The 144,179-nt window shown below is 44.0% G+C and overlaps 1 protein-coding gene across 1 annotated transcript; it reads left to right on the forward strand.

The window, feature by feature from the left end:
• Positions 1–8,709: 8,709 nt before the first annotated feature.
• On the forward strand, positions 8,710–106,052 carry TBX15 (T-box transcription factor 15). Its single transcript, XM_075165930.1, has 8 exons — positions 8,710–9,020; positions 67,526–67,739; positions 76,298–76,399; positions 78,221–78,392; positions 78,794–78,961; positions 82,355–82,419; positions 89,984–90,081; positions 105,268–106,052. The coding sequence occupies exons 1-8, from the start codon at positions 8,819–8,821 to the stop codon at positions 106,050–106,052; spliced, it is 1,806 nt and encodes a 601-aa protein (XP_075022031.1). The 5' UTR covers positions 8,710–8,818.
• The last annotated feature ends 38,127 nt before the right edge of the window (positions 106,053–144,179 follow it).

The following is a 144,179-nucleotide window of genomic DNA, read 5'->3' on the forward strand; positions in this document are numbered from 1 at the left end:
GCGAGGGGAAAGCCTCCAGGTTCCGGTCAGTCTCTGCCAAACAAGCAGTCACACTCAGATGAGCGCTTAATTGCTATTGTGTTTTTGTTTTCCAAAGGCAGAACCCCTATTCCCCGAGCGCGGCTGCAGTGTGGCACAGGCTGGCTTTGTCTGGTTGCTGTGCGGCCGCTTTCGTCGTGCTGGTCCCGCCTGACTGAAGCCCGAAGTCGGGGTACCTATTTAGCCGCCTGCCACCCACGCACGAAGGAACCACTGGATGCAGGCGGCTGAACACTGTTCACTCGGGCAGTGGGCCCGAGCCCTGCAGCGGGTCTCCCTCCCGCGCCGGCTGCTCACCCCCGAGGAGATGAAGCCCCTCTGCCCCCGATCTGTTCCGAGCTGCCAGATCCCGCTCTAAATTTGCTTTGCTGCCCCTTCTCCCGTGGGCGAGCTGCTGCCCCTCCGCAGCCGGGTCTCCCCACCTCACCCGCCCGAGCTCCACCGCAGCCGGCCGGCCGTGCCAGGCGAGAGCCGGCGCCTGCTGCCAGCAGTGCCTTTCCCAAAGCCGGAGCCCGTTGCGGCTGAGCCGCCCGCGCTGTTTCACACGAAACCTCCCGGTTGCTGCGCCCACCTCGGGCAGCCTCGGGAAGCGCTGCCGGGCTGCCTGCCCTCGCCCCGGCTGGCCCGGGGGCTCCGCTCTCCCGGGCTGCAGGGGTGTCCCCGCGATTCGGCCCCTGCGGTCAGGAGCTGGCTGCTGCACCCCCCCGCCTGCAAAACATTGTTCTCCGAGAGCCTGAAAGGCGGCATTGCGGGAGAGGGCGAGGGGGGGCTCCCGCGGCGGGCTGGGCAGGCCGGCCGGCGCCCTGCAGCTCTGGCGTCCCGCTCCCGCCGGCCCCCGCCCCCCCGCCGGCCCCGGTCTGCCTTCGCTGCGGCTGCCGAGCCCGGTGCCCGACTTCACGGCCCCAGCCCCGAAAGCGCTGCCGAGTGGGCTCTCTGCTCCCCGGGGGTGGGCTGCAGGCTCGGCCCTCGGGCTCCTCCTCCTGGGATGCCACACGCCGTTCGCTTGACCCTGGGCGACTCCGTGCCCCCTCCGACAGGGACGCGCCGGGAGCAGCACGGGGGCAGGGAGAGGCCTTGCGGCGGGGAGAGCATCGCACACGCTGCCGGGGTCCCGGGATCACGGCTGCGTGGCCACGTCTCCTCCGGGTCATGGAGAGAGAAGATAAATTCACTCGGAGTATCAATATCGTGATAGAAAGTGACCCCGACAGGAAAGCAGCCAGCACCGAGGCGGGAGCGGGAGGGATCTTTGTAGGTTTCCGCGCTTTTGCTGGGAATTACCGGGATGGGCTGTGGGGAGCCGAGAAGGCTGCGCCGAGGGAGGAAAAAAGGTTCAGCTGGATCAGGGCGTGCCCCTCGGCGGCATCGCTTGTCGCCCTCCCTTCGCTTCCAAGATTTCTATCTTCCAGCCGGGAAAAAGCCCTGCGAGGCGGGCAGGGCGCACGGCAGACGAGGGACCGCAGGCACTAGGAGCAAATCCTCCCGGGGCAGCCCAAAATTTCGTCCTGAGATAGCCCAGTCCCCGGCAGCTTTTTGGTTACTAGAAACTAATAAAAACGGTATTAGAAACTAATAAAAGCTCGCTTAATAATAAATCTGGGTAAATTCTGGGCGCGGAGCAAGAGCGGGCGAGGTTTGCGATGCAGAAAGGTAGCCCGGGCCGAGGCCCGACGGATCATGGCCATTTTGTGGGGACCGGAGCCGGGTGTCTGGCGTGCCTGCTTTAGACACCAGTCGCGTTTCACGCGGGGCGAAATAAACGGTGTTTGAAGTTACCGGGGTTGTGCCGCGTACATTGGTGCCCGTCGTGGAGGCCGGGGACCGCTCTCCTGCTTTTGTGGTGGTGCCTAGCGCCGACAGCACGGCGGGATAAACGCCTATTTTCGATAGCAGGATGATCACATCCCGCAGCCACCGCTTTTTTGAATACTTGCATTAAAGTCTGCTGCGTTTTAGGATCGGTCCTAAACGGGATTGTTTACAGTGTATGTTTACATCATGTATGAGGTAGGGGAGCGCACAGACCTCTCTTGGTTCAAAGAGCTGTGCCTTGAAGAGAAAAAAAAAATTCCCCTTATATTTATTTTTTTGACTGAACACACATTGAAATGCTGTGCGCAGCTCGGCTTTCTTCCCTGGAAAAGCGGACTTTGGATCCCACCTCGGTAACAAGGGGCCGGTTGTCCGCCTGCAGCGCCCCATACGAGAACCATTGTGTGCGAGACCCGCAGCCTTTTGCTGGGGAACGCCGCTTTTTCGGCGTGTGCGAGGTGTGGGGACAAGGGGGGGACAAGGGGGGAGCGTGACTGCCAGGTGGGTCCGGCCTGGACCGGGGGGAGGTGAAAGCACACTTGGCCGCTCCCGCTCCTCCTCCCAGCCCAGCAGCTCCAGCTGGGGCGGCTGCAAGGTACCGTGGGCCCCGTGTGCGGGTGAAGCCCCAGATATCCCCACTCATCACACCCAATCCTGCGGGTTTGGGAGCCGAGGGGTTGGAAAAAAAAATCAAACAAAAAAAACCCCCAAAACTTGAAAACGGTCAACCTGCCCCAAATTATAATAGTGGCAGTAATCTGCGAAGTAGTAGCTCTTCAACGCTCCACTGTGTAAATGCTGTTTGCTACCGGCGTGAAACTGATTTCTTTTTCTTTCCCCGCGGAAAAGTAGAGCCGGGCGCCCGGCTGGGAACAGTCACCTTTCAGACTAAAATCTCCCCTCCGGGACGCGGGTGGGCTGCCCCGCGCGGGGCCCCGGCCCGGCTTTCCTGCTGTTCCTCACATCCCTCCAGCCGCGCCGCGGCGAGACGTGGGGGGATAGGGGAGGCATCGGCGGCCCGGTCCGGGCTCGGAGCAATAGCGATGCTGAGCCCAAGCACGGCAGGGCTGAGCCCCTCGGCCTCCGGGAGATGCTTGTCGCCTGGCGGGCAACCTCCCCGGGACCGGCTCGTGTGCCCTGGCTCTGACAGTGAATCTGGCTAAAGCTCTTTTCCTAGAGCTTGTCTAGATAGAGCCCCGCTGCCGGCTTTTCCCCGCTCTTTCCGACGTCCCCTAACTCTCTAGATCTCCTCCGAAATCCCGTCAGGGCGGTTTATTTCTTGGAAAAAACCCCAACCTCAGACCCAAGGACCGCTTTGGGATCTCTCTCAGTCCCGTCCCGCCGGCCAACGCCACCCCCGAGTCCACCTGCAAACGGCGGCTGGGGCAGGAAAAAGGAGGCCCCGAGGAAACCTCAGCGACCCACTGCTGATGGGGCCGGGGGAGCGCGCAGGGGGGCGGCGGAGCCCAGCCCCCCCTTCCCCTCGGCACCAGCCTTCCCGTGTGAGCGACTTCGTCTCGCTTTGCCACCTCTTCTCGGGCGGGGGGCGGGGGGTGGAGTGGGCAGATATGGCTGTCAGAAAAGTAACGTGGCGGGTGGCGAGCTGTGGACAAGCTGGCATGGCGGATCAGACACCTATTTTCCACCGCGTCCCTCTCCTGCTCGGAGGAGCCGAGCGGAGCGCAGCCTTTTTGGGGAGACCTCTGCTCTCCAACGGGCTTGCCAGCCTCTGCCTTCCGTGGAGCTGCCTCCTGCCTCTCGCCACCCGAGAGCTGCAGCCACGCGGATTCACCTGTCAGCAGAGACCTCAGCACAAGACAGGGAGAAAATCTGCAGAGGAAGGTTTCTTCCCGAGGAGGAGGGGGAAAAATAAATATCTTCTAAAAAAGCGGGCGGCAGAGGCAGCGGGGAGTGGGTGCCGGGGCGCCCGTGGGTGTGAAGCGGGGTGTCCCGGCCAGGCGCGCCCCCAGGCTGTGCCCAGGGACTGCAGCGCGCAGGAGGCGAGGAGTAGTCCAAGCGCGCCGGTGTGTATCTGCGGGTTTTATGCAAGCAGCGAAAGCTGAAAGCTGCAGAAACTCCGCGACCCCGCTGACAGCCAGGCGAAGTGGGTTTGTAGGCGGCAAACGAAGAAAGAGATCATCTAGACCCCTGCTTATCGTTCCGGGTTGTTCTGAAGCTTGGCGTGGTAAATACAAAATGCATGGCTTTTAACCCTGCCTGCGTTGTTCCAAGTTAGTAGCTGAGAAGGCAGAAGGGTCTCTAGCCGGGACTTTCGTCTTTGTTTGCGAGGGAAACCTGCTTTGTTTGAATTATTCATCATAATTGCCTATTTCCAAACAGCTCCACGGGGAGGCTCCGAAATGCAATCAGGTCTGATTAGTGCCTGCGAAGAAGCGACGCACGGAGCTGGAGGAAGTTCAGGGACAATTTAAGTTCCGGATTCGCCTCTCCTCCGGGAACACTGGGGCCGGGATGGGGCTGAGTGGGGGGACAGGCCCGGGGACACGGGGCGTTTTGTTGCCTTGAGCCCAGGAAACCTGCCGATGCGTTTCTGCTCTGCCTGGTCTCCTGCCGCCCCGAAAACAGGGAAACAGAAATAATGTTGCGCCTTGGTCCGCGGTGCCGAAACAAGCGGGGGAGAAGTCCTGGTAAAATGGAGGGAAAGTAGTGACTGTTTTTTATAGTCCAAGTGTATAATCGGATTTTTTTTTTCTCTCCTGATAGAAAGCAGATAAATTTATGAAGGGAGAGCTAAGAGAATAATTACAGGGTGAAGGTAGTTAAATTTTATTTCGAGTCCCAAAGGCAAAACCTGACATTTTATTGCAAACATCTGGAAGGCTTAAGAGACTGGCATGGTGTTTGTTTAAACACTAATAGAGATTTTTATTCTGTAAAACACAAACAAAGCCCATTTAAAAACACTTGAGACTGTAAATATTTTGCGGTGGTTCAATTCTCAAAGCCTGAGAAACAGGGGGAAGGGGAGGGGGGGAACGAATCGACGGCATAATAGGGGTATAATTATGAATTAGTTAATAATACGCAACAATACCGTTTGTGCAGACCATAAAAATAAATTGCAGGCGTATTTTTTTCCGCAGTCACAATAACTGACCCCGCGCAGCCCGGGAACATCACCTCGCTCGAGTTTCCAAGCGGCGACTTGTGTTCGCTTTAAACTCGCCTCTTACGAGAGCGCCAGCCTCGAAATCCTCCGGTCCGTTTTAAAAGATAATCGACGTTGCATTAAAGTCCAGTAAATCACTCGCTCACATTATCAGACAGCCTTCAGCCCGCACCCGCTGACTAGTTTTAACATTGTTTTCAATTACGAACTTTAAAACAAAAAAAAAAAAAAAATCCCCGGGCTAGGTCTGGCTAAAGGACCTTCGGTAAGGTTTTCCTGGCCGCGGAGCAGAGTTTGAAACCGGCTCGGCTCAGCCCCTGCGAGCAGCACATCTGGACAGCACTCCCGCCCCGCAGCCGGCTCCCCTTATTTCTCTCTTTTCCAAATATTGCCATATATAAACAAATATTTTCAGACTTGCTCTGCGACAACTGGAAAGCAGGAGTGAATGATTCCTTTATAAACCCCGGGGCCTGGCCCTGCGACCCTTGCTCCTGCAACTTTATTCCAGGGAGCAGTTTCCTGGATTTAATGGGAGCTACCCCTGCGAGTAAGGGTCTGGAATAAAGACCAGGCAAAGGGACACATTCATCTCTGGCGGCCGAGGGTCAGAGTCGGATCTCAGCGGCTGAATCCAGATTAAGCCCAGGCCGACTCCAGATTTACGCCGCTTGTCGCGGGGAGCGAGGACCCCGTCCCTAACATCGCTCGGCCTGAGAAGAGCCCCGGGGACCGGGTGCCGGCGGCCGAGCGCGGATGCGTTTTTGCTCAGCGAGATTTTGGTGCAAAGGCTGAATCGAAATCCCATCCCCCGGCTTGAGGAGCGCGGGTTTCTCTGGGCGAGCCCTCTCAGCGCGGGGGGCAGAGATCCCTGCGAGGGGGCAGCGTTGGCTCTCCCACCCCCCCAGCCCCATCCCTCCCCTTTCCCCCCGGCACATCCTCGTGTGCGCGGGGCCGCAAGGTCTCTGCAGGGGCTGCCCTTTCCCTCCGCTCGCACTGAGAAGCTGCAATGCCTTTGTGTTTATCGCTTTTGCACCGCCCGGCGCAGACGGGCAGAGGGAGGGCGAGCTGTGCTAAATCTCCCGGGCATTGGCATAGCGGCAGGGAGAAGGGAGAGGAGTGGCCGACGGCGGCTGTGTCTCCCCGCGCCCCCGGACAGCGCTCCCGGGGCGGCGGGGCGCTGCTCTTCCATCCCTGGCAAAAGGGTCTGCTCCCTGGGGTCTCTCAATTAGGGGCTGTATTGGCATGGGAACTCCGCTGTGTTTCTGCTTGCCGCTGTGGAGGCTGCGTCCCGCTGCCGGAGCCGGGCGCGGGGTAGTCTGACATGGCTTACAGACCTGGAGCGGCAGCGCGGAGAACCCCTCAGTAAGGAACCCAAAAGGGGTCGGGGCTGCTTTAAACTGTCGACCCGTAAAACCACACTTAACGCTGTGAAAAACGTATGTGTGAGCTCTTCCATCAGCCCCCAAATTTCGTTTAAATCGCCCTGCCTTTCCAACACCATTTCATCTCGCTAAAACGCTATAAATAATCCTCTGTTTTCTTGGGCTCTCTTTCTAAAATCTCCCTCCAGCTTCTTAAAAAGCCTTCCTCGGTGTCTGTCTCCCAGACGAGTATTTCCGAGGCTTTCGGAAATAAGGAAACGGATTTTTTTATTTGGGAGACATTCCTTCGCCGGGGGAAAGACACACAGTCGGGGGACCCGCTGGAAACGCGGGTGCCCCTCCGGGTCCCCGCTCCTGGGTCAGTCCCGCTGCCGGCTCCCTCCAAGCCCCTGCCTCTGTCGCTCCCTTCTTCCCGCTCCCGCCCCGGCACTGCTCCCCGCGGAGCCGGGGAGCGGGGCAGTGCCGGGGGGGGGACACACGACACCCCGTGTGCCAGTGCCGCTGTGCTCGGCGCTGAGCCCTCGGCGAGTGACCTGTCAGAGGCAATGTACAAGAGGGGTGGGGAAAGGAGCGGCGGAGGGGGGCGGGTGGGTTTGAGGGGGTGTAGGGCGGGTGATGGGGACGCACAAAACCTTCTTGGCCTAGATAACAGGGCTTAGCTTTTCCGGGATTTCCCGAAGAAACGGCTTTTTTTTTCGCTTTTCATCCGAAATCCCTTTCCGTGCGTGTGAGCCCCGGCGGGCTGTTGTCACGCCGGCGAGAGCCAGCGCTTTAGGCTGGGGAGAGGGGGCTGAAGGGCTCCGACGTACCATGCAGACACGGGCACCGTGGGGGTCGCTCTGGTAGCTAAAGGAACTGCTCCCTCCCTCGCCTCCCACGCCTGCCCCCTTCACTTGTGTCCAGCCCCATCGAAAAACCTCGCCTCAGAAAAATCTCGCTCCCCCCCCCGGTGCTGCTCGAAGCAGCTCTGCGCCTTCGGGGAGCATCGGAGAAACATCAGCCGAAAATTATTCCTTCCTGAAATTTGGTGTGTATCCTCGCCCGCTTTTCCACCGTGGTTCGGTCCGTATTAATTCTCCCCCTTACTTGATAATTATTTGTTGTTTATTTTGAACCTGTATTCGATCCTCGGGATCGAATTAACCCCCGGCGGCTTTCCCCGCTGTATTTTCCCTAGACGGTGTTTCGCTTGGCTTCACCTATTTTTCCCGTGGTCCCATCAGCTAATGAAAACACACGGTGCTTCCTTCACCTTCTCAAATGCAGCCCTTGTTCCTTTTCACTGCGAGCCCCCCGCGCCACGCGCGACCGAGGAGCGTGGGAACAGCTGCGGACCCACCTCAGCCTGGAGGGTTTCAGGGCAGAGTGAACAGGCGAGCAGAAATAAAATGCTGAATATCATCCAGGCAACCGGCTGGGATCTCTACCTAGCGGGTTTGTTCTCGTTGTAGCTAAAGTGGCAAAAAGAAGCGGGAAAGGAAAAAAATAAATTAAAAAAAAATTAAAAAATCCCTCTTCCCAAAGAGAAGGCGCTCCCCCGCCCGGGACTGTCTGGGTATATCTGCCCTGCTGCCGGCGCCAGCCCACGCCGCCCGCTCAGCCCCGCCGCTCCACGGACACGCATCGTTTTGAAGTGAAACTTCAAAACCCCTCCGAGACGTTGCTGTTGCCGGGCCAAACACCGATTCCGCCGGCAAGCGCAAGTAATACATGGCATGAATGACGTTGTAAAAACACCCCCTCACCCGGCACCCCCGGGTGGTAAAGCCCCTCTCGGGTACTTTGCGTGGGGATTAGCGAGCAGCAGCCCCTGGGAAACCTGGGTGCGGCGGAGAGAAGTGCGGGAGTTGTTACCTCTCTGCATTTAGAGCTATGGGTTTCCTACTGGCTCCCCGTTCTTCAAACAGTTAATTCTCCCGGCCGGTGCTCCAGGACTCAGATGGCCAAAATTCCTCGCCCTAAAGCCCTAGTCTCCCTCCCCTCACCATTGGGTCGCAGCTTTTGGGTCTCTCCCGATCTCTCCCTCCTATTGGCCGGGGACAGGGTTGGTTTTTTTTTTCTTTTTTTTTTTTTTTTCTTGACAGGCGCACGCAGCCTGCCTAACTCTTGGAGGAAAAAAAAAAATCCCAGAAGTTTGGATCAATCAGAGAGAGACAGAAGGAAAGGGGAGAAGGGGAAAAAAAAAAAAAAAAAAAAAAAAGATGAAATCCAGCCTGCAGCCCCTCTGAGCAAGTGCTGGGGACCTGGGCTGAGCACACCCTCCCGGCTCTGCCTACGGAGTATCTGCAGCCTCATGTAGTGCCTTCAGGAGACTGAGGGCTGGTTCTTCTGGGGGTGCAGCTGGGGAGGGGTGGGGGGAGAAAGAGGCGAGAGGCTCTGCCTCTGGTCCCCGAGCTCTGCGCTCCCAGCCACTGGTCGCTCATCCGCCCAAGGGTCTGGGCTGGGGGATAAGATGAGTGAGAGGCGAAGATCGGCGGTGGCCCTCAGCTCCCGAGCGCACGCTTTCTCGGTAGAAGCCTTGATTGGGACAAATAAAAAGAGGAAACTGCGAGACTGGGAGGACAAGGGGCTGGATTTGTCCATGGAAAGCCTCAGCCCCAACGGCCAGCTAGGGGACAATGAAGACCCGACTCAGTGCCTGGACCTCAACCCCGGTTAGTGCAACTCCTTTCTCTTCGGGGACCTCCCAGCCCCGCTCCCTCCCGGCCGCTGAGCCCTGCCGGGAGCTGCCCGCCGGGAGAGTGGCGCCGGGCAGGGCGGGCAGCGCGTCCCGCGAAACATCCGGGACTGGGGATAGAGGAAAAGGGGGGCGGATTTTGCGGAGATTCTTTGGATTTTAATTTAAATTTTTGTTTTCGGTTTACGGGGACTTCTTTCCTACTCACTGCGGCTCTTTCCCACCTCCCCCTCCCCCCAACTCCATGATCTCCCGGGAGGGAACGGCGTGTCCCCCTCCGCTTCCTCCTTCTTCTCTCCTTCCTCTCCGTGCCTGCCGGTCGCGATAGTCCTTCCCGAGTGTTTCGGGACACGCGTTTCGCCTTGCCCCGGAGCTTCCCGACCATCGCGGGGGTGCCGTGTGGGTCGGGGGCAAAGGAGTGGGGCACGACACTCGCGTCCCCCGCGGCAGGGATCACTCCTCTCCTCTTCCGTGCGTCTTTCCGAGACACCGGCCACCATCCCGAGTCTGCCCCGCGGAGACCGTGCCGCCCTACCCGGAGGTTTCGGTGGAGGAGGAGGAAGAGGAGGCGGGCGCCCCAGATCAGCTTTGCGCCGAAGCGAGAGGCGCCTGCTCCGTGGAGCGGAGGGGACTCGCTGCGCACGTACCCACGCCCCGTGGCGAGCTCCCACCCGAGACCTCCAGCGGGCCAGGGGCGGGCACAGCCCTGCAGCGAGGGGCTGGGGGCCTGATCCTTCCCCCCAGGATCGGGCCCACCGGGGCTCCGCGGCGCGGCCTCGTTCCGCGCCCGGGGACGGAGCGCCCAAGCCCCGGTGACGGCGCGGGGGGACGGCGAAGAGAGATCTCCCTCTTCGCAAGGACACTGCTCCCGGCAGGGAAAAGGGCCTCAGCCAGGACCAGGGGCAGCGGGTGAGGGGGGCTCCGAGGAGTCCGGGCCCCACTACCGAGCCTGGCGCCTCCCGGGAACCGGGGCGTTTGGAGCAGCGCCGGGGCCCCGGCCCCTTGGTCGGCTGCAGGGTTTTTGGGGAGACAGAGCACGAGACTTCCCTCGTGGTATTTTTATTTTTAATTTTAAACTTTTCTTTGTTCATTTATTTTTATTTAAAAAGGAGCCGGTAGCTTGGAGTGATCATTTGGCTCAAGCGAAGCCCTCGGTCTGCTCTTATCCCCCCGGCCGTTTCGCCTAAAACGACGGTCCCGCAAAAGCAGCCGCGGACCCGCCGCGACCCCAAGGGGTGAAAGCGCGCTGCCCCCCGCGCCCCCGCCGCCTCCGCACCCGCGCTGCCCCGCGCTGCCCCCGCGCCCTTCTCGCCGCCCCCCGCCCCGCTCCCCAGCGCCCTGAAAAGGGACGGGGGAGCGGCCCCGTTCTCACAATTGTATTGTTCCGAGAAAAGGAATTTTAGGTAATTTCTCTTTACTTTTTCTTTTAATATTCGCATGGGGGGAAAAGATCAAGCGATTTCTGTGCGCGACCCCGTAAGAGAAAGGGCAGAAATTTCCTCCACTCGCGCCAAGTCCACTCCGCTGCACTTGGAGAAGAAAGCACCTTTTTTTTTTTTTTTTTTGCGTGACGTTCTCCGCGCTATCAGTAAGCATCTGCTGCCCAAAACCCAGCATAAAATCCCCAACCAACCAAGCAAAAAAACTAACAAAAAAAAAGGAGAAAGAATTAGAGGTCGAGGTGTAAAAAATATCTACTGTTAAAAAAATCTGTTAAGTGTTTTTGAAGGGAGCGAAAGACCGGGAACTCCGGAGACCTCGCCCCGCTCCGCTCTCAAGGAACCGCGTTTCAATTTGCTTGTAGCAGCAGCAGCCCTTCCCGGTGCGAATCCTGAGGAGAAGTAGGTAAAATCTGCCGCCCGGGACCTCCCTTTCAGCGGAGGGACGGGCGTAAAGGAGAGGGGACAGAAGCGATCAAAATAGCAACCCCTAAAAAAATAGCTCACGGTTTCCGAGTCTTTCCCGTTCAAAATAATAAATACGCGAACGAAACGACAAAAATCCGCTTTCCAATAGCAAAGCAGATATGTGCATCAGTCTTCTTTTTAAGAACCGTTTCTCATTATTTTTAGCCACAATAGGACATATTTTTGGGCGGTCTAGAAGTTTAATTTGCCCATTTCTCTGTGAATTCGAAATAAAAAGTGGAAAACTCCCCCTGCGCCAGACTGGAGAGCGGGAGAGAACGGCTGCTAGTGCCTGAAACCTTAGAAAGCAAACGTGATGTTTTTCATAAAGCAAAGGAAATCAAGAACAGTTTGAGAAATCATTTTTAGGAGGTTGATAGACTTTAAATAAAGTCCGCGACGGTAATTTGCACAGTCACTTCATTAAACCTAAATCCTCGGCGGTGTACCTTTGCTGCTGGGTGAAAATTGATTAGCGGCTATATAATGGCCACGGAATTCCATCTTTACAAGACCCAATTAAGAACAAACTTCACACCTAAAGTATTTTAAACTTGCCAAATCTACAGCGATATAGCAAAAAAATTAGAAAAGGGAGTTTTTATAGCGTCCCAAAGGTTCGAAACTCAAAGTTGCTGCCCTCGAGTAGCGTAGGAAATAACACAGGGCTGTTCCTTCTGCTGGAGATATTATTGGTACGGGTGTGCTTACAGAGAGACCCCAAAAATTACACTATGCGCTGGGAAATTATTTGTTGGGTTTGCCTGTGACAACGTGAATCGGTCTAAGCCCGATTTATCGATCTCTTCGCATAAACCCCCTCAATTTCAGCTCAGGAGGGTCTGAAGGCTGAAAACTGTTCGCCGCGGGGAACCAAACACCGCCACGGGAAGAGTAAGGCTTCGCTCTCCTTTTTGCAGCTCTTTTCCGTGTAGACGGGTGCCGGAATTTCTCTCCCACGCGTTGGCCACGTCTCGCGGGGATTTCCCCCTCCGTCCCCACCGCGAATGGCGCTGGGTGCCCGGGGAAGGGGGGTGTCGGCCGGGCGGCCCCGCTCCGCTCCCGGCGTGGGGGCTTCGCCGCCCTCGGCGCGGCTCTGCGCTGCACATGTACAAAATGCAGCCTTCGGGGGGCCGTGGGAGGCAGCGCTCCTCGTTTCCCCGTTGTGGCGAAATCCCTCGCCCCTTATGTGCCATTTTCCAGCCGTGCCCAAACCCTTCGGTGACAATATTGGCGATCCCGTGTCTCCTCGAGTGCCCGAGAGACCCTCCCCGCGGCTGCATCTTCCCGGGAGGGGCTGGGAGGTGCCGGGTCGGGGGGTGGCGTGGGGAAAGGTGAGAAAAACCAGTGGATAAATCTCCCAGGTTTGTAAAAAACATCTCCCGAGCATCCGAGTTATTTATGTCTCAGCAATGAATCTTGTCGCCAGAGTTAATGTGCTGTTTTACGAGACTCATTTAAAAGGGGGATAAAGTTGGATTTTAATCACGTGCGGGTTTTAATCACGAAGTTGTGAAAAGTAATTCGGGATCACAGTGGCTCTCTCCCTCTGTTTCCCCCCCCGCCCACTCGGGGCGCGCCGCGCGTGGGGCCGCGGCCGGGCCGGCGGGAGGCAGGGCTCGCCGCGGGGCTCGGCGGAGCGGAGGGGAGCGGGGCGGCCGGGAGCCTCCCCCGCTCCTGCCCCGCCGCCGGGCCGGGCCGCCCCGCATCCTCCGCCGACCCTCGGCTCTCGCCGCCACTGCGGAGGGGAGGAGGAGGAGGAGGAGGAGGAGGAGGAGGGTGGCGGGGCGCAGGCGGCGGCGGGCGCCCCTCCGTCCCCTTGGCAGGTTTGGTTTCAGAGGGCAGCAAAACAATGGGCTCGGATGTCTTCTGGGTATTTATAGATTAAACCTGAGCAGCGGAAAGGTCACGGGGGGCCCAGGCGTTGCCTCCCTTGATGTATATATTATTTACCATCGTTTACAGCGGTGGCTTTCGTCGGCCCTTCCCTCTGCCACCCCAGGGGCGCAGGGACAGACCGAGGCAGAGCCGAGCGCGCTCCTTTGCTCGCCGACAGTTTAAGACGGGGCTTTCTTTGCGGGGGTGACACGTCTCCCCGCGGACGGCTTCCGCCCCCGAAACACGGCTGCTCCTTTCGGCGGTCGGGGTCGCTACGCGGAGAGACGCTACAGGGGCGCTTCAGAGGCAGCACAAAATGGTGTGGCTAAAAATTTGTGCTTTCTCGGCTTTGGGACGGTCCTGTTCCTCTCAAAGAAACACGCTAGCGAGTTTGTAAACGAATTTTGCCAGTGCAGTCTTCATATCACGCATCCCGTCGTTTTTTTTGATTGCATATATTAAAAAGTGCACATCAGTTAAAAAAAAACAAAAACAAAACCCAAAAACATTTTCGAGAGTTTTGTTTTTATCAATCTGCGAAGACACTGTATTGCAAATTGTTTTTCGTTCCGTATGTTTTTCTAAAGCTACATTAACGAACTACTGCGAAGATTTGCAATGGGAGAAAACAACACGGCACACATTTTTGAGACCTACAACTTGTTTATGACAGCTGCTGATCCATAAGATTAAGATCCGATAGCTTGACAAAGCCTTCCGTGGCCGGCAAGAGTAAAACCTCCATCTCTTTTACCATAGTGTGTTGTTCTCCTGCCTGTCCTGGGAGGTTGCACGAATATCCATCCTAATCCCGCTCCGCCGCAGGGTACCTGCTCCTCTTTGCCCCCTGCCAAACCCCCTCCATTGGCGGGGGTGTGGGAGCCATGCAGCCCGCCGACCCTTCAGGGAGGCAAACAAATTTTAAGAGCGGAAGAAATGCGATTGATAATACGTGGGCTTTTTTATACCACTGCTTCTGAATGCTCATATTGATGAAGTCCCATTTTTTGAGCAGTGGCTGTTAAACCCGTGAGCAGGGAGTGACTTAATTTGGTTCCAGATGTAGTTTCTCACTCCAGCTTTTGTTTGAGCGCTCAGTGGATGGGACTAGGATTTCAAGCGCTGGCAGAGAACTTTTTCTCGCCTCTTTCCTGAGGTAGGGTGAACTGGTGTACGCTGTCCTTTGCATGGTCCTTGAGGCTCACCAATGAGCGATGCTCTGTAACAACGAGGTGTAAGACAGAGAGCGTCAGCTTTGCCTTTGGCAGAAGTGCTTGGGACTGGGATTTATTGATGCGATGTCTTTCTAACAAATGTGTGTGTGACTGGGATTGTATGAATTCATTCCACCTGTTGGATCATCAGTTTGCCTCCTAAAGAGGGGGATACCGAGCTCAGATCCATTGCTCCCTTGTGTATACGATGGAAGGAAATGCGAAAATCTGACCCTCGTAATGCCTCTGCTCCCCCTGTGCTCTGGCCGCAGAGCTAATGCTCTCGCCCTTCCCAGAGGAGACAGTTGCAGGAGGCAGATGGAGCTGTCCAGATGAGAGCCAGGAGAGCCCCGTGGGGGCTCGGGAAAGGGTTGCCTTGGTCAAGTTCATATAACTCTGACCTTGGAGCCGAAGGAGACAGGGAGCGAGAAGGATTCGTCTCTGCGGTAATATGCATCTTGCTGAATTGGTGAACTCCTGCTGCTGGGTTTGTGAAACTCTTCCTGCAGAGAGGTGAATTGCTCACGCTGTATTAAGAGGGTAGATAATAGAATAATAGAGACAAACCTTACAGAACAGCAGAGTATTAGAAAAAAGGCAGCGTGTCAAACAATGTCTTCCTTTCTTTTATACATATTTTAAATCTGCAGCGTTTTTTATGCAGGTTTATTCCATCTGCTGGGAAGGGAAAAGCTGCTATTTCAAAAGACGTTTCTTGCCTTTGACAAGAACTTTGGGAGAATCCAAAAAGCTTCTGTTACAAGCAAAAGTCAAGTAATTCCTTACAAACCATCAATCACTTCTCCCTCCTCCCACATGGGACTGAGCGCTTATATCAAATATCGGCCCAGCTAGCCTCTCCTCAGGCAGAAGTGTCCTGCTTTATCTGTATCTGTCTTTAAGGAAAACTGATGCTTTTTTCAGATGGAAAAGTTGAAAGATGTCTTCCAAGAGCACTACATTCAGGAAAGAGCATTTGCATTGTTTTACAACACAATCGGTGCCACTGAAGTCACCTCTGTTCACACAGACCACTGTTCCTATTTTAGTCAGTTGGATTCCTGTATGAATCTTTGCTTGCAGTCTTACGTCTTCAAAGGTCAAAGCGTGTTTTTTTTTTTTTTAACTTTTCTTTTTTCCTGCCTTCTGATCTAGATTAATAAGCTTACACTAGTTTAAAAAAATGCACTAAAATCAGTCCGAGAGCACTCGGAAAATTCCTGGATATATTGAGACCAGCTCATATGGCATTTACATCAGTTCCTGTTGCAAGTAAAAGCTATTCAAGTGTGATTTAAATCACCCCAAGCGTCCATATTGAGATCTGTAGTTTACACCGGTGATGTAAAATCAAGTTCAATGAAAGAAGCTTAAGTTTTCTAACACTGACAACGTTTCGGAGATCAACAGAGTTTCCCGGAGAGGCTGAGCTTGCTAGTGCCTGTTGGTGGAATTACAGGATTTTACGCTAGCCCTTAGCTCTCTGGCATCCTCCTAACAATACAATTACTTTGCAGTAATGGGATGGGAAATTATGTTTAAATCCCGACAGCAAAAGCAGGGTGGGTATACACGCAAATGGTCAGTATCTGTCAGCCTGGGAGCTGTCTGGCTCCATTAGGAAGAGCAGCAGCGGGCAGCTGGGTGTACAGGGAAATGCAGGTGACTGGGGGCTTCCCAGCGCTCCAGTGCCTAATCCTGCCCAGAGCAGCTCTGCATAGCAGGACATTGAAAGACTGGGCTTTTCTGGTTGATTACTCGAACTAGAGTTTCCACAGGTAGCGAGTACTGTGCAGCAACGCGGTGACATTTTTACTTCCAGAGCAAAAAATGGTGTAGCTTTTTGCTGCTTATTTCCAATATTGGTTAAAATAGGTTACGATTCCAATCTTTCTGCCTGTGAAGCATCTGCTGTCTTAAAATGCAACGCCATTGCATTTCTTGTGGTAAAAGCTGTAGCGTGCTTTGGTGAGAATGGCTAAGGAAAGATAACATGGTGTTATGGTAAAATTAAATTGAAATACCTTTAAAAGAAAAATAAGACATTTAAAACCTCTAAGAGGAAACGTAGTGCCAATTCAAATTCTAGCAACAATATTAATGCCAGGTGCATCTTTTAATTGCATATTCTGCAAGATCAGAAAACAATGAATCAGTAAATCCATCCAAGAAGTGACAAAAGCACTTGTTACAATAATATTTACAATAATGTTTCCATATGCCATTTGCTCAGTTGAGCTATTGATCTGACAATATTGTGAATATGGTGAAAGGACTGTCCTGTGACAGTGGGTTGTCCAATGTTTGCTGCATATTTGCAAATGCAAACTTACAGCTGCTAGAGGGAAGGCTGCACCTAGCAAGTGTCTTAGGCCAGCACACACTGATTCGCAGCAACAGAGGAATTCAGAGGAGGATTTTTCATTTGGGGAGTGAGGAGAAAAAAAGTGAAGACGGTGAGGAGGTATTTAGGTTTGGTTGAATAAAAGCTTTTTTTTCTTATTTACTTTATGGAGAAACAGGAAAACTTAGGTTTTGTCCAACCTTTATATAATTATTTCTGTATCATCAAACTACTCAATTTTTTTAAGTTATGCAACCATTTTAAAAATGGATCCCCAAACCTCCTTGTTTAAATTAATTTAAAAATACTTTAAAAATAAATTATGAAATTAATTTGCAATTAAAAAAATAAGGCATTTTGATTTAGATAATAATGAAATCAAGCATTTGGACATTCAAAACTGCTTCCCGATTTTTCTTCTTTTAATAATTAAAGATATTTGCCAAATTCTGCAGGATTTCATAAATAAGTTTTCATTTCTCCAAAGCTGTATTTTCTTGGTCAGTTCACTATATATATATAAAAAAAAAAAAGCTAAACTCTTGCATGGTAGAATTCAGTCCCTGTCATAGTGGGCAGTTTCACTGCACTGCATCTGCACCTGCTCATTCTTCTTAAGGCTTTTGCTTTTTGGGAAGGAAATCTTCCAGTATTGTTAAATGGACATTTTCAGCAATGTCCACATGTGTAGCTCTTGGAAAGGAGCTTGGGAAGAAATTATTGCCAACCGCCTTTAAAAGAAGCAATTTACAGTTTCTAAAGAGTACTTAACCAACTGGTTAAGAACTGACACAAATCATATTAATAATCAGCACATTTATATGAATGCAGCCACAGCAAAAATTGTTTGAAAATCAGTGGGCCAGGGCACACAGAATAATTATGAATGACTTACAGTTCTTTGACTTCACTCAGGGACTGGATGCGCTCTTGGCTAGCGTTAACATTTTTCCCGTGACCAATGAATTAACGAAACCAAGCCTCTACTTTCAGGAGCTTCAGGAAATAGAGAACTCCCTGATAAGAAATCTACCCCAAAACTAAGGGGAAAACTGAGGACACCAGAGTGTCTTTTCTTTTAATGAGAGTGAAGAACTGTGCATCACAGACTTCTTAAGAAGCTGCACCAGCTAACAGCGGTATCCCTAAGTAAGATACCAAAAGTGCTGACTGACTGTGTGGATGCTTACAGACTGAAAATAATTCTAAGGAGAACACATCATAACATTTAGAAATGCACGGTGCATATGATGAGTAGGTTAGGGAGTGTTCAAAAATAGGTTCTTGTTTTATCCCTGAAATGCCTGCACATCAGTTCTGTAAGTTTGAGTTTGCTGAGGACTGGATTGTCCTCAACCCTGCTCAAAGGATCCTATTAAAAGGTCAGTTATTAAACATTCATAGGTGTTATTGTCACCACTTCTACAAGCGTCATTTATTTTGGTGAAGAAATTATCCCAGTGCTGCCCTGTCATTCCTCTTTCAGCTTTGCATGTAGATGCACTTTGCACAGAAGAAATGCAAATATATTTTTTTGTGCTTTAAGCAGTCTTTCTTATCAGGGCGAAAAATAGTAGAAAAAGACCTGTGGAGCATCCCCTTGTACCCCCTCAGGCCACTGGAAACACTCCCACTGGCTTTTTTAAAAGCAGACTTCAGCCTTGAGGTTGTTCTGGGCTCTGCTGCTGCCTTAACTTGTAATAAAATACCGTGCAATAATTGGGATTGGCAAACCTAAAAAATTTTAAGTTGACATATTCTTTCGCAAAGATGTGTGTTGCCCCTGAGCTTGTTCTTTTATTTAACAGGTATCTGCAAAATTAGAAAACAAAGACATTGGAAGTGTCCTATGACATTGCAAAATACAGTAACGCGAAGGCTGTGTGGAAGCACGCTTACGAGGCAGCTGCTAAAGAGGGCCCGATTCTGCGAGATGCTGAGCATCTGCATTTCCAATGGCTTTATGGTGCTGATTTTCAAGGGCGCAGCTTTTGTGACCGTATTTCCAGTGGCATTAAGACGTGTAATTGCCACAGGGATCTTGACCTCTCTCTTGATTTCTGCTCTGAGATGCCCTAAACAGGCAGCGATAGCCAGAAAGTAGCCTCCCCCTCAGCACAACTGTCAGGATTGGAATAATTTTGACTTATGTGCAGGGATTTCTTTTTCATCTTCTGGAATACTGTGTCAGTCTGTAGATTTGCTTGTAGATGAGTAAAATAGTCATGACAGTGAGGTTAATGCCTGGGTGATCACTTTTATGCTATGGAAGGATCATGTTTTCCTCTGCTCTTCAGTTTTCCTGCAAATGCCTGATAGTGTGAAAACTATCAGGTTGGATCAGATACAGGTTTCTGGATTATGCCCGTCTTTGCAATTTCTAAGTGCTCCTGCCTTTTTATTGTGTAATACAATAAAACACTGCTCCATACAAGGCAACGAGGCTGTTACTTTTAAACTGAGAAGTTTTTTTTTACTTTAGGAAACTTAATCTTTTTATGCCAGAAGGTTGTAGGAAGCTGGGAAAATATAGAATACAGCACATGGCCATGGGTGCCTAACGGTTTTTATTTTGCTCCAGAGTTTAAAAGATAAATAGAAGATTTATTATTGTAGGATTTGGGGGTTTCCTGTGCCAGGCTTCTTGGAGCAAATAAAAAAACAGTCTTCATTTACCATCAAACAACCCTCGCAAAGTCTCCATCTGCCTAGTGGCAAGCCAGTCACGTTATTCACTTCAGTGCTTGGGAGCGTTACCCACATAAGACTGTAACATCACAGTTCTGTTATGCGGGTCCCTGCAATGCTGACGGAGCGGCAGAAAGCCTACACTGCCCCGTTAGAGACTGCTGGGATTATTCTGTACATAGTAATTCTGTTTACTCCATAACTCAGGAAATTGCGCCTGGGCTGGGGAAAGGGAGGGCGGCTGTGGAAGTGCCTAGCAGTGTGCCGTTACAGAAATGGACAACAATTAATAGCTTTTGTGAAAATATAGTCATATAGTGCAGCTTCAAGAAAAAAAACTCGTTCTGCTTCTTGGAATAAAAGATTTTATTGGGAAGCAGCTGTTTATTAGAAGTATTTCAAGACTGATTGCTCGAGTTAAAGTGCTGAGCATCATTTATTCAGGGTAATTTGGGAATAATTGATTTAGAAAAAATGGAGAGAGTACATACAGGCCACACGAGTGAGTGATCCGGTATGGTTACAGCCTTTAACAGAAAAGCAGTTCAGCCCCAAAAGGGCTTGGAAAATGTCTGGGGCATTTATTGCCTCTGTCCTTTTGCCATGTCAGATGCCCTGTCCCTGGTTGTGCTCTCAGATGCCCGCTGGACTGGGATGTCCCTGGGCTTCTGTAGGTGCTGACTGGTCCTTGGGCTGGGAAACGGCAGAGGAATAACACATCAAGAATAGGAGTGCTGTAGCTCAGCCCGGATGAGGGCTGGGTGCCCCATATTGCTCTGAGGGGGTCACTTGGCAGGGACAAGGGACATAACGCACCGGTGAATGGACCGGGTCACCGTTGTGTTAGCTTCCTTTTAACGCTGAGTCGTGCATGTACCCTATCCTCCTGGGGATGAAATGAGAGTGAAATCAGGAAGAGACGAGTTAATAGGGGCAAAGCAGTAGAAAACCAGGCAGAAAGGGGGATCACGGTTGGGAAGGGAAGAGGAGAATGAGGCAGGAAAGGTCCAGGGCTTCATTTCCTACCCACCGGCTGCTCGTGGCACGAGGAGGAATTAGAAACTATTTTCAGACTTTCTCCCTGCATCTGGGTACCCTCCTGTTTGGTTGGTTGGTTTTGCCTCCCCCACCCCTCTCAAACAATGAATGGCATGGCTCCTATAAATGAAATATACTGTTCAAAATAATTTATGAAGGCAACTTAGTACATTATACCAGATAAACGTAATCATTTGGTGTAGCTTAGATATGTAAGAGGCCTGGGGGAAAAAAGAGAAAACATCCCAAATAAGCAGAAGCTTTCAGGAAAAAGAACAAGGTTTCTTCCTACAGTCTTCTTTGTTCTCCATGGTTTGATGTCAAAAAACCAGGAATTTCAGGAAAAATTATAAAGACTCTTCTGGATGAAATATTTTCTCTTACAGAGAACTCCATAGGATTTTTTAGAATAATATTTAAAATCCTCTTTTCTACTTTTGCTACTTTTCCTCAGGCCTTCAGCCTTTTTATAATCAATAATCAATGGATGTTACACATGGAGTTGTTTTATACCTGTTTTATTATGCAGTTGCATTGGCTGTACATTACTGATTTCCATTGTATATAAAAATCAGATATTTCAGTGCTGTATATTATTAATATTTAAATTGCCACTATACAGAAGTTTTTTATGTGCCTGAGAGAACATGTTAGTCATTATTGCAAAGAGTGTAGTTATTTATTATATAGGTATACCTAGGGGCAATTTCTAATTGCTAATTAAATTAAGCATAGTACGTTTCTTATTGTTAAGGAAGTAATTAAACTTGACTTATGATAATCAACTACTACAGATAATTCAGTCTTCCCCCTCTACCCAAAATTCCTACTTGTTATTTTGTGTATTTTTGTGTTTCTCCTGGGCCTGGGGGTGGAGGGAAGAGGGAGGCAGCTTTTCTGCACAGCAGCAAAATTTTTTGGAAATGTCACTCTGGCTAGGGCCACGTAATTTAAATGAAGAATTACGAATAATAGTAATGGTTTCTTATTACAATTATTTGTAGTTGAATGAGAATATTTATTTGTGAACTGACCCTTAATCATTTTATTCATGAATATTCAGACAATTGCTGAGTATTGATGAAAATGCTTCACAGTCCTGAATTAAAATATAAATAATTACATCTCAGATTGTTGCTATTCACTGTAGCATTTACACAGGGATGTTTGCTGTGCAGATAAATGGGAGGAAAAAGCTTATTATTATTATGGTCATCTAATGAAGTGTATACTGGTTGTTTTGTATTTCTTTCCTGAAAAGTAAATGTGTTTCTTTTTTAGCCTTTTTTCCCTGTTTCCACTTCCTTTTTTCTTTAATCCAGATTCACAGTGGTAGTATTTTTGACTCGCTCGAGTCACGACTTTTCTCCTGTAAATCAGGATGCTTACCTAGCTTTATTTCTGAAGGAAGAGGTGATTCATTGTTAGCCCTTGGGCTGTTGCACATACTTAGGCTGTTGACCCTTTGGGACAGCCCGATGATCTCCTTTGGTTATGTTTAACAGTACAGCGGAACGTCAGTCCACATCCAGGGCTTCGGGACATTACAGTTGTACAAAGAATAATATTTTGAAGGTGTTGCTGGTTAGTCACCTTCCTTTAATAAGACAACATTCACACCAACCATTTACACTGCGGTTAGCTGAATTTTTTCCTATGTACATACTAAGATGTGATGTTCATTTCGTACGCCAGACTTTGCTGCTTTGAGCACAGCAGGTCAAATGCTCTTAACATTTCCCTGGTATCTCCGTCATTAGGGAAACAGGGACTTCAACCAGGATTTGTCATTATTTTACTTGTGGTCTGAGTTTGACATCGTTTAATAATAAATCCAAAGGGACGCTCGACGATATTTGAGTAGGAACTCAAATCTTAATACAGTGGAAACCCTAAATGAAGGATGAAGAAATAATGAAAGTAAAGTTTTGTGAAGTAGAACTGAGGTCTTATGTTGCTTCAGTGCACAATGAATTACAGGTGAAATCTCCGCTTTTTAAAGGAATATTTTGTGAAGAAAAATGAGAAATTCCTGAGATATGTTTCCTCTTCCTCTGTCTAAGATGTTGGGAGAAAAACCCTTTCTTCTTGTATATCTTAAAAATAAACAAGGGAATAGAAAGCAGTAATTTCTCATTTGCGGGTGTAGAGAGCAATCTGAAGCTGAAGGCTTAGTTTGCAGAGTTTGCAGAGCAATTAAAAATATCAGGATTCCCAATTCAAATTGTTGGCTCAAAATGCATCCTGATTTAGTAAGAAAAGCACAGGACTCAGCCAGTGATTGAGTCTCTTACACAAGGGATTTGCAAAATCGGAGATCTAACAGTTTCGTTTTCTTCAATTAAATTTTGGCTACCCTCGCACAGATATAAAGGTTATTTTTTATGAGGACATAACTTTCAAAAATTATTTTAAAATATTTGTTTCTTTGTTTCTCTTCGGAAAAGTCTCTAGTCTATAGTCTGCAGTCTGTAGTCAGAAGAGTCTGTCTGGGGCCAGATTCAGCAAGCAGCTGAGAACTCTAGCCCATCCTGTTGCTGTATGTAAACAAAAGCTTAACAGTGACAATGACTTATACCAAATATCTAATATTCCCCATTTTTAGTGAATGTAGTTCTCCCGCTCTTTTTTGTTTTTGTTCTAGGATTTCTTTTGCTTAAAAATTGGGGATATTTTGCAGGGAAGAAATTCCCGATGCTTTTACCAGTTCAGAAAAAGTGACTGTCTAATACTGAACAGCAAAGAATTCAGGTTCAGATCCCGTTTTGCTTGCTATATACTTTCTCCACATTGTGTGCATGTATAAGCCTCTCTCTATATATAGATTTACAATATGTGCATATATATATAATAATATTTTGGATATAATTTTTTTTTAATAAGACTGTAGTCTAATCTTTTTCTAGGACCACTAAACCCCTGAATTTAAACATTTAACATATTTTAAGTATTTTAGAAATACCAATCTTTTCCATTCCTATTTTGCACTTACAATTTGTTATGGCAACAAGTATTAGATACTAGTGTTACATCTGATGGCTAGAAATAAGAGAATCGTGCTCTGCAAGAGGTTTCAGGCATTTGGTATTGAAAGCTACTTTCATTTTGCAATGGAATTTAAACACCTGTTTTTGTATAGGGCAGCAAAAAAATGCCTTGCTTTTTAATGGGAAAAGCATTGTTTTATGCATCGATTTATTCATTAAGTTTGCAGCAAGTACCTAATATTCAGGAGTTGAAGGTAGAACTGTCTGCTGTCTTTGGTGAGAACCACTCGACAACAAGAACATTCCCATTTATCCAGCAGATATATTCGTGGCAACAAAGGTTTCCCTCCAGGCCAAAGTGGAGGCGAAACCCTCTTTTAGAAGGGCAATTCAAAAAATTCCCTGTGTTACACAGAAGTGCAAAAAACTCTTCTAATGAAAGACAGATTGCAAGCGTTTTCCTAAGATTATCACTCTGCTAAACTGAAGCAGAGCCACCGAAATTCCTGCATCATTTACATCCCGTGAGCAAGGCAAGGGCAAAAGCTGGAGGGAAAATATTCGATAACATGGGAGCAAACAGCTGTGAGGAAGAAAAAGCTGTGCTTTCAGTCGCTGAATCTCTTAGCAAAGGAAAATAATAGTTTAGTAAAAGCCAAACTAAGCACACCCTGGGCTGTGCCATGCCATAAATCCTTAAAGGGACACTCTCAACTTGGATTTAAAAAAGAAAAGATCAGTTCTGAAGTCCTCCAGTTTCTGCTCCCTTTATATACTCTGGCTGGCATTTAAAAGTGTATAAAACTTTAATTTTTGTTCCTGGGATCTTTCCCTCTTTGTGTTTGCAAAGGTGGTTTCTGTTAGCCAGTTTCCTCCTTGCTATCTGAGGCCCTGATCCTGCCAAAATGTATTCATGTCCTTTATTGCGGCCAGTCTCCCACCAAAATCCCTCCCAGCAGGAAAGGTGAGCTCACGCTTATGTGTTTGTAGGATCAGCGCCTAATTGTAGGGGAAATGGAAACTGCACAGAGTTCTGTCCGTGGCACAAAGTAAACAATACAGAATATGGAGTAAAATATATTTCTTTAATACTTCAATTATAGAAACCCTAGATGTGATGTGTAACTCTAGTAAGGGACAGACCTTTCAGAGAGGAATGTAATTTTTCATGCTCTAAGTATATAGTTTTAAGCAGAAATAGCTATTAAAATAGCATGTATTGAAATTATTGTAGTTGTGAGGTGAGGAATCAGGTTCTTTATTTTCATTCTATATTTTTCTTTCAGTGTAAAACTATCAAGCCCTTTTGTTGCTTGCCATTGAACTCCAGTGGGACTTCGATTTTATTTCCCTGGTGCATGATCTCGTTTTGCATATTTAGCAGTTCTGATGATGGAACTTAAGATAAGTCCATTCAGAAATTGCAGTACTTATTAAGTCACCTTTTATGGTGGCAACACAAGACAGAATGTTAAACAAAATGAAATTGTGACCCCTTATATGTCCTTATTCAGAAAAATGGTCTTACTGAAGTCAGCTGGGAGCTAGAAAATACATCAGATGCAATTTAGACATTTACTTGAATCTAGAAGCTTAAACTGCATTTGAAATGGGAAAAAAAAAATTGTGCTTAAATCATTTACATGTTTTCAAAGATACTATCAAGATTTAAAGTATGATACTGGCATGCATGACCGTAACTGAAAAATCTAGTCTAGCCATAGCATGCTACTTTTAACTTGTGCTAGAGCTGGTTGAGGTAAAGACTGCAAACCTGCTGTCATCTTACAGAGCTAGGTAAAGTCACTGCACAAACCCCTATCAGACCCAACATGAAGAATGGGAATGGTAGCGCACGGAGCTGCTAGGTGAGAAATTATCTTTCTTATCCTTCTTTCTGGGTGTCAACCTGAGATAAAAGTTGGGGAAAGGTGTTTTGCTATTACTCGGTTTTTGGACTTCAGTTGCAGGAAAGTTATGAAGAAGAGAGGCAATCTTTATTTCTTGTTCTCTCTTCTCGCACACTGATGCAGCTATTTTACTGAGAGCCCTTTGCAGAGCACAGGCGAGATGTTAGTATTTAGGTCTTGTAAAATAAAATATGAATGGCCGCATAACAGCACTTCAGGAAGATTTTAAACATATTTTCCACTCCAAAGGCCTGGTTTTGCTCTTCTTCTGGGCCCTGAACTCTTGATGGCTTTTAAAGGGTATTTCAGTGAAAGAAGCAAACTTCTTGCAAGCAGCTGGACAAGTGACTTGCATTATCTCCTGATGTCCCCATCACAGAAATGTTAGTTCCTCCTGCCCTTTCCCCGATGACTGTATCCTGTTGTTTACTAACATTTTCAGCTCCACATACTTTTCCCTGAATGTCCCATAGCATCCCAATTTCAAGCCCAACTCCTCTACTACAGCCAGGCACAGGGTAGCACTTTCTCCATCTGGCTCCTGTCTCGGGATGTTCTGCTTGGATGAGCACATAGATCAAGTAGCCAAGAGAGCCTCTTAGTTGAGGGTGCTAATTTGTTTAGCCATTGATTTTCACAGAATTTGTAAAAATTTAATTCCTTTGAGACCTCTATCCCTCTGTCAAAGTTGGTTGAAGCTGACCAGTGAGTCAATTTGGATCAATGGGTCCAGAATATTAAGGGGAAAGGGAAAATTGACCAGCTGATGGCCTCCTGTGAGCCTCATTTCCTAAGAAATATAGCTAAAACCTTTGTTACGTAGACATGTATCCCCTTACATTTTATATCCCAGTGTTCAAAGGAGACGCTTTAGGCTAGAGTTATTTTATGTGCTTATGAAAGGATGATGAAAAAATAATTTTCCACACTTTCACACAATTTTTGTCGTTTGTATAGCTTCATTCTTTAACTTTCAGATTTGAGTGCCACTTTAGGAAACAAAACCAACCGCATAATGCTTATGCACATGCTGCTAAAAGGCACTGATTCTCTGTGCCCTTTTGTTCCTGACATAGGTCTTTTAAACAAAACATTTTCTCCCCTTTCCTGCAATGTTTGATAAGGAGAGAGGTAGCTAACAAAATGCAGTATATCACAATTAGCGAACAAATTAGCACCTGAAGATATAAACAGAACATCAAAACTCAAAACTAGTGGTTTAGAGACTCTGCAGTTTCACACAGACATCCATAAGGTGGTTTGCAGACTTGCTTGGCAGCTTGGTTTAAAGGACATTGCGCTTCCTGATGGTGAGAAGTACACTCAAATATGGTGAAATAATACATTTGAATGCAAAGCTTCAGTCTTAACTCTTGTTTTGAGAAGTTCAGTGTATTAAACGGCATTATTAAAACATTTTAGGGTTTTATGAATGTCATTTTACTTGCTTGATTTTTCTGGAAGGAGATTTGAGCTGTTACACATCCAACTGATGTACTGTTACATTACCTTAATGCTGACTCTAACAAACTGTTCAGGAGCGTTTTCCCGGAGATTGCTGTGCCTTCGCCACTTCCCTTGGGCTGTTTTAGAAGCCCTGACAACTCAGAAGAAAATGTTTCCCCTTATTTGGTAAATGTTAACATTTTTCTAGTGATAATTAATATAGAATTAACCTTTCATAGTTTTTTTCAGCGGTTTGATATAAACAGTTACATCCCCTGAGTGAAAATCTCCCTGGCAGGGAAACCCAGATTAAGAACCCATTTACCACATAAGACTAATTTAAACCCCATATTAAGGGTTTAGTACAGTTTGTTGGCTCTTGTGTGGAACACTGGATATGAATTTCACCAGAATATTTATAGATACAACATTCCTCCTTTGTATCACCATCTGCTCGCCACCTCTGTTTCTCTAGCTGAGCTTCAGGGTCTGTACCAATGTCAGCGGAAGCTTTAAAATCTGCCATTAAAATAGCAACAACAGCAGAGATCTGCTGTTAAAATAATAGCAACAACATCCCTCTGTGGGATGCTAGGGAACACACGACTATGGACAGGCCTGATCCAGCATTCCTTTCCTGCCCTGGGAGCTTTTTTTGGGGGGGAAAAAAAGCAAAAAAAAGAATGCATGGGCTGACTCCGTTTGTGTACAGATAGATGGAAATGTGGAACTACTTTCTCCCATTGTCCTTCTAGCTGAACACTGGGGAGAGAGTGGAACAATGCATGGAAATGCCGTGGAGGGAATGTAAAGAGATGCTCAGCAAATGAATTCAATATAAACAGCTAAAACCACTGATAATGTTAATTTATATGTTTTTCAAATGACTCTGCATGTAATTGTGACTGAGCCAGCTTCTACACATATTACAGTTAATGGTAGCAGGATTACAGTTAATGGGAGCAATCCTTATATCTGACAGCGGTGGGGCTGAACTTATGGGTCATGTGTGAAATGCCCTGAAAACACAAGGGGTCACAAGTTGTGAGCAAGAAAACAAGATGTGAAAATGAAAGAAATAAATAAACATTAAATGTTTAGCAAATTTTTATTTGGTTGTAAGGGAAAACCATTGGGGCAACATCATCTGGTTTGGTCCATGACTTGTTCTTTTTTTCAAAGGGTCTAGGAGGCCAATGATATAGAAGAAGTTGAGAAATGTTCCTGGATAGCATCTCACCACATGCACACGTCTAATGAATTCACATCGTATTCAGCAGCACAACTTCTTAACACATTTTCATGCATTTGATTAGCAGAACTTCAGAGACAGTGTAATTCCTGACATGAAAATAAGATTGTGGTGGCTAGTATGAAAGAAAAAGATGATCACAGTGATCAGTAATATATATTGAGAGGCTTTACTTTTCATACTTTGATGCTGCTTTGATAAAAAAATAGTGTAAGACTTTAAGGAGGCGTAACGTGCTTTTTCAAACAGAAAGAAACTAAGGGCTTTAAAAATTGCCTTTTTCACAGAAGAAGAATTTAGGACTGAGGAACTAAGCTAACCATAACAAAAGGGTAAAAAGGACAAATCCTCAAGACAGAAAGTGCCTTTGGATGATTTCTTATCCTGAAAAATTTGTGAGTGACCATTTGCAATGGATGTTAACGGTGTAAAATCAGTGGGGTGTTTTACGTGCCTGGGGTGGGATAGGGCAAAGGACATCTTTGCTGGTGCAACAAAACCTGTGAATTCCCATCCTTCAAAAATCAATTTACATACAGAAGTAGAAGGAGGTCTGCTGATTTTGATGCAACTATTTGGTGAATAACTAGGCAGAAAAACAATTCTGTGTCTTGTGGTGCAATCACTGTGAAGTGTAACGCTCACTGGAGGAAGCATAAGGAATAAAGTCTGGAGGACCAAGACTGTTATTAAGTATCAGCTGTATGTCAATGAAGTGACTGCGTGGAAAATATTATTGATAATTGATAACTGGTCATTTCAGAACAGCAACATTGTGATTGGCAAAGTGTTCAATCTCTAAAATACTCAAGATCTTGCTCAGCTATTGCATAATACAAATAGACACTTGCAGTTTCATGGCATAGGAAGAATATACACAGAATTAATTAACAAAGAGCAACACAAAATGGCAGCGTATTAAACAATCAATTAATGTTTTAACAATGGTGAGAAGTAGCGGGAATACCATCTTTGTATGCAACTTTATTTCCTCTTACGTTCTGCAAGATTTTGTACCTTGCTTCCCTTACACGTTCAGAGAGTGCTGTTGGTTAAGTAGAACATCAGATGAAGGTGTGAACTGCTAGCGTCTCTACCGTCAGAGGGAAAAAGGCAGCTGCATTTTGTTTTCATCTAAACTGTGCGAGTCTGTCAGCAAGCCTATGTGGAAATGAACAGGAGACCAAAACAGGAGGGGAAAATAAGAGATCTCCATAAGATAAGGGAACCCAATTTATTATTTTTAATGACAGGCATATGGAAGAGACACGTATACCACAGTAGTAACAAGAAACAGTCTACCATTTAATAACTGTAGAAGATAGCATTTATTTTTATGGCAGGTCAAGAGCCCAATCCACAAAACAGATGAAACTTTGCTTTCATGAGCTCAGCAGGCCAGACCCATACCATGCACGCCATGACTGCAGTTGGACTGGTCTTTGAAGTTAGTTGTATCTGCCTTTGCAGTATCAGGCACATGAAGCCCAAAAACGTGAGGGGAAAAATCTTTAAAAAATTACCGTAGAGAAAAGGGGAAGTAGCATAAAGGAAAACAAAGACAAAATCCACATTCTTGTGGCTATAAATCAGTTCCAGTGACCTGAGTGAATTTTCCCTTGTTGATACTATGTGAGGCTGACCCGGAAAGACAGAAGTACGAATACAGTAGCCAATTGGGCAGAACAGCAGTGAGATAGGCGTTATCTGTGTAATCTGAGATAAATTCCTTTTGTTTTTGTTCAATAAAAGTAAGAATTGCACAGTGCAAGCCATACAGATGAGGTCAGACTGGGCTGCATCCTACGACTGTCTGTCAGTAATCTACAGGAGCTGGAGACATGGGTTCGAGGCTTTAACTTGGTCTTGCGTATCTAGTGCCTTTTACTCCCTTGGTCTATTAAGACACTGTAGGATCTCTCCTACTCACTCTGGGGTTTTGCAGAGAAGCAAATTGGGATGAAATGCCCAGAAGAAGGTTTCTGGCCAGACACACCTTCTCTGTCAAGGATGTACCTGCCTGGCTAGGAAGAAGTATACATCATTAAAATAGATAGTTTATTTGGGTACATCAGTCCTGCTCCTTCTTGCTTATTCCTGGCTACTTTAAGCTACTTTCTGTTCAGCTCATTTCTCACTATCTCTTCCCCAACTGTCCAGCTTCCCTCTTTTGTTTCAGAATCGTCTTTCTTTGCTTTTCTCTAGAAAACTCACCATGCTCTTACTCTTAGACCGTCTTGCCTACAACAATGTTACTGCTGATAATTCTCTCCAGATGTTGTCTGGCACATGATCATCAGGCCAGGCACTTCCTAAGCTCTTTACCTTCCATTAAAGAAAAAAACAAAAACAAAAACAAAGGCAATTTTCTGTTTAGACAGCTAAAAAACCCAGACCAAAACACAGATAGAACATGCAGAAATTGCAGAACAAGATATTCAAGATTCACAAAAACATTAACATGATAACAGAAGAATTCACATAATGGAAGAATTACGCCTGTTAACAAATGTAAAGAAAAGTAGTATGTGAATTATATATGCGTATATGTAAATATGTAAATAATGTAAATAATCAATATTATTCTTTAAAAATATCACAGCTAGGGAGTTGGGCTTATTACCTGGTGAATTTCTGCCTTTTGAGTAAAAGTAAAGAACAGAATCTGGATTTACAAACACTTTTTCCTCTTCTGACTAATTTCTAGAAATGTGACCTGGTGGCGTTCTCCATCTGTTATCAAGGTGTCCCAGATTTAGCAGGCAGCGTCTTTAAGGAGGAAAGGAAATGGCCGGTTCAAGGAGGAGAGTTGGTATCTTCCACATTTGATCATTTCACACTTAGGGTCTCACAGCAAGAGCAATATCCTCTCTTCCTTCTGCACCAAGTGAACTCCATGCTAGGAGCAGGCAGTAGGCAGCCCAGGAGGTCCGAGGGGATATTGCTGTCTGCTACAAGGGCTAGGGCTCTGGTCAGGCCCACTCAGAATGTTTGGGTCCCTGGCGCAACCCAGGATGACAGAAAAGGAGCTTGCGTCTCAAGAGGCTCTCCAGTGGGAAAAATTACTGCCACAGAATACACATTGAATTGCTATGGAGACAGATACATAGATAGAACTATCTTTTATTAAAGTTGTTTTTGAGCAAATCATGCCTGGAAGATGAGTAGCTTATGTGTTGTCTCTCTCATTCCCTATGCTGATGTATCTATTTCTCCATTAAAATTACATGTATTTTAGAAATTATTCCATTTTTCCTTGAGTTCATCTATGTCAGTTGCTCAAAAGGGCAAAAAGGTCAGATGAGATCTCTTATACGATTATTGCTGATTGCTATTGCTGATTGCTATTGCTGATAGAAGAGAGGAATTCTTACTTTATTATCACAAATCTTTTCACACGATTTGATATCCTCCTCAGAAAGAGTTAATTTAAATGGATGACAGCCATCATAATGCAAACAGAACTATACATTAGATTGAGTGAGGAATTCTTTATTTTTAACCAAGACCGCAAATGGGGAAAGATGAAGGGAAAAGAATTTTTTCCTATTTATCTTTGTATATCAAGGAAGGCCAAGGAAAGAGGTGGCCTTAATTTTTTTGTCTTTAATCTCTTTCTTATGCAGCACTCATCTCAGAAATTTCCTCACACCATTCTCATTCTGTATCAGTCTACAAATATGGCTTTGCCCACAAGTATAAAATATCCTTCAGCCGAGTTCCTTATTTCAGCTGAGCTCTGTAATAACGTGCCACTCTTTCAGCCCTGTAAGATTTCCCATTGCAGGAGGCCTCAACAGTACAGAGCTGTTTGGTTTTGGCTCTGTCTATTGCCAGATGAAATTCATGACAACAGCTTTTCAAGTCTTTAAAGTGCTGTCTGGTACACATACAAGTAAGTAGTGAAACAGAAAAAGAATGTGAGGGAGTATATTCATTTTCACTATTTTTTTTCAGCCCATCTCAGAAATCTCTGTTCTTACTCCATTTCTTAAAGCTCCTTTTTTAAAAAAAAAAAAAAAATCTATATTTTGGACCAGATTAATACACCATGACATATAAAAAACCTGAGATATCCAGGTATCTCATTGAATCTTTAATCCACAATAGTTTTGTATCATCTGAGCTTTTTTTGGGAAATGCAGAAACCCAACACTTTCCTTTTATCTTGACTAACAATTTTATGTGTAGAAGACAAGCTGTATCTGCATGTTTGGAACACCACTGCTTATGAGGCATCCTGTGCTGAAGGTTTCACAGAGAGTTATCGCAGGTCCTGTCTCTAATCTGTCCCTCAGCTGATTTATTTTGAGAATTCTCTTTAATTCCTTGTGGCCAAAATGAACAGCCGTCAGCTGTCAGCAGGGGCTCGTCAACTGTCTTCCCCTTAAAGGTATTCAATCCACTAATAGATGAGCTGTAGGATCTTTATAGAGCATAGGTGCAAGTCCTCAACGTATCTTCAAAATCATACTTTTAGTGCCATGACTGTAAGTTCCTGTTATTTAATCAAACATATTTCTACATCCAGAGACAAGAAATCTAACCTGTATAATTTTCAAGCTTTGCAACTACCTGGATTTTAAAATTTTAGTTTATTTGTTTCTTCTGGAAGAGAAACTACCTCTTCTTTGCATGATCTTGATAAATAGGTCTAATGACACTGTACTTGGTCATAAACCCATCTGTTCCTGCTGCCTTATTTGCATTCAGACTTTCGATGACAGTACTCACTTCCTCCTTTTAAGTGGGTTATCCAAGAATTCTGTATTTTTCTTGTGGTTCTGTGGGAAAGAAGTCCTTAAAGCAATTTAAAAGTTGTTGGCTTTTGGAGAGTTGACCTGCGATCAATAAAACCTTTTGGTCTCAAATCACCCAGCATCTCTTCTCAACATGTTACCAGATGTCCCTTGCTGTCCCTTTTGAAGAAACTGCCATATTATCTGCTTTTTTAAAAGCCTGTCCACCATCTTTCCCTTATATAATGTTTTGGTTTATGCATTTTTGGCTGGTTCTGTTTAGCAGATTTGCAGGAAATCCAGTCCCTCCAATCCCTGTGGATTTATGCATTTTTTAACAAAACCTTTTAATACCTTTCTGCTTATCTCAGGCTGAAAGGGCCTTTTTCTTCACTGGTTCTTGATTTTTTTAACTTGGAAAACTTTACTGGTAACTTTACCATTTATCCTTGCCTTACAAGCATCCCACAGAGTTTCCTTATCTCAATGAGCTTACTGTTTTCTTTTAGATAACTCTGAAAAAGCTATAGATATTTCTTTTGCCCTAAGTTATAAGCAGAGTTCCATCCAGTTGCCATCAATATAATTTGTTTTAAATTTCAGTCTTTTAAAATTAGGCGCTGGGAGTGAGAATACTGACTGACTACGTCCAGAGAGATCAAAATAACAGGATTTAACAAGCTACTAGTGAACAGGGAACACATCAGTGCCTGAATATGCATCACATAGACAACAGTAAGAGCATCCCCTGAGCTAAGAGCTTACTGCCTTTTGAACATTACCAGCATCTAGCAAGGTGACTAGCTTTAAGTTACCTTCTTATCTGCAAATCCTGATCACCTAGGTCTATCAAGGGCTGGATTCATCAACTGACTACAATTCTCTCTCCTCTCCTAAATTTTATTAAAAATTCTTAAAAGAAAAAGAAAGTGAAATGAAAGAGGCTTGTCCCTGGATGGAACAGTATGGAATATACACTCTTTTAAGTTACCCTTTTAGAGGTCTTTGATCAGAATATATCTGCCATCTTCAAACACCAGGCTTTTAGGATGAAAAGGAGGTATTTGACTAATAAAACTGCCACCCCGTTTCCTTTTGATGGCCTGAAGAGCAGTATGGTGTCTGTTCTCATATTGCATCTCAAGCAGCTTTCATTGTTGGTCTGCAAAGGAGCTTCTTGTAATTGTACAGTCGTGTTATTATATTTTTTTTTATTGCTTGTAAAACTTGTTGACCTAAGCTGGTCAACCATTTAACATTTAAAGGCATCATTTGAATTGGTTCATCTGTACTACTGGCTTTCCAGCTGTTGCTTGTCTAACATTTAAACTTAAAGGCTATTATTCTACTCCTTTTAGCTGATACTTTTATAAACAATTCAGTGCTGCCTGTTGCAATACAAGTATCCCCTTTTACTGATAGAGGAGATGACAAATTTTCAGATAACTTTTCAGGCTTCTTACTACACTTGGTTTGCTTTCTGTGTTTCATACTCTATATCGCTGCCCTAACATTCATTGAGTTAACTTTAGCCATTCTGAATTTCTCCTGTCTTAAATACCTTATTGCTACCCTCTGGGTCTCCAAGCACGGCTGTGTCCTGTGCCCTTTGAAGCACAACTGCAAATCTGCGTGACCAGAAATTCCTCGTTAACAGAAGGTACTGACCACTAAAGTGGAAGGTGCTTGCAAAATGGGGAGAGATGCTGAGAGAGTATGGAAGGGAGGGCATCATTGTTTTAAAAGCTCTGCCAGCCTGGCCAGCAGGGTCGATTGCTAGCCTGCCTGACAGCCTACACAGAACGCAGCTGTTTGCCTGCTGATCTGTGGCAGATCATTCAAATCAAACGAAGGACAGGGTTTAAAAGGCTGCCTGAACCTGAGCAGCAGCGTGCCCAGTTCAAGATGGTGTCTCTGCACGTTGCGCGCCCGCTGCCAAGAGGAGGGTGTCCGCTAGGAGTTTTATTTCGTACATATGGAGGGGGCCTCACCATCCGGGGTAACTTGGCAGTGCAGTAGATGTTGGGTGTCCCCAAAAGCTGTTGCTCTCTTTGAAAGTCAAGGCAAGGAAGGCACCCTGCCTCGCTAGAGAGATTTCTGCTGCCCAGACGGGGGAAGTGCTGCTTGTTATTAAGTCTCTTGAAACTGTGAGCAGTTGTGAATGCATGTTTGAAAGCAGGATATGCTCTACAGTGATATCCAGGGCTCATAAGAGATTTTAAAGGAGTTTAAAGAGGAAATCAGACCTGATCAAGAGAGTTTGAAGATGGTAATTTAACAGGGGAACTCTATATAGTTTGAGGGTGTTGCTTTCCTGTGTATCGATTTTTCTGTGATTCTGAACTAAAAAAATGCATTAGGATATTAAAACCAGAGCTTCTGGAATATGGTTTGGATGAAATCATGAAGTGGGAGAATGTGGCAAATTTGCCCACGCAAAGCCCAGTGTAAGTTTTTCCTTAAAGTCACATCAAAGCCATAAACATTGCAAGATGTAAAGACCGACAAATGTGCAAGCAGAAAAATACGTCTCCCTGTTCTTTCCATCTGAGCCTACAGAGGAGAGTATAGGATAAGCTGGAACAGTAAACGCTCCCAAATGCAAAGGGAAATAGCAAAGCAACCTAATTCAGGACCTAATGCAAACATTAAATTACTCTTGCAGGCTTTGCTGCAAATTTACTGTCATATCAATGTATTTGAGAGCTGTCTTTAGCACGGAAGCTGGTGCAGTCCCGATAATACCTCTCCTGTCAACAGAGATCCTCTGGATTCGTGCCATGGGTGGGGGAAGGTGAAGGGCATTATGGAATTTGGTCCATCTGCACTGGAGGAAGAGGAATTTGCTTTACCTCTCAGTTTTTTTTCAGCTTTATTTCCGATTCAAACTCCTGCTGGTTTTGAAGCTCAGAGGGGTTGAATAGGGTAGATAACTGATCATTCCTGTGATGTCTGCACCCCTTTTATAGTGAAATTCAAAGAGAACTTTTGGCTTTCTAGCTGTAATAACATTCTTTCACAATAGTTGCTTTTTATTTTTAATTCAAGTAATTATGTACTTTAACACTGCAGCTCAAACCTTTTCCACTAGCAGCAGGGATACACTGCAGACTACAAACAGCATAGACTGAATAACCTACTGATGGCTTCTAGTGGCCTTGGTAGGATTTTCTTAGTATTATGCTGATTAGCTATAGTATTTTACTGTTTTCTACCAAAAAATTACATTAGCAGCTTATATGTTTCTTTTACAAAGCAAAGCAGTATTCACTGTTTCTACATTTGCTACCGTATGATATTAGGAAAAATGCACATGTTGAACTTCTATTTAATTTTTTTTCTTTTAATATTAAAGCAGTCAAAGCCTCACACAGAAAATGGGCTGTGAAGCCCCCTTGAAATCATCATCATTATCCAAAGCTTCTTCATTTTTCAATGCTTTAATACAAAAACCTCTAAGTTCAATGAGCACAAGAACTAAAAGAGTTATTTCTTCTTAATGAAACCATCGGAGATGCCTGTAGCTTTATGGTATCCTTGTGTGGAGTAAGGAATGGTCTTTGGCCCTAACAACATTCTTGGGTTACTTTGATGAAAATCCATGGAGACTCGCCTACCTTCTAATCATGATAAGTAACAGCAGTTTAGATATACGGAGTTTAAGGACCAAAGAGACCATTAGATTGTCTCATTACCTTTCCATCTATCACAGATTGCAGATCTTACTCAGTCACCTTTTTATTTGGCTAAGGAGTATCTTCTGGAAAAGCATGTAGGCTTCATCTGAAAGGTTCAGAAGCTGGAGAATTCAGCACCGCCTGCAGCAGGAGATATCAGCCCACTGCTAAGAACACGTGTCTTCTTTCCCTCCGAAAAGGGCTTCACCTTCCTGCCTTGGTTCTTGTCATTCCTTCCTCCAGGAAATTAAAGAATTCTCTTATATTTCATGTTTTGTACTGTAAGCATATTCCTGCATTGTAATAAACTCACCCTGTCTTCCTTTGGTATATGAAGCAGGCAGAGCTCCTTACATCTTTCTCTGTAACACATTTTTCTCCAGACCAGAATTAATTTTGATGTTTCTTTTCTCTATCCCATTGAACTTTTAAACATCCTTTAGAAAATATGTGCACAGGACTGTATACAGTATTCCAGTAGTAGTACCGCTACTTTAAAAAACTTTAAAAATCTAGATTAAAATTACCTCAAATCCCACTTAATACTCCCCAGTTTAAACACAGTCACTTGTTTTTTCCAGAGCATTGCACTGGGAGTTCATATTGTGTTGCTTGTCACTGTGACCCCCCCTCCTTTTCAGACACACCACCGTTCAAAACACAATCCTCAGTTTGTAGGTTTGGCTCCCATTCTTTGTTCCTAAATATACAACTTTGCATTTGCCTGCTTTAGCATGCCCTGTTTAACAAGATTTATGTTCCATAGAATTATGTGATCTAGCTTTATTTATATCTTTATTCTTCGGTTATTTTATGAATGGGATCCCTTCCCGGCTTTCACATTCTTCTTGCCCAGAAGGAATACCAGGCTCGTCAGCAGAGCTCCTCCGCTCATCCCATTCACTTCATACTGACACTATTCCAGTCTTTCAGCGTTCCCCTGCATTTCCAAGATATGTTCAAGACCATCACAGCAGGCCAGAGATCTCTTCAGCCAAGTCTCTTAGAATTGTTGTGCACAAGTGGTCTTGGCCTGCCAAGTTGAATATACTTACTCCTAGGGGACTGATCTGAATTTATCTAGCATCCTCCTCTGTTACTAATAAATATAAATGTTCTTCATCATTCTTACATGGTGCTGTCCTACTTCTGAGTCCCAGACATGAGTAATTGTTATTTTGTATTTATATTAATGTATCCGAGTGCATTGATCTTATTAATTCAGCATTCTTTGTTTTATAGGCTACAAGCTAATATTTATTGCTGTTTTCTGATGAAGAATGTTATGCCTGTAAATTCCCTGATACATTTAACACTTACTAATGCAGACTTCCTTGCTGTTTTTGGCTAATTTACCCTTGACTCATTCAGATCATTTAAAGCTCTAGCCAAAATTGCCTCCTTTGCCCATTGCTTCCCTCACGCTATTGTTTCCTAAGGACCCTTACTTTTTCCCTCCGCAAATCCAAGTTGTATTGGGACATTGAAATGAGTTGCTTCCAAATACAAATACCCATGCACTTTTAACCAATTTTCAGGTCAGGCTTGAGAACACAATTTGACCCTTAAACTGTTAGCCACAAAAAGTGTTAATCTTCTGCCCCCTCCCTCAAGCAAACTATTTTTATGAAAGTGATTATCTTGATGGAAGCTCTCACATCTGCTATCAGGAAGCCTTGGTGTGTGCTGAGAGTTTGCTGTAATACTAGAATTGCAGCTGCTTTGGGACTGGGGGCTCTCGGTCTTGCTGTCATTCATGTGGACACAGGGCTTTCATTCTTTGGTCCTGCGACCTGGGGTTGGTGGCTACCAAGTCACTCCTGTTATATGGCTGGGTGTTGTCTCCATCTTCAAGCACTGGAGGAGATCCTGATGTTTGCTCCGTTCACAGAACAAAACATCATTTCCATAGGTCTGAATTCTTCCTGAGCCTGCTCTTCCTACCCACAGCTGGGAATCAGAATACCGCTATAGTTGCATATATTAAACACTTATGAGAGGGAACCGTTTTTCTTCAGGTCAGTGTTAGAAGAAAATGACAGGGGAAAGGAAGAAATAGGGGGAACATTCACTTACAACTGACAACCACCTCCTCAGCCCCCCCCCCCAAAAAAAATTGATGAACAGAAATTATTTCTGACGTTCAAGCCTTCAGAGGCTGAGAGACTGAAAAATTGCAACGACTCAGTGCAGAGAGAAAAGATAATTACCAAGAAATGAATAGGAGACTGAAGGTAAATTTTTGGTTCTAGTAATACAAAAACAGGGAGACAGATTTAAGAACAAAATTCCTGGTGCATGTAGCAGAGATCACAACTGAACTGAGGGCTTCAGGTATGTCTGCAGCAAAAAACACAGACACACATAAAACATGGAATATAGTCTTTTTCCACATGAAATGGTTCAAAATGTTGGCACATGACTGTGTGAAACGTCATATTATATAAATACTTAAACAGGTAGCACCATGGTCTCTGTTGTAATCCTAGAGAACTGTTCTGAAATATACTGTCCTTGCTCTTTGCTCAAGGGGTGATTTTCTTTATTTTTCAAAGCTGAACTAAAAATGGTTCAGTTGTTTGTAGAGACAAGGTGAGGGTCCAGTGAGCAGTTTACGCACCCCAAAACAGAAATCTCCCTCCTTTCCTGCAGGAGAAAACTGGACATTTTGCAGAGGGATAGTTCCATTTTGTTCAGATTTGGTACAAATTATTGCTGGCTCATGTCCATTTAAGGTTTCCCTAGGCTTGTCCCATGAGCACACTGCTTTGGCGGGCAGACTCCAGCCATACAACTCCTTTACCCTGCCCTGGGAAGGAGCTTGGGAAGATGCAGCAGCAGCAGGGATAACTACTGCCATTTATCCTTTTTCCTAGGACAAGGAAAGAACTAGAGAAGGGGAAAACTACTAGAGGTAGTACCAGAGCTTGCATTCTTTGGTTTGTCAGTGCATATGAATATACATACATTTGCGTTTGCACAGAACACTGAAATATAAGGAAACAAGTGGATTTTCTGAGATTGTTTGCTTTGCTTCTTTAAAAAGCACACACTTCCAAATCCTCTTCCATGAAAAACACATCCCCAAACCCTCCATTGTCTTTAGAAAAAGGCATATTTTCTGCTCAAATTCGCTCATTTCACTTAAGAAAACAGCACACCCTAAAACTGATCCAAAATGTAAGCTTTTCACAACACACATCAGCATTACCTCATAAATCATGATGGGCAGCACAACCAAGATCTTTTCTCATCTCCCTTAGCCATTTGAGGCACTTGCAGTGCAAGAGGCTGAAAATCCTTACATTACATTAGAAAAATGTAAGGGTTCCTGAGTCTGCCAGAGTGAGTAACAGTGGGCAATTAATGAGGCAGAGGACAGCAAGAAAAAGATTGAAATTTTGCACAAGCAAACATAAATTTGCCACCTCCAAAGTGTCCAGAACTTGAATATTTTCCCAATTCTTTCTGTACACACCATCGGTATATAGACAACTCGGTATGCAGGGATTATATTCACAAGATGGTGGTAAGAGATGGTGAAAATAAAGCAAAAACTATTAAAAGGTAAATCAGGAAAAAAGTCAGATATCCAAATGTCAGGAGTGTGGGACAGCAGGACGTGGATTTACAGTGATGGGCAGCTGGACTGGTCTGACGCCTTCCCCGCAGAAAACATGCAGGCACAGTGCATGCCCAAGCGGACGATAGGCATGTGGGAGGGAGTGCAGAAGTGGTAGCCTAGTTTATATAGAGTTCGTCGACCACATCTGGACCCTCAGAACAATTAACGATTCTGTGTGAAAATGCCTCTCTGCTGTTGCTTTTCCAATGATCCCTGTGACTTGGGCAGTGCGTGGGTTGCAGATGAAATGAGCTGTTTCGGCAGCTTAGCACTTGCAGTCTTCTTGTTGGACCTGTCTTTCTACTGCCTCATCCTATGCATTTAGCTCATGTGACGAAGGGCCTTCGGATCTGCTGAAATAAGTTGGAAGTATATATAATCACCACCACAGATGACAGGGTTCAAGGACTCTTTTAAATAGTCATGGTTAAAGCAGCATATTTAGTCTATTGTAGTTTCTCTTCATTGACACAGTTGCTAGGTATTCAAATAGTTACTCAGGAGCTCCTGAAACCTTTTGAACTTTAATGGTAATACTGGAAGTACATTAACTAAGGACTTTGCTACAGAGGGATATGCTGGAAAGTTAATATGATGAATTTTTAATGTATTAGCTAATTTCCATGGAAATCCTGGGTAGTTATTCTCTAGAGATGAAGTAAGTAAAATTAGATCAAGGTCATCTTAATTCTCAGTAGGGATTATTTCCACTTAAGTGGCTTAATGCAGTTTAGCAAATCCACTTTAAATTACCAACTTCATTGGTTTACTATAGTTTTCCTGAATGTCTCTATGTACATAGTCCCCTGAAGAAGAATCCTGTAAAGTGGCATGAATATTTTTTTCCATTTTTCTTGAGATTGATTTAAAAAATAAGGAGCTGACTTAAGGTAAAGTGAAATAATCTACTCTTCACCTAGCTTGGAGAGTTCCCTGTAAGGTTTAGTGTTGGCTTTCTTAGTAACATTGCTTAACTAATTCTTTCAAGTAGAACCTTTCCAAAGCTCAAGAAGGAGTTTTACAAATACAGATTACATCCAGGCAAGCTTCTGGTGATAAAAGAGGGGCTAATATAAGCAAGAAGGAAGCCTACTCAGACTGCGTGAGGCTAAAGGGAGGAGGCTAAATGAGACATTCTGCAGAAAGCCCATCTTTTGCAAGTGCAGCTTGCTGTCCTGTTAAAGGCGGAGAGGCATGAAAGTCACTGTAGTTAACATGTACAGAAGTTTTCATGATAAAAAAGAAAAAGTCATGATGGAAAGGAAAGTGGTATGAAAAATAACATCATCATAAAAATAACGGAAAACAGGGGGGTTGGGAAGGTTGAAGAGCAAAACTACTCCTGCATAAGGGAAACATTAGGAAGGCATAATTCAGGTCCCATTGACTATGTAAGAGTGAATTACAGAGCAAAACCAAACCTGAACTGGAAAGGTTTTCTGTACTAACTATACCAGCGGTCGCTGGTGGCTCTAAATTGGAAGTCAGTTTTAGCTAATATGTTGCTAATTTTTTCCTCCTCTGTGAAAATGTTTTTCATTTTCTGGTGCGCTGAAAATATCTCTGAATAGGACCTTACAAATATATGAACTTTTACCACAACCCATGCAGGCGGTGGTATGAAGAATGCTGGAGAAAATTGCTTTTGGCTTGAGGGACTCAGAAGACAATGAGAAGCTTCTTAAAAAAAAAACAAACCTAGTTTGAATTTTATTGTGGAGCGAACCACAGGACCTGGTTATGGGAATCATCCCACACAGAAACCCAGTCAGCATCTCTCACTATTGGTTTGCATTGTGCAGTGGAAGATGAACCAATATTTTCTGCGGCGTTGGTGGGGAACAAGAAGTGTAAGCGAATGAACTATCACATACTGCTCTGCAAGAGGAGGACAGCTTCACTGCTTCAGCTTTTCAAGACAAAGTAAAAGGCTGGAATCCTTCTGTCCTCTAGAAGAGGAAAAATTGAAGGGAAATCCTGCCTGCCACACTAGAGCTAGGGAAAACAGTCTGACACTGGAAAAAATAGGAAAATAGCAGTTTATAGCTAGGCTGCACAGTATATCGCCCACACAGATTTTCAAAACCAAACATTTTTGTCATTGTTCACAGAATAACTGTTATTGGCCTTTAATAAGGAGCAAAAGCTATTTGGAATAACTACTGTACAGAAACTAAAATGTGCAGAGGCGTAAATCCAGACTTCAGCACCTGGCCCGAGCAGTCGGGCCCAGCAGCGGGCAGGGAAGTGGGGCAGGAGGAGCGGAGGGAAGGAAACCCTGGGAACTGCTTTGAAACTTCTCCGCAGAGACCCCACGGTCTCTTTTGTACCAAACAGCAGCTGAGCAGGCCCTGCTGGCAGCAGCGTCTCTGTTTATCCTCCTTGCCACCTTTGTCTGCGTTTCTGCAGGGCCCCACGCAGACCTGGGTCGTGCATGCCTCCGTTTGGGCTCCTTTGAACTGAGCAAGTGCAGTGATGATACTGGGTGGGGATTTTTGCCCACGAGTCGTGAAATGTGACCTTTACGATTCACCAAGCCCTATTGCAATTACATCTGTTTTTTTTCTGAAAAGCTCTCGTGGCATTGTTTCTTCTTGCCGCTTTTCTGCTTCGGTTCGCTATTTCCATTTGGTAACGTACCTCAAGCAACGCGTTGTCAGCCTGGCTAACAGTTGTTTTCTCTGTCTTCTGTATGGTCGAGGTCTTCATCCAATACTTTGTGTCTTCTGCTGGTTTTCATCCAGATGTTCTCCAGCATTTTATGGAAGGTGAACTCCCCACCTTGCACACACTAGCCATCATACATAGTCCTGAGGCTTCTCTCTGGAGGTTGAAAATTGAAAAAATGAGGGCAAAAAACCTCCTTAGAAACAACTTCCTCAATCAATAAATCAAGGCACACATTTTTCAAAACTGCCTGTGGGTTTTTTTGGAGGAAAAACCTGAATCACTGTGTGTGCTTATTTGGTTTGCATGGTGTTTTATAGATTTCTCAGTGTTTGCCTTAAAAACCTGTTTTAATTGAACACAATCACAAAAAAACGTACAGGCAGAACACCGGTTAGACATTAAATCCTAATTTATGTCTGAACTGCCTTTGCATGCAGTCGGACGAACGGCGACCACAAATAATTGTGCGGCCAGCACACTGTGCAATGCTGAGAATTCAGACCACAGGGTTCACCTCTGAAATGCTCCCACTTCCCATTTTTTGGTAAGACAAGAAGAAGAAAAGAAAAGGTGAAGCTGCTGTTATGAATCGAACTGCTTGTGTTGCCTATCTAAACTGCGCCTTGCTTCTGCCCTGGAGTCCGTAAGTGCAGCTTCTAATGACATTGCTCCAGCTGCAGGAATCTGCTTGGCGAAAGAGGAGGAGGAGAAGGAGGATGGCTGCTGGCCATTTTTGTTTTCTAACGTGCATGAGTTGAAGAAAGAAGAATCCCTCGTGGGATTTGATTTAGATGGTTTTGGCAGCTGTAAATTACTCACAGCATGCTGTGGCGTTTGTGCTATGAGATATTTTCAGTTCCATCGAAATCTCATGCTAAAAAAAAAAAACCCTCACTAAACTCGAACAAAAGTAAGGCAGCAGGACAGGAGATCGCTGCAGACGACTTTCAGCTGGCTCGTGCCTGCCTGCTCTATAGGAGGAGTTTAAGGAGCTGGATTAACCACTTAAGGAATCCTGAAAAAAAGACAGTGAATGGCACCGAAATGTTGGTTTTCACTGTTTATGGCAAAGAAAGTGCTTTTCTTTAGACTTTGCATTACATTAGGGTACACTTACAGAGGATACTGTCTGTTTGTCTTAAGATTATGCTGCAGCACAGGTTTTTAGAGGAATCGGGGAGTAATGAGTTAGTACTTTCTAAAACACTGTTTACTTCTGTGGTTATGTCCTGAAGGCCATTTAAGAGTGATTCTTAGTCAGAGGGCAGAGCTGCTGCTTATAAATTGTACCTCCACAAATAAGCAAACAAATAAACAAAAACCTGTGCTAAAATTAAAAATCTCTTGTAATCTTAGCAGCACTGTGTGCAAATACCTCTATTTTGTGGAGGCCTGCTCTTGGAGTAATTTCTGCTTAAAAAAAAAAGATGTATTTTTACAACTTCTTATTTCTTCTGCTGCAGTAGAGCCAGAGTAGCAAGAGAAGTGAGATTGCTTTCCATCAGGAAAGGTGTTGCTGCAATTGCGAGAACAAAATCTGTTTCAGTGGAGGGGAAACTCTTGGAAAGAAATCAGCTCGGGTCTCAAATCCCAGGCCAGCTTGCAAGGTTAGACCCCCACAAGAGAAACAATAGAAACAAAAAACCCGCCCTCCCAAACTTGCTTTGCTTGTGAATTGAGAAATGGAATGGATTTAACCTGGGAATCGTTGAAGAGTGGGGAACACAGGTGTCCTTGCTGACACTTCAGTTTTTCAGAGCAGTCGTGCTCTTTCAGGACATTTTACACTGCAACAGGCGTGTGGCCCTACAGCCTTCCCACACCAAACGGAGCCTGCAGCCGAGCAGGACACCTGCAAAATCAAGTGTTACGGTGGAAAGGGAACAAGAGCTGCTCACCTTTCCTTCCATCGGCTGGATCATTCCAGCATCTGTTCTTACTCTGCAGCTCTGCCCAGTATCTACTTTATTTCTCTTTCCTGTGTCACTGTATATAGTACAGAGTAAAATATTTTAGTAAGTGGGACTATGCAAAACATTTCAGTAAAATACATGGACATGGTAATATTGGCATTTTTACAAATGTCAGTACAAAAAGGGTTGTAATGATCAAAATGAAACAGGGAATTAGACATAGTTTCAATTATGAAACAATAATAATATCTCTTTGAAACACTTCTACTTTTACAAAACTGCATTTTCTGAAGAAAAACTATTTCATCAGCATTCTTTGACCAGCTTCAGTTATAGTTCCATTTTACCATCACTTTCTCAACTGGACTAGAACAACAAGGAGTCAAGAAAAATGCTAGTATCTTGTATTACCAAATTAGTGTTCTAAATTGAACTTCCAGCGTCCTTGCTGCCTTCCTTCTCTCAGTGGATCCTTTGCTGCAGGTACAAATGCACCACCACCACCCCCCCCCCGCCACCCCCCCACCCCCACCCCCATCCCCGTAGCTGGGCAGTGGGCAGCCAGCCAGCTTCTGGTCTTGCTTGATGACATGAGCTTTGTGTCATGGTCCACCTATTTCCATCTCCACCTTCTAGTGTGCGCAGCCTCGTAAGGCACCGTGGTTATAGGCTTCTCCTCAAGAGACTGATGTTAGAGGACCATGGGACCCAGCCAAGCCTTCTGCTGGCCGTCTCTCAACCTCCTTTGACCAACAGCTATCGGTGGATGAGAAAACGGGAGAAACAATGTGGACCACAATAAATTCTGTTGTTACTGTTCATTTTGTGTAAGGCACCGTGACCCGCCCTTTCTTTACTATCAGGGGAATTTTGAAGGCTGTGCAAAATGTTTTCTCCCATTCCTCTGCTGGATTAACAGCTGCAAAAGCTGGGGCAGCTGAGCAGTTTTCATCCCTGGGTTCCTGTGAGTCATTCTGATATTGGAGGCTTCTGTCGGTGGAGAGGAGAGATATCATACCTCAGTTTAGGTCAAATGATATGACAGTGGTTTCATGCTGTCATCTGTTCTCTTACACATTGTCTTTGCATGTTTTCCAAATAAATTCATAATGGCTTCTACCTGAGCTTCCACAGGACGGTAGGGGAAGTCCTGGCTTTGGCTGTCTGAGTAGGTCCATTCCAAGGTCCTCTGCAAGAGCTTGCTAATTTGGATGGACATGTAGAAATATTTTCTCCAGTATATTACACTGGAGAGCTGATTCTCCTTTGGTTTGCTGCCTGAGCTATACCTCCGCAGAAAGAGAGCACAATGGAGAGGAATTAGAAATCTCTAGTATCACTGTAAATGAGGAAAAATGCTATTGCAGTCGATGAATGTAACTGTTGTGACTGAGAAGAGAACTGGAATTACTCTGCACTGAGTTAAATGCACACAAAGAAACACAGTGGTGGATTAAGGTTCAGTATTAGAGGAGTTTCATAGATTTCCTCCATAATCCAGTATATGTGGCTTTGTGCCCATCTGCATGTGGTTGTCTGTTTCATGCAATGTGGGCATCTCACAGAAATATAGAAATTATACCTAGGGAGCACTGGCAAGCTGTTCAAACCATCTAGCAGTGTCAGAGTAATTTCTGAATTTCAGCTTGACTTGCATTTTCCATAATCTGTTTTCTCTTTATGTTTTTCTTTCATGTTTTTATGTCTTTCTAATGTCCTTTTAATGTCTTTATGTTTATTTTGCTTTATTATTCGCTCTACACTTTTTTAAAGCTGTGCTGTTATAGCTCTTTACCGTCTTTTCTTCTAATCTCTTCCCGCGCTGATCTCTTTAGCTTTCTCCCATTTTCCTTTTCCTGTGTTTTCTCCCCTTTCTTACTGCTGTGCAGCCTGCAGTGTTTCTACCTGTTTCCTCTGAAAACATGTGGACTCAGGACAGTCTTAAGAGTTTTGGAGGGGAATATGAGCCAACAGATCTTTTAGGGAATCCTACAATCAAAGCCTTAATAAATAAAAAGTATTGTAGCCTTCCCTGTGGCAGGAGAGGTGGCTCCTGAGTGTTTGCATCGGCTTCCAAGCCACATAGGAAATTCTTGAGAATGTTTTCAGTGATTCAATTTGTTGGCTAGTAAGTCTGCAGTCATTGAATTATTTTGTGTATGTGCGGGCATATTTTATCTTTTTGCTTTATTTTTTCCCTTTTCCTTTATTTCATTACCTCTTTGGCTTTTTGATTTTATTTTTCTTTTCCCCTCCCTTAAATTATTTTTCACCCCATAACACCACCACAACATCTATTTCCATCCATTATGTCCTTCCAGGTCCTTTTCGTCTTGCTTCTTCTACCCTTTTTCTCCTTGTATTCTTCCTGCTCTTATTGTCCCTATCATACTTTCTTGCTCCGTTTAAAACTACTGAGAGCAGAGACACCCATGCCTCTAAGGAACAGGTTTTTATGATATTAAAAATTAAAATTCAGAGTGTTTGGCTTCGGACGTCTGAAGGCTATCTTTCCTGAGACAATAGCTAAATTGGACCTAAAATTCACCTGCGTTTCTCCTGTAATGGTCCCTGCTGGATGCTCTGACTTTAGGAGCAGAGCAAGGGAACTGCCTGGTGTGACTGTTTTCTTTGCTGAGCACTCAGGTAGCATGCGGCCTTAGAGAGCATAAGTGGCTGCCACTTGCCACTGCCTATGGCAGGGAAATGGGGAAGAGTGTGAAGGGGTACACGCTGGGAGAAGGGATCCGCTGCCCAGGCTCCTCCTGTCCACGGCAGCTTTCAGGTCTCTTTCCCTTGGAGCCTGGCTTCTTCCTTCCACACCCAGGAGAGCCCTGTGCGGGGGGGATGTCCTTTCTCAGTGAAACCTGTGGGTGCGAAAGCTATTGAACTGATGCTAGCATTAGCAAGGTGAAATTGTTTTAAGACTATGTGGTGGACCTATCTGCTATAAAGCCAATAGTAGTACTGTAAGCAACTTGAGGTGGTTTGTGCAGGTCCTCAGGCACCATCAGTGAGCCCGACTCAGCCTTCTGTGTGAGGGTTTCATGTTTGTGCAGGAAGGCAGTCTGGCCCATGGTGAATGTAAGTGGATTTACTGCTACTTTGAGGTAGCAACTGTGAATTAATCATAGCACCTATGAGGGAATGGCTCAGATCTGAGCAATTCTGGTAAGTGTGATTCAGCTTGGACTTCCCCAGGATGCTTCTAGCACAGCCAAGCACAGGCACAAGCGAAATAGTCTTGGCAGGGGTTTGAGGGCATTGTATGTAAGTAGATGTGTGTGTCTTTGCTCTTGGGCATGTGTAATCCTTGTGTAAGCCCCTTCAAACCAACCTTCATCTAAAATAAGTGAGAAATTGCTCGAGCTCATTGAAGAAGCTGGAATACAATAGTTTTCTGTAACGAATTCTGCATAGAATTGCTTTAAATTGTATGCAGAAATTAAAGCATTTATTGAGATCTGCACTAAACCATGTCTGTGCTGCCACAGAGGTTTTTGCTTTCTGGTGGTTTGTACTATCAAGGCAACCATGCTGCCTTATGAAGTTTGAAAGCTCTGTTCATTCTTAGGCAGACTGTGCTGGCCTGTATGACTGATTTGTATGAACTGTAATTTGCTTTTTGCTCAAGAACTGTACTACGTTTCTGGCAGATTCTTTCGAGTGCTTTGCAAAACTTTGACATAAAAAGCTGTGGAGTATTTGAGTGCATAAATAAATGGGAGGAAATCACATGCAGTAAATCACCAGGAATGCATAGACAGCCTAAGGATTGTGAAAGAAATAAAGTGTGAAATAGCAATGATACTGTAAAAGAGATATAATAAAATCAGAAAAAACAGTGGGTCAGGTGCTAAGCAGCCTGAAGGCTGCTTTGCTCCACTCCAGCAGCTCAACAGAGCAGTTAAACAAACATTTTATAGCTGGAGGTACACATACTCTAGCTCCTCTGAAGCTGAGTGCTGTGCTACTCTCGCTGTGAGGGTGAAATAGTAGCACACAGTCCTTGCACTGGCAGCCTGCAGGACTCATTCAGTGGGTCAGTGTGTGGGGATGGGACAGAAGCAGTATTCACTGCAGGTAGGTTTTCATGTTCGGAGTTCCTGCTTAGTTCCCTGCCAGTTCCCAAGCTCCTCTGCCCAGTCCTGTGTACAGCAAGAGTGGGGGAACCACAAAGGGGTGCTGAAGGCTGTGGAGCATCTCCTGACTTAACTGGGGCAACTAGGCAGTGATTCTTCTCTTTTAAATACGTTGCCTCCTGCAAGCAAACATTGGTTTTCATGCATTAGTGGAATGTCACAGGAAATTAGGCATTACAGGCAAAAAATGCAGGGGAAAGGTTTGTAAGTTTGGTTTCAGCTCTGCCCCCTGGTGCCCGTGCATTACAGCGTGGCCCCAGCATCGCTGTACTTAATTTGTTAATTAAAGAGGCAAAGTGACGCATTTTTTGCAGCTGATCTCCTTCACTCACAATTGCTGGTGTGCATGTGTGTTTATGGAAATTCTGCTTAAACTAGACAGAAGGACTGTATTTACAGGGGCATCGTTATGCCAGAGCGTTTTCCCCATGAGGTGACATTGGTCAGTTCAATGGGTGACGATGGTGAGCTCAGCTGTACTGTAACTGTTCCCAGGGCTTTCAAATGGGTCTGGTGAGGGCAAGTCTGAAGGAAGGGTTGGAGGCAGAAGAATGACCTGGCTGTGTAAATGTTTCCTCCCGTGTGTGAAAGGAGAAGTCACAGAGGTGCTTGCTGAGATCTGTAGCACTTCCATAGCTGGGGATATCTGCTGGCACTGAGAGCCTTCAGTGGGTTTGGGGGGAGGACAGAAAAGGCTGAGCATGTCCTTGAAAGGAGAGGACTTTTCATTTTTGTATGATGTGGTAGAAAAAGGGAAGAGAGTGGGGGGATGTGATACAGCAGAGGGGTCAGGTGACAAGATGGGAAGTTCATCCTCAGGTGGTGTTTTACACAAATGTGACTGTGACAAGACTGTGTTAGGTACCAGAAAAAATGATTTTGCAGTAGACAAGATGCTGGTAGTGACAAATCTTATCAATCCTGGTGCTGACAAATCTTATGGATTTATCATAAAAAGGTACAGTTTTTGCTCATGCTGCATCAGTTTCACAATGCAGAGACAGGTTTAAGAAACCAAGTCAAAGAGAAAGGACTGCTCAGGGCCTTGTAGAGAAATGTGTTATGCAGGAAACCCAGAGGAAGCTTCAGCTCTCCTTATGAGCCCGGGTCTCACATTTCTAGGTATAGGTAATCTTTGGTAATGGCTCATCACATATCTCACAAACAGGGTCTGCACCTGGCAGAGTTAGAAATAAAGTGAGGTGTCTGTCCTAGCAACGTTCAGTCTCATTCTTTTTTCATGCAGTCTTCCAGAATGAGCATTTCGGAGAAGACATTTCCTTTTGTTTAATTATCTTCTTGGCTTTCAGCCATTAGTACTGTGTATCACCCTCTGCAAGTTGACCTACACATGGCTTTTCTTGATGCTTCTATCACTGTTACGTGGAAAGCAACTGATTCTTTAGCTCAGATATAGACCTGAGACTTTTTTTACATATAGAAGCTTCCCTTGAACTCTTGACCGGTAGTCTTAATAGGACTTTGTTATGTTTGCTCATTTTGATGTTAAATGCTAGAGCACAGGTAGAAACTAATAATTTGATGGATTTGACTAGTAGATGAATGCTTTGGTTATTGAAAAATGTAGCATTGGCCTGTTCATGTAAAGAATAGCAACATACTTCTTGCCTATTACTTGCTCTCCTATATGTTTTGCCCTAAAAGTTAATAAAAGTAGGTGCAAGTATAAACATTTTGGCTTTAAGCCCTGCTACTCTTTCCATCCTCCTGAGTTCGATAAAAACGTACGTTTATGTGAAAAAAAAAGTGTAATGTTCCTACAGTAATTATTAGCATGTTTTTGTGTCATAAACCCGTGAATGTTGTGCTAGGTGTTTTATTTGCAAGTTTTCATTTAAGGTTAAGGGGGTGACAAACAGAGCATTTGGACCTGAAAATGGTGCTGTCTGTTACGCAGAGAGAACGGAAGACCATTTGGGTAGGCTCTTAAGATCTCAGCTTTGGTTCAGTTGATTTCTTTCCAGAAAACTAGTCTCAGTTTTAAAGATGTAGCATTAGCACCAACAGGTCTTTAGGACACAGCTAGTGGTTTACAGAGTCTTTCAGCACCAGATCGGAATCTGGATCAAGCCCAGCTGAGGGTGTATAACAGCTATCCCCAACGTCATGGATGGACAGCGGTCCCTCTTTAAGATGAGTTTGGTGAGTCTCAGTTCCTCCTCCTACTGCACAAACTGGCTGCTCAGTCTTGTCCTCTGCAGCAGAGATGCTCTCTTTCTGTGCTTCTTGGGGGTTTAGCATAATGATTACCTGAGTCCCGGTAGACCCTCATATAAGAGCTCCTACCAAGGCCAAGATTGCTCCATGGCAGATGGATGCTTACAGAAAGCTACTTGCACCAGTTAATTTTCAGCATTTGAATCTCTGGCCTGGTAAATGATGAATGTTTTGTGAAGTAGGCTAGGTAAATTATAGTCAGGGAAAAGCTTTGGAGGGTGAATTCTAAGGATGAATTTTTAACTTATTTTTCTCCCAGTCAGACAATATTTTCCCTTGGTACCTTGTGGGTAGAATTGCAACACTTACTGGGTGTCAGGGTGGAGGTGTGCTGTTGCTGAGGAGAAGGTTTGTGGTGGACCTCCAAACAAAGCTTTGTATGGGCTTGCTGAGAAAGACTTTGTATGGACTTGTTGAGAATGACTTTGAAATTTGAGTTGCATGAGTTTCATAAAGGAGGGGGAGCCTTGCAAAACAAGAACTAAACAGTGCCTTTACTGAATGGCAGGAGCAACTGTCTTGTAGCGCTCTCTGGTATATATTCTCCTTTTCTTTCTCAATGTATAGGTGACAACCCTTATTGCTGTATTATGAATTGGATGCCGGGTAGCAAGTGAAAAGCATAATGCCACGTTCAGAGGTGAAGCGCAACCGGCTGGTTGCAGGAGGGGTGTGCCCCATGCTACGTGCCGGAGAGAACCATGGTCTTTCCTGGGGTGAGGGAACAGTCTTTGTCACAGCCTTTCCTGAAGGAGGGGATGGCTGTGGCTCAGGTTTCAACGGGAGGGACAGCGGGTGCCTCCTGTTTGTGCCATGCAGTGGGGAGCGCTCTGCCACCTGTCCCTCCAGGGAGTGCTGCATGGCCACTTGCTCCTTGAAACACAAGGGACCTGAGCAGTACAAGTTTTGGGGGTGTGAGGGTGGATGAGTGCACTGGAGGTGGGTGGGATAGAGGGATTGGTGGGTGGGATGGAGATGGGTGGGACACCGTAGGTTGCCCTAGCAATATCTTGCACAGGACACCTGCTTTGTGCTCCAAGGGCTTTTCTGAATGGGAGGTTCTTACTGAATTTTTTTTATTGCCAATCAGTGTAAGGTATCCTTTACTCAAGAGAAAAACAAAACCAGCGTCATACTTGTTATCTAAGTAACCCAAAAGTATCCATGGACTATAAGTCCACATGGAGATGCCTAGCTGGATTTAGAAACACCAGAGTTATTACACAAAGCATGTCTCATGGATGTGACCTTCTCCGTTCCTCCCACTCAGTAAACAGTGGAACCGGCTATTCTCCAACTGTGTCTTCCCTGCAAGAATGACACATTTTTAACAGTAAGATACATAAAAGGAAGTTAGTTGTCTTTCTCTAAAATACTTGATATAATGAGCTCGTGAGGGGTTTGCAAACCCCACTTGCAGAGAAAGTAAGAGAGAGGTAGGGGATGTACTAGATGTAATGTTGGATTTGCTTTGCTGCCTTCTGGGGGAAACTTGTTGCTCCTATTTTCCGGTGAGGCCGCCAAAGTGCATTAGTTTACCTTTCTGTAAATATCCTGACTTGTTTTAGCAATAAAAAGATACCTGTGGCTGCAAAACTGGCATTTTGCAAAGACACCTTGAGATTCAGCCATGGAAATAGCCATTTAATTTCAGCCAGCCACTTCTATTTTTTTTCTTTTATTTTTTTCCTCTATGCCTCAGTGGAACTCTCCTGCAACTGTACCGTGTTGTTAGTGAGGAGTGTTCTGAGACGTGCTGTCTGCTCAGAGCTGGGAGAAGGAGTCTGCAGATGGGTGAAAGGCTTTTCAGTACTTGTTTCTTTACACCTAAACGCTGTAAGATTTAAACAAAGAACAAAACCAGGATTCTGGGTGCCTCATGCAACAAAAGGTATCCTGTTGAAGCAGCCCCACATTTCTGTACTATGTTCATATTTTCCTCTGAATACGAAATGGAAGTGGGCAAGCAAGCTGCTGAGATGGGTTAAGAGGTCCCTACTTACCTGGCACACACAGGAGGAAATCATCTCATCTGCTCGAGCAGATCAGACCTGCAGCCAGCAGAAGAAAGCAAGACTGTCTGACAAGAGCTGTGGAAAGGGAGGGAAAGAATTGTATGGCATTGAGAACATTAGCCTGACTCACTGTCATTCCTTCTGCTGGGGTGTTTTGTGAGAAGGTGTAAGGTACACGGTTGTAATGCTTCCTGCACTGTCCTCTTTACAGCATTCGGTGTCAAGAAGCCAATTCCAATCAGCTGTCCTAATCCCCAGCCCCTTCCTTCTCCTTTCTTACTCTGTACATTTGTTTCACTTCTGTTTTATCCTTGTTTTCTTCCCTTCTCTCCCTCTCTTTCCCTGCCTTCCATGACGCATCTCACTGAAGAGCAGCCCAGCTGCTTCTCAGACCCTGCTGGGCTCCAGGATGGAAGGGGTGGGTCACAGATTCGCTTTGAAGCATCACTGTGGGGCTTTGCAACTGTACCAGGAGAGGAAATTGCTGCCTCCTCCTGTAGCCACATGGTCAAGATCAACATCATTAGAAACAAGCTTGGGCTGCTTTTCACATCAAATTTTACCACACAAGAAGAAGTATGATTGAAGGGAAGGTGAAGAGATGGGGAGAAAAGTACATTGTTTTGAAACGAAACTGTATTTTCCTTCTCTTTCCCCCTATGAGAACTGGTGGATCTCTTATTAGTTTAGTGCTTCTCTCTGACCACCGCATGCTGTAGGATGGGAAGGGCTGAAAGGAACTTGTGAACCACAGATGGCAGCATTTCAGCAATAAGGAGAGCATGGGAGGATGCACAAAAGCACGAGAGATAATAAATTAAATGATGAAATAACATGTTTAGAGACCCAATAAAGGATGTGCTAATTGTGCACTTATACCCCACTCATAATGAAACCCCAGAGACAGTAAAAACTCTGCTTTGCTCCTCTGCTCTTCTTGAGCTGACCAGTAAGATAAATCTACAGCAATGTCTGGGAAGGATGTGAGTGATCATCCGTATATGAGAAAGTCACATGCTTTTTCGTTAAGACCTTTCATGTGGAATACGTTGAATGGTAACAAGCACTTGTAGGACTGGTAGATACCTGGATTCTTGGAGAATTGGTGTCCATGGGGGTCTTTCCATCTCTAGGCTCTAGTGTGAATGATTTTGACTTTCCATCCTGTGTATTTTCTGCAGTAGCACACTATCAGTTTTCTCTGTGCCACTGTTGTTTGTGATAGAAACCCCTAAGTGCAGGACGAGTGTCTCAGCGTGCAAGCTCTAATGCTGGACAGCAGAGTGAGATTGAACAGGGCTTTTTGGGAGGCACAAGGAGACTGTGCCTCCCAAATCAATGCGTTATCTGTATTAATGTTATCTGTTTATTAATGAAACGGTTAATGAAATTATTACTACATTTACCCTTCTTTTTCACAGTTAACAGCACAGTAGGATACGTGGAACAAATCACAACATTCAGAGCTGATATTCCAAGACGCCCAGAACCCTGAGAAGTTGCGGTTATATTAAAGTATATTCATTTAGCTGTCAGGGATTTTTGCACACTTGAGATCTGGAAACTTGATTATTTTAAACTCATATCCTGAAGGCTAAAGTAGAAGTTAATGGTGATGTAAATTCTTGCTGTTTTCTACTTCAAAAATATATGGAGTATTTGCATTCTTACCTGTAGTTGAGATTGAAAATTTTGAGAATTTTGCAGATTTCCTTTCCACGTGAAAATTTTCATCCTCATTTTCTAACCAGAAGTGCTAAAGTAATTCAGTAGAATGCATCATATTTCTTCTTCTCATCTGCAGTAAGATACGGCAAGCCATTCTTCCTACTGTCAAAAAACATAACTTTTTTAGAGAGAAGATGGTTGGAAAAAACCTCAATAAACTCAAAATATGTATATAATTTTCCAAGTGTAGTACATGCTTTTAAAGGTTTTAAAAGAATGGGTTATGAAATAGTTTAGTTCTGCATGGTTGAAAATGTGTGGGTATTCATACACACAGAAAATTACTGGCCCCGTTTTTGACATCCATAAAGGATGCTATCTGAGGTCACAGAAGCCAACAGGTTTCTGAGGTCACCGCTGATGCATTGACATGGCTGGTGGGGGAATCAGGCAAACCTGAGACCTTTGCATCTTCAATGCTTCCAGACTGTGTACTTTCCAGCATATTTTGCTGTAAGGTATAGTTTGCTGAGAACATCACAGTGGGGCATTGCTTCCAATGCTTCCAGTGTGCTGAACTGAGAGCCAGGCAGGCACAAGCATTCTGAATTGAAGTATTTTTTCATAAAATACAAAACACAAGCTATCAGAAGTTTTTACCCACATTCTCCTTGACCGTATCTTTTAGATTAGATGTGGATGAGAGAAACAAAGGAAAACAGACTGGAAATTTCCAACATCCAGAAATGCTGAATTATGCAAGTATCAATTTTAGTGTTAAGCAGTGGGATGTTTTTAAGTTAACAGATATCTGCATATTTGGATGTGATTCTTCATTTCCTTTTATCAGTTTTGTTCTGGCATGACTTCTAGCCAGAAAGTGGAAAAGGGAGCCTCATGGCAGGTAAGGGTATGTAGGCACATGTACAGGTATGACTGAGAAATAAAGAGGTGTGTATCTGTATGCACATTATGTGCAACATCTGTGAAATGTTTAAGTCAAGAGCCATTCATGCCCTGTTATTCAGAAGGGACTAAATGTATGCTTTAAGAGTAAGTGCAAGTGCTTGGTTGTATTTCTGTGTGTGACTGTGAATGCCAGGTTAAGAGCACATACTTCTTTCAGTGAAGTGGAAAAGGTTATGCACCTCTTCAGTGGATGTATAGATGAAGTGTTTGTGAGTTTTGTAAAGATGAATGAAGTTCATGGAGTTATTACTGTTAGCTTGTGATCGCCAGATGTTGGAATATGTGTGTGCATGCGTGCTGGTGCATCTGTTGTTTGGATAATAGGATATACACATGTGGGACAACTGTGCAGTGTAGGTGTTATTACACTCGGGGCCATAGCTTCAGCAGGCGTAAATCAGGGTGGCTCAGTGGAAGGCAACAACGTCCAGCAGTGTGCGCTTCCTGGAATCAGTGCGTGTGTCTGCAAGTAGGGATTTTGACGTGTGGGATTGCGGTTGGCAGAGTGTGTCAGGATGTGACTTTGGGAGCTTGAGCTGAAGAGAGTTAGTAAAAGAAAAGAGAAAAAGCCAAGCCACAAATACATATCCAAGGAGCATGGATGTTAAGGGAAAAGGAAAGAATACATGCACTGAGACTGATCTTCCAGGCTCCAGTTTTGTGCTGCTGTTTCTCTGTGGAAGTACATGGAAGTTGTGGGATTTTAGAATACTGATCTTTCACATAATTCAGTTGCTGGCAACGTCTGCATTAACAAGTTACACGGAGCAGACCTGCAGGGTGAAATGGTTGGTGTTCAAGATCTGATGTCCAGACTGTCCAGACTGTCTGACTTTTGAGTAGGGTTAATTTAATTTAATTGCTGTGGTGGAGCTGGGGAGGGCCTGGAATCTCTCTCAGCCATGACCTCATTCCTTGTTGCACTGCTGCTCCATAGGGGAACAGCTTATACCTGCTCTTGTGCCACCTCTGAGCATGGGCGTGAAGCTTGTGCCCCTCTGTCCCCGGTCCTTTCCTCATACTGCCTGTCTGCTGGGTTGAGGAGGAATGTAACTCAGCGTCTTACTCCTCTGCTGTAGGTGAGATGGGAGTCTCTAGCTACAGGGCTTCCTCATGCCCTGGTTGCTAAATGCAGCCACAGCCCGGCTCTCATTGAAGCATTGTCTTTGTATGCACTGCCCAGAATTACACGGGGTAATTTTGTCTGGTCAAATGATATAATATGGAAGTCTACTCATCTGTCCTTTCTTACCCTTAGGTGTCTTTCAGCATCCCCTTCCCTGTCTTCTGTCAACTACAGCTGCTGTTGATGTGCTACCTATGTCAATCTTTCAGCTCATCTGGGCAGTGGTTTAATTATTAAGATGTTCTTAAACATCAGTGCCTGGTACCACTCCCTGGATGTGAAGTGAAGCATCAGCTTTTGCAATTTTGAAAACTTTCACAGTATTAACACTTTCTGTGAATAACCTCATCCTAAGCATTGCTCACTTTTGCAAATTGCCTGATTATCTTAAAGTTGTTAAGATAATGGTTTCAAGTTGATATGAGGTACATTCTCGGTTGTAGTCGAAGGGAAGATTCCACTTATGGCTCAGTGTATGTGTCTGATATTTCAGATGTCAAATTTAATTGTTTTTATATGACACGGTTACCTTTCATAGCACAGGCTGGACCGAAGTTCCTAACGCATCCTTTCCAAGTCTGTGCACGATACTCTCGTAATGCAGCGCTGTAACCTATTCAGTCTCTCGTGCTTCTGTGCCCCGTGAACTCATACCAACTCCATCCCCTGTTTTGTCACTTTCAAAAGTAATTTTTTATGTTCCTGGCTTGGTCTTGAAACACTAGAAGTCAAAAAAATCAGCACTGTGCTCAGGTGCTTCTGGAGAATCTTCTCTCTCAACCCTACCTGCATAGCTACATAGTCAGAGGCAGGAAAATTGGCTGGTTCGGATGCGAGTCAGCTCTATGTGAAGCAAATAAAAGGAAGAATATGTTTATCACTTGTGAAAAAACCCTCAGGCTCATTGTTTAGTAAAAACATCTGGTCACTCTGCAGAGGTGATCAAAACAGCAAACAGAACGTTAGGTTGCAAGAAACTTCCCGACGGAAAGTACCATTGAAAATACTATAATTTCTGCTATGTGAGGCAGTGGCAGATCACTGATTTAAAAGCCAAATATATTTTTAAGAATTCAATCCCATATATATACTTATGTGTCTCTGTGTGTGTGTGTGCACATGTATGTAATAAAAATAGAGCAGATTCAGAGAGCAAGCAATTAAAATGTTTAGAGTCAAGGAGAAACTTTGTTATGAATAAAATCTGAAAGGATTTGGATTACAGTCAAGAAGTTTAGATAGAGGGCAATCAAAATTGTACTAGGGCAGACAGTCTTCCAAAGTCTGGTTCAGAAATGGGTGTGGGGGGTCTGAAGGACAGCTTGGCTAATGTAGCGTATGGATGAAAGGAATGTAGTTTAATGATTTGTTGAACTGTTACAAACCCAAACATCAGTTCAACAGGACTAGCCTGATAATTACCATTTTCCCAAAAGAAAATTGTAGATCGTGAACAAAATGAACAATTTAAACTTGAAACTTCAGCTTAATGGAGCTACATTTTTCTTGTAAACCATTCCCATGGAAATTTCCTAATGATTTCCTCTTGAAATGGTTCTGTTTGGAAAGGAAATATAAGCAATATGTAGAGTGGTATTTATCTCGTTATAACACTGCAGCAAATGAACACGCATACTGAAAAGGCAATGCATTTTGAAGTGAAAAAGGACTCTTTCTCTTCTTGTGTGCACAGTTACATGGTGGAACTCACCACCATGTGACAGCAATGCCAAGAGCTCAGTAGGACTCAGGAAAGGGTTGGACATTTCTTGTTATTAAGATGCCAGCTGGCTCCCTAATACTGCTGTCATGATAACCACCATGGTATAGGGAAACATATGTAATGTCTCCTTTCCTGTGGTTTGTAGGCCACCAAATATCAGCTTGCAAATATTTAAAATGTTAATCTTCGTTTGAGCTGTGTTCATACCTACAAAAAGATGGCAATACTTTCTGGAATTCACAGTCATTTTAAATTTCTCGGTGACTTCACATAGGTCTCAGAAAGAATAGATACCTCTGCAGCATTAATCTTGTGTCATGTTTTCCTTTTTTACATTTTTTTTTTTTCCTGGCTGGCAGAGAGCAGCCCAAGCCGCAGAATCCAGAAACAGACTGTCCCAGAGCTTGTGCCCGCTCCCATCAGGGAAGGGCCTGCCACAGAGCTGGGATCTAGTTTCAAACTCCTGCACAATTTGTGGTTATTTAGAGCCAACATTTTGGTTTAGGCTGGTCTCTAAATATTTGTTGTATGGTTTTATTTATAAGAATAATGACTCTATGTTTATGGGCTACAGCATATAATGCATCTGATGCCTGGTCTCTTATTTTTTTTAGCTTTCCCTAACTTTCAAGTGCGTTTCCACTCTTTAATTTTACACAAACTCTTGGACATTGGCCAGACAAATTCTTTGTAGTCTGTACAGTTCAGGATCTTGGCCAGATTAAAGTTGTCATCAATTTCACCTCCCTCTTCTTTTAATAACATCCCACTTTCTCCCTAGTACTTCTCATGTTTTTAAAGGCTGTCGTTCTCTGTGTTCTTCTGCATTTTCTTGAATATTATGCTCTTTTATTTTATCTCCTGATTTAACTGAATCTTATTTTTCTGCATGCTCTTTTTAAGCCCTTTACCATTTTAAGTATGGGCTTTCTGAATATTTGCTACCGAGCAGTCTTTCTGTGAGGCTGTGCTGGTGATTCCTTGTCCTAAGGCAAAGCTGACTGACAGCTGCAGAGAATCTCCTCAGGGAATTTTAGGAATCTCTTGGTTTCTTTTATACTGAAATTTCAAATTCTATTTTCGTCAAAGCTAGTCTGAGATACTGAAGACCCAAGTTATTTTTTGCTTTCTGGAAGACAATAATACAACATCAAACACTGAGTCCAAGTTTTGCTGCTTCAGTGGGGTTTGTTCTCCTGAAATATGATTGCCAGAAGCCTCTGCTGGGGAAAGGTTATGCTTATAAAATACTTTTAAGCAAACAAGTTACCTCAATCCAGAGATGGGAGAGTTTATAGAACAGGTTTTTGGTTGACATCCATTTGATGGGATATTTTTATTGCGTCTAAAGCACAGACTGATGAGTTGCAGGCAGTTTTCCTGAGAATATGGTGGGATTGGGTATGAAGTCTACAAAGAAATCCTATGCCGTGACACTACTGAGAACACTCTTAGTTACCTAGCTTACACTTCTGTAATGAGAATTTGTATTTGCCAAGGATGACTTCAGAGCCCAGCAGCCGGCATCTCCATTTTTAGCTGATGCGGCTCGAAACTGGAGCTGGTCTTTTGAATGTCTGGTCCCAAACTGTATGTTGGCAAAATGTGTAAGTTTTCTTTTTCTGAGCTTTCTTAAAAAATACAATAGATTGTGAGATAAAAAATCACTTTAAAGTTTAGCCGTGGCTGAGATTCTTTCTCCTGGCTGGAGCAAGAGTTAACTTTTGAGGGCAAACCCCCAGGGCTAAGTACACTAGTAAACTCCAGCTGCTTTGTACTTCTTTGCCAATACTGAAAAGCCATAAACCCAATTTAACTTGCTGGTTAAACCAGGTTTACAGCTGTTTTGCATTGCTGGAGTGGAGCAGAGCAGCTGGAGCATACCAGTGAATCAGGGTGATTTTTTCTTTGCTGGGTCTTGTGTCCCTTTGTTGAGTCTTACATGGAATAAGCCAAGGCAGAGGCAGTCAGTTCTTGGCAGTGCACAATCAAGTTGATGCAAGACTTGCATTTAGAGCCAAAGCCACTGTGTTTTTTGTCTTTGTGTTTGCTTTTATATTCTCCTACTAGTTGTGTTTGCCATGGGGATATAGATGTGTAACAATTCCATGTCATACTGGCCTTATACTCAGTCTTTGTTTTACTAAGGGCAGCCATCAGCTTCAGTGTATTTTACAAGCTTTACTGGCTCAAGTCATCTTAGGAAAACACCTTATGAAACTAGAATTCAGGAGGATGAAGAAGTCTTTGAGGTTAAAGTGCCAGAGGAATTCTTCACTTGAGAACCAGCTTGTCTCTCATTGATTTCACTTGTGACTCTATTGGGTCTCTTTATTTGTCTGTGCCACGTTTTCCTATCTATACAATGTCTTATAGTTTTGTCTTTTTGAGTCTTGCTGATATTACTGCCATTCTTTCCTGCTGCCATTTCATAAAAGCGTCTTAGGCTGGAAATTAATTACTTGAATGCTTCTTTTGGCTGTCTGAGATTGCAATGCAGCATGAGTATAGATGAAGTTTTCGGTTTGGACAAGCTTGTACTGTCTCCAGATCAGTAAATCCTGATATTGGTTGCAACTTGTAGTCACTAATGTAATAATAATAAATATTATTGGGGAATAGACTAGGTGATCTTTAAAAGGTTCCTTCCAACCCAAACAATTCGATGACTCTATTATCAGTAATAAACAGGTTACAAATTCTAGCTGTATGTAGTTGATAATGGGCCTAATGCTGGAAGAAGGCATGGTTTAATGTAGTAGGGTATGTGAATGAATGGAAAACAGTTCAGGGGGATAAGACAATATATAAGAAGACCTGCAGAGCTATCTTTGTGTTATTTGTTGTCTGCACCATGTGCGTATGGTTACAATCACCTGGGAAGTGTTTAGAAGCCTTTGCCTACAGTAAGAGCAATTGCTGGATCAGCTGCGTAGAGTGCAACCATGCTAATCTGAATGGCTCTCTTGAACTCCAGACTGCTTCACCTCTGCTGCTCCTGCTGTCTTTGCCACAGCCAGGCTTCCTGGGTAATTTTGAACTTACTGAGGTCTTTGTTTTAGCTTCTGCCCAAGCAGTAGTTATCGGGGGAAACCAGTTGTATACCTGACGTAGTTGCACCAGCAGCCACCACACCATGGGCAGATGAACTTCCACTCTTCCAAACTGTTTGGACTTCGTGAGTTTCTGTTTTTTCACTTTCATAGGGTTGTGACATTTTTTATCCAGATTCCAGTAACGTCACACTGCTATACGCATAGTTCCTATCCTGCTGATTTTGTGGGGTGGCAGTAGCCAGGTTGAAAATTAGAAATCTAAAAAGAACCGTGAGATCTGTCTGCAACCACCAGCAAAAGCAAGGTGTCCGCTCTGTTAATTTCAGCTGAGTTCATAGGAAAAAAAAAAAGTGATATCCCCCGAATTTTCTCTGCCCATGCATGTCCAGGCTTTTGTACTTTCTTTGTAGTCTGCGGGTCCTGATTGCCAGCAAATAGACTGCAGGGGAGAGGGAAGGACCACCTGTTGCACTAAATGTTCGCAAACCTTGCAAACAAAAATAAACAGTTAAAAAAAAAACCCTAACAGCTTGTAACAGCTGCCACATTCCACCCAAGAGAAATCTTTATGCTAATGGAATCTGACAGGATCTACACATATGCAAATAAAAAAAAAAGAAAAAAAAAAGAAATAAAAGAGAAAAGAGAAACAAAAAGAGTCTTTTGGGCTGCTCTGGGTAGGTGGTGTTTCATGTATATAAGGTTTTTGTCATTGTTCTCACTCCTGTAGTTTACATTCTTTGATACCTTGGAGTAAAACATTTGTTGAGTGCATAAGCTGCATGATATGGCCAAGGACTAAACTGAGCTCTTTTTGTTTTATTGGATAAATGAGGACAGCAGTATCCCTGCTGTGCTCCAGCTGCAGAGAAAATTCTGCTGAAGATCCATGTATGAAGTTGCTTAGAAAATTAATGTCTTTTAATGTCTCACATACCAGTTTGCCTCTCGTACCAGACTGATGAAAAAACAGGGAATGTACATGAGGAATACTAGGCAGCTGAGTTGTAGAAAGAAGCCAGGCAGTAGCAGCTCGCTGTTTTGTGTAAGAGGGCTCTGATCGCAGGACACATAGTGTTGGTGCAGGAAGCCGGTCGGGGTTATTTTCCATCATCTTGGGGCGCTCAGTGGGGATGCTGACCTCATAGTCACCATGCTTGTGAGAATGGTGTTTTCCTTCCTATCTGCAACAAGAAGCCTGGGAATCTGTGGATCAAAAGAAATTATGAGCTGAGGATTTCCAGGGTGATCTGGAGATAGTAGAAATGGGAAAGGGATTAACAAAGAAAAAATCTGAACTAGTTTAGTGTTCCTCTGTAGTCTCAGCAACGGCCACGGTATACCTGACAGCTCTGAAAGAGACCCTGTGGTCTTGTTGGTAGGCTCAAAGGTTGCTGAAAGTGCTGAGAAATTTCTTCTCCTCCAGGTCCAACACTGTTAAACTGCAGTAGCTGGATACATGGTCAGTGTGGTAAGAAAGGATGATAGGAAGCCATTCAACAGGGTAGTAGAAAGGGAACAGCCTTTTTGCACAGTGGCAGTGAAAGAGAGCTATGCTTCAGGCCTCAGAGAGTTTTTTTGCACATTGAACCCACGGGTCTTCTCCATGAACTTTCCAGTAGTGTCACATTAGATAGTTTCAAGCTCCTTGAAATACAATGCTTGCAAGAGCCTGTCTGTTTTTGACAGGTCAGGCCAAGTCCCATGGTCAAAAACACTTGGTCAGCCTGTTTGTCCAGCAAGCTGCCTGTAACAAGGGACAGTGTTTTAGGAATTTCTCTCTGACTTATCTCTGGGGAGAATGTATTAGTCTGGAGGAGTTAAGCATTAGTATTCCCCTGTGGTCATCGGGTCCTTCTCCACACAGGTCAAAATGGCTGTGTTTTCTTCTGACTACACATCACTCCATAGAACAGCAGAAATAATCGGTGGAAACATCAGAAAAAAAGAATGCAAGGAATGAGCAAGAGTGGAAATGGATGGGTTTAGAAGAGATTTGCAAGAAGGGGGAAATAAAAGAGGCAGAGTGATACGAACTGTGCAGTCAGCAGGAACTTTGGAGATGTTCACCTCAATAGCTATGGTGCAGCAGGAAGGGCCCTTCTTCAAGCAGACAGGTGAGAGGAAGGACCTTGTAGAGAAAGGTAGGATCTGAAAGTGCAAGTTCATGGGTGCCCATAAAAGCAATGAGGAACATTTTGACCTGAGACTGTCTCAGCTGAAAGTCCACTGGAGGTTCTAAACTGTAGGTTTAGAAACCTCAGTTGCATCTACTCCCACTTTTGCTAGTTGCCAGCAATGGATGAGCTTGGTTTTGAAGTATCCTTTCTCAAGGACTGTACTCTACCCTAGCAAGAAAAAATCATAAAACTGCTTTTAATTGCCACTTGCCTAACATATGCCAAAAGTGGATTGCAACCTAACATGGCACCAGAGAACCAGCATTCCTATGGTAATAGTCTGAGAAGGTCTCTTAACTCTGGGAGGAAGCCACTGCATGGGGGGTCTGCATTTCCCTGTGGCTGGACCTTGAATTCAGCATGTAGGCTTTTGTACAAGGCACCTCTTTAAGGAAAGGCAAATAATCTTGTCTTGTCACTTTGGAGCTAGAAGAAATTATAGGAAGCTTATCTTCCTCAGAAATCCTTCTGTTTCTCCTTCAGTCAGACACAATATGTAGTACCAGCCACAATCTGCACCTCAGCATGTTCACAGGCATATTCTATTTTGTTGGAGGTTCAGGAGCTATTCCCTAATTCCCCTCTGCTTACGCCAACGTAAAGTAAAAGTAATGTCTTTGAGTTTAGCGAGGTTGCATGCCACTGAAGCTGGTGTATGAAGAAAACCAAGCTCCCAGAATGCCAGAAGAAAACTCAGATCTTCTTCCTGTCTTGTCTCATTGTGAGCAAGTATGTGCAGCAGAGTGGCATGAGCTGTGCTAGCTGCCAGCCACCACAATTAATTACTACGTATTGAGACTGGTTCACCCTGCACCTCTCTGTATGTTGCTCACTTACAGGTGTTGACACCTGTCTCTTGATTAATTCAGAATCCTAACACATGTAGAGGACTCTAGTTAAGAGTCACAGAGTCTTATAGAGCTTGATGTCATTAGGGATGATTTTCATATGTCAGATGCACTTAACTTCCCCTGAATTCCCTGGGTCTGGAATGAACTCAGTATCTCCAAGTGGATGATGCCATTCAGGAGGGCTTAGCTCGGGAAAGGCTGAAGAAAACACAAAACCCATCTCAGTGCCTTCTGAGACTGAACTAATAACAGCAACACTAGTGGCTCTCCCTCTCCCATTTCCAAAATTGGAGGAAGGAGAGGTACTTGCTGTTCTGTGCACTAATTCCGGGGTAATTATAGATCATATTTCAGGGCACAAAATAATAGTCCTTGGAAGAAAAAGAGTTCTGTTCTCCTTTGTGTGGTACTGCATGGTTGGGTAGATACTGGCTTATCGGTAATTAGTGAATTCCTTTTGCAATTTTTGATTTGTGCTGGCATGGCAAATTATATCCAAGGTTGTGGCTCTCCTTCCACTCCCATCATTGTCAAAAAAACCCTCCAAAATCTGTAAAGTCAGTGGAATGAGATCAGCATAAAATCAGTGAGAGGGGGCTTAAGCCTCTGATATTTAGTTTTCTGCAGCATGCAATTCCAGTCAATTCCCAGGGATCCCCAAGGCTCCAGCCACATGCCCAGTTTGAAAGGCTGTCCAGGAAATGCTGGAATGATGCGTGGACAGCATCTAGCCAAGTGCCATCTGTTGGCCATTTACCATACTGCTTCAGAGGATGCACAGATTTTCTTAATGCCCGAACCAAGCATAGATGATGTGGCCTAAACCAGTCTCTTTAGATTCAAACCTGCAGTTTAGTACCTCATTTCGGGAGGAGGACTCCATAATGGAAGCTTTTCCCTAAGTCCAGTCTCTTCAGACTCCCAGTGTAGTTTACTTTTACTTAGGACTTCAGAGAAGATGTAAGACTGTTGGTTAATGGTTCAGCAGATGAGTAGATATACAAAAAGGTCTTACTGTAATTTGTGAAGCACCCTCTTGCTTTTTGTTGAAGGATAAAGTGATTAACCACCACTAGGAAAACAAATGTCCTAAGCACAGTGACTCCTACTCAGGCTTACCCGCTCCAGCCCATTGAGGTGGAATAATTAGAGCCAGAGGAAACAGGTAAGTATCACTTTGCTCCTGCATCACTGGGCTCCTGAAGCAGGGAGCAAATGTCTCAGCCCCTCTGTACTCTCAGATTGATTCTCTGTCTTGTGGTCACAGAACCCCAGCAGGTTGTCTCATATTATCTTGAATCAGCTTCTGTCTAGGATATCAGTTTTGAGTGTAGTACTGGTCTCCATGCAACAATCCTCTCTTGGTAGGTTTATGCTGCTCCTTTAGAGGGATGGACCTGTTATTGCTTTAGCCCAACTTGGAAGTCAGTGGGAGACTTACAGGACTCCATATTCAAAATGGATTGGGAGCAATACACACCAAACCTTTCTAATGTCCTATAGAATTTCTACATTGTATGGGCAGATTGTCTAAATCGTTGGCAAAGTTTACTGAAAATGTCCTTCAAGCAAAATGTCCACTATCCAATGACATATCACCTAGGGTTCTTAAAGAAGATAAATGCTTCCTGATGACACTTGGGGCTGAAAGTTTCTCATATACTATTAGCCAAACAGTTTATGTCCATGCCACTGCAGCAGTATGAATTTTCCAGAAATGTGGCAGGACGTGGGGCTGGTGGTTCTGCAGGTGGCATCTTCACCCCCAGCCTCTTCTTAACTATAGCCCTCTGCACTGATGTGCACGCTGCTCCAGGAGACACTGTCTCTCAGAAACACTGTAAATCTGAGACTCAGCCTGCGTGACCTCAGGGTTATTAAAGAGTTTCTGGCATTTGCTTGGTATGGAAGGAATTTTAGCTGGGGTGATTTCATCACATTTTTAACACAGATTGTTACTTTTTTCCTCCTTAAGTTTCCCTGCAGACAGAGATATCTCTTTCTTTCTTCAAGTGCAGAGAATACATATAAAGAGCTGTTTTATTCCTTCACTGGGATGCTTGTACTTACGTGATCAATGAGGACACTCTAACGTATTGTTTCTGTACCTTCTTTGAAATCCACAGAGCACTTCTTGAGCCACTTGACCGAGTGCTTCACATCACTTTATTCCTCTGTCAATCATCTATATAATGTTAGTCCCAATTTGTTAAAAATCAGGTTCAAAACATAAATACATTGCTTTGCAGAATGTATTGTGAATTATTTTGATGTAATGTGGGTGTGCAGCCTGTTGCAAAATAACACTGCTATTTGCAAAATTCCGTCTTAGCCCTACTGTATGAGAGCTAGGACCATATATATACTGTACCTACCTAATACATACATGAGATATTTTTGCAAAGAAATGGCCGTCTGACTCAGCATGCCAACCTGGACCTTTAAACTAGTCCAACCTCACTTTTTTGTTTGTTTGCTTATTTTTTGAGCAAGCCTTCTTCTTCTTCTTCTCCCCCATAAAAAGAGGTGGTTGTCTTTTCTGCAGTTTGCTTCAATTGTTTTCCTTGATAACATATTCCATATGTTTACTATCTCCCCTTTTTGTCCTTCAGTAGCCTAGAGCATTTTCCTCACCAAAAGCTGCATGGTTATTTTCCCAGGAAATATCATTGTTCCAAAAAAGATATTATAGGAGCAAATAAAACACATTTCCAAAATAGTGCTGCCAAATAGCAAAATAAAAAAATGCTCATTATTTTTGATGACAAGGATATTAAAAGGAAAAAAATGTGTTGTTTAAAAATAACCAACTCTTCAATAGTAGTGCGGGAGGATATTCAATTAAATGGAATGTAGTTTTCCAGTGAGCCCATCTAATCTTGGATTGAAACTATGGGTTGAATTAATTTTTTTTCATTTCTGTTTTTTAAATCTATATCTTGTACTCCATTCCCAGCATTGTTTGTTACTATTTATATTTTATGTCGAAGGTCCTTTTTTCAGCTGTTTCTAAAACTTTACAAAAATGCCAGATGTCATGTTGGAAACCCAAAGCCCCAAATCAGGCCATAAATCACAACAAACCGTAAATATGTATGTGTTTATATATATATAAAAGGCCATTGTACTGTTCTTTAGCACTTCCCTTGTTGGCTTTCCTCTTCCCTCCCTTGACCACTCAGGCAGGTAGAACTGAAGTGTCTTACCTGGCGTGTTTACTTTGCAGACTCAGAGCAGAGCACTGGGTCAGACACAGAGGTGCTGGCAGAAAGGACGTCCTGCTCATTTGGCTCGCATTCTGACCTTACATCTGGTGGCTCAGGTCCTCAGCCTCCTCCACCTTCATCCATGGAAGAGATCCAGGTGGAGCTGCAGTGTGCTGACCTCTGGAAAAGATTTCATGACATTGGGACAGAGATGATCATCACGAAAGCAGGCAGGTAAGATATCTCTGGCTTTCTGTCTGGTTAAAAAAAAAGATCGTAACAAAACAAATTAAAAAATATTTTTTTTTTGAAGAAAGGAACCCTTTTTTTCTTCTTGATAAGCCAAAGGAATAAATATGCAGGAAAAATTAAATGGCTGTCAGAGTTTCACAGCTGTATCTCTTACTAGCTTTCTTAAGACAGGTAAAGTTGTTTCATATTACTGCTTGAATCAGTGGCTCCAAAGGAGAACTGGCAGCTGCAGGAAACTGTTGAGGATAATCTTTCCTTTGAACAAATAAATCAGGAAATGATCATTGTACTGTTGGCTGTACTGAATTTAAGATGAGTTATGAATTTGGGGGTGAGCCATTTGAGTTTCCTTTCAAGTTCCCAAAGCACTTCACGAGCCAGTTGATTTAATCTCAAATAGAGTGAAATTCAAACTCACCTTTGCACCAAATGAATGTCTTCCTGCAATTCTAAATAGATAAAATGTTAATGACTTCCTATATAAAAAATGTGCAGGCTTAATGTTTCCCTCTGCTATTGCAACTGACACCACATCAGTTAAGGTTAGGAAGAGCCACTAATAAGCCAGATTTTTTTAAAAAGAAAAACTCACCCTGCCATGCTGTTAGCCAAGGATAAGATCTTCATTGCTGTCTAGTATTAAAAAATGGTTAGAAGTCTGTTTGCCAAAACACAGCTTGAAGCTAGTTGTAAATTTCTAGATCCCTCAAACTAGGATTTTCAGCCATGTTTGCGTTAACATAATGTTCCTTACTTCCACCTAACGATATTTTAATTCCGATTAATGCTGTGAAGAAAGAAGTCAGCACCACGGACAGAGCCGGTTAACGCGAACAAACCACGTGACTGTCCCAGGAGCTGTTCTGCCCCTTCCGCAGGCACGCAGAAGGGAATTTTTCCCAAGGTTTGGGGAAAAATCACGGTGCTCTATTGTTTATAATTTTGTTTCATGTCTGTGCTCTCAGAATTTGCCAGAACAGCTAGACTTGTTGTTTTATGTTCTTGTGCAGTGAGCACTATTGCTCTGTAGCCCCAGGAAGTCCAGATAATTTGAGGAAAGTTGTATCGGACAAACAACCCAGATATTCCCTGAAGAAGATTAGCAGAACCAGATTAGTTCCCGCTTTTGGATGTACGATCTCACTGGCGCAGGACGCATCTTGCATCAGTACAGGGTTGGCTGCTGGTTTTGCCCTTCTGCCTCAAACGGAAGAGGCAAAGTAACAGGAATGATAACACTTGCTATTATGCAATACCTTTTCTCTGTCAAAGCAGACACAGAGAAAATTATTATTATCCTCTTTTCATAGGGGGTGAAATTGAGACCTAAACAGATTAAGTGATCTGACCAGCATCACTAAATACTACACTGGCAGGACAAAGTTCCTTGCTTCTGACTTTGTTGTCGTGGTGCCTGGGCCATGCTGTCTCAGAAAATTAAAATAATATATTGTTACCTGTTGGATTAACTATAATTCTCTTATTATACATGGAGTAGATAGACTTAACAGCAGCATAAATATCTTGAAGCCCACCAACACCAGTGCACACTAAAATGCCCGGAGCTTAGTGGTCCGAAGATGATCTCAGCAGCTCACACATTTCTGAATGAAGTAGCTCACCTTTCTGGGATCTTAAAAAGCCATACCCTGATTACAGTTTTTTTAAAAAAAAAAGTCACCAAAAAAGTTGCAACACCAACACTACTGTAATTTTGCAAATTGTTCAACGCAACTTCTCACAAAAGGCTTGACAGCATTGGCAGGGGTCCTGGAGAAAGAAGGGTTCATGAAAAAAAAACCACAGTGAAATATTCTGGGGAGATATAACATGATGAAATTAAATACTTTGGATCAATTAAAAAATTGAAAAATTCCTATTTGGTCAGACTGATGCACATATACAAAAAAGATTCTGTAGTTCCTTAAAAGTTTTTAGGAAATTAGGAAATTTTAAGAAATATTGAATACATTGCTGTTTTTTTTTTAAAAAAAAACAACTTTTTGTGGAAATTTGTCATCTGCTGTCTTCGAGCTATAAACTCCTATTTGTTGATTGCAACTATGTATTTTGACAGTTTTGATATAAAACTATTGTTCTGACATTTATGAATTGAAATGTTTCATGTCAGCAATGGTTCATGGAACTTGCCATTCTTGTTGCCTTTCTGACAAATATGGCTGCCCACACAAAATCTATGTAGCTACTAAATATATGTATTTTTTCTGCTTGATGATGTTCTTCTCCAGAAGTGATGTCAACAATATTGGAGGGAATTTTTTCTTTTCTGCTGACCTCATTTTTAGGTTAACCATTGCAAAGCATAATGAAGAATTTGGCAGTTTCTTTAGGTAGTACTTCTGTTTATTGGGGATGATCCTTATAGGTATGATAAAATTCACAAATTAAATGTTTAACCTCTCAGGTTAAACATTTTTCTTTCAGGGAGGATGTGTCTGTGATGGGTGAGAGCTGAGTCTAGCAGTCCTGTTTCTCCATATGGGTTGCATGATATATGATGCATCCCATGGGTTAGATTGTATGATTTCTGGCAAAAATAGCAGAACTGGTATTATTTCCTAAAGATTTCCTACTACTTATTGAAATTGTGAGAGATGCACAGTGCAACTTGCAACTTCTTCCTTCCCCAGGGAAGATTTTGCTCTTCTTGTTGCTTTCTCTTTGGAAATCCTGTTTGAGTCCTGTAAGGCCTTCTTGTTTTGAAAGCCCTTATAATTACAGAGGCAGTTGCCTATAACTACAGCTGCTCCTTAATTTTCTATGACTCCTAAGGCACTGCTTGGTTCCTGCCTGACCCCACAATATCTTTCTGCTCTTACTGTAAGAGTACTGAAATGCTAGTTTCTAACCTACATTCTCATTTCAAACATATTTCTGGAGCTATATCCTGCCTATGTCAGGCCTACTACACTTTTTAACTTTCAGACTCCCACTCCCACTCACATTTAATTCTGCTTTGTTTTTTCTTTTCTTGATGCTGTATTTATAGATGTCTTTTTTTGTCTGTTTCCATAAACCTACTTCAGTCCTCTTAGAACTTTTCCTTTCTTCCTTTCCATCAGAACGTTGTTATTCAGAATTTAATAATATGCTTATAACAAGACACCTTTGTTCTTTGTGCAAAAGATGCAAATAGTTTTCAGTCAGCTGCAGTGCATTCAAATCTGCAATCACCTTTATCTCCTTTTTGTTTGAAAGGCAACCTTAGACTCTGTATAAAATAAAATAAATTGAGCTTAAGCCCCAGGTCATATTGATTTAAGCAACTAGTCCTAAAAACCTCTTTAACTCTTTTTCTCTACTCTCCTTCACCAACGGTGATCACACATGTACCTTGGCAACATCAGCAGAGGAATTTGAACCCCTCCCCACACGCCTACAATCCCTAGCTAAAGCCCATGGTCCCCTGAGCCGCAGGGGTAGCTGTTAGTTAACTGCTGCATAGAAGTGCTGCCCAAAGGGGAAAGCAAAGCGCACTTATTACTGGGGGGATACACTAAGAAGAGGGCTTGGAGTCCTGCTCTGGAAGGAAAGCACTGCCTACTGTTTATGGAGGTGGTCATACAAGTGTGACCACGTGCACAAGCACAGCCGGGAGGCATTCCTCTGGGGACCCAGGTTCTACCTGTCACAGAGCCAGGATCTCATCTCAACAATGAGGGAAATGATCTCATCGGTCATATCATAGTTATCATATCTGTACTGTGAGATGGCTCAAACCTCAGTGCTGAGGCTGGGCTCAGTAATAAGAGTGGAGAAGGCCAGCAGTGAGTGGAACAGGTGACCTTGTCCTCTTCTGACTCCGCTGTGCCTCCTGATAGGTGAAATGGTATTTTGTCTGCAGTTTCTTTGCCTCCCTGAAACCATGAATCTGAGCTGTTTGAAATGTGTACTTGGGGCTGTTTACATTACCAAATGTTTTTTTTTTATTGCCAGTGGAAGTAAGGAAGGGCCCCACAGTGCTCTTTAGTTAGAGACAGCAGCAGGGATTTTTTTTGCAAAGTTCTGTTGATGTTGAAGGGGCCCACAGAGAGGACTTCTCAGAGCAAGGGCTGGCAGGCTACAGCTACCAAACTGCTGCCCAGAGGTCCTGGCCCAGTGGGCCAGATAAGGTTTCTCCAGCTTCCAGAAAAATGTCCCCTTTGGGAGCTACTGAGAAGATCTGCTGGGCTCCCTCTCCCTCGTAAATAATAAATCCTTTTGCTCACAAACACTACCCTCAGCCTTTCCTCTCCACACAAACATCTCTTCTACATGATCCCTCACTGAAGAGGGAAACAGAAAGGCATTCCTCCCTTGCCTTGCCTTGCCTTGCCTTGCCTCACTTTCACTCCTCACAGGTTTGTTTTTATAAAGAAATATACATTTGGCACCAGTCTTAAATGCAAGGAAATATGATGTATAAAATAGCAATGATAACTTCAGGCTGCCCTGTAAACTCATGCACATTGTAAATACCATACACACTTAATCTGCAAACCTAAATCAGATTGTTTTGCAGAGTTTCTCAGTCAGATTTTTTTTATGACTTTTTTTATAACTACTCTGTCTGTTACTGTCAATAGACAAATCGTCTTTTGCTTGATTGAAAATTGCCACAATTGCCACAATTGAAAAGCATCCCTTCATTTTAGGATTTGCATTTAACAGATGTCACCCTTAAGCAAATTTAATCTTATTTAAGTTAAGTTGTTGTTTACGCAGTGTATAAATCATTACACTAAACACTCATGAAAACTGTACAGTAAATTCTGTCAGTCCTTTTAAACTCTCATCCACCTTCTGCTCACTAAGCTGTCTGTACAAGAGTATTTCCAATGTCTGAAGAGCTTCAAGAAATTGCATTTGTGTTTTGAGACAACCTGCCAGGTACCTTTTAATTTCTTATCCCGTAATGGGGAATTACCCTCTCTAAAACTAAGCTGTGAAACAGAGAATGAATTTATGTTGGGAGGGATCTTTGGAGGTCATCTGGCCCATGCCTCCACTCAGAGCAGGCCAACTTTGAAGACAGATCCAACTTGACACAAGCTTCACGTGTGCTGGTTTAAGGGACAGGGATAAGAGTTGGCACCCTGAGACTCCAAAGGATTAGAAACTGAAGCTTTATGCTATTGGAAAAAAAATCGACTTTGAGGATATACCTGTGATTCTCCTTTGAACAGTTTTCACAAAGGAAAATTGAGCTATATTTTTGTGTTAAATGAAAATTTTAAACCACCACCACAACAACAAAAATGCTGGCTGCCACAATCCAACTACTTCTTTCTATTGCTGAAAGTTCCCAAACATGGATCTTAATAACAGTACTTTACTGTGCTACCAAATACTATTTTAATCAAGTTTTAGAGATCTTTATATATCGTTAATTTTCTTCACTTTCAGAGTTTCATAAACCTCATTCTTGTTATGGAAGCAGACAGGAATCGAGTAGACTGAGGCACATAGTTGTTACAAAAATGCTTTTTAAAACACTTCTAAGTGGTCCTAAAATAATTGTAATAACTTATTGCTAATAACTAATTACATAATATATGTAATAACTTATTATATCACATCATATTTCCCCTAAAAGGGTACTGTGTGTAAGTTCACAGTCTAAGTTTAGGAAGAGTCTTTTCCTGCTGAGTGGTAAAGCGAACATATAAATAACTTGATCATCCCAAACTGCTGCTGATATAAAACCTCCTCCTAAAATATATCAGATGTCATCATGTGTTCCCTATGAAAACAGACGGCCTTCATGTCTGTAGCTGTTGACTATAAAGCTAGCCGATACCTTTCTAGATGAAAGGTTCTTGACTGTTTATTAATACAGCCATATTCAAATGGCCTGAATTCCTTCGAAACCTTTGAGCCTCCCATTTTCTATAGGGCTGGTGCCTCTGGGGGGCCAAGAGCCAGCCAAGAGGAAACACAGAGCACAGGGACTTAACCACGATCACACCTGAGTACGTCCCTAAGTCGCCACTGTTTGCCTCTGCCTTTTCCATTTTCCCCTTTCCACGCAGCAGTGCTGCTGGAGACCTGCTGTGACAGTTCCAGGCCACATCCTTATGGCAAAGAAACCTGAGTTACTTTTACACCCACAGAAAAAGAAAAACAGACATAATTTACAAAACTTTGAAAGTACACTTAAACCTTAAAGAAAGCAGTGGGATCAGCCGAGCTCTCTCCGATCATTTTAGAGATTAGCCTCTAAGCCTGTTGAATGGTCTGCGGTAATCTTTTACAAGGTATTTAATAAGCAAACAACCCCACAGGCTATACTGCAACTTTACACGGGGCTGCAGATTTGGAGAGAGCTTCTTGGGACACGCAGCATTCAATTTTCCCAATACAGTGCGCAGACTTAGACCCAAAGAGACTCAGATTTAATCCTGGGTTTCTCATCAACCCTCTGAAACATGACCTACCTCTTAAGCTGCTCCCAAGCCACCTCTCTCCAATTAAGGAGAGCTGGGCTGTAAAATGCCACATCCTGTACCCATTTGGCTTGGCAGATTTAATGAGCCATTGTGGTAGAAACAAGGTAATGCCTTCAAGCCACCGAAGACTAATCCATTATTCCTTTTTTCCCCCCCAAATCGTTCAACTAGCAAACTCGCACCATCAGTTGCACAAATCTGCTCTCTCCTTGAAGGGTTTCTGCAGACCATTCTTCTGACAGTTTATGTCTCTTACGACTCGGGTTAGCTGTGCTCCGGCAGCTGTGGGGTGGTGCTCTCCCCGCCCTCCCTGATAAATGCCCTTTCCAAGGCAGATGCAGTTACTAATAGGTCAGAACTTTCCTTCTCAGTGGCCTGAAATGGAAGAGCTGTGGGTCGGGCGAAGGCTGAACACCAACCTCCTCCTTCCCACCCTCTTCTGCAAGTGGGTATATGTGGCCTGGATGAGAAAGAATAAAATAGCTTCATATCCCTTCAGTGCAAAGTTTGAGAGACATGTTTGGAGATGTTGATATAGACTTTCTTGTTTTCTTCCTTCTACAAGCTGTGTACACTGGTAATACTGTGAGAAACAGAAATGTCGGGAGGAGATCTAAATCGTCTCTGACATTTCATTGCTCCTCACTAAATAGAAAGGAAAGTGTCACAATGGGTTCTAGAGATGGTCCCTAGAAACAGTGGACAAACATTTCTTGTACACTTTTCAACAATTCTGGCATTGTGATTTTAAATTCCCCTTTAATATCCTCCTTCCATCCAAACTACCCTCGTTCCATAAGCATATAGCTACTTATCAGAGGAGCAGAATGTAATTTTCTATGAGCATCCAGTACTTTCAGAGTTTCTCCTACCAAAGCTCTGTATCTTCTGGGCAGAAGTCATGCAATCAAGTAACACCATCCTGTAGGACCTTAGCTCAAGGTTTTCTTAGATTAGGGCTGAGAAGCCACTCGAGTAGAGCTCGGATTTGAGTTAACAGTCAGTGAAACAATGCAGGATTTCTTTCAGTGCTCTGCTCTGCTGCTCGTTTCCTTTTGCACTTCACCCCGTTCTGCTCTTCAGATTTTATGGGTGTGTTAAAATACTGCATTAGTTGCAAATATAATATGGCATAAACAATTCACTCAGCATGCTGTTTGAGGGAAATGTAGGATGGCAATTGGATTACTGTCCAAAAAAATTTTTTAAGAAGAAGTTATGCCATAGCCACAGTAACACTGACATGCTTTGAGGTTAAAATTGTTCTGAGCTGTTCTCTTCTGAAATAATTGCCTAGCTACAAACACCTCCAGAACAGTGACTAGTGCACAGCAGAACTAAACTTGTGCTCAGACAAGAAAAGAAAGGCTGGGAGTTGATTCTTGCTGGTGTAGAGTTTCATAACTTGCCTATCAGGAGAAAATGCTTAAGGCAGATCTGGGTCATATGATGTAGAAAAGACAACACTTATTAAAAAGATTCCACAAAATACTACTAAGACTTCAAGGAAACCATGATGGTAATGCCAGTGTTTCTGTTAAATGTGAAATATATGCCTAATAAGCAGATTAATTTGAGGGACATTTTTTCTTAAATAACTATAAACATAAGAGTGAGGGGATCTTTCAGGATGATGGATTTGCTTTAAATATTACTCCAGTGCTATCAAACTCTATACTGAAATGTGATTTTCACAAAAAAGAGAACTAAAGTGATCCTGCACTTAATGGAATAGGAGAGAATAATTATAGATGGATGGCCAACCGGAAAAACAGCAGGAAGAATGTACACTGCCCATCCTAGAAATGTCTACAGAGAACAGTTTGTGTGGGGCACAGCAGAACTATCTGCTAGGGCTGGGAACAGACAGAGTGCTCGACTGGGAGTGTTTTATTGCTACTGCTTTTCTTAAGAGGGAAACTTTTGAAGATTCAAACCACTGCCAGCACAGTCTTTGCTACCCACACCAAGCCCAGAGGAGTCATGCCAAGAACTGGGCTGTGTAAAGTAGCGTGCTCCTGGTGTCAGAGAGAGCCCCTTCAGCTTCCTTATTCACCATTTTCTTCCTTATTTCTACTCTTCTTTTCCTAGGAGAATGTTTCCAGCCATGAGAGTGAAAATTACAGGCTTAGATCCCCACCAGCAGTATTATATTGCCATGGACATTGTGCCTGTAGACAACAAGAGATACAGGTAAGCTTTTTAGGTGCAGAGGTAGGAACCTTGTGATAACTTACCGTCAATGACAGCCTAGGAAAGACACATGCCATTATACACCATTGCAAAGGTATGCTGGAGGAGACCGTGTTGACTTACACCAACATAGTTGATTTGACCAGAATCATGAGACACAAACCCAGAGGTTTAATATATTCTCTTGCACTTTTGGATTGAAATCTTGCTCTTCTCAAATAGCAGTTTTTTAATTGGGGAGGTCCTTAGCATGCATTTCACAACTGAGATGATTAGCAATGACTGCCTGAGGGAACTGATAACTGGAGTTCTCAACGGGGAGTCTGGACCCTCTAAACCTACTTCAGCAAGAAAGGAAGGGGCAAGTAGCGGCTGAACTAAGATGGGCATCTCAGGTCTGGCCTGAAATGAATTGGATGATTTTTGTTTAAAAAGTGTTCACTGTTTGGCACAGCAGCTGCAGGGGATATGGGCCCTGACCTACAGTATGGAGACATTGAGAAACTCTCTGGTGATTCTCCACCACTGAGCCGAAAGACGGGAAGAGATTTCTCTAATATTAATGGGCTCCTGATCCTAAAAAGTATTCTGGAAAACTCCTGGCCCTCTGCATCCCAGAAAACTATCCAGACAGAGGTGATTTATCTATACTCATTAAAAGACCCCTGAGAGCAAGTCTTTTCTCCAAATAGTCTTGACCGCACCACATTTCAAGGATTCAAGAATTGATTCTCTGCTTCAAATGCTAAATATTACATATTTGCTCTCAGATTGTGCAGAGTGTTTCTCAGGAAAATGCTTTTCCTGGGAAGCATCATGGTACTGTCCGATACTCAGCCAGATGTTTTGCCCCTTTCTTTGAGTGTTCTGACAGCATTAATGTAGAAAATAAATATATTGTCTTACACTTTGTTTCTGTCCTTCTTAGCTTGTGCAGCCACATAGAGCAAACTAACAGTAAAAGAAACACATTCTTTTTTTTTTCTTAATTTCTTTTGAAAATACATGAAATGAGTCACTGTAGGTAAGGACTGAAATAGCTTAGCAGAGCTGAGAGAGACCCGGTGAGGGGCAGCACAGGGCAGAACGCAGAGGTGTTAGCAGGACTGTTTGTGAAATGCCTTATGCTGAAGGAGCCGCAGGACAGAAAGAAGAAAAGTGTCTAGGTGAAGCTGTAGTAGAGAAATTTATGGCATATATAAGATCGCTAGGTCAGGAACACAAAAGATCACAAAAGACCAGGAACACAAAAATTATTTTTTACTCTAATCCCAATATTAGTAATACTATGTGGAATTTCCTATTTCACAACATTTCAAACCAGAAATTCTGTTTTATCAATTGTTCTAGTGTTATCCATTGGATTTTGCCCTTTCTGGATGAAAACACATGTGCTTTGCACAGCCTGGTATGGCAGCCAGCGCAGATTTCCAGAAATTTCAGGGCATTTATTAATATTTTCAGAGAGGGCTTTGTTTACCTGTATTTTCTAGCCTCTTACTCTGGCTCAGAGAGGGTTAAGGAGTTGAGAAGGCACATGTGGCAGAGTTTTACAGGGCAAATAACTGCAAAGGTGGTTTTAATAAGGAATCAAGTCTGAACAAGTGGCTCAGGGGTAATCTGGCTTTCATTTAGAAGGTAGGAGGTTGCAATAAACCACATTCTCCCCTGACTGCAAATGAGAGCTTGGGCTGTGTGCAGTAGGGTGGTAGGGGAGGGGGACCCCTGGAAATGTTCCTCCAGTGAGTGAGTGAGTGAGTGGGTGGGTGGGTGGGTAGGTGAGTGACAACTTCCCTTAGCCATCACCCCTTCCTCTTTCAGGTATGTGTATCACAGCTCCAAGTGGATGGTGGCTGGCAATGCTGACTCCCCAGTGCCTCCAAGGGTTTACATCCACCCTGACTCGCTGGCTTCTGGAGACACCTGGATGAGGCAGGTGGTCAGTTTTGACAAGCTCAAGCTGACCAACAACGAGCTTGATGATCAAGGCCATGTAAGTTAGAAGCTAATCCTGGTGTCTGCTACCCCAGCCTCACTCCTCTCAGATTTGAAAGGGTGCTGCTGCTGCTCCAATGCTCCTGTGTCCTGCTGGGCACGCATGCTGGTAGCCACTCCCCAGAGTTACAGAGCTTTTCCCCCCACTTCTGTGGTTTTTCGCAAAATGTTGACTGATCTTATAAAGCAATAAAGCCACTTTCTCCCTCAAATGGAAGTTCCACTTTGACGTGGCACCTGTATATAGCACAAACTTCGTCTCATACATACTTCTAAGAAAAAAGTAATTTTCTTCATATTAGCCCTTACTCCATCCCTGCTTCCTTGTACCTCTGGATGTAGTGTGGACATTTTGGGGAAAAAAAAATCCTTTTCCTTCTCCTTTTGTTTTTTCTTCAGATAATCTTACATTCAATGCATAAGTACCAGCCCCGTGTTCATGTCATCCGCAAGGATTTCAGCAGTGATCTTTCTCCTACAAAGCCAGTTCCTTCAGGAGATGGGGTGAAAACCTTCAACTTCCCTGAGACTGTCTTCACCACAGTGACAGCCTACCAAAATCAACAGGTAAAGCTGCGTGCCTTCAGGCTCCTTTTATGTTGGGTGTTCATAAAAGTACCAGTGTTCTCTTTGCGTTTAAGACATTAACTTCTCTAAGAAATGTAGCTCAAGGAGAGTGTACCCTTGACAGGCTCACTGTTTTTTTTCTGCACAAAAAGAAAATGCTTGCGATGGGGTGGTGTGTAGACATGAGGTATCTAGCCAGAAAACCATCATGCAAATAAGGTGCCTGCAGATTTTATTGTAAAGTAAGTAGGTGAGACCAATCATAGAGATGTATTGTGTTCACCTTTCCTTGCTGCCTTGTGGTACAAAGTACAGTGTCCTGTCCTCACCGTAATTTTAAGGCAGTAAAACTGGCCCAGATCTGCTATCTCACAGAGAAAACACATAGTTTTTTTTCGCTGCCAAAGTGAAGGAAAAAGTTTTATAGAAGAGGAATCTCATCAGTTTGCTGACAAAAGAAGCCTTTGAACATAAGCAGCAGCAGTCCGTATATTGCATATGAACTAAAATTCTAATGCATAATTCACGTTTGATTCAGACCTTGCACAGTTCCCAGTGGAGAGCGTTACCATTGACTCCAGATACCATAAGGAAGAGATGTTGCTACGGTGGGATCCTATCTACAGAGGCCTTGAATATTGAGCTTTGTTACTGATCTGCCCCTTTTTCTTGAACTAGACTTCATGACACTCAGAAATGTAATCTCAGTCCACACTCGTGTTTGATTACAGAATGCCCTATTTTCTCAAAAGATATGTTATCTTTTAGAGGAAATTAATTGCTAGGAAAATGTGAGCATTTGAGAATGTAAGCATTTGAGACACCTGCAAAGAAAGGAGTTTCGGAAAGGGCTTGCTGTGGATTTCATGTTTGCTCCCCCTTCTTCTTCAGTGGCCAGTGAAAGATGCTGTCCTAGTCTTTGAGGAGGAGGTGGCCTGCTTCATCTCTTCTGCAGGCATGTTCATTGCACACATTGAGAGCTCCTTATATCCATCCATTCCCTTTGCAGTCTCCTTATGTATTGCTCGTCCACCAGCCACCTCTGCCTCAGGGATTCCCACTAGCCTTCCCACCAGCTCTGTCATGCTTTGGGCTCCGTGGGCTTCCCTTCTCTTGTTCGTGTACACATACCCTCTGTTTTATTCTCAGATGAGAGATGCTGTGCACATCCCATTTCTCTTTCCTGCCATTCTCCTCCTTACTGGGGTGAGTGTTGTGATGGCATTAAAAGAGCTGTGTAAGGTAATTTTTTCCCAGTATGTGAAACAGAATCTCAGTTGGTGAAGCTTTTTGCTGTGTTAATAGTGTGTCCACTTAGAGAGCACAAGGTACTATAATAAGCTAGAATGAGGGTTGGAAGAACCCAGCTTGGAAGAAAAAATAATCTGTTATCAAGCCTGTTAGGAAAATAGGTTATACAATTTTCTGCCATAAATTGCAGAGGAATTGAATCGGAAATGGCGAGGTAAATATTTCTCCATGACAGCATCTGTGCTTCTGGAGAATGAATTCATGAACTCAGTGGACGTCATTAAATTTAGTATTCTTGGATTGAGGGACAAACCCATGTCAAGTCAGCATAGGGCAGATTGTCACATTTAGCCAGTGAATTGTTGCAGTTTTTATTTTGCAACATATAAGAGAGAGCACGTGTGCTAACAGTGCTCCCATGACTGCTTCTGGATACCCATTCCTAACTTTTTCTCAGTCTGGTCCCCTTGAATTGACTTAAATCGGGATCCAAAATGGATCAACTATTCCAGCAGGAAAAAATACTGCAAGGCAATGGTGGGTTTGCTGTCATTGCAGCATTTGACATTTCCTGTACACCCCCTGCCCCACCCAAATGCATGTACTCTGCAAACTTTAACTGTAGACCACACATGGAAAGAGGATAGAGAAAGGAGAACAAATGTCCGGAAAAAGCCTGTCATTCTTCCCTCATGACCAGACCTATACGATATAATTACACAGGTAAGGGAGGTGCTAAGGGAGGGACCTCCGTCAGGCACTGGCACTGTAAGCCACCTCACTGTAAAGAAGCACTGAAATTTCTTCCTGTCTCTCTGAATTCCAAACATTTGGGGGTTTTGTCCAAAAAAATTTGGGGGAGGGCATTTTTATAATACCAGTAAAGGCGATTCTGGTGGGTTGGAGAAACCTTTTCATTAAAAATAAATTTAAATCCTCTGAATCTGCCTGCATGCCCTCCAGTGGCTGTAAAACTTTGCCTTACTGGGAGAAGCATCTCTGGAAACAATTGTAAAATGTTAGCAAATCCACCCAGAGGGATTCCCTCTGCTGTAATTCCATCCTCCACAGAACATATCTGTCTCTGTACACACAAGTCCCAGGACAGCTGCAAAGTCAGGCTAGCGGAAATTAAGTTCACAAATTAAGCTTCTGCAAAAATAGGAGCTGCATTCCAGATCTGAGGTTAATAGCCAGAGTAAGGGCTTGGTTCTGACAGAAGCAAAACACCTGCAAATCCGCTTCAGATCAGTCTGTATTAAACGAGTCCCTTTTGAGCAGTTTCAGCAAAAACACCTCAAATTTGATGGGATCTGGAGGTCACGCTCCCTTTTTCACTCCAGAGACAGGGTCTCTGGGACAAGGTGAGGCTGGCAGAAGGAACCTCTTGTGCTGTACCAGGTTGGGGAATAGCCGACAGAGAGTATGATAACACGGGCTGCATGGTCAAAATCCCAATATTATTTTCCATATTTACCAACATGGAACTCATGTCTAAAAATAAAGCAGGAAGGAAGATTCCCCAAAAGCACTCAGTCCAGCTGTTGTCCTCTTTGTTTAGAGGAGAGGAAAAAAGAAAAAACAAAAAAAAGTGGTTTCCAGACCAAAAAAACATTGAACAGGCCACCCAAATGCCGGCCAGAACAGCAGCACCTTGTGCACGTGACCGGGTGGCCAGCTGCCGTCTTTGGAGGCTGTAGCCTGTGCTTTGCTTGGCCTTTTCTCCTTAGCATTGTTTGAAGGTCCATGAGTGCATCCAGCTGCCGGATATCTAGAGTGTTGAGGCTGGGGTAACCCAGATACCAGCCAAACCTGAGCAGCGTTCCTGCTTCCCGAACCACAGGGCTGTTGATGAGTTATAGCTCCTGGGGTTTAGCACCTGGGTCCAAGACGCGCTCCTCCTTCAGGAACAGCCTCTCAGCCCCAGTGCTGAGAGGTTTCTGCCTCTGGCACTGTTCATTTGCTAAGCAGATAATCTGCCATGGATAATGGGAGGGCGATTTAATGTAAGTCTGGGCAAATAGGTATGAAAGATCATCGCACAGGTGGTTTGGACAAGAGTGGTAATCATCAGTAATTTTCATTTGTTGAAAGAAAAAGATTTTGAAGAGATCAGCTAATTATCTTTTTCTTCCTTTGTAGATCACCAGATTAAAAATTGACAGAAACCCCTTCGCTAAAGGTTTCAGAGATTCTGGGAGAAACAGGTAACAGGAGCTTGTTTGTGTTTCTTCACTGATCTCCTCTCTCCTTCCCCTGATGAGGCACAGGGCATGCGTCTAAGGCTGAGGAAGGCGTTTTGTGATCCTAATTAATTTTTACATGAGAAGTTTGCCATACACTGGTTCTTAGAGGAATTAGAAGGACGATTTTACTTTGCCTAAACAGATCCAATGTACAATGATGGCTTCCTTAGAAAATACCTTCCAGGTTAGCCAGCTAGACTGACCCCATTTCTTTTCAGAAGTTTCTTCCAGTGCTGCTCCTACCTCTGCCTGGATCCTGCAGTCCCAAAACCCTGAAAGAGGGTTTTAGTATTCTTAGGCAACATATCTGTAAAAACAGCTTATTGCTTTCCTGCTTGACGACATTTGTTCTGTGACTATTTTTTTTTGCTGTCATACGTTTAATTTCCTGTTCACTGCTACCTCAGTACCCCTTCTGTTACCACTACTTTCAAGGCTGTTTTCACTGTATATATGTATTGCTCTTGTTTTTATTTCCTGCGGGATAATTAATTTATTTATGCTCACTTCTATTATTTTCATGTTCCTCTGAGCTTTACCATTTGTTGTTGAGAAACGCAATTAAAACATTCTTTAACATCTCTGATAAATTATTAGTAAACTGTTCATGTATTACTGGTATGGTGCCATGATATTCAAAGAATTAGGTAAAATAAATGAACTTGTAAAAATACTATAGAGTTTCTTAGAAAAAAAAAAATTTTTTTGCTACTAAAATGAAGAACAGAGATAGAAAAATGGGGGACTGCAGATTGTAAAACAGACAAATAGGTCACAGGCTAAAACTCTGCAAAATAATGAAAGTTGTAGGAAAGAGGACCTAAACACTTTTGCTTTATTATAGACAGAAATGGTATGAAAGGCTGAAAGGCAATTTTTTTCTTTTAATTTTCCCAGGAAATTCCAAAACTTGGAGACAAATGCTTGCTTTACATGAGAAGAAAAAATTGAGTTTCTGATAGGTTTGCAGGGTAAAAGTGCAAAAATATTCTTGTTTCAAACTATTTCAGTTTTTCCTCAGTGATGTCAAATAGTTTCACTTTGTGTTGCTTAATTTTGTCAGGATTTTTATGAAAAGATTACGTAGAACACCTTAAACATTATTTAGAATGCGTTGTATTTTAATAACACTATAGTAAAGCAGGAACTTGAATCCAAAAACTTTTGTATTAGTAGAAGACACTACCATGTTATCAAAAAAGAATAAGAAAGTCCAAACAAAATGTTGCAGCTTCTTCTGCTGTTCATGAATGCAGCAGAGTGTGCAGCAGATCTTAGCATTTCAGATCTAAATGATGTGGGTATCCCTTAAATCAGTGTGACAAAGGCTTTAAGCATTAAATTAATTATAGAAATAGACATATATGACTATGTTACAAGAACCCTAGGGTTGTAAAGCAAGACTCTGAGTGTGCAGACCAGAGTGAAAGTCGTGTGCACAGCCCTCATTTGCTGGCCCCATGGGCACTGTAATTCAGTTTTTACTTGCATGCTCCTCTTGTGTGTGTTCACCAGGACTGCTACCTCATTTATGGTGTGGTATGGGAAGCGTTCAGTGAATGGGCAACTGGCCAGTGTTTCCCATCACCCGTTTAAATGCTACACTCTCCATGATCACAAAGAAGGCATCTTACTGACCTAGCGACTTCCTAGCTCAGCTCCTCTGTTCTCATCTTACTGGAGCTATGCAAAAAGATGTTACCACCCTTATTTAATTCCCGCCGTGAGCATTAGTTCTGATACTTGAGGCATATGTGACTTTTACTCTGCTCTCCTCCCCTGCGTGGGGGAAGTAGTATGTGCCCCGGGTACAAGGTGCTCCCTGTGTGCAGAGATACAGCTGCACTGGAGGCTGGGCTTAGAAGAGGGATTGATGCAGTTCCAGGTACATGGTGGGCTAGATTAACGTGGAAGGCATTAATAAGGTCCTAGCCCAGTGAATCTGGACAGTTTCCTGAAAAGGTTGGGAATTACTGATCTTTGTAGCTCATTGATTTAAGAAAGGGCAGGAAATTGCTACACGGCTGCAGCTGTGGGGAGGGCTCAGTAAGGCTCTCTGCTGATGTAAAGAGGAATTAAAATCTTTAAGGTATTACACATCAAAGAGAGCAGCCTGAGGCTTTAGGAAGAAAAAATAGGCAAAGGTATTTGCAAGCATATATAGCAGTCAGGCGCCTGCCTCACAAGCAGTGGTCTGGCTAAGGTTGCATCGCTGTTGTCAACTAGCAGAGGACACTCTGAGGCTCAGCTGCTCCCTTTAAAGAGGACATGTACATAGACGTACACATAGGAGGGAGAAAAGCATCAAAATCCAAGCTGTGTGTGGAAAGGACTCTCCAAATGGGACTTTTAACTGTGCTGGCTGGCTCCTCTTCCCCTTGTGACTTTCTAATCTCATCAGGATCAGTGGTCAACCTGAGTGATGGTCATGATGCTCTATAGCTTCCCACATCCTCACAACAACGTCGGTCAGCAGCGGTGCATCAGGCTGTAGCTGGAGAATGTCCCACTGAAAATGTAGGCCTCCTTTGAAAAAGAAACAGGGTAATTTGAAAAAGGGGCCGTTTGTGAAGCAGGCAAGTGTAGTATATGTCCAAGAGGTTTTCTGTATAAGGTGTTAAAAGAAAAAAATGAAAGTGTGGCAGCAGCAGGGGCCACAGAACGTCTGAGGCTGCTCCAGGGCATCATATCCCAGCAACATCGGAATACTGAATCAGAGCCATGGTTAGAGTTTGCCAGCAAATGATGAAGAAAAAAAAAAACATTGGAAAAAATAGAGCATGGTGGGAGAAGAGGAACTCTTAGGCCACTTCTTTCCTAGGACACTTCCTTTCTGCTTTGTGTTGAGGCTTTTCCATGAAATGGAGAGGGGTGTTTTTCCTTCACTTATTTCTTATTCTGATATTGTTTCACTGTTGTTGCCTGCTGCAGAAATTATGGGATTGACTGTTGTTTTTAAAACTAGTTTCCCACTTAAATCTTTCACTTCCATCAGCTCACAGCCTTCCTGTATGGTTCCTTATGGCTCTGTTCTCCCTTCATTAGTACCAAAGACTGCTAAAAACCTGCTGCTCTGGGACACCCCATCATGACGTAACTGCCTGTACCCATCTGGGGGAGCGATCTTTTCACGGATCCCTTCTTGGATCTCCTTCAGTTGTTTGCATGGTTGTCTCCCTTCACAGCTGACTGCCTCAGTCCTTGCGCTGGGAGAAAGAGCAGTGAGGTATTTAGAGGGAAGGATGCAAACAGCTCAGGAGCTGGACGTTGTTCTGCAGGCTTTGAGCACTCAAACCATGTTAACTAATGGTGTTCAGCAGCCTAGCCGTTAGTCTTGATGGATTAGGGAGTTAGCCTGTGTTAGAAGGCTGAGTCTTAGTTCCCGCATATTAGAGATTCCCTCTACATGATTTTTGGTCCCTCTCTGCTTTATCTGCAAAAGCACGTGAAGCATCTGTAAAAGTGAAACAAGAGAACTGGTCCTGATGGTGAAAGGATACCTTCGTAACGTACATACGAGGCAGGTATTACTTGGTTGCTTTCCTGAACTTCAAGAGATTGAGAACCAGAGTTTTTGACGTATGGAGCTCAGCTAGCCAAATGTTTGGGTAGTGAGGGTGCAGGTTTAATGCCACAGAGCCTATTTTTGGAGACTGAGTAAAGTTCACTTGACAGTGGGATGCTTGCGGGAGCTCCTTATCCAGGAGGAAGCCAGAAGGGACAACAGTCAGGAAACCCAGCAGGGAGAGGGAAGAAAAAAACCTAAGCTGAAGGCAAGCAACAGCGTTTTCCTTTCAGATGTGGGCAGCTGAGGTGGATAAAAGTTGTTTGTGTTGGAAATGCTCTTTGAGCTTTTGTCTGGGGTAGGAGAGCCAGGAGGGTGCTTGGAGCCAATAGTTCGGCTTCCCCAGAGAACAATGAAACGATGACCTGAATCCCGCGTGCAGCGGGAATGGCAAGGTCAGCCATATGGGATGGATTATGGAGGTGCACAGATAACTCGTACATCTTTTTTCATTTTTCAGACAATGGAACTGTTTCATTTATTGCCTATTATTAAAACTTTATAGCACTAAAAATAAAAAAATGAATGAAAAAGAGAGAGCGAATTTTGGATACCTTTTAAAGGACTGACCTTATTAAAATAAAGCTGGCAGTGAGTCCTCTTCTGATACTTTTTTTACTTGCTTCATAAAGATGGTGTGAGAGGGGAGGGTTTATGGCCTGATAGACAGTTTGGAGTCAATTTTTCAGTGCAGTTCTCTGGAGGAGAAAGTGGATGCCACATGGATAATATTCAGCACACTTGGTACCAGAAGCCTTCACCAAAGCCCAAAAGAAGTTGCTGAGATTTCAGAAATGCTGAAAAAAATTCTTTTTTTGTCAGCATTTATTGCTGTCCCAAAATGTCTCCTCATTGGCCAGGTGGGGTTTGTTTTCGCTGTTAGGGCCTGGAACACCCACAGAATGGCACTCCAGTATTTCTGCTGACTAGGAGAGCATTACCTTTCTGTCCTATGTTGGAGATCTGTGATGTGGCTCTGGATATCTTGGTACCACACAAATGTCATAAACTGCTATAGGAGAGAGGGTTGTTAGAGTTGACAGCAATGGAGTTTCTTGAGTCTGACCCCCTCACCCCACCATTTTTTTTACAACAGGTAAGGAAGAAGAAAAAAAATATATTGAAAGGTTAGGGATAGAGTTGTAAAATCAGTCATGCAAAAGTGGCGTGCATTCTGACCCAAGCTATTTTGCATGGCTGCATGTTGTTTTTCTTCAGTACCCCATACATGGGGTGGTAGGTGCCTACCAGGTTAGTGCAAGAGGCTGCTGTCTCATGGATATTGTCTAATGCATGGAAGAATCTGAAAGTTCAGTAAGGATGTGTTCTGCTTAGATACTATTTCAGAAACACCCACCACATTTGTTCTGCACAAAGATTAAAAAAAAAAAAAACCAAACCAAACCAGGAAAAAAAGGATGATCTATACAGGGACCTAAATTTGTGTATAGGAGAACTGGACATAACTTTGAGTTCTGTCACGCACATACTTAGGGAGGGTGTTTTATAATGCATGTTCAACATTTGCACACCTCTGGGGGAATAAAGGACTCTCACTTGGGGCAGGAAGAGGAAAGAGGTGAATTTGACATCCATTCTTCAGGTACCTGTGGCCGCAGTGCTGCCCAGAGCATTACACGGCAATCTATGTATCCAGTGAAGCCACAGTGTTGCTGCCAGCAGTTGCAGTGTGGAAAGGGGAGGGTGACAGGAGCTGTGTCCACAGCAAAGGAGCTGTTCTAGACCTGCTCCCTTGGAGCAGGAGGAGGTGGGTCCCTGGTGGCATCCCTCCTTTCCCTGGCATACAGGGCAGGAATAAAGCAGCTTTGCAAGCTGCTCTGGCACACTCAGTGCTGCCATTTACCCTCCGTGGGCCCTCAGGCACAGTGGATTCCAACCCCTGAAAGCAGTATGTTATTCCTGATTTAATCTTTTTTTTTTTCTTTTTATTATCTCCTGACTATTCTCTTTTTTCCTTTTCTTTTAGAAGTACAAATTATATGGTACTTGCCAGAACTGTACTGATACAGGGGAAAGCGGTAGACAGAGAGCTCAAAACTTTGAACTGTGAGTCAAGCTGAGCTGAGAATGATGCAGGCTCCAGGCAGAGGCAGGGGTAATAGCTTTAACCTGCCTTTACTGTTTCCCTGAGCCACCTCTCGTTAGGGGTTGGATTTTACTGGAAGGGCAGAACTAGAAGTCAGATGCTGGTGCAGAGTGGGGTTATGGGCCTGGGGATCTAATGACTGAGCCAGACTGTGTGAACGCTGGTTTTAGTGAGCTGGCCTCCCTACTTCCCCGCACGATGCTTGTGGCAGACGCAGAGCAGCTGGATTAGCACAGCTGGAAATTTCAGTCTGCATTTCTGGATGTATTACTTGGTTTTAATCATCAAGGCAGGGCCTTTCAACAGTAGGTCTTGTTGCATTGCGACTTGCTCGGGGCATTTTATGCCCCTTGGATATAGGGTAGCAGAAGGTCCTCCCTCAGCGTTTGGGCTGGGGATTGTTTATGAGACTGCAAAAAGGTACCGTTCTCTTCCCGACTGCGTGTGTTGAGAAGCAGATGGAGTTTGAACATGTGTGGCTTTCTCACACAGGGAGCGGAGGAAATCCTGTGGGTGGTACTGGTAGTCGAAGAGCTGCTTTTGCACACAGAGCCCAGCTTAGCAGATGGGTTCACATTCTGCTCTGCCTTGTTGTCTCTGAGCTCCATGAGCTGGCAGAGGCCACTGTATTAACCAAATAGTTTTGTTGTAATGTGCTCAGCGCTAGTGTGAGACTGCTATGCAGAGATGTCTTCTGTTTCTACTTCTAACAGCTTAGCAGCTAATAAACACCATGCAACAACCTCTCTTCTAAACCTCCTCTTAAAATACAGAGTTTGGTTTGCCAACTCCAATGTATTTAAAGCATCCGAGCTTCCGGGGAGACTTTGGAAAGTTAACTGAGTGAGTGGAGGCACGTGCAGAAAGACATTTTCAGAAGCAAAAGGCAGCTCCAGTATCAGCTCAACATCTGATGAGAGGCTCTGGGGATGTTAGAGTCTTTTGCACTGAAAGGGGATATGTTCTCGCATTTGACGAAGCATCTCTAGTCGTGTTCGGTCAGTGCAAGGGCTATAACCTACTGCTGGAAAAGAGGCAGGGAAAGGCGAGGAATGGGGAACGAGCAATGTGCAGCTTCCACAGAGGGGAACCTTTCCTGGGAAGAAACTCCAGGGCGTTGTCTCGTACAGAACATGGGGGTCTTTCCCTGATAATGCACCTATGTCCTCACTGAGCCTGCGGAGTTAGAAACTTTCAGCAGAACTAGTATTCTGTGGTGAAAATCAGAACAAATGTGAGACCCCAGCCCTTCAAGAGGAAAAGCTCTTGCTCAATTTTTGGCTTTTTCTCTTCGGTACTGTCTTTGTGGTGAGTTAGGGACCCAAAGCAGAGATGGCACTGATCTTTTATAAAAAACCTCTTATGCATTTCTAGTTGAAGTCCAAAACCAAGGAGATTCCCTTTTGGGCGGCTTCCCATAGCTCTTCAAAGCAGTGTCCAGAACTACGAGGTGGCAGGGAAAGGCAATTCACAAAATCTCTCTGATTCTGAAGGCTGAATCCCTCCCTCGTTTGCATCACAGCTTGCATCCACGAAGTGTGAAAGCCTTGAGGAGCTGATGGTCATGTGTCCCCTGCAAAGCAGACAGAAAGTTTGGGGTCCTTGTTAAAAAAGAAAAAGGTACTGGAAGACTGTTAGGAACTTTTGAAATCTTGGGCTGGGGAAATTTCATTTTACTCTAGTGGCTAGCACCTGTGCGGGAAGGCTGGCTTGAGGAATTCACAGATGCCAAGGTGACCTTTCCGTGGCTGCTGGCAGCCTGTCAGGCGAGGTCGGAGCCCTCTTCCCCCGGCATCGATACCCTTGCCAGCTGACTGACATTCTTCTCTCCTTGTTTTATTTTCATTGCACAGGACGGGGCTGGAGGCCATTATGGAGACCTATGCCTTCTGGAGGCCCCCCGTGCGCACTCTTACCTTTGAAGACTTCACTACCATGCAGAAGCAGCAAGGTGAGCATGCAAAGAGATGTAGAAAGAGCAGGAGAAGAGGGTGTAAGAGCAGTAACGCACTCTGCTGTGCGTCCGGCGGCTGGGGCGGGGTTCATGCAGCTCGTTGAGCTCTTGACTGCTGTGAAAGGACACCAAGCAGAGAGGATAGACGGAAATGGTGGACAGGCCGTGCCTTGTGAGGTGCAGGGCAGCCACTTCATCTCCCTGGTGTCCCCAATGCACCTAAGAGCTAGAAGGAGGAGCAGGAAGGAGTGCAGGGTTGGGAGAACCAGCCCAAGTACACGGCATGAGTTAAGTGTGAAGAGAGTACAGAGAGACTGAGGAAGCACTCCAGAATGTCAGACAAGTTGTTCTCCATTTACAGTTAGAGTTTGCTATTTGTGTGGCAATACAAGGAAAAGGAGCGTGTGTCTTCTGGAAGCTTTAAGGAGGCCAGAAATGTGCCTCCCCCAGGATCATGCTGCCTCACTTTCAAAACCCGGTGGCCTTGCTGGAGAGAGTTTCTGCTCCTCCTTCTAGCTCTTTGGTGCAGTGGGGACGCCAGGGAGGTGAAGCGGCTTGGAAGTATTATTGGGCAGGCCAAGTGTTTTCTACTTGTTCATGCTGTGTCTTTTCATAGATCCTGCCCTTTACATCTCTCATTTGTTAAGTAGGGCTTTCATCTCCAGTTTCAGACTGTGTTACTATATTTTTTTTTTTCTTGCACTCATAGGACTTCCCCATTCACTTCATTGCAGCTATTTCTGGTTAAAAACACAGTGATCACTGGGAAGAGAGGTATCAGGGCAAGCTGGTACTTTTAAAATTCCAATATAAATGCAAGAAAAGAAACAATCCAAAGCCACATTCAAATGTGACACCTGTGAGGTTAAACAATCAAACCCAAATGCATGCCCTGTGTAGCAGATTCTCCAGCCTTTCACATTCGAGCTTGACATCACCCCAAAACTTCCCTCTAGACCTCAAATCCATCTGGGGATGATGTGGTCTCCTCCAGAGGGAGGGCAGCAGCAGTGGGTGCCAGGGCTGCCCATCGCAGGGCAGGAGAGGTTGTGCACAAGCTCAGGGGCATGTGTCGAGGAGCACTTGCAGTGAGGCGTACGGTCAGAGATGGGTTAAAACAGGGATTCAGAAATGTTTTCATCACCCACCTAAATAGAAACATAACAGCCTCTCTTCCTGGTCCCGGTGGCTGAAGCAGCCTCCCTCCTCTGTCTCACCCCCTATTCAGGCTCACACACCTCCCCTCCTCCCCCCTCCCGTTGGTTATCAGATAACATCCTAGTGGCAAGTCCAGCTATTGCTTACGTGGTAAGGTAATATTAGGAAAGGAAAATATTTAATGTATTTTTAGCTTGTTTTAATATAGTTTGGCAGCTGAAAAACCAGGAAGCAAGCCAGTACCCTGTGACCAGCCGCTCTGTGCAGACCACCACCACCGCACCTCAGACCACTAGGTTTAGGGTAGCCCTTAACTAAAGTTGTGTACACTGGTCGGTCTCAAAACTTAAAAACAGTGCTTGCGAGCTCTGCATTTAGCCATGCGAAAACAACCTCAGGATAATAAATCAGAAATATTCCCTCCATCATAGTGCTCACCTCTCCAGTAGTTGCTATAACAAGCTGACCCCTGGTCTCAGCGATAGGTGCAAAGCCAAGGTACAAACATACTCTATTTTAATTTCTGGCTGCTGGGACAGCCCCCAATGGCCAGCACAAATATGCTGGTCTGGAGGCCTTGGAATTGCTGGCAAAAAGAACAAGAAATGCTGAGGTGGCTTTAAGCCAGAAGTGATTCTTCCCTCCAAACCTAAGACGACCAGGATATATAGTGCCCATACCTCTTTATCTCCTTGTTTTCAAGCACATGAACTGTGTGACAGGTGAGTAAATCACTGGTGTTTAACAGTTGACTTCAGCGTAAGCTATTGCACCTCAGATCCTCCGAGCCTTAGCCAGTCTTTTCATGTAAGAGACTTGCCTGGGACTCTACTCCTCTCTCCCATCCGAAGCTTCAGTGCTCTGAGCTGCATACTGTTATCTCATACCCCTGCATATTTATGAATTAGAAGTTTTCAGGGTATTATTTTAATAAACAGACATTTTAATTCTAGATCATGCTGTTGTCTCTAAAGCTAGGTGAATATGTGGAATTTCTGAATAAACACTTGAGGAATTGCAAGCCTTCATTTTATCCCTTGAATTGTTAGTTGGGAAACTGCACTGGGGCTACACAAGACTTTTGGGACTAGATGTGTCCACTGCAGCTTAAGAGGAGTGCATGCTTACTGCAGAGAGACAAGACGAGAGTAGCAAAAGTGGACACATGACTAGGAAAAAACATCATGGATGAGGAGCGAGTTATGTTGTTGTTCAGCCTCGTGAGGAGGGAAAGAGTACACAATAGTACTGAAATAAGATGCTGTCTGTGGTGGATAAGAAAAAAACAATAGGCTCCAGTTATATGAAGTCTAGTGAAGTGCTACAGATCCCCTGTAGGAACTGTGGAATTCAGCCTTGATTTTCTAGAGATGAGTCCCCCTTACTGTGGTAGAAAATATGATGCTTTCTGGGGCAGAAGCTTGGGACTTCAGCAGTATAAATATGGTGCCTCTGCTGTTTTCCAGCTAGATTTTTCTGTGCTATGGATTGTTATGGATTCTTAGCTTTTCTTTTATCACTTGGTAATTTTTTCATGAAATAAAAGTGTTATCTGCCTTTTCCAAAACAGTTTTGTCAAACTAATCCAACTGAGTTATTTGGTTAAGTTAGAGATTTGACTGATAGAAATAACTGTATAGGTGTGATGGATTTTTGGAGAGCATTTAAGTTATTGCCACGTGTGCTATCTTGGAAAAGTTAGGATTAGCGTGTATTAAGAAATGAGTAGCTGACTGATCTCAAAGCTGACGTGATAAATGTGAAAACACCATCCAGTAAGGACAGTCCCAGTGTTGCTCTGTAGAGACTGGTTCCAGTACTAACTTGTCCAGAACTAAATGAAACAGTGCAGTTGCTGAAAGGTACAAATCTCATAAAGACTGTAAAGTGGTCAGTAACGATGGGGACAAAGATGTGAAGAGCAATAGAGATTGCTTGGTAACCTGCATGCATTCAAACAAAGCATGGCTTTTAGTTTAGCCAGATACAATATCATGTGTCTAGGAACAAAACGTAGGACATACATACCCACCGAGTGTGCTGGAAAGTGTTGGCGCTGACAAGAACTTGGAGGTCTCAGTGGATAAGCCACTGCACGTGCAAGGGACAGTGTATGTAACACTGTGATAAAAAGGGACATGCAATCTCTGGTGTAGAAAAAAATAGCGGTAAGCAGTAGGGATACAATTTCCTAGCTGCAAACTCAGATTATAGTCTTCTACTGTATGTATTTCTAAAGGGTGGAAAGAGATTGAAAAGGAGTCAGGAAAAAACATGGAACAGTGTGTTGGCTAGAGAAGATGCCTGAGAATGAAAGCTCAGTTTGCATAGTTAATCAAAAACTGAATCTTTACGGCCTATACTATGTTGCAGAGAGAAGAATACATGGTAGCTTTGTGTCGCCGTCCTCGATAGACTCTTGTGACTGCGATTTCCATGTTTTTATGCCACAACTCTGTGGAACATGCTTCATTACGTTGGCTGTGATTTTTCTACTCTAACTGAATGGTCATCCCTTTTTTTGGGATGTTACGAGACAAGGAGAACAGAAGTTCACCCCCATCCACCTTCTTCATATAATTAATTTTTTTACAGGTTTTTATGTCCCTCTTCTGTGCTTCTCACAGTGAATAGCACCAGTTATTTCTTTTCTCTTCAAGTGGGAAGTTTTCCAGGTCCTTAATCGTTTCTTTAAAAACAAGTCTGCACAGAGTATTCCAGATGCATCCACATGATACAATTATCTAAAGGTATTATAATTTTTTCCACATTATTCTTTCTCCTATTCAACATGCATCCTAGTGCTTTGCTCATTTGTTTGGCCCAAGCTGTATGTTGAGCGAGGGCCACAGTGACACACCAAATCGATACCCGGCACGCTGGATGCAGCTGTTTCATGCAGGGATTAAATAACTTTCTAATCTACACAATGATAGGTTTCAGCTGCCACACAAACTGGAGAGCCTGATATCATGACCAGTCACACAGATGCCTGGTGCGGCTGACTCTAGCGGTCCATGAGCTTTATTTGCACGTGTTGCCATTGAAGTAAAGCGCATCAGTAGGTCTCTGCAGGTCTGTGACCTGAATCGTCACCGTATTGTCCTACCAAGGAGAAGAACATGCCGTTTCTGTCAGTGAAACCCTCTGACCTGAGCACAAAACCTCTCTTTTGGAGCATGCAATCCAAAAGTCATCGCAGCTTCACAAGGGCAAGCACCACATTTGATACAATCATAGCAGATCTGCAGCCAGTTTGAAGAAAGAAAAGTCCCCTCGAACAAAAACTTTGCAAAAAATGTTCAGAAAATGGCAGTCCAGGAGAGGCTGACCTTCTGGAGAATGATGTCACCTGCTCTGCAGTCTACTTATTATTAGGGAAAAAGGGGGCTTGGGATCATTGAATGCACATGGCAATGAGATGTGGGGAAAGCCAAGAATCTATTAAAGTCTTTAATTGGAATACATTTTCAAAATTTAGATTGAACCTCATCCAGATTCTCGTTATTAAAAATATGTGGCTCAGTTTCTTGATTTTAACAGGGAACATAAAAAAAAAAAAGAAGAGAGGGAGGAAAAAGAAAATAAGAGTTCCAGTAACTCTGGATTGTGTCACTTTCCAAGAGTAAAAAGAGCCATTGCTGGCTCCTATGTGATACGCAGTTTCCCACAGGATATTGAGCTGAGCAGATCGCTATCAGTGACTGTAAGTTTTGCCAGGACATAGAGACTAGAAAGGCAATGTGACAATGCTAGAATAGTGATCAGTATCTGATCCTTCCTATAAAAGCTGATGACTTATGCAAGAAGTAAAATCGAAGGTACCATGGCAGCTGGTAAAAAGAATTGCATCCTAAGCAGAATTTCAGGACCAGTACGAGAGTCACACGATGTGGTATATCAGCAGGTTTGCAGCACATAAATTTTTACTTCACCATTAAATTACTGTTTTGATACGCGCACACCAAGTCCGCAAGAGTCAAATGTCTTAGCTTTGACTGGTGAGTTCTCAAGGCAGCTTTCCTTTCAAATGGGGTTTCTTCGCTTTAATAAGTGCCTTTGCTGAGGACTCTACAATTGCTTTCATAGACTCAACCTGTTCTCCATCAACTTGAGCATCTCCATTTATCTTGCACTGGAGACCTGAGGTAGAGAGGCCACCTATTAGGGACTCTGTAAAATCCTCATTAATGGTTCTTGAGATTAGCATCAAAGCTTGAAGTTTGTCTAAAACAGTACCGGAGGCAAAGAGGGATGTGCTCCTAGCCGGTAAGACAACTGTTGCTATCTCTGGTAGCAGCACATATGCTGCTCTCTCTAGAGCAGCATGCGTGTGCGAACTGGCGATTGAGTACAGCTCCTACCATCTTCCTCTGAGAGGGAACATCGTAACTCTGCAGTCTTGTGTCAGCAAGGATATGCACAAAAGGCTCCCTCTCCTCTGTGTGGAAGAGGTTCACTCTGCTCATTTACTGCTGGAAAGGAACAATGTTTTCTTGCAGTGGCGATGAGTCCAGACAAACCCTAAGGCTGCATAATATATCAGCAGATGGGAGACAGATACCTGAGCTGAGGTGTTGCTGCTTTTCCAGCTACCCTGTCTGTAAACATTACCCTTTTCGGGCAGGCATCACCTCTGTCTTGGCAAAGTTTGTCTGTACTGCTTGTTACTCATTTCTTCATTGGTATACTCTTCTCCACATTGGGTGTGGTGCTCCGAGATCTGCCCTGATTGCACCCACCTGAAAACAGTATCGTGAATGCACGGATTTGTACTGGTGTCAAGTGGAGGGAAGACTGAGCCCTCCAGAACTTCATCTGAAGGCATCAGAGGCGCCTTGAGGCAGAAAGAAGCAAATAACTGTTAAGATCCTTTTGGCTTTATCTGAGATCCCAGATCCCCAAAATAGTGTCTCCCAAAAGAGCGGAGCTGCTGATGTCACAGGCGGCTGAACAACCCATGAACACATCTGCTTGGCCACTTGCCTCCCGACGGCAGCCGTCGGTTCTCTCAGCCATGCCACCAGGATAATCTGGATGCTGCTTCCCTTTCGAAATCAATTGTGAACGGTCTAGGCTATTGGCAGAGGTCAGATATCTGGGTTTGGTCTCAATTATCTTCTTGATTCTTTTGACCTTGAAGAGGAGATTGGAAACAGAGCAGTTGTTGCCAGAATTATTGGGATCAAGAGCTGGTTTCTGCTGCATACTTCAAATGGCTAGTAGATTGCCTCATCTAAACGAAGCAACAGGGAACAAACTGTTCCAGCTTCTTCTTGGTTGAGCTGCAGACATTTTTCTTTAGGGAAGGGGTGTTTCTGGTGCTTCAAGGTCTCATCTTTCACAGTGAAAAGCTAAAATACCCTCCCACATGTGAACGAGGGGCTGAGAGGCAAAGTCTGTGCCTCTCCCTGACAACCTGAAAGGAGCCTGAAGCACTCTGTTACTCCAGGGAGGTGTTTACCCCAAAATATGATTACTGAAGCCTAAATCTCTGTTATCTCATGGGTGGTGATCAGATTTCACATGAATGAATGGAAGGGGCAATTATACTTCGAAGATTTGCACAATTTCCTCAGAGTAGCACGTTATTTTGTCACGAGTAAAAAGTGGCGTGTGCTTCGGGCTTGCCACAATACTAAGACATTTGTCCTCAGTTCAGAAATTTTGAACTACAGTGCCTCTGGGGTTTTATAATTGTTTATTGTATTTTTTTATCATTTAGTATGCTGGAGCTTCCAGGGCCTGTGTTGATCCAAAGCAGACTCCATCAAGAATGGCAGGAGAGGTTTTCAATTCAGTTTACTTTTGTCACCACCAAAGAAATCGCCACGATTTCAGTTAATCTCAGCTGCAAAGTTGCAGCAGTTTCTGTTGTGACTTTCTGAAGGATTTGTGCCACAGGGACTCCTTTTCTGCATCCTGTTTTTATTCAGTGTCATCTCCTGGGGTAGCTTTCGTTACATGACTGCCTTGTCAACATCTGTGCCCAGCTGATGATTGTAAATGTGAGGGACAGTGCACAATTATCATTGATAAAAAATTTTCTCCACTCAAGTGGGGTGCTCATCATCCTCTAAGCCTGCGTTGATTTGATCTGTCTGTACTTGAAGAAGGGAAATAGGAGACTTTTCTGTAGGAGCTGATGTACAGCTCACGGAAGTGTTGTGTACGCCACGTTACAACTATCTGCACACGAGACAGAAAGTCACGTCCAACAGGTCTTCTCCTGAGACATCGTGGAGTTGGCCCAAGAATACCGTGTGTTTATATGAGGGGCAGAAACTCTTGTATTAAAGACAGTCTGGGGGGACTGGGAAGGGGATGTTGTCTCTTACTTTTGGGAAAGCTCTCTTGGTACTCTGGATATAGATGGGAATTGAAATCAGACATCCTGAATTGTACCTTTTGTCCAAACTAGAAAAAAGAGTTGTTTTTTACCATTAGATCTTGAAAATATTTTATCTTGGAGGATGACTGAGGCAAGTTTTATCTCTAACTTTCCTATTGCTCTGTTTGTGTTGCAGAAATTTGTAAGAGCTAAAGGGAAGTAAAGTGTTATTCTGAGTTGTTCTAGATTTACCATTAATTCCAGTGATTCTCATAATTTGAGGCAAACTTATAAAAAAGATCCTTCTCTATAATTTACTAACCTTAAATAAAATTTCCTTTCATTCCTCACTTTTGCACCATACAGTACATACTTTCCCCCTTAAATCTATTGCTGTAACCATCTTTTTCGCACTGTGTGAGCTGTATTTCAAAAAACTACAAAGTACTCTTTATGTTTCCCCTACCAACCCAGCAACTTGGCATGTGGTAGATTTCGGGTCTCATTTGGGCCTTTTAAAGATTTTACCAGCGGATTCATAATTTGATAATTGGCCAAGGGCTCTAGAGAGAAAACAGGCAGCTACACTCCGTGAAGACAGAAATGGCTCTCATTCCCATGAAGGAGGGAAGTTTTCATTCCTAGAAACAGGGAAAGAACGAAGAAAGAGTCCAAGGCGTCACAGACCAGGTGTCCCTGTCCTTGCTCGGTGAGAGGAAGAGGCATCAAAGCTGTTTAGTTTTCCAAGGTGGTGAAGAAAGCACTCAGACGTGTAGTGGTGGTGCAGGAAGGATGTGATGAAGAAGCTTTCAGTCCTTCTGAAGGTTGTAGGTTTAAGTTTTGGAAAACTAGGAGTGGGAAGAGAGACCTCGGGCTGTCAGTTATACTTGCAAGACAAAAGTTGTCATGATATGTAAGAGCAGGAGTGACACCTGATTTTGTGGCATTTACATGCCTGGAGTAGGCATCGAGCAGGACTGGGGCATGTGCTGCTTGAAGCAGGAATGAATCCAGGTTTGTGCTAGGCCTGGCTCTTAAAGGGCATGAGATCAAATGATTACAGTGGCACCCTCTGGCCTCATAATCTATCACCTGGCAATCTGCACAAACCTTCCCTCATAAACGTCTCAGATTTCCACCGTTGGGCAAGTACTTAATTTTTGTTCTGTGACCAAAGGTACAGTAACTTGGAAGACAGGGAGTAAGATTCATAAGCCATACTTAGGGTGCATGCATGTGTGAGTGTACAGAATGGGAAAGGGATTTTACCTTTTTGTTCAAATTTGTTTTCCTGCAAGCATGCCATCACTTTTATTTACTGTTGTGTCTAAGGGTAGAAATAAAAACTGAGAAGGGTTGGTCTCTCCCATGCTTTAGAAAATCCCTTTACATATGTGTACATGTCTGTAGAGCCTTCACAAAAACCAGACCTTTCAGGAGTGACTTAGAGTACGTCTGCAGGGACAGGCTCCTCTCTCTGTGCTCCACGCTGGCCAGACACATGCCAGCTCCCAGCCAGCTCCATTTGGAAAGCTGGAGAGCTGCATTAGCATGGCTCTGTGCCTAAGTGAATATGAACTGCCTCTCAGGAGGGCTTATTAGCTCAAGCAAAGCACCAGGAGGAGAGCCGTGAGCCAGATGAATGACTAGTGGTCACAGCCCCTCTTTCCCGCACCCTCAGGCGCTCGGACACATGCCTGTCACACGGTGGAGATGCTGACGTGTTGGGTGTGTGTCAGAAGAGGGGCTGTGGCTCCTCCAGGAGACCGATCAGCAAGGCTGTGCACTGATCACTCCCAAGCATCTGGCCTTTGGGCTAGGTCCTGCTCACATCTGAAGCTGGGAGAAGATGGCTGGGCCGAGACCGTGGGCTAGACACTGTCCTGCTGGGCTGAGTACAGCCTCTGAGCCATAGGCTGGCCATGCTGAACCTGCAGCCCATATCTGTGGCCATGCTAAGCTCAACTAGCTTGTAGGTGGAAGTGGGCTGAGCTGTTTAAGAAGCATTTGCAGTCAAAGAATAATAACTTTGTGCTGACTGACACATCAAAATGTAAAATCTTAAGACAAATCACCTTGCAGTTCCTATTCTTGTTAGAAAGTCAAGGCACAAGCTCTGAGGACCCTCAGCCACATCTGTTCTTAATGAGATGGTGAATACCAGGTTGTCACTGTCTGAGCCCAACCACGTCAAGAGCAGGAGGCTGCTGATGTGGTCAGATAATGGCAGCGATCAAGTTGCCCAAACTACGCTAAAGCTCTTGCCTGTAGCTCTCTGATGAAACTCTGCTGTTGCACAAGGCATGGCCCTCATGTTCAGATATGTTGTGCTGACTGCAGCTTCAGCTTGCACTTGCTCTCCTCCTCTGCACTCTCAGGACTGAGAGGTTTGTACGGAGGCACTGCAGGTGATGGTAGCAACCGATGCCTGGAAACATTAGCAAGGAAAGTACGCTGTGTAGTTGAGTCCAAAGTATGATTTATATGCACCTTTTAGATAAAGGAGGTTGGGTTAAGTTGTGGGTCAACTGACTCGTGTGGTGTCATTTGTAAGAGAGATCCCAGAAATTTTTCCATGCACAATTGCTTCAGGCTCCCTTGGCGCTGATGCTCTCCCCTCTATCTCCCTGTTGCCAGAAAGCTCCCTTGGCTAACACTGGCTGCTGGCAGATGTGTTTTCCATCTACACTGCAGCGTTGGAAGTTCTCTACGTGACCTGCCCTGTGTGGAAGAGGTCCGTTTTGCCTTTCAGACACCCTGGCGTGCTGAATGCTTCAAGAATACTCCAGCCCCTTACTTTAAGGCACATCATACCCATAGACTGGGTATGTTTGGACTTGCAGTTTACCCTGAAATTGTGTCTAACACAAGCTCAGTCTAGGTAAAAGCAAAAGCAAGGTTCTCTTGGGAACATACAGAGAGACAGCACCATTACCAAGGCTTAGAAGGACAAAGGTGACAGGAAGGAAAGACCGGTCATAAGCTACCTGAGATGAAATTTTAACAACAGTTCTTATTTGTATCCAGATGAGAAGCTATAGTTTCTTCCCTAACCCTTGCGGGCAGGTATTTGATACTGGTGCACAGCCAGCATTTCTATGTGGTGTTCACAAGAGGGAACGCTGGTGTGAGGAAGAAGGTTTGCCGTTACATCCCACCCTCTCCACAGGGTTTCCCTGTCTTCCATCACGATTTCATTCTTCTTTTTCTCACCTCCCCTCTTTACCAATGATTTCTTACTTCTTGGTTCAGTTTGTAGTTTTTGACCTTTCTTGCACTAGATCATTCTCCACTCCCCCTCTTTGGAAATGCTCCTGTCCCTCTGATAAGGTCAACTTGGTCATCACTTATATGCCCAGAGAGAGAGCAGGCTCCTTTCAGGATAACACCAGGGCTTGGCTAAGCCCTGGACATAACGGCAGGACACTGTGAGGACAGACACCCTGCCATGCAGGGCAGGGTTCAGATACAAAGGAGGGGAGTTTGAAGTTACAAACTTTGCATTTTATACAAATGTGACTTGCTAACTGCACATACCTGGGACTGATGTATGCAGGGCCAGAAATGATCTTCAGAAGACTGGACACAATAGTAATTAATCACTCTGGAATCATGATAAGTGTGGAGGTAAGAGATACTGTGACATTCATGGTAAATGCTGTTGGTGTTGGCAATTATTTCTGGGGCAATAGTGAGTAGAGAAAAGGAACAGAGGAAAATTATTGAGGGATTCATTTTGTTCTTCCTTAAATGTGGTTTCGCTTGACTTAAACCAGACCTAAACATAGCCTTGTGTATCAGTTTAACTAGATTGGTTTGTATCCATGCCTTCCATTAAAACGACATACACATCTGTGTATCTGAGACTGTAGTATGGTGTGGATATACTTGCTGGGCTTGCCGCCATCTCTAGGGGTATTTGGCTGACTTTGTAATAACTACAGTCCAAGTTATAACTTCACAAAAGTCCAGGTTGTGTTTGGCCCATACGCAGTGCTGCCAGCAAAGATGGATCAGAAATATCGTTCAGAGCAGAGTAGAGCTGTTTGCCTTCTGAAGAAAGTGAGCTGAGTTGGGCCTTGCTTTGTCTTGTTTCCCATTGCGTTTAAAAGTGTAAAGGTTATTCTGTAAATGATCAGGCACTTCAGGCTTCTGTGTTATGCTCTGTTGCAGCAGAATTGTGGTGTGTTCTGTGCTTATGGTTGGCATTTGCAGCAAAGCATTCTTGAAAGACACTCATCATTTGCTCCCGTTGATAGATGTCTCACCTCCTCATCATTTGAAAGTTACAGAGAAAAAGAAAAAAATCTTTTTAACTTTGTTTCCTAATTACTGTGTTGTCACTTCAGGGTTTTTCTGTTGGCATGCAAATAGGGATAATTCAGAGCAGAATCACTTTAGTCCCTCTTTTGGGTTAACCTGAAATGTGCAATTCAGTGTTTCAGTTTTGGAACCATTAAGAATACCTTGTAATTGCTAATCAGAGATCTCTACTTACTCTCTGTGGAGGCAAAGCCTCAGCTATGGGTATGAGTTGATTGTAACTCCTTAGCAGATGTTTAAAGCCTAATGCTTGATGTAACTGGTGTGTGTGTGCTCTTCTCCTGCATAGTTTTTAAAGGTTAACTATGGGGTAAAGGAAGACTGAAAAGGAAGACTGAAAGAAGACATTGTAGTTAATAATTTATTCTACATATTTTATTTCAAACAGATCATTAAATGCTCATACATCTATACATATGTATTTTTACTTATTCTCCAGACACTGTCAGCAAGTAAGTCACCGTCTGAAGTTTGTTCATGAAATACGTGGTGTAAAGAATCAAGTGCAGAATTACAGTGGGTTAAATACATCTCATTTTGTGCTGTATTTGTTTTGTGATTATGTGATCTCTGTATTTTGAGTTTTGATAGCTAAGTGATGATATATGAACTCAGCTGCCTGCCTGCCCTCTCTGTCAGAGGTTATCCTCTTTCGTGTAGGGCTAACAGGAAAATGTGTGTCTCTAGTTGTGTACCTCGGTTCAAACTCACCTTTATCAGCAATTTCAACTAAAATAGACTTTGCAATGAAACTACTTGTGTAAAGGCAAACATTCTTTTCTGCCGATCCTGCTGCAGTATTGACAATCTGTAACAGAGAGACAGGGAGAAAGGCTGGAGGAGGTACCATCTTAGCTTACCACAACAAAATTAGCCAGAGATTGCCTGCCAAAGACTTTAAATGAACCAGGGAAGTGTACCTTTTAAAATAAATACTAAATTAGAAATTCACATAAAAAGTCTTTGAAATCTGGAGCAAAAATGCACTAGCAAGTTTGAGCATTGCAGTGTTGTCAAGAAGGGAATATAGAGAGCCCATGATGCCATTTGAAACTTAAAATTTTCTCATTAATTCTAATGGAGAATTTGACTCAATGCTTTTCTTTTTTGCTATTGAATGAATGTCAAAAGGAGCAGTGGCTTAGCAGTAAGCATTCATCCCCATGGTTGGTAATGGGAATGATTGCTTTGACTTAGCAACACAGAAACATGCATTTTCTTCATGCTGCCTGCGTCAGCTGCAGCCACTCCAGGCTGTGCTTACCCAAGGCTGTTTTTCTTCTTTTTTTCTGGCTCTTGTTTCAAAATTTTTTTTAAATTAAAAAATCCCAAATATTATTAATGTCTCAAAGTTATATTTTCACTCTAATGCCCTATTCTGTTTCATCCTAGATGTGTTAGAAAAAGTCAGAGATCATAGAATCATAGAATAGTTTGGGTTGGAAGGGACCTTTAAAGGTCATCTAGTCCAACCCCCCTGCCATGGGCAGGGACATCTTCAACTAGATCAGGTTGCTCAGAGCCACATCCAACCCGACCTTGAATGTTTCCAGGGATGGGACATCTACCACCTCTCTGGGCAACTTGTTCCAGTGTTTCACCACCGTTATTGTAAAAAATTTCTTCCTTATATCTAGTCTAAATCTACCCTCTTTTGGTTTCAAACCATTCCCCCTTGTCCTGTCACAACAAGCCCCACTAAGAAGTTTGTCCCCATCTTTCTTATAAGCCTCCTTTACATACTGAAAGGCCGGGATAAGGTCTCCTGGAGCCTTCTCTTCTCCAGGCTGAACAACCCCAACTCTCTCAACCTTTCTTCATAGGAAGGCATTCCACCCCCCCTGATCATTTTTGTGGCCCTCCTCTGGACCTGCTCTAACAGGTCCATGTCTTTCCCGTACTGAGATATGATCTCACATTCTCACCATCATATACTGACACAGAACCTGTCTTTCTAGTGCATTTCTTAACCATTAGCATCACCTGTTCTCTTTTCATCAAGCAGCACTGCATCCAGTTCCTCCCCCATTTTGCAGCAGACCTAGATTGGTCTCAAAATGCTGGTGGTTTTTTCCCACAAGAGAAAGGTGTCCCTTACTTTTGATCCTCAATGTGCAATCTCTGCCTTGGTTAAATTTCAGCTGCTCACCCTAATGCCCTCTTTTCCAGTCCCTTTGCCTCTCACCTGTCATCTTCTAGCCTGTCCAAAAGGCTGCCTCACCAGTCTTCCTAGTTCCTCTGGTTCTACTTATCCCCTGGCCAAATCTCTTCACCAGCACCTCTTCGCTCCTTTTACAAGAGTCTTCAGTGTTAGTTGCTCTAATGCAGAAATGGTATCTCATGCGAAGGGAATCATTCAAACAAGAACAAGTTTCACACCAAAAAACTGCATTCCCTTAAGGACAGAACTGATTTTCCTGGTTGACTGAGGAAGCTTCCTCTAACTCAGAATCTTGCGTATAAATAATTTCTTCTCAAGCTCAAAATTGTGCCATTAGCTTCTTCCTATCACTTACTTTCAGTTTTTTACTGTTCTTGGGAGTATTACACAGTATTGTTTTCCCAGGTCAGAACATGTGAGCATTCCTGCTGTGCAAAATAATCAATTCTATCATTCATAGCATAAATAATGTATAATACATTGATACTACCGCCATGCATATATATCAATATTTTGTTAACACCAGTGATACAACATATGGAATCCGTTTTAAAGTTAAAGCACATGATTGAAAATCCTGACACATCCCCTTTCTCTGCTCGGTGGAACAGGCTATAGCTTGAAACTGTGTCGCTTCATTTTAGTGTTACTTCTGGCTTAAATCAGTACTGCTGCACCACGAGCCATCCGAAAAAACTGTTGAACAGTTCAGAAGTCCAACATGCTTTCAGCCACTTCCCGCCGCAAGCCCCCCGAGCGGATAATAAAGCATGTTTGTAGCGGGGCCTTGCAGCCCACTGACTGGTGGCCTTCCTGCAGACCAAGAGAGGGAGACGAGACTTTTTTTTAAAAAAAAAAAAAGACAGAGAAACATGCATGGAAATGGCAGATCTCTTGACTGATGGAGTGGTGCTTCCTTGCAGCTTTTCCCACTGCCTTTGATTGCTCTGTGGCACGCTTGCTTCCCTCTCCTATTTTAAAAGGAAGAAAATCTCCGTTGAAAAACAAAATCATAACAAAAAAGCAGCAGGAAAGACCAAGGGATGCTATTAATAAAGTGAAGGCTTTTGCCAAGGAAGGCTGAGTTTTCCAGCGGCCATTTTACCACCCTTGTTTCTTTATTAAACTAAGCTGTTTTTTAATGAGACTGTCTCGTTTTGCAGATGTGGTCCCGGGCTCTGAACATCCTCCCATGTGTTTTGTTTTGCAGGAGGCAGCACAGGCACCTCCCCAACCACCTCCAGCACGGGGACCCCATCGCCCTCCGCTTCCTCTCACCTTCTCTCTCCATCCTGCTCCCCTCCAGCCTTTCATCTGGCCCCCAACACTTTCAACGTTGGCTGCCGGGAGAGTCAGCTTTGCAACCTCAACCTGTCTGATTATCCCCCGTGTGCCAGAAGCAACATGGCCGCCTTGCAGAGCTACCCAGGGCTGAGCGACGGCGGCTACAACCGGCTGCAGAGCGGCACCGCTTCCGCCTCGCAGCCCTCCGAAACCTTCATGCCTCAGAGGACTCCATCCTTGATCTCAGGAATGCCGACTCCTTCCTCCCTGCCCAGCAACAGCAAGATGGAGGCGTACAGCGGCCAGCTGGGGTCCTTCCCCAGCTCCCAGTTTCAGTATGTCATGCAAGCAGGCAACCCTGCCTCCACCTCCTCCTCTTCACACATGTTCGGTGGCGGCCACATGCAGCAGAGCTCCTACAACGCCTTCTCCCTGCACAATCCCTACAACCTCTATGGATACAATTTCCCTGCTTCCCCCAGGCTGGCGGCGAGCCCGGAGAAACTCACCACCTCCCAAAGCACTTTACTCTGCTCTTCCCCATCCAGCGGGGCCTTCGGAGAGAGGCAATACCTTTCGACGGGGATGGATCACGGGATGCACATGATCAGCCCTCCCTCCGGCAACCAGCAGATGGCCAATGCCTGTGACAACAGACAGTACGGTGCGGTCCAGGGTTCCTCCTCACAGATGTCTGTGCACATGGTCTAACAAGCTGTGCCTCTCCTTGGCATCGAAGGCAGCTGGACCTTCATAATTTCCAGGGGTAAACCCATCCCAGTACCTTTTTGCCTTCAAACTTATAGTGGAACTAGTATTGTAATGATAAAAAAGAACACAAGCCATCTAGGTATGCGCCACAGAACCTTGTGGAAAGCCTCAACTGACAGCCATCGCAGCTTGTTGTAGCCCAGGGCCTCCAGACCTGGCATGGAGCGTCTGCTCTTTCTGGACATTGCAGAGAGAAGGGCATGACTTTAACGAGAAGCTGGAGAGAAGCAGCTGAATATACCGTTTATGCATTAACTCTCAGCTTGTGTGAGCTCTTGGCGTGGAGGGAGCCGTGCCCCTGTGCTGTCTCCTCCGGGTGTCGAAGAAAGGCAGTCTCCCAAGGCTTCGTCCTCTGAAGCTGCACTGCCCATAGCTTTAAAGACCTCCCCCTTCCCAGACTGTTCCTCACTGCTGGAGTGGCTCAGCCCGCTTCTGAAGCCAACAGTGGCCCGTGGCGCCTTCTCCCACTGTAGCACAGGAATGGCGCTGCTGGGCTGGAGCTTCTCCTCCCAAAGAGGTTTCTGCATTTTCACCATGGCTCTGCCCGACGAGTGGTTGCTTTGCCAGGGTCGAGCTTACCAGCACCCAGCCTGCAGACGGAGATGAGAAAGTAGAGAGAGAAAAGTTTTAACCCACGAGTGAGCCTCAGACATAAGCAGGGACTGATCTTCGGAAAGATGCATGGGGGAGAGGGGGCTCAGCTCCTGTTGATGCGACCCGAAGCGATGCAGCCAAACTGAAAGGACGACAGCCTTTGTGGGGAACATGTGTCCCATGGCACTCAACCCAATGGGAGGAAACTGTCCAGACTGAGCTCACGGGGAAGAGCAGTGAGAAAAGAGAGCTCTGCTCTACAGAAGTGCAGCCGGCCTCCCTCACCTTGCATGCAAGAGTTGCCATAGAAAACCATTAGCATTTCAGTAACAGTGAGGTCGAGTATTTGCCAACCTCCCGCCTGCCACATGATCTCTGTTTAACCAAATAGATCATTGCCTTTTGACGTCTTTCTTGTCTGTTTTTTTTCTTCTCTTTTTTTTTTTTTTCCTTCAAATCCTTTAAAAATAAGAAAACAATTGTAGCTTGGTGCAAGCTATGCATTTAAGTTGTGTGAAAATGCAAATACCAAGTAACAGAATACAGATATTATTGAGATTTGTTGTGAGGTGTTGTAGATAAATGTATTTATATGCCTAGTGGGGGATTCAATATTATGAATATAAAAGAGGGCAATAAAAATGGTATGTAAAATATGTATGAAGGAAAAGGTGTATAAAGATTTGCCCTATGCACGGAACTCTGTTTCTAAGTGCCAAGCACAGAATGCGCTAAATAAATCTTTGCAATTGTTCCCTCTGTGTTTTGCTCTGTCTGTGAGGCTTCCTCAGTGGTCTTCCAGAGACAGACATTTTCAAAATATCGCCACACGTGTTTGCACAACAGAGGAAATGAAGACATGGTAGGCAATATTACAATAAAATTAAAAATTCTGTCTTCTTAAAAAATCTTAAAAACTGAGTGCTTGGGATCCGTAAGGTGCCTGCCTTCACAGGAAGCATGTCTTATGGACAGCTAGAGTTGTTATTTTGATTGTTAAAGTCTAATAAAAAGCTCTTCAGAATAATTTTTCACAGTCAATATAGAAAATAATACTTACAAATCACAGTATAATTTGTTTCTCATTTTTAAATATAATTTTGGGGTATGTGTCAGTTTTTCATTTGCACTACATTTCTAATATAAGATTGAGACATTAACACTGAAAGCAGTGGGGAAGCTGAAGCCCCCCCAAACCTGGCTGTAAGTTATGGTTTTCCTTGTGTCAATAAGCTTTTTTTTCTGAATTGAAAAAGTACCAGGAAGGTAGAAAGACCTTGAAAGATAATTTCTGCAAGCATTTCTTAATTTTTATTTTTACAGGGGAAGATAAATATACCAATACCATTCCCAGTTCTGTGCCTGGTCTGTCTGACTGTATTCTGGCTTTTCTGTGTCTAGCCGTGGATGCTGCTGAAAACCATTGGAGGGACTATGGATGGGAGAGAATCTGTCCCTCTCATTGTTGTCTTCTGTTTACCCCTAATAATTAATTCTTGTTTTAATCTTGAAACAAGGAGTTTTATAGCCTTTGTAAAGTCCTTTCAGAATCTTTCAGAAATCCTCTTCAATCTGTGCTTTGAGGTTTGCCATGCTTTTGGGTTTGACTCCATCCTATGGCAATGATTTCTACAGGTTAATAGTATGTTGTGCCAACCAATATTTCCTTCTGCTGGCTATTTACGTTAGATTGCTCTTTCTCATTTATTCCATTTAATTCTTTGTGAGTGAGTCTGTATTTCAACTAAGAAGAGAATGTGATTCAACAAAATCAAAATAATTCTCAGTATCAAAATATATGTTTCTAATCTTGATTAAAAAAATTAATTTCATCAAAAATTATCACTGGAAACAGTCGCTGAAGAAAATGAAAGACAGATGTGGGGCACAACCTTCAATATTAGTGTGAAGAACTGGAATCCCAGTTTCCATGCATTTTAGTAGGAATCTGTGGGGAAGAGCTTTGAAATTGTCACCCAGACTCTTCAGCAATATGATCCTTCAAAGGTATTGAGCACCCTGTCCCTGATCCAACCAAGCTCTTCAGCATACTGAGATAATGTTACTCCATTCAATTTATTGACCATATTTATTGACCATAGTTATAGACATATTTATTTAGCTCTTAAGAGGCACATATATAAAATGAGAGAGCTTAGTTAGCTAGATAGTTATTCCTTCATCTTAGCATATGTTTAAGTGTTTTGTTGATTCAGGATCAGAATATTCAGCATCAAGACTGAAAAAGAACAGGAAAAAAACCTGAGAGAGGCTTCCCTGTCCCAAAATGTAAAGTTGTAAGTACAGAAATATGACTCGGTGTGAAAGTTACGCTGACAGTCTATGAGGATCAAAAACAAGCTAACAGTGAAATGGGAAAAAAATAGTAAACTTTTTCCTTGGTTGTCACTGTGCAAAGCAAAATCAGAGCAGTGTTTGGAGGACAGTATCAAAAATAGCAGGCTAAAGCATGTTAAAATTATTTACTTAGTGTTCAGTTAGGTGCACAGGTGAAATCCTTCCAGGAAAACGCTCCCCTGAGCAGACAACCTGCTTAAGGCCTTGACACCCCACCAGAAACATGAGGTGAGCATTGAATTTGAAGGAGACCCAGGTATGACAGAGGTATCTCGTGTACAGCAGTGGCTCTTCTCCCCTTGCCACCCCCGTAGGGACACAAGGCTCTGAGCCATTTGCCACTTTTTGCTGAGGCTTCCCAGAGAAGAGGTGATGGCAATGGACAATGGGAGAGATGCACTGGGGCCAGTTTGGGAGATCCGCTTGGGACCAGCTTGCCTGGTGGGCGGCCCGGGTTGCAGTACACACAGCAGCCACCTCTGGAAGACTCTCTTTCCTTGGGTGACTGCCTTAACCACAGGGGTGAGAGCCCTCATGGCATGGTCACGCTGTCATCCAGGAGCCCTTTGATTGCTCATTTGCAAAGCGTGTGTGCATGGGGGGCAGAGGCAGCAGTTGTGTGGTTCATCTCCCCTTCCTTCCTTCCCTACTTCACCACGAACGTTTGAACCCCTTGGCCAACTTTTAAAAGGTGAAACATCATGTACCTCTTTGAAGAAGTACCCTTTTTTAAAAGCCTGATCCAAATGCCAGGAAGGGTAGTGGAAATCTCAATGATAGGAGATCCCTCATCTTGCACCACAGGCTGTTCCAAATGCAAACCTGGAAACTTGTTACACAAATGAAAAGGATGGGGCAAAAATAACCAGAGCGGGTTTGTCAGCTTTGCAAAGTTTATTTAGCTTCATTCCCTAACACACTGACAGGCACAGGACATAAATATTACCGTGACCACAGTCACTGCAGCTCAGCAAAACCAGGACGTTGCACTCCAATGCGACATAGTGTTCTTGGAGGGAATGTAAAGTACTATGTGCTAAAGCAAAATGCTCAGGGCACAAACATAAATGCAAATTAGGTACACAGCCTGTGACATTATGTTAAATATACTACAGCAAAAATTACAGCAGGTGATCTGCTAGTGTGGCTGATTTATTGCATGTTGGGGGAAACTTTACTGATGTAGGTGAGGGCTGACGTTTGCCATGGGCTCATTTGCCACTGAAAAAAAAAAATTGTTCAGATTTTTTTTCCCCAACACAACTAGGCGCATTGACCCAGAGCACACATCCCATGTTAGACTAGCACTAGCAGATGAGTTTTGCTGGATGTTGCTTGTTGGGCATCGTTCTAAACCAAGCAACAACAACATGAAAGTGCACCCAAGGACTGGGCAGAGGAACGCCTGAGCATGCCAATTACATGCTACAGATGCGCTAGAAATGCAGCTATAAAAGCAGTGACAGAATTTTGTGAGGAGGGTGCTGGTGTGGCCAAGGGGTAATTTGCTATAAATAAGCTAGTTCCCGTCTAAGGAACATCTGATTCCTTCAGCACTGTTTCTGCCTTAGAGAACCAGCCTGCAGGACCAGGCGTTTTGGCCAGGTCTGTAAGCCAGCATTTTGAGTCCACTGATGGGACCATTTCTGGGAGCTTGCCTGTTGGTCTGCTGCTGGGAGGGGTTTGTGTAGCTTGCTGCTGACCCACAAAACTTCGAAAAGCGGCTCACTCAGTTTTCTGACTGCTCCTTCTAATTTGTCTGTAATTGCTATCTAGGAAACTATAGAATACAGCTAAAATCCCTGGAACTCTTTTCAAGGATTGTTTTTCCATGTCAGTAACTGTTGCTGATCACCCCAGAAGAGTAACATGACCACAAATGGCAGGAGCAGTGTATGGAGCACACCTCTTTAAATATTAGCTCCTTTCTACAATAAAAATATCCGATAATTCTAGCCTGCCTGAATGGAGAACTAGACTGGAAAAGAGCAGTTCACATGGCTGCATGATGCCGTGTTGCGGCAGCCCAGTGATGAGCGTGGCTTCTGTGCTGGATAGTGGTCGGCATCGGCTGATCCAGGGAGGAGCAATAAACCTCCGCAGTAGGGTTAATTGTGCAATAATCTATCTCTGGAGCACTGAGCTCGTCTATTTTTCTGACTCAATGTGGAACTCATTGCATGCTGTGGGGGAGAAGGATTAGGAGCCTGTATAATTTTACACTGGTTGAAGTTCCTACAGATGCTGTTCTTATTCCAGTAATGTTCTGAATTTGTTGAGCATTTTGGAAGCTCTGACATTCAGCTGGATAATGCCCTTCTCTGCTGAGATAGGGTGACTTCTGCGGGCTCCTCTCGGATGCTTTCACAAGCAGTCCTAGGCTCTGCTCGGCCATGTCTCCCCTCGAGCATCCAGCACCGTACACACCTCAGGGCACTATTTTCCAGCTGACTGGATACTGCAGAGACACAGAGTTGGCCCAAGTGGGGCTGTGAGCACAGAGCATCGGCCCTCCTCTTCGGGTGACGGGGAGGGTGGCGCTGGTTTAGCCAAAAAGGCAGGCTGCCTGCAGTCATTCTCAGTGAAGGTGCCTGTGCCTGGGAGGGGCTTTTCCCCCCAGACTGCACAGATGACAGCCCTGGGGACACGCCGCAGCACCCGCTGCCTTCCCAGTGTTTCCTTTGTAAGAATCAGGGGTGCCCAGGGGTGACATGGCCTTGAGTTCCTCTCCTACCTGAGCTGGTTTAGAACATTTCCCTTCATGTGCAGTCAGGCAATTGCACATTAATACAGTTGCATTTTAAGCTGGTGTAACTGGCCCAGGAAGAGGCGCAAAGAAAAACTACGGTCAGTTTGATATATTAAATAAATAATGTGGTCTAGTGATTGGGGACTTGATGTAATTACCTGCATCTGCCTCTTCCAGTAAAGCTGGAACAAGTTGCACTGCAATTAACCCAGCATAAACTTAAGTAGAGCCTGCCAACCACCCAAACCAGGGCCAGCACTGTACTCCATGGTTTATATTATGTTGCTATGCAAAGGTCTGTATACAGAAATATTAAGATTAGTTAGAAGTATGAGTGCAGATCTGTGTGTGTAAAAGCACCAGAGGAACACGAGAGCAAGGATTCAAAGAATGGCCTGTACTGATAGCCAGGGACATGATGAACAGCAGCAAAACTGGTAAACACTGAGGAATGTGTTGCTTTCACCAAAATCACAGCACGGATGACTCAACAGCAGAAAACCTGCAATCCAGTAACAGGAGGACGGCAACAAGACTACAGCACACTCTGTGTGCCATTTCTCTTCCTGCAACCCCAACAAGAAGCCAAGCTTTAACAGCAAGCTACCCAAAATGAGGATGGAGAAGACAATGTGCAGCAATGTCACCCAGGGTTTATAATTGGTAATTAACCAAGATTCCAAGGTGAAAGCTCAGTACCTGTGACTCCTGAAATGTAGAAAAGACCCATCTAAAACCCAATTCATTACCACCAGTGATAAGAAAGCCAGAAGATGAAGTGAAGGTCCGATGGCTATCTCCCCTTGCATGCAAGTAATTCTGCCCAGAATACTTGGAGACACACATTTGGAGCTTGTGAGTCCCATGTGTGCATTGGCAGTCTCATGTTTTTTAGAAAACTAAATAAAAATCACTTCCACTTCTATACAGTCTTGCACTCAGTTTTGTTCATCCGTTCCTACAGCTGTAGAATTACCCATAAAATATTCCAGCTCCTAACTCTGTGAACATTACAAAGTCGGGAGCAGTCTCAAGTTTTACAGAAGACCAGAGGAAACCAACAAAAATTTGGTGAACTGAGGGAAAAAAAAAGAAAAAGAGTAAGAGAGTATATAAAAAGAGGTTAAAAAGCCTGAAGAAACCTACATAAAAATGAAAAATGAAGTGCACATATCCAAAATAAGAAAGAACTGGCCATGAACACATAGCAAAAAGGACAACATAAAGTCTGTAAAGTTGTTTTGTGAATAGCTCAGATACTTTTGGATAATGAATAAACTGCCCTCCTTCTTGGATGGAGAATTTGAACTTGTCCACAGAAGCTTGCGATGCTCTAGCTTCTGACCACAAAGATAAAAATGGTATCAACAAAAAAATGAGCCTTTGAAAGGAAATGTATTCACTCCTTAAACGTAAAATGTACTGTATTAAATTTGTTGTTTACACCGTATACACTATTCTATACGCTGTTTATAGCTACTAAATATATCAGGCAATTAGTCACTAAACATTCACAATTAAAAGCACATAAAGATGGTTATGTTGTCCGTACAGAAACATAAGTGGTTTTATGCTATGCCTAATTGTTCTTTATTTATTTCCAGGGTGACACAAACACCATGAAGTATTAGGAGTTATTATCTCAGCTGCCTGTCCCTGTAACAGGGGACTTGGGAAGTGTTTTCCATCATTGCCATGGTCTGAAAAGGAAACAGTTTGATTCAAAGAACTTCTAGAGCTAAAAACCTGTTTAATAGTGATTCCTGATTTATCATATGTGCTTTCTGTTGAAAAATGAAGACCCTGGCTCCTGTCTTAAATCATGCACAAATCCAAATTGGGGAACTAAATAGTTCCCACAGCATTCTCCTAGAGAAACTGGCGGCTCACGGCCTAGACAGGTGCACTCTTTGCTGGGTAAAAAACTGGCTGGACGGCCGAGCCCAGAGAGTTGTGGTGAACGGAGTTAAATCCAGTTGGCGGCCGGTCACGAGCGGTGTTCCCCAGGGCTCAGTTTGGCCGGTCCTGTTCAATATCTTTATCAACGATCTGGACGAGGGGATCGAGTGCTCCCTCAGTAAGTTTGCAGGCAACACCAAGCTGGGCGGGAGTGTTGATCTGCTCGAGGGTAGGAAGGCTCTGCAGAGGGACCTGGACAGGCTGGATCGATGGGCTGAGGCCAATTGTATGAGGTTCAACAAGGCCAAGTGCCGGGTCCTGCACTTTGGCCACAACAACCCCATGCAACGCTACAGGCTTGGGGAAGAGTGGCTGGAAAGCTGCCCAGAGGAAAAGGACCTGGGGGTGCTGATTGACAGCCGGCTGAACATGAGCCGGCAGTGTGCTCAGGTGGCCAAGAAGGCCAACAGCATCCTGGCCTGTATTAGGAATAGTATGGCCAGCAGGAGCAGGGAGGTGATTGTGCCCCTGTACTCGGCACTAGTGAGGCCACACCTCGAATCCTGTGTTCAGTTTTGGGCCCCTCACTACAAGAAGGACATGGAGGTGCTGGAGCGTGTCCAGAGGAGGGCAACGAAGCTGGTGAAGGGCCTGGAGCGCAAGTCTTATGAGGAGCGGCTGAGGGAACTGGGGTTGTTTAGTCTGGAGAAGAGGAGGCTGAGGGGAGACCTCATCGCGCTCTACAACTACCTGAAAGGAGGTTGTAGCGAGGTGGGTGTTGGTCTCTTCTCCCAAGTAACTAGCGATAGGACGAGAGGAAATGGCCTCAAGTTGCACCAGGGGAGGTTTAGATTGGATATTAGGAGAAATTTCTTTACTGAAAGAGTGATCAGGCCTTGGAACAGGCTGCCCAGGGAAGTGGTGGAGTCACCATCCCTGGAAGTATTTAAAAGACGTGTAGATGAGGTGCTTAGGGACATGGTGTAGTGGGCATGGTGTGTTGGGTTGATGGTTGGACTCGATGATCTTAGAGGTCTTTTCCACCCTTAATGATTCTATGATTCTACGATTCTATGATTCTGGGGTCTGTGTTTTCCACCACACAGGACGGGGTGGGGAGGTTCTGCAATGGCATAGGAGAAATGTAAGGCTGGAAACATCTGTCTAACGTGACCATAGTTCAAGCTGTCAACTAAGTCTTATAAATAGTAAAAAGCAAGAGGGGGAGCAAGGCTTAGCTGTCTTATGGCATTAGTTCTTTGCCTTCTCCTTTCTAATATCCAGGTCATATTCACATTGTGAGTGTGTGAGCGTGCCGTGATACGTGATGTGAAGGGATCTGCCGATGTCCATCTCTTTCAGGTCTAAGCTGGTAGACTACTCAGCGTTCATCGTATTAGCATCAATGAACGGTATCTATGAAATGGGGCCATAGCCATATAAAAATCAATGTGACCTATGTTCAGGGCAGTTTGACACCCCTTGACACCAGGTTTCAGCAATGATTTACCTTTCATCATATACAACATGTTGTGAAGAGAAGATACAACAGGAAAAGGGAAATTCAAGGGGAATACCAAGTAAAGTAGCTTGACAAGCTGAATTTAGCTGTGGAACAGAGTCACAGTGCTAAAGCTCAGGAAAGTGCTGCAGGAGCAGTCCTGGGGCTGTGGACTAGATGCCCAGTGCTAATGCTATTTTCCATTTCTAAGTCCAGCAGTTCTACAACAGAAGGAGCAACATAAAGCATCCATGAGTTGACTCTACAGGGCAAGCAGGGAGCTCACAATTTTAATTAAGCTTGAATCCAAACCTAAAAAATTCTCTAGATTCATCTATCCATAATATCTATGGTTTTTTTCTCCTTTCAGCTGTTGCTCCCTTCAGTGTTGTGCCACTGGGGGGGTTCTTTAATTCAGTTCTCCACTTCTTTTATCCATGTTTCCCAGAATGCTAACAGCTGCAATATAATGAGATTATTTATGATTTCTAAATATCATTTTCTAATGTATCTCCCAGGCCAGCAAAGAGGCAGCCCAGCAAATCTCACTGAACCAGAGCTGCCTCTAACAATCCCAAAGTGTCCAGCCATCCATTTCCATTTCCTGGCCCCACTGGCTTCTTACTGCACTTTTTCAGATTTCCTTCTGGATCTTTTTTTTTTCTTTTTTTGCACAGCAATAACAGAAAGAAAAATGTTATTGGCTGCTGGTGTTCAATCCCTGACGAGGCGTTGCAGCAGGAGTCTCGCTTCTAGGACTGTTTTGGTGGTGTACAGAGGAAAGAATATAAGTTCTGTCTTCAATGCTGTCCCCAGACACAGACACAGTGTCCCCTGACCCAGCAGCCCCTGAAAGACAGTCTGCAGTGACATGGACGGATGCGCTCCCACAACCTTCTGGTCTGGTCACAACAGCTGACATTTCTTCCATTCCTCATTTTTCCCACGCACTTTGGGCCTTGCCCTTTCAGACAGGTACATACTTTAGGGTGAACACGTTTCTAATGCTGCAAATGCAGACTGAACCTCCTTCAGTGTGAGAATGAGTTGACTGCTTTTCAGCGAAGTTGTTGGGCATTTATGTCTAAATAAAGACTTTCATATAGCAACAACATGGAATTTCAGGTTTTCCTATTTTATGTTGATTAATTTTTAAGATAATCTGTGCGGCTTTTATATAGCCAGAAAAATACCTACAGCCTCCTCTTTACGATAGTACTTGAAAATTTATCCTCTGCCTTCCATGGCCAAGGTGTTTAGAGATTTTAACTAAGTAATCCCTGCACCGCCCTCAATGGTCAAAGCAGTATAGCTCCATTCTATGTACCAGCAAACTGAGCAGAAGACTTGCCCTTGACCATGCATACCCTACACCAGTCTCTGCTCCATTTATTGCAAAACTGTAATCACTGGTAGAAACGATGGCAAAGTCTTCATCTTTGCCAATTTTGTTCTGCATTAAAGGTAATGTTGCTCCATTTATACTTTCAGCATTTAAGTCAGATTAGGAGGAAGAGCTGGCTGTCTGATGACTGACACCACCAAGCATAGGTAGTCTGAGCTATATTTCTCACGTCACTGTTGCAACATCACCCAGACGTGCAGGCTTAGGGGGACCAAGCTTAGTATTTTGTCACCAACTCATGGCAAGGCGGTGGTGAAAGAGCTTCCAGCTGAGGTTGCAAAGGCTGTGGGTTGCACAGGCAGCAGAACTTGACCATTGCGTGCTGCTCCAGAGCAGTCCTGCTGCTGGCCAGAGGAAATCTCCGGGGCACAATTACCGGCTCCTTACCATCACGCAGAGCTGCGAAGTGCATCCCTGGAAACAGGGTACTTGTGCCGACGGTGCTCTTCAGTTTGGTTTTACTCTCCCTCTGTGTGCAGATAAACACAGCCCTGTGCCAGCAGCCTTGTGTAGGTGCGCAGAGAAAAAGAGACAGTTGTCCAAACAATATGGTATGGAGGGCTGGGGAAAAGGCATGTTGAAAATGTAAAGGACATTTACGTTAAAGGAAGGTGTGAGAGCTGTAGGCAGAGCCAAATTACAAAAAAAGTGAGTACTTCAAGCAGCCAAATTAAACAAGACACAATGGGGGCCAACTTTGCCTCCCAGGCATTTCATGAGCCCACACCCCAGAGTTCAGGGGGTGCTGGGGGAGAACCATGTCTCCCTCCAGGTCTTATTTAACTTGGCCATGTGTAAAGAACTTTAACTCTTTTGTCACTTGCCTGTTTCCACAGCACTCACATCTTCCCACTTCTTGCTTTATTTCTGGGTGCTTTTTGTTGGGTGAGTTTTAAATCCTTTTGAAGACATAATTTCTTTCTATTTAGAAAAATAATCAGTGGAGGCAAAGCGTAAAGTCATTTCGGTCATAGTATCTTGGAGGAAAATAGATACAGTATTTTGGAAAGAATTTGAAATGAAAACACAAAGCCTGATGGGATTTAAATGTAGAAAACCAAAAATTCAGTCTCGCCCCCTCTTTTCCCTCCCCCTATTCATGAGGTCACCATTTCTCATCTCACTGACTATGGCATCTTGCCGGGATCCTAAGGCAGCCACCAGAAAAAGTGTTCTTTCTCCTGCGAGCACAAAGCGGGATTGAACCGGCCAAGAGGAAATAATCAGGGTGGTTTCTTGAAGCTACAAAGAAACTTTGTAGAACTAGCAAGAAAAAGATGTCCAGAAAATGCAGGCAACCTTTCTTGTCCCCTCAAGAATTTGATGCATAAGCGCTTGAGAAAAAGGAGACCAGATGAAAATGTGTGAAATAGTGAATGTGCACTGAAATTCAGCATTGTCGCTTGTAAACAGCTTGCTTGTAAAGGAATTGTGCATGCCTACGTGCATGTGTGTGTACGAAGGATGAGAAGCAGCAGAGTGTCCCTGCACACGCAACATGTGGCAGACCTCAGTTCAACAAGTTTAACTTTAATCCTGCTTGGAAGCACTTCGCTGCAGCAGGCTGGCTCTCTGCAGAGGGAGGGCTGACACTGTTGACATCTCAGCTCTACTCCTGCTTCTGCAGCAAACAACTTTTCTCACAGCATTACTTGTACTGGCACCTTAGGAGGTGGACCTTTGCTCAGCCCTGGCCCAGTGTGAGCAGCACCTAAGCTTTGCATCCCACGTAGTTCTCAGCCCACCTGGAGAGAAAGTGATCACTTGCTCTCTGACACTGCATTGACCATGTTTATCTACAAATAATTCATCTTTTTTGATAAATTGTGACCCATTTGGGAGCAAATCAATAGCATGAGGGGAGTAGGGATTGTGAATATTCTTCTCCCCTTGCAGATTTCTCTGCAGAAAGATCCTGGAAACTCAAAGGACCTGCTGGCTATATTGGTGGCTCCTACTTGCTCTGTCACAACTTCTGGGACAACAGTGGCAAAGTGAATGCTCTAACTCTTACCAAAGTCAGGCTGCAGCATAATTATTTTCAGTGCACATTTCTGAGTTATTTTGCTGCTACTTAAGTCCAATGTGGACTTGAGTTGAAGAGCCAGTTTAGGAATGCATCCTTATGACAATTTCCCCAATGCAAGAAAGAAGGAGAACTTACTACAAAGAGAAATTGTGCCCCTTAGAGAGAAAGATTTGTTTGTTGAATTTTGGCTCTGGATCTGAATTGTCTCCAAGGAAAACTGAAGGCATTAAGGGCATGGAGACAGTTTGGCTAGATGGGATAGTCCTCTGCAATAGGGGAAAGTGCTCAGCGTCAAGCACATTCCTAATATTCTGTCCATAGTAATACGGATATCCTTATGCCAAAGCCTGCTGCCAAAGTCTTCAGCTCGGTAAAAGCACATCTGCTGCCCATGGGCATGAGTCAGCTACCAGTGAGGAGCACAGCTCCTGTCTGTACACCTACAAAGCTCACTCTAAAAATCAGCATTCAGTGATTTACCATCATGCTGACTTTGTTGCTAAGTACAAGACGAGCTCGAGCTGTACCTGACAAGACTTCCAGCCTACTGTGGTGTCAGTCACATCATTCGGTATAATGGTAGGGGATTCTCCTCTTAATTTTCCTTTCCTGTCTTGAAAGCCTCTACCAGCCATGTTCTTCTCAGCTCCTTAAGAGCAAACAGGTATTTATTTCTGTGCAATGCCATGCAGCACCTTGGCTTGAAGCTGTCCCATACACCTCCTGAACTACACACTGGGATTTTTACCTAGGGCTGCAGTTGTCCCCAGTATCTCTGAAAGCCGAATCTTCTGGTCTTTATTCTTTTCTCATCCTCTGCTGCTACTTCTGTCATGGATCAGATGGAGCTCCTCAGTCCTGTAGCAATAGTATTTTCCTTACACCACTTGCAGGAATGTAGGGATGAGCGCAGAGTGTCTGGCTCTGACACTGACAGATCTCACACTGCTCCCAGGGAGATGCCCAAATGTTACAAAGATGAACCATATGGGCAGCCCCAGCACTTGAGGCCATTAATAGGAATTTTTAAGCAACTGTGATTGATGGGGCAGCTCTTACAAGTCTGAGATCAATGAAAATGCAACTTGATCTTTTGAACTCAACTCCTTAATTTTTTTGTTCCTTTTTCTGCAGAGAATCCCATAAAACCATTTCTGTGCAGACAAAAGCTGTCTGGGACACTTCATGTGAATTTGTCATGCATTTTCCTTTTGCTCCCCCCTCCGCCCCGTTTGCAGTTTCACATGCAGTTTGGTTTTGAGTCTTTCTCTGTGATTTGTGCAGGCACTTCAAGATCAGCTTTTTCTATACTTGTGATTGAACATTGTCTTGAAGGTGCTTTTTGAGACTCATTATTTTTCATTTGTTTTCAATTTAATTAATTTACCCCTCATTATAACCTGAACACCAGGGGAAAAAAATGGCAGGAAAAAAGAAAAGCAAAAATCATCGAGGACAGAGGAAAGGCTGAACAACCTTCAGGAGAAAGGAGGGACCCCAAGAAAAGAACAAGAGAGAGCATGAAACATATAACCATGTCTAACGAGGCTTGAATAATCCAATATTGATATTTTTCCCTCATGATCTGCTGACACAAATCAACACTATCCAAATGGCTCCATCTTCCAACATTCTCTATCAGACTTTTGACCAACAGAGCAGTCACTCCCAGTAACTTTGAATTGAGATGGCCCTCAGCCAAGCCGGCAATAGTCTTCCACCGGCTGGATGCTCCTGGAAATGAAAGCCTCTAAGAGGCTGGCAGGCCACTTACAGGTAGAGGAGAATGAGCCTAGAAAGGCAAAGGGAAGGGGCAGCTTCTTAGAAAGCCAAGCAGGGAATAGGGAGAGCCTGGGGAGCGGGGGCAGGTAGTGAGAGTGGCATGGGGAGCTGTAGTTAGCTTGGGGATGCACAAGAGAGACCGGGGTGCAGGAGGAAGAGGAGGCCAAAAGCAATATGGATAGCATGGGTGAGCTTGAAGGAGCAGGGAGAAATGCGAGGCACAGCAAGAAGAGAGGGCAGAGTGGTCCAGGGTGAGGATGTGAACAGCAAAGGCCTGCAGAGGAGAGGAGGGGAGCACACAGCAGTAAGGAAAATTGTGAGAAAGGCAAGGGAAGAGCCTTGGAGAGGTTGGGAGGGATGCAATGGGAGAGGGGGAAAAGCAGAGAGACAAACAGCAACTCTTCCTTCTCCAGGGAGGGGAAGAGCAGGAAAGGGAGCCCATGTTTTTTGTGGGATTGACAGTTGTATTTTGAACTTGAAACAACTACATACGAGTCAAGAGCTGGGAAAATGTCCCTTTGGGCATTAAAATGAAGAAATAAGTGAAAGCAATGAAAGCCACGTGTTTAGTTACATGATGCTTAAACCAATGTCAGTGCAAAAGGGATTTGGAGAAGGAGTTGCAGGGGTGGTTCTGACTCTTGGATGAGTAGCGCCTGGGGTGGGATATCTTCCCTTCCCTTAACTTGCTGTGGGCTCAAAAAACTCAGTGCATGGCTCAAGGCAGATAAGTTTTAGCAGAGTTTTGGGACAGGCTGCGCATACTGGGCTTCCAGGAAGGGTGAGGATCTGTTCCCAGAAATCCCAGTTTGAGTACATTTCCTAGAGCACACCAAGCCTTAATGGGGTAACACTCTACTAAAAGTGGGGAGCACTTTTTTGCTACCGCTTCCTGCTTGACTGCTCGGCGTAAGGTTGGGCACACTTACCAGCTGATTATGACAAATGGCAACAACGGGAGCAATGCAGTCCCTTGGAGTTATATAGCACTTCTGAAACATAGTGAATCGCCATTCTTGCTTTCCTTTGGGGCTGTTAGTGTAAGACCCAGCTAAGAGAGAACAGAGAGGTGGAATGAACTGGTTGAGAATGGCGTGAGTCTAAGCTGGGATTATTCAGTTTGTCTCAGTTGCAGGCTTAGCCCACCCTGGCTCACGCTGCTTCCCTGCTCTTGGCCATGATTGTCAAGGAGCAAATCTAGGTTCAGAGCACACAGCCAACTTGGAAAAAGAGTCGCTGAGGGCATTGATGGGATTGGGAGTACCCAGCTCTTCATCACCTATCAAAAGCACAGAGAAAATTGAAGGTGTTCCCAGGACCCAGCAACACAGCTCAGCTCCACATAGCTGGTCACCAAAGTAATCTGGGAACTTACAGTATGTGATAAAATTTCCAGTGTAGGCAGGCTTTCATTACGTCTCTGTGTCTCTTCTGCTAGGGAAAGAGTCAAACCTTTCCTCTGAACAACACCTGGGATTGTCTCTTACATCATCAGGTTTTCAAAACTCATCCCTCCAGGATGTGGTCCTGGATGGACAGAAGGAAGGGCAGGAATGATGGATTCAGCACACTCTTCTGGAGCTCCCACCCACTTCTGGGAGAAACGTAAGCAGCTGCTAAGTAATGGAAAGCACTTGTGCACTCTCCAGACCTCAAGCACCCCAAAGTGTTCAAGCACTTTGATACCTTCTAGCAGTGGGCAGAGATCCAGTTGCAGTTGCATGTAGCCTGGAAACTTTCATCCTCAAACAAGCCCTTCAGTGGTGTCACACAGATTGTTCACAATGTGGATGACTTCCAGGGCCTCACCGGGATCTTCTGGAGAACCCACATCTCTGGTTTGCCGTTCATATGTGACAATGTGTTATCCCCAGAGACGCACTCACACTAGATAGGTTCTTCCATTAAAAGCCTTAACATTTGCAAAATGCAACACTCCCTCATTAAAAATATTACATTCATTTAGCTGATGGTAATGACTCAGATGTGCCTTAAGCTCCGGAGTGTGCCAGTGACAATGCTACTAACCTGAGTGGTTTGGACTTTACAGTCTTTTCTTTGTAACTAATACATGTGATTAACATTTTCCTTAAAAATGGTCAGTGGAGCAGTGAGACATACCAGGCTGGCAGCATTCAAAATTGGAGCTGTGTCCTCAAAGAGCAGATGTAAGTTGACAGAAGACAGGGCCAGCTTCTCACACCCACACAGGTCTCTGGCCACACGGCTTGGCTTCACACCCAACTTGGAGTGACAGCTTCGAGAAGTGAACGGCGAGCTCAGTCGCCACAACTTTCTCAGACACTGGCTGCAATTACTGAGGCTGCCAAAAGCCGCAAGAAGGCAGCCAGATAGCATCACAGCATGCTGGCAAGGTTTGTCTCTTACAAGCATCTACTGACTGGAAGCCCTTTCATTGCCATCCCCCGCTTTTCTAGGTCAACTGCAGCACAGGGTTTAACAGGAGACCCAAAACAACCATCCATTGGCCTAACCCACCTCCTCTTGCAGACAGTTTGCCTCAGTTGTGCACTCCTTGAACCAGGTGAGTGTCTGCTTCATCGCAACAGCAGCCTGGTCTTACAGAGCCTCTGCGACTGCTCACATTTAGCTTTTCCCTGTCATGAGCATTAGGGAAGGACTAAATTGTTGCAGGGAAGTTCCTTTCAGCCTTGCTCTCTCTGAACCTCTGCTTTTTTCTTTCTTTCCTATTTTCTATTCTGTTTTTAAAACTTCCTTTAAAATGACACTGACTCTCCTACTTACAGTTGCTGCTCTGGAGCTCAGTCAGCCTCGTTGATCCCTGCTGCAAGTGACAACACTTCTCACTGTCTTTTATATATCAGCTTAACAGCCTGATAACAACTGGGCAGGACTGGATATTCCTGACACTCTGCGCGTATACTGTGCAAGGCTTGTAGTACAGCACTAGCTGTATTTTGCTGTCTTTTGCTCTTGAACTGTTACCTTCTGATTGCTTGAAAATGACTCATGAGGTTCATATGGTCCAAATTAAGTCTATGGCTGAACACTCGTGGTGCTGTAGATTACTTAAAGGATTTTAGGCAGAATCTTAATATTTCATTGTATGCCTGCAAACTCCCGAGATTTTTTAGCAGGAAGCAAAATGCAAATTTTGCAAGCTACAGAAATGTTTCATCAGCTGAAGATCTGGACCCTATTTCCATACTCATTTAACACCTTTTGTAGTGCACTAGGGTTAATGTAATTATAAAGCAATGTTGTTATGGAAACTTTCAGTCTCTCAAGGGCATTTCTCCATTTTTGTGCACTAGTTCAACGCTAGAATTGTTTTTCATACAGTGAAGCATCTTCACCAGGTGTTTCTTTAAAAACATGATAAGCATCTCATGGGACATTTCCATTATCTTGGATTGTACAAGATGTTATGTGTATACAAATATCCATTTTGAGCTCTGGCTGGCAGGGTAATCTCTACTGTCAGCAGTTCTTTTCCAAGCCATCCTAAGAGCTTCTCTCCAACCCCTATCCCTGTTCTCACCCACATCTGCAGCACTGGCCCTGCACTCCTGGTCCACCAGCTCTGCTCCTCATCACCAAAGCAATGCTTGAACATTTTCCAGAGCACATTTGGCGATGTGAATTGCTGAAGAATAGGCAAATACTGCTCCTGGTGTGCAAACAGTTACTGCACTCAACAAGACTTTTTCAGAGCTGCTGCTAAGCTTACTCTCCATTTGACAAGTATGTAGGTGAGACTCAAAAAGCCAAAAAGCCAAAAGTCTTGGCTTCTCTATTCTCCATTACCCTAAAAACCTGACCTACCTACTGTTTTGGGGAGCTGTACTGTTGGTCTGGAAGTCACTCTTGCACCCCAGAATTTGCTGTGGAAAAAAAATTACCCTTCCCTAGGTCTTAATTCTTTTACGCTTAATTCCCTAGCATTCCCAAATGCCTTTAGCACTTGGACTGTCCATTTTAAATTTTAGCAAAGGAGGTTTTGCCAGTGGTTTTGCTTTCCCAGCATGAGCCAAACATGCCTGCCAGATTTCTCAAGAGGGGATGTAAGATTTTCCAATTTCTAAATAGGCCAATGAAGCATAAAAATATTGAAACATAAAATGAATGTGTTTTATGAAAGGATTCTCTGTTGTCAAGGAAGGAGGGCTGGCAAACACCTGAGGGCGCCGGGAACTTTTCTCCTCTGTGACCTGAGGCTCTCGGGAAATGACCTTTACCAGCCTGGAGGTGCAGGAATGTGGTGGTGCCAAACTTCCCCTCCGCATGTTGTGGGCAACTTAATGGAAAAACCTGTAAATATTGCAGAATGTCATGAATTGTTAGTAATATTACTAAGTCTTCAGATAGAGGCATGTACTGTGCATTTTATTCTCTGTAACTCTTTTTTCATAACAGTTAACTACTGTCTAACAAGGAAAGAAAAGTCAGAGGTTTCATGCTTACAGGAAGTATATAGTGTCGATGGATTTGCATAGTATTTAGAAGAGTTAGAGTTACATTGCAGTGACGCAGTTCTACAGCACTTGCTAATTCCCTCTTCTCCCCAAATACTTCCTCCTGGCTCCTGCTCTTGTTTGGTTGAACATACCCAGTCTGTTACTCCTCTCTCCAAGCGCTGCGCAGTTATCGGACAATTCCAGTTTAACATATTAATGCTGCATTTAATATTCTGCAGCAGATCTCAAGCTGACAGTGCGTCCAGATGGGAGTCCACTGCCCCATCCACAAGCATCAGACATGGTCATTCAGACTCTCCAAAGGGGAACCCCAGACACTGGTGTCTTGCTGTCTATTTCCATCTTGCTTTCTGTCTCAAAATGTTGCTCTCCATTCATGCATCCATGCCAGCAACTGCAGAAAACCAGGTCTTAAAATCCCACTTGATTGCCTAGCAAAGCGGAGCGTGAAGCGCTCCCAGGAGAGTTTGTGTGATGGTGATCTCCACATCAGAGGCAGGCTTTGTATTTGTCAGATTTCTATCCAGAGTTCAGGTTTCACATAGATATTACCCCAGCCTTACACACACGTGTCAGCTTGTTACTCTGCAGTGCCTGACCAGAAGTAGCAGAGCTGTTGTACCAGCTCTGATTCTGGTAAAGGGGCAAACCTCTCATGAACCATCTAACAGCACTGCGAGGGTGACCCTGGAAAAGAAATGCCCTTTCCTCTTTCCACCTTGGGAGCTGGTTTCAATTGCCCTCCTTTCGTGGCAAATGGGGGTAGAGGTGGTGACATCAGGCCCTTCTTGGCAGCTCCCTTTTCACAAGGAAGCATGCATTCAATTAGAGGATTTTAATTAAAATACTTTTCTGTAGCATCCTGTTTCCAGGCCCTGCTGTAAATTTAACTTGACGTTCTCTCATTTAACAGGTGGGTGAGATTATTCTGAGAGCTGCCAGATGGAAGAAAGCAGAAACAGGGCTGGCTGTTGAGATAGAAGAATGAAGAGAGGAAGAGAGAGAGCAAAAGCAAGGAGTGGGACAGATATCTGCTGCATATCTGTCAATATTTACTATGTAACATACTATCCCTTTCTGTGATGGTTCTTCATTGCCATATGCGCGCGACTTCTTAAATTTCTTTTGAAGGATAAAAGTGGCAAATCCAGGATCTACACAGTTGCATTTGATTTCCTTTCCTTTTGGATTGGAGCGGTTCAGGAATAACCAATGAACGGCAATTGATGCAAAATTCAAAGTATCCCCATCCTACCCCCAAAAAAGAAAAAAGCCACCCTTTAACCTGGAAGCTGGGAAGCAGAGTGGCAGCTGTGAGGCTGCAGTGGTAGCCATGGGAGTGGGCAGTTCGCTAGCGGTCCCTTCTGCCGCTGCAGCTGTGTCAGCACCAGCTTCCAGATGCAACGGGTTAAAGGATATGGGAGAGAAGAGATTGCTTCCAAGAGGTTAAAACTCAGCGGCTAGCAGGAGCAAGGACGAGGAATGTGGAAAGCTGCCAGCTGGGAGTCTGTGAGGTAGAAAGGCAGGAGACAAGGGGTGGCTAGGAGAGAAAATGAAAGGGACCAAAGGAAGAGAGAAAAAGGGGAAGGACAGTCTGGGAAGGAGGAACCTTAGGGAACAGGGAAGGAAGAACTGCTGGGGGTTGCTGAGCACAGGGAGAAGACTGAGAAAGACACAGAGGCGACAAGGAGAGGAATGAGGAGGAAGAGGAATGAAGACCCTTATGGTCTTTTTTTCCCTTTGAAAGCAACAAAACACAAGGGAATTAAAGACCAATCTTCAAGCTAAAGTGAGAAGGGTGCCTGGGCTGATCTGCTTCCACTGTGCTATGTAGGACCGTAGTACTCGGACCCATCCACCACACGGCATGTGCTGCCAGAGGTGAGACCTCCAGAGCAATGCAGGGTAGAGGCTGCCTGATCCAGTACAAAGCTGTGGTGCAAGCAAAGAGGATGTTATAAATCCTCAGAAGCATTGCGCACTGCTGTCATAACTCATAGCACTAGTGCAACTAGTCTCACTTTTGCATTGGTCGCCTGAACCAGCTGCTTTCAAAGAGACTTTTGCAGTAGAAGGCTTAGCAGATAAGGTGCTACTGGGTAAAATTCCTGGTAAGCCCTGCCTTTCTTCTTTCCATTTGGTAGAGGTTGGTTTAGGCTCCAACTTCAGAGGTCTGGAGCTTTCAAAGCTATTGATTATCTCTTTAGATTTGCTGTTCTAACTCCAGAGGCCTGCTGAGTGAATCCACGGTATGCATGATGTGGTTGTAGATTGATAAGCTTGAAATTGTCCAGGTAAGCGCAGAGAGTCCTCATGGTTTCCCCATAAAGGATGAGATTTCAGACAGAGCTGCGGTCAGTCCAGGATGGACACAAGAACTTTTCATGGAGATGTAACCTACGGAAAAGCCTACCTCTAGGATGGAATAGCAAAATACATAAGCATATTACACCTACATCTGTGATTAGACTTTGCAGTATCACGGGCAAGTACAGCTTTGCTTCTGTTTAGCAAACTGAAATATTTCAATATACACCAAACTCAAAACATATGGTTTCAATTCTCCAAATGGGAAAAATCCTATATAAAACAAGCTCCCATTAAAAAAAAAAAGAAAGAAAGAAAGAAAAAAAAAGGTTCAGTGGAAGATTCTTCTCCAACAAGCACAGCCTAGACATTTGTACAAGCTGAAGCTTACATCAGAAAGTCATCACACAAAATCAAGGGCTTTGGCCAGCAAACATACTTTTATCAGTCACGTTGTAATCACTCTCTAAAAAGAGATCTTAATTTTTTCCAACAGGATCTGCTCTCCATATTATTGCACCAATGGTCTTTAATTGCATCAGTATCCTTTAATTCTTTACCAGTCATGTCTCCTATGAGCCTTTCTATAATTTTCCCTGGGATTGATGCCAGGCTAATGTGCCTGTGTTTGCTTGAGCAATCCCATTTATCCTCTTGAACACAGGAACAACAACTAGCTTTTTTCCCAGTCATCTGGAACTGTCTCAGTGTTCCAGGACATGTGAAATATCAACAGGAATAGCTCAGGGCACTCTTCAGCAAGTCTCTTTTAAGCTTTCTGGTAAAATGTACCTGGTCTGTGGACCATAAAACGTTTAATTTTAGTAATTGTTCAGGACCTTCTCAAGTTACTCTTGAAAGTATTTTCAGAGATTCACAGGGAAGAAGGGCCCACCAGGCTGTCTGCTGAGACCTCCTGTCTGTCACTGACTTGTGATATACATGTTGCCCAGCTACTTTTACATTAAGTTCTAAGACCAAAGCCTGACCAAAGCCAAGGGCAAGGCACAGCAGAAGCCTCTGACAAGCCCTGTGCCCATATCCCTGCAGGACCAGGGAAGTGATCCATGAATACAACTGACAGCCCTGCAAAAAAAGTGCACTCTGTACTGTAGAAGAAGGTGAACCCCCCTCCAAGTCTATGCCGGTGTGACCTTGGGGAAGCCCAATATACACCTCAAGTAAGTTGGGGACTGTGACCTTGAACAAAGTGGCGCAGGATATCATCCCCAGGCATCTACAGCAGAAGCGCTTTGGAGCACAGATCAGCTCCCATGCAAAGAGCTGTCTTTGACTTTAGGTGATTTCTCAGGCCTCAGGAAAAAGCAAGAAAACAAATGTTACTTCTTTCCCCAAAAGCCAGAAAGCACATCAGAACATGATTGGTCAGCTGAACGCCAAAGAAAATCTCCCTTCTGATACCAGCAGGGAACTAGGGGAAATCCTGATGAACCATATTTGCTTTCAGCTGTTGCTCATTTAGAGAGTTATACAGAACCGAAGGGATTTTCAGCATACTGAGGGCAAAGGGAGATCATTTTTTTACTGAGAGCTTCGATGCATGTGACTTTCTATGAGCCATTACTTTCCAAACTGTGGGCTGTCATGCTGGAAACCGAACGGGCATTTGTGAGTCTCAAGATTTTCACATGGCTCTACGCTTTGTTAACCCCCCGAGCAAAAGTAAGAATCCTCCAAAACTTCCAAATTTTCCCAGATTCCCAATATTTGTGAAAAGAGTATGATTCAGGAAGTCCTCTTCACTACTTCAAGAAACTTCATTCTTTAATTTAAGCGGCTTCTAACTCAGACCTTCCTTTGCTACAGACCACAAATTTTTTACTCCATCCATAGTATCACACATAATAAACCCCACCCCCTGCTTTATTTTATCTGTAAAACTGAAATACAATGTAGACTGAACACCTCTGACTTTACAATTTTGCTGTTAAAGCTACCTGTATCCAAACAAAGCTTTTTTTTTTTTTTTTTTTTTGTTCCTGATATATTTTTAAATGTTCTCTTTAAAGCCACACTGGTCACTTTTATTTTTAAAACTGCTTTATTTGGACTTCTCATGCATGTATTTTAAATTTGTAAATTATATTAACCACCTGCTACTTTATCTTTCTCTATTTTTTTAACTGACAACTTGTTATTTAATCACTGCTTTCAGATAGCCTTTTAACCAGGGTGATTTCCATTCAGCTATATTTCCATCCATGCCCAACAAAATAACATTTTACACATGCACACGATGATCTCTTGTGAGCATTCATCTGGTAGAGGATCCAGATGGACTGGACTCCCAGGCTTAGCTGACCTTTTCCAAGTTTTCCAGTCAGAAATACTTACAAGCATTGGGAAATGGCCTTTGGAGTTTTAAATAAAAGTTAAGTTACTGTTTCATGCAATTCTGTTTGCACATGACAAATACACTTTTGCCATCACTGGCGTTGAGGCTACCAATGACCCTTAGGTTAGTTATTAACTCCTTGTCCAGCACAAGAGTTGGTACTGAGCTACCTCATCCCGGATGCAGGATATTGCATGTGAAGAAATGACCACCTATTATTTTTAGAAACTCTTAGAAGTTTTGTCACTAGTAACATGAGAAGTCCAGCAAATACTCCCCGGGTTCTTCTCGGCCAGATGTCTTCAATTCCCCATCCTCAGGAAACTAGTTAGACCCCTAGCCCACACGCATTCAAATTTTGTGATTCTGAAACAACAGTGACTTTGCAGTACATTACAGCCTCTCCGATGTCTGGAGACATAGCCTCTGTGCTGCTATCCTTGCTGGACAAGTTGTAACTGTGAATTTTAATGCCTGTGTCATAAAACTTATCCCATCCTAGTTGTAAGGACTGCTAGTTTTTTGGCTCTAGGATTGACGTCACCTAGTTTGGTTATTATCTCATGCACAGGTGGAACAGAGAAACATTCCTTTCCTTCACGCACACGGAGGCATCTTAGAACTTGGACCCCATCAACTAATTTGAGAAAAGTGCCTCAGCGTCTTCACTTTTACATGCCACTCCTGAGTGTACAGTCATCTCGGGTCAACCATAGCCATCATGGTCTGACTTCACACTCACCCATCTCCTTTGGAAACAGATCTCTGTGGCCAAAGCTCAAGGGGGCACAACTGGGAAGATTTCCTATCATTTTGGATGTACGAATGTGAGTTAAAATAATTTTTTGAAGTTTATGTGAACATGGGTTTTATTTCTGATGCTATTACTGTAACAACATGGCCTACAGGATTAATTACGCCAAAGGCTGCCAATTTTTAAACTTTTGGATCCCGTTTCATGCCATAGACCACTGCTCAGACCTTTACATCTCCCATAGCCTTGTTTTTTCTGAGAAAAAAAAGGAATAAAGTGATTTAGGAAGAGCTAATGCCACTGAACAGATGCACCAGCAAGAGATGTGACAAAATGTCAAGTGGAATGTGCCTGAGGGCTTGGAATTTGGCTGTGGAGGCAGCAGATGAGTCCCCAGGATGGCATGTCCCCCAGAGGCCCGGCATGCTTTGGTGACAGCTGTGATTTTTACGACCCAGCTTCGATGACAGTTTGGGAGGGGTCAGCTCTGCTCTTTTCTGACAGGAATTTGGTTTGTCATCAGATTCTAAAATCCCTCTGATTTATGGCATCAGCCACTGCTGGCGTATTACTCAGATGCATGTCCTCTGCCCACTCCCTGCAGACCAGGAGGTTAAGGTGCAAACACTAATGTTCAAATTAAACTAATCGGGAGGAAAAGGAAAGTGGTAGGTCATGAGGTGATAGGAAACACTGAGAAGAGCTAGTTCCAAGAACGCATTTCGTCTGAAAACAGACAGCTCTTCCACTGCCATCTGAACTACTCTTCTACTAACCTCCACGGTCCATAACCTGACAGGCTTACGCATGTTGCAGGGAATTAAAAGATAACAGAGGCCTACCCCTTGGTATCATGTCCCCTCCTATTTGCCAGTGACAAAGCAACCTCCCAGAAAGGTGATCTGCTTGGAACAAAAGCTTTAAAAGTAGGTGTCGAATGCCTCCAGCCACACAGGGTAAGGGCCGTGTCAGCACAGCACTCCTCAGCTTCTCAGCTCCCATTTGGTGTGACCACGGTGTGCATTTCCATGGTCACTTAGCACCCAGCAAGGGACCCATGTGGCACTCGCAGACAGACATTTAGGGCACAGACATCTCCTGTTTCCCTCCTGGGTCTTCTGACCACTGAAGCATTTTTTTTTGCAGGTCTGGTAAGACACAGTAGCACAAATAGTTCTGCAAGCCAAAAGCCCAACATTGTCATTTAATTCACATCCTAAGAGAATATGTTATAGAACAAGTAGGTCCATTCTGATGACTCTTTCAGCTGCCACCACAGCTTAAAACAGGGGAAAAACGAAGTTGTTGCTTCCAAACATCACTTTCTCACCCTTTACTTACCTCACAGGTACAGGTCTGTTACCAACCCGAGGTGTTAACTGTCTCCTGCTGGCAAGTCCAGTTCTCTTCAGGATTCATAGGATCTAGAAGATCCCAAGGTATGCGATATTCTCTGTGAAAGTGAACAGAGAAAGCTGAAGGTGACCATTCAAATGTCTGAGACAAGAAGAAAGTACTGGTTCTGAAGCAGCCTCCCTGCAGTGGTGAGAAACACTGACCTCAGACTAATGCAGCTGTGATCACAACATTATTAAAAGTCCAAAAATGGGTATAAGAGGCCATGGGTACATCCCCATGTAAATGAGGGATGAGTGTCTGCTCCAGTACTCCTCATGAACTCTGCTATAAATGTGGCCGCACAAGCCTGGGACAGAGGCTGGAGACTTCAGGGATTGCTTTCCGGGGAGATGACAACAAAACATTCAAAATCACTGGATACCCTGTGGCCGAGCTGTGTGTGCTCTCTGGGATCAAGAGGGGCTGAGTGGTGGGAATTCTCAACATGGCACTTGACACTCTTCTAGCAAAATATATGGATTGCCTGCCTGGATGCACCACCATTCTTGCCTGGCATCCTCTTACCCTTGGGCCTCATGCATTTGCTTCCCTCTTTCCTCCTTATATTCTGCCACATGGCAGTTTTAGCAGTCTGATTAGAAGTTCCTTCCATTCCTGCTTACTCAGGTTCTTTGCAAGTTTGTAAATGAACAGTCTTACTAATTATCCAGTGGTCCATTGGGTTTTCCAGGCAAAAGGTGTAAAGATGTAATTTTCTGCTGTAAATTTCTAATGAAGTGAGTAAAAATTAAAGAAAAAAAGACAAAAATACATCCAATCTTTTTTTATCAAGCATGAATTGAAGGAGTCCCAGGCTCATATTTCTCACTGAAAGTTATCTGACCACAGGGTTTTACAGGATAAATACACTCCTTTCCACACAACTGATTAAAGGGATTTTACATCAGGTTTCCCACAAAATTTGCTTGAGATATTTGGCGAGTTTCTCTTTGCCCAGGCAAGGGAGAAAATGCAAATATTCCCAAAAGTACGAGAAGCAATTCAAATCAATCAAGTATTTTTTCACCAAAATGAAAAAGCCTGGGAGAATCATGGTAGAGCAACAGCAAGAGGAAGCTCAACTTAGATCCTTGCCCACAAAGGATGCAGGGGACACAGAGAGTCCCAGGAGGTCCATCACACCTCCTGGGGACTTGCAAAAACAGCTGAACTGGCTCTCGCTGTGGAAACATTCCAGCTAATTTTTTTCATAAACCAGCTACACTTTTGGTCTGTTGAAAAACTTTATCTCAGTAAGAAATGTCAGGCAGAGGTCAATCAGGACATTTCAGTACTTCTGGTGTGGTAGAAAACCATAATAATTTTGTCATCCATCCATCAGTGTGAAAAATATTTTGAAATATCAGAGTTTTCTGGTGAATGGGTGCTCCAGATTCCAACTGCATTTATGTAGAGTCATTTTTTTTCTCCATCTGCCATCACAGGGCTCTAGTAGTTATGTTATAGCACTCCTCACAATTAGCTCCGTGTGAGAGAGGTATATATGAATGGCAACAAAAATCTCTCCCCGAGGGACTGTTCTGCTTCCTTTATGGCTATTTTGGTTTATGTTCCAGTTGTTATTCTAATATGCAACTGCCTAATCAGATAGCAAATGCTCCCTAAAGACCTCAGGGTGCTGCATGCGGTTTGGGGACAGCACTGAAACAGGAAAGGCCAGTGCCACATGAAATAGAAGAATACATTTTTTTATTAATACTCTAAATATTTTTCTGCTGATTTCCAAGTGGCTGAGTTCAGTAGGCACAATCCTCCTCTTTTCTTAGTTAGAGGGATAGCAATGCCAAAACGCAGGCTTTGAGCAAGATGAGTGGCCGAAGAGTTGCAGGGAAAATAAAGGACCAAACGATTACAACTGCTAACACAATCAGAAAGTGTGAAATACTGATCTGAGGGCCTGAAAGACTCTCAAACTCCACAGCCATTTGAATAAGCAATCAGAATTTCAGTACCATCTATCTGCCTCTAGACTCCGCAACACTTCACAGATTTTTTTTTTCCCTGAGAAATGTTTTCCAGATTTCCTCTACTTCTGCTTCTTGCCAGTGATACAAATACCACAAGAACAGTCTATCTCAAAAGTGTTCTGGCAAACAATTCAGGTGCTGGCTAAGACTCTAATGTGCATTGGCTACATTAGGCTTTTATAACGTGTCAGCTAGCCCCTGATAGCTACCATGTGGTGATAACGATTATTCAGTCCAAGCCCTAAACGAGATGGAGAAAGCGCATGTGTAAAGTGGGAATCCATCTCTGCAACCATGCTTTCATTCCTACACTTGCTAGGGGTGAATTTGGAGGCTTGGGCTGTTACCACTGAAAGAGGTCCTACTCTCCCCAGCCTCATATCTATGGGTTCATCACCACTATTTGTCACTACCGTGTCTTCATTTTTTTTTTTCCCCCAGCTTAGTGATGCAGAGGTTGTGGAGAGCCTAGTGCAACTCACATATCCCTTTAAAGCAGCTAATGGTCCCACAGTCCGCTGGAGAAAATTGATTATGTCAGAGCAAATGAGCCACTGCTGGGCTGATCAGCCTCACTGAAGTCAAGGTTTGCACTCAATTGCCGATATTTTGGAGTTGCATGTCAGGTATAATTTAATACTGGGAACGCAGAAGTGTCTGACTGGACTTTGGAGAGAGCCTAACCACTCTGTTCTGCATGTCAAATTAACTACCCAGTAGTGAGCTCCCCTGGCTAACTGATCACCCGTTGGCCAGCTGCCACACCACAAAGCTCCCCATACAACCGTCTCAAAAATGGAAACTTGTTATTCTGGAGCTGCCCTGTGAATACCCGTTCTGTCAGGGCTGGAGGGAAATATTTGGGGCAGGCAGGCTGAGAAAACAGAGAGGTGTTGGGTGTCAGAATTGATTTAAATGGGCTGCAGCTTTCCGCGGGAGCACTGGAGCTCAGCAGCCAGAGGATGGGAGGTAGCCAGGGTGGGGGGCTCAGGAGCAGAAGAAAGCGCGCTAGAGATAAGCCTCAGATGCCCAAGAGCGTCGTCTGGATGGAAGAACAGAGCATTGTCTGTTCCCACTTGACGTGTGAGGCCTTCCTAACCTTCACAAGTACTCACAGGTACTGCTGCTGGTAAATCGATGGAGGTTGCTTCCCAGGGGGTCTTGCAGGCTGAACTGCCAGGAGAGCTGGTATGGCTGAGAGTGACAGATTCAGCCTCAGCAAGTGACCTTTACTCGAGTCAGCTGTGGAGTTAACGGTGCACCGCACAGAGCCGGCAGTGACTGCTCACAAGGCCTTTCTGAAGATCCTTTGAGGGTGCTGAGCACTTCTGGGTGCTTCTCTCCACAAAAGATTCCTGTGTCCCTAAAGCCTCTGCATTATCCAGACCAGGAGACCTACTGGAGCACACCACATCTCCCTCGTTCCAAAGGAAACCAGGCTGGTTAGGGGTTGGTGAATACCAGCTGTCATCCAGACATGCCATCAGGACATAGTCAGAGTGTGCCCAGGAGTCAGGAGCTAGAAAGTGGCAAACCGGGATCCTTTGATAAAGGTGTGACCATGACCTAGAATCACAGGATCCTGCCAACCTGAAGGAGGCCCAAGACCCTGCTCAAAGCAGATTCGGCTGTCAGAACACATCAGATTGCTCAGGGCTTGCTCCAGCTGTGTTGCGTAACCCCTCTGGGCAGCCTGTCTGCTTTACTACCCTCATGGAATGAGCTTCAGCTGTATGAGAGGTTTTCAATGCTTCTATGCCACCAGAAGGCCAAGAAATGGGACAACATAATCATGAGGGATGACAGAAAATGCACCACTGTAAGTCAACTCTTTGTCCTATAACCTTTTCACTGGCCACAGGCCACCCAAACCAGACCATATCAGCTTACATAAGACAACTAGTCTACACCAGATTTTTTTCAGAATACTGGCTGCTGTCACCCAGACTTCATGAAGCAAGTTCACGCATGTAAGAGCAGGGTAAAACATAGCTGCCTATGCACTGTTAAGCAGAGGAACCCTGTTCTTGCAACTTGCAGTCTCAAATTCCCAGGATTGAGCTGGGGTACACCACCCAATTCTATGCTTCCTTACCTCGGGGTGCTAGAAATAGACCATCCAATGAGTCAATCTTCAGGGGAGAAATGTCTTTCCTGCTGTAGGTTCATCACCAAGAAATACCACTCTTCCTCTATCCTCCAGAAGCCACATGCTTCACTAACCCTACAGATACAAGTGCCTAAACACTATGAGTGACACCAAGATGCTACTATACTGGGACCAACACAACAATAACAAAAGCTGTCCAGGTCCACAAGAAATATGGAGAGACTGGTGTGCACATGAAACCAAGTGGCCACACATTATATCATCGCAAACTAAAGTCCACAGGAGTGAAACTGAACATGAGGAGCTCTTCGTCCCTCATGGTGTGTTGTCTGACATACTGTGCAGTCAGAGACTACAGATCTTCTTGGAAACAGATACACATACCTGCATTTTGTTCAAGTGGACATATTCTACATGACTATTTTCTTAGTCATAAGATGATATTAGTTCTTCCCATTTTCAAATTAATTTTCTACTCCAATTTCCAACATTCATAGAAAGCCACCTCCAATCCTAAACAGATTTGGGACAAGCAACAGGCACCCTAGGTAAATATGTTAGTTATAAATATCTTTCACTCCTCTTCCGAAACTATTTTGAAACTTTCCATGCTTGGCAAAGTTACCTGCATTAAATTGTTTCCTCCCTACCTTGCATTGAGCCATTTTCTTCCTTGTCTTACATTAGTTTTCTTTTTCTATTCCACAGCTTGTTGCCTGAAGTTCTGACCATTTTCAGAAGGCTTTCTGGCTTACTCCACCTCACAGAAAAAGACCCCTTACGATGTTTTCTTCCTCTTTTTGATATCCAATAGCATTACAAACAAGAAATCCTTCTAAAATCCATTTTATATCAAGATAGTGTAAATCCAATTATACATCGTGCTACATATCACTGTTATATGTTTGCATTTACACTGTTCATTTGTTTATAATAATAACAATAAGTTTATCGTAATTTATTTTTACTTTCCAAATACGAAAATGCTCAACTCTTTGATAATAACTTTGCTGGGCACAACCTATCGTGTGACAGTCTGATCTGTCATCCCAAAAACAGTTGAGCTGGTTTAGTGTTTTTTGTTATACAGCTCTGTTAGCACTCCTGGTGACCTTGGTTCATCCTTTTCAAACACATCACTACGATAAGAGTGCCATTTGACATTTTTGATAAATAGTTTGTTCAAAGATCTCTTTTGAACTTGCATATAGCACACAGGTGTGTATCAGTACTAGCAACTTTTTAATCTGGTCTGATTTTTATGCTTGGGCTGGCAGGCTACTCAGAAAAGATGGCCACATATGTTTCACTATCATCCTGGGCTTCCAGAGAATGTGAATGGTCAACAGGCTTGATAAGGCCACAGTATTAAGCAGACATTGCACCGGTATGTAGCATGCAATAGATTTAAATCACATCAGAAGTTTAGCGGTCTCACAATTTCTTTGTGTTGCTCTATCTGCAACTAGAAGTCTAATGCTACTTTCATCGGCATTTCCAAAGTATTAGGACATTTATATATGTTTTTAACTACTGTTTATATGACAAGATTTTTTCCAGAAAAAACTTTGTTATTTGCTATAAACTCAAAGGGGTAGCTGACTATATGGTGAGGTGTTGGGTGCATTGTGTCTGTTTTGGAAAAACATGAACTCTAATCTCAGGGAAGGCCTGAAGAATTTAGTCAACAATATCAACATCTGAAGCTATGCCACAAAAAGGCTGATGGGAACTGCTGTGAAAGGCAAGAAGGTAGTAGGGTTTAGTATGGAATGACAAACAAAACTTATATGAATCATGTTCAATTTTTGAAAGTTATGGGTAAGGCTTGGATATGATGACATGCCCAACAACATGGTTAAAGCAGAAGAAGCAAGAATTCTGCTTGTTTGCAAAAGAGGACTTCAGAAAGGAGTATCTTGAGGACCCACAAAATGGCATTTGGGCATTGCATGTTAAAACTGTTTATTTTCTAGTTACTTCTGGAGGGACATGACAATTGTCATACCTGACCAAATGGGAATGAAATGTGCCCTAGTGTCCTTTCTGTAGCCAAGTCTGTGGAATGGAATAACAGGGAAAGCTCATTCTTAGTTTCTGCCAACAGAAGAGAAAGTGTTCATACTATTGCTTTTAAAAACATTATTTTCTACCGTAACTTCACTATTCTCCTCCACCATGCCCACTTTTGAATCTCATTTAACTATTGACACAGTCCTCAGATGTTTTTGTCTGAGGATTCATTATGAGCTATGTAAAAAAAATCTCCTTAGGTTTAACCTTCTAATCTGATACTGCTGCTCAAATTCAGGGATGCCCTTTTCTTTTGTTAGCATTTCCCCTCCTCCATCTCTCCTTTCTACACTGAACAGGTTTGGTCTCTTCACTCATCTGGAAGTCTGTCATACTTACAACCATTTTTGTCATCTGACACAAACCCTTTCCCAGAAGTTAGCCAGAGTTGTTCTTTACCTGGTCAGTTCCATCTGTGTGGCCACAGTGCAGGCTAGCAGTACGCAACTCAAAGCATCCTACCAGATTTGGATCTGCTATTCTGCCAGCTGTGTCATTACCAGCAAATTCACATCTCGTTCGTTTGACAGAATGAAATGCAAACATTGGAAGACGTTTCAAAAATGGCTTGTAAATTTTCACTTGCCCACCTGAGCCATGGGCAAGTATGGGGTATGATCTATTTTGAAATCACAAGCCCAAATGCCATAAAATTCAAACATGGTAAGCTTGTGTGCAGAGCAGCAGTTGTGCTGGTTTGGACTGGGGTAGAGTTAATTTTCCTCATAGGAGCTAGTATGGGGCTATGTTTTGGATTTGTGCTGGAAATAGTGTTGATAATACAGGGATGTTTCGTTACTGCTGAGCAGTGCTTACACAGAGTCAAGGTCTTTTCTGCTTCTCACCCACCCCGCCAGCGAGTAGGCTGGGGGGGCACAAGGAATCAGGAGGGGACACAGCCGGGACATCTGACCCCAACTGACCAAAGGGATATTCCATACCATATGACCTCATGCTCAGCATATAAAGCTGGGGAAGAAGAAGGAGGGGGGACGTTCAGAGTGATGGCGTTTGTCTACCCAGGAAACCGTTACGCGTGATGGAGCCCTGCTTTCCTGGAGGTGGCTGAACACCTGCCTGCAGATGGGAAGCAGTGAATGAATTCCTTGTTTTGCTTTGCTTGCGTGCGTGGCTTTTGCTTTACCTATTAAACTGTCTTTATCTCAAAGTAAGTTTTCTCACTTTTACTCTTCCATTTCTCTCCCCCATCCCACCAGGGGGAAGTGAGCGAGCGGCTGGGTGGTGCTTAGTTGCCGGCTGGGGTTAAACCATGACAGCAGTATAGCCTATGTGTTTGTGAACTTGTTACTGACTTGCATTAAGGGCCTGGCTGTATCTCTGCCCGCGAAATCAAATTATAGAAACGGAAAAGAGTAAATCTCTAACCTCCCCCAGCAACTCTGTGCTTGCAGAAGAGCAGGTGCAAGTTTCAAGGGCAGGTCAAAGTCACTTTCAAAACATGGCCCTTCATGTCAGGTTATCAGATAAAGATCATCTTCTTTTCCTTCTTAAGAGCCCATAACAACACAGGCTCCCGTCAGAAACTAAATTACCTTGCCTTTGCCAGCAAGGAACCTTTCTGTTTCGTAAATCTGATGCCTACTTTGCATCAGTACTGTGACACAAATCTATCACCAGGTCTAAGGGTCTTTAACTACTCTGCGATAGGTGAGGAGACAGAGATTCACACACAAGAAAAACATTGCTCCTAAGTCTTTCCACAAAGTCTACCTACTTGTTCCTTTTTGGCCTTTTAGTGCCTATCACCAGGATAGTAAGGTGGCTGGTGGCTGACACGTTGAATCCTCACCTCCCTACTTCGCAGTTTTCCAGACAGCATCATATACCAAATAGGTCTGGCAGAGATCCTTTTCATGCTGACGTTCTTTGAGGCACAAGAAAAGTCTTTCCATCCTTCCAGCCTAATCGATATCCTTGCTCAACTCATGCTACCCTTTCCTTCCCCCAGAATTTCCAGGCTTTCTCCCTAAAAACATGAGCTGCATCCAAAGGCCACTTTCCTCTTAAAGAAATAACAAGGTAGAAATGGCCTGGCGGTGTTATCGCTGCCTGTGCTCTCTCAAGGGAGGCATTCTCACAGCTGCCTTCCCAACCAACCTGGGCAGAGCTCTTGCCAGCTTACCAGGAGGAAGGAGGCTCAAAGCAGACAAGTTCAAGAGCTTATTTCAGGGATGTGAGATTTCTGTGTGACCTTGTACAACACAGGAACTTTCCCAGCTTAGCAGTTTCCCCAGAGGTGTAATTCTAAAACACCCCCTGAAACAGCCTCACTACAGCTGCTCTGAGAGCACTTCCCAGCTTCACCACGCACATTCCTCTTGGGATTCACATTGGCACTACCTCAAACTGCTTCTCACATGGAACAAGGCACCCATTGCCTCCTCTGTGGCCACCCCGAATGCATTTTCCCATGTGCAGGTCCTCTCACCTGGTCATATTTCTCAACCCCCTCACCCTTCGACTGTCCTTTCATATAGCTTCTTCTTTTCTTCCTTTTTTGTTGCTGTATGTGCACTGTGTATTTGGATATATTCACATATATGTTCAACTGTTTTCAGCCTAACAAGTAAGTCAGTTTTCTTTACATCCGTCAGATGCTCCCGTCCTCTTTTACTATGCCATAACTCTTGTGCAATCAGCTAACTTAATTAGAAATACTTTTTATACTTGCTTTCAGATTATCAGTAAAAATACTCAATAGTGCTAGACCAAAAGCAGACCTCTATGGGACCGCATTAGAAACACACACCCTTTACTGAAGATTCCCTGTTAGTAAATACAGTTTTCAGTCACTTAGCTGGTTTCTAATTTGTTTAATATGTTTAATAGTGTCTTGGCACAGTCCTAGTTTTTAACCAGAATGCAAAGTATTTTAAAATCACATTTTGAAGAAATTGAACCCTACATTAACAGGATGAGCTTTGTCAGCCAGGAATACAATCTTTTCAAGGAACAGTGTGAAGTTCTTTTAACAGAATCCCTTTTCCATGAAACCTCATTGACTAACGCTCATTGAATTTCTGTACTTTAACTGTTTCTTGATTGTGTCCCACCATTATTTTTTCCCAGCATCAATATCACCCTAACTGACCTATAACTTCCCCTGTTATGCCATTTATCACTTTAAAATGTCAGCAGACGAGCTTCCTAATATTTCACTGGAATCCTTCCAGTTCTTCAAAACTTGAGAAATTAAATCCAGTATCTCAGAAAGCTCCCTGATCCACTTAAAAACCCCTTGACTGCAAGTTAGGCAGGTCTTCTTGCTTTAAGATATTTAAACTTTCATAGTTACTGTTTTACTCAGCTATCGCTGGACTGTGCCACATCTACCAATACACTACCCTAATGCAATAGATCTTTTCTTGGGTCACTTTTCCAAGTTCTCCAGGAATTGCATGGGATTTTGGCCTCTTTTCAGAGGAAGATATTGTTTTTACTTTTTGGAGCTCTCCACATTTTAGTGCCTAGTATGATGGTTATGACCATTTTGACCGAGATTATTCTCATGATGGTCCTTTTTATGCAAAATCCCAGCTACAAGGTCAAACATTCCCCAAGGAAAGTCCACATTCTGAGAGGCACATCTCTAGCAGCACATCAGAGTGTGAGCTATGTTTCATTTTTGTTAACCAAAGGTAATCTTTTTTTTTTTCATTTCTGTGTTTTATTTTTATTTACATTTTGCTTAAAATCAGCTGACAGCATGTGGGCATTTGGCATTAGCCACACAAATACTGAATAAATTAATCTGCATTGAATTTCTTAGATTTGTTAAAACAATCTGGCTAACTGAAATTTTACTGGTTTTGTGTATAATCCAGGATGTATAACTTCTATATGTGCTAATGCACATGTGTGTGCATCTATATAAACTGTATCTGACATCTGTGTTTTCCCTGCATTATCAAAATGGTCAACTTAATTTTCTCATTATCTTTCATCTTTTCCTTTCTTTTTTTCAGTGCTAAGACGCTATTCATAAGCCTAGGAGACCAATTCTGTATGCCAACCAATCTAAAAATAATAATAATAATCTTCCTTTAATTTGAATCAACTTTTTTACTAGCCTGGTTAGGAAAAACAGGCACAGGCAGGTGTATTTTTTTTGTTAACTCTCTTATCACCAAGTATGTCACCAAGTATGTAAGCATCTATCCAGGTTGTCTTTATCTTCAGTAAACCTCAGGGATCTTCTTGCTAATTTTGGTTAAGATTGCTTTTCTTACTGGAAGATCAGAAGATGTTACTGCTGCAGCGCCCGTGCCGGTGCCTCTCATGGGGAGGCACTCCAGGTGGCCCCTGTGAGACATGGCCTCTTCCCTGATGAGCAGATGTAGAGAAGACAGGACGTACCCTTTTGAAAAGCCTGAGTCCCGTGGTGTAGCAGGCACCGGCACTCAACTAGATGAATATGAAATCTGTATTTTTAACACTTCCTTTTTCAAAGGCTGGCAATTAGGAGTTGTTGAAAGTATTCATTAGAATTGCCTTTTTCATAGCAAGCATGCAAAATTGCCGAGCAGATGGCACATCTGAGAAATTCTTTGAGAGGGTCAAGCAGTAAGTGCAGCACCTTTTTTAACCATGAAGGTGAGGTTCACTAGCCATGACACTACCCTGTATGCTCCAGTCCCTCTCGTGCTCTCCCGGCCTCTTCCTTTCTTTTTGCAGTTGTCAGCGCTGTGCGTGTAACAGGACTCCGCTGAAGCCATGCAGCACTTTCCATTCTCCCCAGCAGCGTTATGCACATGCTCTGCTAGCTCAGCTAATCCCTGTATTTCTCGAGAATGGAGGTCACCTCCTGGGAGAGGACTGAAGGGAGATTCCTCCTCCTCTGTGGAAATGCCAAATACAGCAACACATGGAGCCAGTTGGTGCGAGTTCATGAACAAACTGTGACACATAAAAAAAAATATCTCTAGCGAGTGTTCTTTTTTGACATTTCCAAGCCTATAAAATACAAAGTGACTATTAAAATGCAAAATCCAGACCTATTTCATCCTGTGGCTGCTACAGGGTTGTAACAAGTTGAGGAGGAGACGGGAGTTTTCCCTGCAATCATTTCTGATTCTAGCACTGATCATCTTCCCTGTTTTTTTTTCACATGATGTGGTACAAAGGAGGAAGGACTGGGCTCCCCTTAGTCTAGGAATATGCAGCTGACTTACTGGCTTTCCGTGATAGCACTCTCCATGATTGCCTCCTGCACTGACAGTGTTTTGGGGATATATCCAGGGTAGTTTTCCAGCATTCTTCATTGACGTCCTTTGGACATCAATGCCAATGTCGAGACAGTCTTTTAAATAAACACAGATACAGACTGGCCAAGGCTTTAAGATGAAAGTCAAAGGCTTGAATGAAGGGATCTCTGTAGCATGCTCAGCTGGGATGCTTTAGACAAATCACCAGAGAAAGCGGGAATGGCACCGAATTGGCTTCAACTTCCTTGGATCTCATGTTCTCATGACCTTGAAGAGTCAGAGAGAAGGGGAGGACAGCTGGTATTTTATGTCAAGGTCATGAACAGCATGGATAGGACTCTCTCTCTGGGCCAGCTGAGGGCAGCATCCAGAGCTCACTCTGATTTTGATACAGCAAACCTCACCACTTCTGCTGGCAAAACAAGTCTCCTGTAAGGTCTTCTAAACATAGGCCTGCTGCCTCACAGCAATCCTTAGGGAGACCTTAACGGGACAATTGGTCTGACACACTTCCCAGTTACATGTAGTTAATTTCACTATAACTAGGATTTTCCCTCAAGGACAGAGAAGAGCAGAGATTGGACTAAGGTATTCTCAGCCTGGGATGTAAGCATTTTCCTCTGGAAGGGGCAATCAGGTGTTGTGCATAATCCTACATGTGTTTTTGTGGAACGTCTGGATTTCCATAGTTCAGTGGAACAGGACAATCCTCCTGTCCCTTGACAGTTTAGTGAAAAATGAAAACCATGTAAGTGAAAAGTCCCCTACATCCTAACCCCCCCAAAAATAACTGTTCTGCTCTTTCACTATTATTCAACACGCTGTCTGCAAATGATGTCCGTGCTTGTAATTTTCGTAGTGGTGCTGGCAGCGCTGACTGCTCTTGCCCTTTCTCTCCTGCAGCACTGGCTGAAGCGCAAACCTTGGCAGAAGCCATTATGAAAATCTTATCCTAAATCTGCCTTATCACTTTTAATAAAAGAGAAGGGCTTAGCCATGGTGTCCTGGATGAGGCCAACCCAGGTAATTGCATACTGGATTCTTGTAGTTCCATGCAATGTCAACTAGAGTCAAGGTTC

Source organism: Calonectris borealis, chromosome 1, assembly GCF_964195595.1.
Source record: "Calonectris borealis chromosome 1, bCalBor7.hap1.2, whole genome shotgun sequence".
In the NCBI taxonomy this organism is placed as follows: Eukaryota; Metazoa; Chordata; class Aves; order Procellariiformes; family Procellariidae; genus Calonectris; species Calonectris borealis.

Bases quoted from the DNA above. Each gene is read 5' to 3' on its own strand.
- TBX15 (XM_075165930.1), top strand. From the start codon at position 8,819: ATGAGTGAGAGGCGAAGATCGGCGGTGGCCCTCAGCTCCCGAGCGCAC. The intron at 76,400-78,220 runs GTAAGCTTTTTA...TTCCTCTTTCAG, and splicing joins GTAGACAACAAGAGATACAG to GTATGTGTATCACAGCTCCA. The intron at 82,420-89,983 runs GTAACAGGAGCT...TTCATTGCACAG, and splicing joins AGAGATTCTGGGAGAAACAG to GACGGGGCTGGAGGCCATTA.